The sequence below is a fragment of the Siphateles boraxobius genome, unplaced genomic scaffold (assembly GCF_051911475.1).
Source record: "Siphateles boraxobius isolate OS27281-9 unplaced genomic scaffold, OSU_SipBor_1 104, whole genome shotgun sequence".
Lineage (NCBI taxonomy): Eukaryota > Metazoa > Chordata > Actinopteri > Cypriniformes > Leuciscidae > Siphateles > Siphateles boraxobius.
Window position 1 is genome coordinate 109,279 of NW_027508705.1, and position 111,313 is coordinate 220,591.

At 38.6% G+C, this 111,313-nt stretch overlaps 3 protein-coding genes across 3 annotated transcripts; all 3 read left to right on the top strand.

The window, feature by feature from the left end:
- Positions 1 to 14,557: 14,557 nt before the first annotated feature.
- rps6ka2 (ribosomal protein S6 kinase, polypeptide 2) lies at positions 14,558 to 77,417 on the top strand. Its single transcript, XM_077246400.1, has 21 exons — positions 14,558 to 14,908; positions 28,590 to 28,706; positions 30,819 to 30,900; positions 35,251 to 35,331; positions 35,789 to 35,868; positions 43,766 to 43,872; positions 47,147 to 47,184; positions 47,286 to 47,428; positions 54,895 to 54,965; positions 55,157 to 55,245; positions 56,639 to 56,703; positions 56,854 to 56,956; positions 57,323 to 57,453; positions 61,463 to 61,588; positions 61,753 to 61,842; positions 67,060 to 67,218; positions 68,673 to 68,834; positions 69,828 to 69,904; positions 71,151 to 71,268; positions 73,343 to 73,480; positions 74,209 to 77,417. Exons 1-21 carry the CDS (start codon positions 14,810 to 14,812, stop codon positions 74,332 to 74,334), a joined length of 2,202 nt encoding a protein of 733 aa, XP_077102515.1. The 5' UTR covers positions 14,558 to 14,809; the 3' UTR covers positions 74,335 to 77,417.
- A 987-nt stretch (positions 77,418 to 78,404) lies between these two features.
- Positions 78,405 to 103,100, top strand: sft2d1 (SFT2 domain containing 1). The gene is made up of 8 exons (XM_077246410.1): positions 78,405 to 78,581; positions 79,558 to 79,644; positions 81,661 to 81,746; positions 86,702 to 86,783; positions 88,382 to 88,417; positions 88,510 to 88,568; positions 95,501 to 95,530; positions 101,094 to 103,100. Exons 1-8 carry the CDS (start codon positions 78,516 to 78,518, stop codon positions 101,131 to 101,133), a joined length of 486 nt encoding a protein of 161 aa, XP_077102525.1. The 5' UTR covers positions 78,405 to 78,515; the 3' UTR covers positions 101,134 to 103,100.
- An 858-nt stretch (positions 103,101 to 103,958) lies between these two features.
- prr18 (proline rich 18) lies at positions 103,959 to 106,000 on the top strand. Its single transcript, XM_077246423.1, has one exon. The coding sequence runs from the start codon at positions 104,094 to 104,096 to the stop codon at positions 104,856 to 104,858; it is 765 nt and encodes a 254-aa protein (XP_077102538.1). The 5' UTR covers positions 103,959 to 104,093; the 3' UTR covers positions 104,859 to 106,000.
- Positions 106,001 to 111,313: the final 5,313 nt, after the last annotated feature.

The window sequence follows — 111,313 nt, forward strand, 5'->3', positions numbered from 1 at the left end:
CTTTTGCCCATTCACAAAGATGGTTGGCTCAGTATAGGGTTTACCAGGAGCAGGTTGGTATAAGACTTCAGTCTTCTTTGTGCTAATTGTTAGGCCGAAGTTGTTGCAAGCTGAGGAGAGGTGGTCCATACTGTCCTGTAGATCTTTATTTGAGCCAGCAGCCAGAGCACAGTCATCAGCAAACAAGAGTTCCCGAACAGTGACTTCCTCCACTCTAGTTTTGGCTTGCATCCTCCGCAGATTGAATAGCCCGCCATCAAAACGGTAGATGGTGTTAATCCCAGTGTTGTGATTGTGGAATGAGTCTTGCAGCATGGCAGAAAACACCATGCTGAAGAGCGTTGGCGCTAAAACGCAGCCTTGCTTCACCCCGCTTGTGATTGGGAACGGATCAGAGAGTTCTTGCTGATCTCTGACGCTGGCCATCATGCCATCATGGAGATTGCGCACAATGCCAATGAACTTGTCTGGACACCCATACTTGGACATGATTTTCCATAGGCCCTCCCGGCTGACTGTGTCGAATGCTTTTGTTAGATCAACGAAAGCCATATATAGATCAACATTTTGTTCTTGGCATTTCTCCTGTAACTGCCGAGCAGTAAATACCATGTCAGTGGTTCCGCGGTCTTTTCTGAAGCCACACTGACTCTCAGGTAGCAGACCCTGGTCTAGGTGAACAATTAGGCGGTTCAGAAGGATTCTTGCCAAGATTTTGCCAGCGACTGATAGTATGGAAATGCCTCTATGGTTGTCACAGTCCTGCCGATTGCCTTTCCTTTTATATAGATTGATTATAGTAGTATCCTTGAACTCCTTAGGAACAGCTTCTAATTTCCACATGGCCTGGAAGAGATCGGTCAGTTTCTCGACTAAGCGAGGCCCTCCAGCCTTGTAGATTTCTGCTGGAATGGCATCGGACCCTGGAGCTTTGCCTGATGAAAGAAGTGTTATGGCTCTGCTGGTTTCCTCAGTGGATGGTAGAACAGCCAAGGACTGGTTTATTTCAACTTGAGGCAATCTCGCAATTGCCTCCTCATTTATGCATGATGGCCGATTGAGGACCGCGCTGTAGTGTTCGACCCACCTTTCAAGTATTTTGTCCTTCTCCGTAAGGAGTGTTGTTCCATCTAAGTTCAGGAGAGATGAAGTTCCTGAGTGTTGCGGACCATAGACCTGCTTGAGTGCATAATAGAGGCACTTGGTGTTGTTACTGTCAGCGTAAGATTGAATCTCCTCAGCTTTTGCGCACAGCCAGGCATCTTGCATGACTCTGAGTCTCTGCTGAACAATCCTGCGAATGTTGAGGAAGGCAGTTTTCTTTAAACTTGAGCTGCTGTCATTCAGATATGCTTTATGCAGGCGATGTTTTTCGTCAAGGAGTGCTCGGATTTCTGCATCGTTCTCATCAAACCAGTCTTGATGTGTACGTAATGGAACACCAAGTGATTCAAGGGCTGTAGAATGCAGTACGGTCTTGAGAGCAGTCCAACCTGCCTCAGCGTCTGTATGCTCAAAGCTTAGAGACTCCAGGTGATGGTCTAAAGCCTCAACAAAGGCCAGTCTGGTATGTTCCTGTTGTAGGCGAGTAATGTTAAGACGCTTAACACGTCTTCCAATCATAGAAATGTAGACAAGCTACATCCAAATTTTCCCTAAAATGAGCATTATAATTGATCTCTATGAGCAGACGGATGAGAGACAAATCTGAAGAGACTTTACCTGTAAGGGTACAGCTACTACAAAAATAGTCATTAACTTCAATGTTACACACTGTAGTGCCACCAAATTCAGTGTACACATCAATGGTCTCCTACTGGTCATACTAGTCACGGAATGTAAAAATAGTGAAGCGAGGATTCAAGTGCAAGAATGAAAACGATACTCAGTTACTAACGTAACCTCGGTTCTCTCTAGAGAGGGAACGAGTATTGCGTAAGTTTAGCTTACGCTACGGGAAAGATTCATCTTCTCGAGATACTGAAGCCAAAAAATTATCCTTAATTTTGTATACCTTGTCAACGCAGTGCAGCAGGTAGCAGACCTAGAGCAGGCCATCTCGCGTGCTCATTGGCTGCCCTTCGGGCAACTGCTGCAGCCTACCAGTGAGCCCGGCGTGACGTCACACCCAATGAAGGGCGCCCGCGCCTTTATAGCGTCACAGCCCGCCAGATAGGCGTGGCTTAGCGTATAAAAATAGGGGCTGTAGGCTGAATTCTCTGGTTTTTCGTCGACTGAAGCGAAGTCGCTCGTGGCGCGAGCACGGCCAGTTACGCAATACTCGTTCCCTCTCTAGAGAGAACCGAGGTTACGTTAGTAACCGAGTATCGTTCTCTTACGAGAGGTTCTCTCGTATTGCGTAAGTTTAGCTTACGCTACGGGAACACTTTGTCAACGCCGTGCGCGCCAAGCATCCACATGAGACCCCGAGCTTGAGGGGAACCCCATAAGTGGAAAAAATAAGGTGGCCGGCCACGCGGGCCATCACTTGTACATAAGCACACATAGGGAATACAGAGCAGCGCGCTGGTCTGTATAGTCACATGGCACATACCCTACTTAGTGCAGCTCAACCAGGAGAGCTGAGTCATGTGAAAGTGATCTGAGCAGGAGATCTGGGAAGAATACACCTCTCTTTCAGACTGACAACAGTTTAGCCTGCAAGGCAGGAACTTCTAGGTTATAAAAACTGACAAAGGTAGATGGGGAGCTCGAGCCCGCCGCTACACATATGTCATGGATAGAAATTCCACTGGACCATGCCCACGAAGAGGCCACGCCTCTCGTGGAATGAGCCCTGATGCCCAGAGGGCATTGCAGACCTTTTGACGCGTAAGCTGCCGCTATAGCGTCCACTATCCATCTGGACAGGCTCTGTTTCGAGGAGGCGAGACCCTTGGCGCGCCCACCAAACGAAACGAAAAGCTGTTCCGAACGCCTGAAGGAGGCAGGGCGCGTAATGTAAAACCTCAGCGCTCTGACAGGGCAGAGGAGATTCACATCACTTACGCTGTCAGATGCTGGGAGAGCTGACAACGAAATAACTTGCGCTCTGAATGGAGTGCCCATCACTTTAGGGACATAACCATGTCTAGGTCTGAGGATGACTTTAGAGTCATTTGGTCCGAACTCAAGACACGACGCGCTGACAGACAGCGCATGCAGATCCCCTACACGTTTTACTGACGACAGTGCAGTCAGAAAGACGGTTTTTAGTGATAGATATTTCAACGCCACGGAGTCTAGTGGTTCAAATGGAAAAGCTTTCAGGGCCTCGAGGACCAATGAAAGATCCCACATGGGAACCGACGGGGGGCGCGGCGGATTCATCCTTCTAGCTCCTCTAAGGAAGCGGTTGACCAACTCATGTCTTCCCAGTGACTGGCCGTGCGTCGATTCTGCGAACGCTGCCACGGCCGCCACGTATACTTTGAGCGTGGATGGGGACCTTCCCTTATCCAACAGCTCTTGTAGGAAGGTGAGCAGCTGCGCCACCCCGCATGTCCGCGGGTCCAGACCTCTGTCGGTGCACCATCCAGAGAACACCGACCATTTAGACGCGTAGAGCCTTCTCGTGGAAGGGGCTCTAGACTGCGTGATCGTGTTCATCACTCCTTCTGGCAGGGCAACGAGTACCCGTTGATCAACCATGCATGCAGAGACTAGCGCTCTGGATGGGGATGCCAGATCGTGCCGCGAGCCTGAGAGAGGAGATCTGCCCTCACCGGAATCGGCCACGGAGCTGTATGTGACAGCCGTGCCAGTTCCGGGAACCAAATCTAATTCTCCCAACGCGGGGCTATGAGGAGCACCGAGTGGCGCGTTTCCCTGATTCTCTTCACCTGTGGCAACAGAGAGACCGGAGGGAAAGCATATAGCGGGAGGCTGGGCCAAACATGGGCCAGCGCGTCCTCGTCCTTCGAGAAGAACGTCGGGCATTGAGCGTTGTCTTTTGACGCAAACAGGTCGACTTCCGCTCTGCCGAATAGCCGCCACAGTTTCTGGACCGTTTGGGGGTGCAGGGACCACTCCCCTGGGGGAACATTGTCCCTGGACAGTTTGTCTGGGCCGTCGTTCAAATGGCCAGGCACATGCGCCGCCCTCAGCGAGCGCAGGTTCATCTGCGACCAAATAAGGAGGCGTTCCGTCAGATTGCAAAGATTTCTGGATCTGACACCGCCCTGACGGTTTACATAGGATACCACAGATGTGTTGTCCGAGCGGACAAGAACATGCTGGTCCTGTATGAACGGGAGGCAGCACTTCAGCGCGTTCTCGACCGCTATCATTTCCAGACAGTTTATGTGAAAACCCTTCTCCTGGTCTGACCACTGGCCAAAGGCCGGTCTGCCCTCGAACAGCGCGCCCCAACCCGAGTTGGACGCGTCTGTCGAGATGACTTTCCGATAAGAGATGGTACCCATCATTACTCCCTGCTGGTACCAGTCGGCCACTAACCAGGGCTGCAGAGCTGCTATGCAGGTCTTAGTCACTCTGATTTTCTGGCCGCCAGACACCCAGGCTCGGCGAGACATGCGAGCGTTCAGCCAGCGTTGGAGCAGGCGCATGCGCAGTAGGCCCAGCTGGAGCACCGTACAGCCCAACATCCTTTGAAATGTTTTCAAAGGGAGAAAGCTGCCTTCTGGAAAGATGCGGCTAGGTGGCGAACACGGCGCGCGCTGTGTCGATAAACGAGCCGTCATGGTCACCGAGTCCAGTTCTATTCCTAAAAAGGAAATTGACTGGCTGGGCAGTAATGAGCTCTTGGTCCAGTTGACCGTGAGACCCAAGCTTTCCAGATGACTGAGAAGCACTGTTCTGTGAGATAGTAGTTCTGTCTCTGACTGTGCCAATATCAGCCAATCGTCCAGATAGTTCATTATGCGCAGCCCCTGACTTCTCATGGGGATGAGCGCCGCGTCCATGCACTTTGTAAATGTACGGGGTGCCAGGGACAGGCCGAACGGCAGGACGGTGTATTGACATGCCTGACCGTCGAAGGTGAATCTCAAAAATTGCCTGTGACGGGGTACTATCTGAGTCTGAAAATAGGCATCCTTCAGATCTAGAGAAATAAACCAGTCCCTCGGGCGAACGTGCGCGAGGATTTTCCTGGTCGTAAGCATTTTGAACGGTCTTTTCGCAAGCACTTTGTTCAAATATCTCAGATCTAGGATAGGTCTGAAGGCTCCGTCCTTCTTGGGTACGAGGAAATATCGGCTGTAAAAGCCTGACTCGCTCAGAGAAGGCGGTACCTTTTCTATAGCCCCTTTGCACAGCAGCTTTGCTATTTCTGCGTGAAGTAGGTGTGCTACTTCCGCATACACTATCGTCGCGGTCCGGGCTTGAAGCGCGGGGGACGGCGAATGAATTGAAGTGTATAGCCCTGCTTTATTGTGCTCAACACCCATTCTGAAATCCCTGGGATAGTTTCCCACGCAGCTATGTGAGCCGCCAGACCACCGCCATTTGCGGGCTTGTGAAACTGAACCGGAGCCGAAAGCGCGGTGCGCGCGCTCTCGGTTCTGCGCAATGGCCACTCGCTGACAGCCGAAACCGGCTGACTTATGTGAGATGTGCCAATCATAAGGGATGGGGAACATACTTTTACCACACTTTGACGCGCGAGCAGCGCTCCGGGCGGAAGAGCTCTCTGTAAGCGTGAGCGCGCGTACGCGGGCACGAGACTTACAACTGTATCTGACGCCCCGATCATAATAGATGGGGAGCATTTTATTAACGCCCTGCGTTTTGTGATAACACTTAAACGTGCAGGCGGGGCCCGGGGGGAGGTTTGTGTTAGCAAGCGTGAGCGCTCTCTGGCGGGAACGAGACTTACGTTCATAACCTGCTTCTTTGATCGTGTAACAGAGCGGGCAGATAGTGGGCACAAACCTGTGGACACATTTCTAACATTCAACACTCGAGCGGCTTTTCTGCGCTTTATGAGAGTGTGCTCTGTGAGTGACACGGGATTTGGAGTGCTTATGTGTAGGGGTGAACACTGGGGCGTGGGCACTTTCATTACACTTAAAACACTGACGGCGTGAGCCGGACCAGACATTATACTCTTTTTGAGATTTCTCTGGGTCGCCGTGAAAACGGCGTTTGTGTGCAGGCGAGAGGGTGAATAAACCGGCTCGTTGGCTGCTAGTTGAACCACTGCAGTAGCCTGTTCGAAGGGGACTGACAGGGAAATGAACTTTGACGGCGGTCCGGCCGCAGCGGGACAGGCGCGTCTTTTCTCTCTCGCTGTTAGGAGGGCTTTGCGTGCTCGGACTTCAGCGTGATTCTTTGCCGAGGCCCTCTGGGGGGCGGCGGTCTGTGACGGCTGTCTGAGCGCGATCTAGGGCGGCCGCCCTGACTTCGCTGCGAAGGCTGAGGCTGAGGCTGTGCTGGACGCTGGGTGCTGGTTCGCACAGGAGGCTGGCTTTGTCTCTCGCGAGAGCGGCCTGTGGCGGAACTCGAGCGTCGCGCCAGGAAGAGGTTCATGGCCTGCGTGGTCTTTTGCACCACAGAGAAGCAGTCAACGATCCCTTTCACCGCTGGGCCGAAGAGACCAGTGGGGGAGAGCGGCGCGTTCAGAAAGGTGGCTCGCTCAGTTTCCCTCATATTCGAAAGGGTTAAACAAAGGTGCCTCTCCGTCACGGTTAAAGCGGCAATGGCTCGTCCGATGGCTTGGGCTGCGGCTTTGGTGGCGCGGAGAGAGAGATCCATCGCACTTCTCAAATCCGTAACCGCAGCTGGGTCCCGGCCCTTCTCATCCCATTCACGGAGGAGGTCGGCTTGCAGGATCTGAAGCACAGCCATCAAGTGTAGAGCAGACGCGGCCTGGCCGGAGGCGGCATAAGCGCGGCCGACCAAGGCGGACGTGGCTCTGCAGGCTTTAGACGGGAGGGCTGACCGTGACCGCCATCTCGCGGAGGGCGGGCAAAGGTGCGCTGCGACCGCTTCTTCCACAGGGGGAATAGCTGTGTACCCTTTCTCGGCGGCGCCGTCGACTTGGGAGAGCGACGCGGAGGCCTGTGACTGAAGTCTAACAGAAAATGGTGTATTCCATGAGTTCGTCAGCCCCGCATGAAGTTCCGGCAGGAATGGAGCGGGCCTAGTTTCTGAAACTGCGCGGCGGCGACTTTGAAGGAAGCAGCCGTCGAGCCTGTTCGCCGCGGGTTCCTTTCGGCAGCGACCACTTGAGCCCGAGACGGTCAACAGCTTGTGTCAGCAGGCGCATAAGTTCCGCGTCAGCTCCAGCGCGGGTACGGGTGGATTCCTGGATTGACGAGGTGGCGGAGTGAAGCGACCATTCCTCGCTGTCTGATGCCAGGATAGAGCAGCAGTCTCTTGTGGCGTGTCCCTCGGACTCATCCTCCGAAGCGACGGCAGTGAGGCTCGCAAGCGGCAGCTGCGCGTCAGTGAGGAGAGGTGGGGAAGGCGAGAGCGAGGCTCGAGGGAGGTTCTCCGGCGAGCGCGTCGCTGTGGCCACAGGTTCCGGCTGTCTCAGGGAACGGCGCTTCTTCCTGCGCGGTCCCACAGGGGGCGGAGTGACTGCTGTGGTGTTGAAGGTAGTGTAAGCTAAACTTACGCAATACGAGAGAACCTCTCGTAGGAGAACAGGACAGGCCTCAAGATACAACAGAACTATGGCAGGAAACAGTAGCACGAGAATAAACAGATCAAAAACCAGCACAGGACTGCAAACATAGGGAAAATAAATAAGGAAGCAAACAAAAGGGGGTAACAAGGGAAGGCAGGTGGGGCTAATGAATCAATAATCAGATAACAAGATGGGTGGACAGGAGAGCACATGGCACAAGGAAACACATGAGAAGCCATGTGCTAACAAACATGACTATAACACAAGCACATGACAAATCGGGAGTGTCAGAGCTCTGTCACCAAACCAAGATATAAACTAGACAGAAGTGACAGAACCCTGACACATCAAGTCAAGTCCGGTCAAGTCAAGTCACCTTCATTTATAAAGCACTTTTAACAATATAGATTGTTTCAAAGCAGTTTCACAGTGATAAAGTAACTTTTTAAGTTGTTTTGACTTTACAGCAGCTTTAGAATAAGGTTATTGTCCAGCTAAAGTTAGTTTTGATTGATTCACTTTCATTGCAAAGATCATTAGTTCTCTTACGAGAGGTTCTCTCGTATTGCGTAAGTTTAGCTTACGCTACGGGAAAGATTCATCTTCTCGAGATACTGAAGCCAAAAAATTATCCTTAATTTTGTATTCCTTGTCAACGCAGTGCAGCAGCTAGCAGACCTAGAGCAGGCCATCTCGCGTGCTCATTGGCTGCCCTGCGGGCAACTGCTGCAGCCTACCAGTGAGCCCGGCGTGACGTCACGCCCAATGAAGGGCGCTCGCGCCTTCATAGCGTCACAGCCCGCCAGAATGGGCGTGGCTTAGCGTATAACACTAGGGGCTGTAGGCTGACTTCCCTGGTTTTCGTCGACTGAAGCGAAGTCGCTCGTGGCATGAGCACGGCCGGTTACGCAATACTCGTTCCCTCTCTAGAGAGAACCGAGGTTACGTTAGTAACCGAGTATCGTTATTAACTTAGGGGACGCTTACACAACAACGTTCTAACAGCATACTACACTTAGTTTGAAAAAATGGGCTTTGCTTAATTTTGCTTAATAAAAATATTCAATAACTTCACTTGAACACACTGTACTGTCACCAAATTCAGTTCAGACATCACTGCTCTCCTGCTGGTTACACTACAACACTTTGGCAAGTAATAGCACATAAAAATAGGCCTATTCTTTACACAAATGATATTGGTACGCAGCTAACATAATAGTTACAACCATAGCTTTTGCGTGATAATTGCTTACTGAATTTGATGGCATTACACTGTATAACAGTGAAGTTATTGAATATTTTTTCTGATATCAGTGAATTTATTGATTTTATTTCATAGACCAAATAATACTCGTTTTGAAGAAAATTATGTAGCTCGTTGTCTATGTTACTATGATTGGAAAGATGTGTCATTATGTGTTTTAAGTAAGTGATAATGTACATCCAGACGGTTGTTATCGCAGTATAAACCCTGACAGGGTGATCAGGATCTTGCATTTAGACACATTCACATTCGAAGGGTGCAATTAGACACATTCGAGACACATTTTTGGCAGAAGCGTTGTTGATTCAAAAATTATTTTGTGTTATTTGTTTTTCTTTTAATTATTTTTTAAGTTTAATTTCTTTTGTAACTGGCATTCAAATGTAGGAGGGGACGTTCTCGTGAGCTTGTGCAATGTTCCCTAAAAGTTCTCTAAAAGTGACGAAAATTTGGGACGTTTGGGACGTTAACAGAACGTTCGCACAATGTCCTCTGTTGGTCATATAATAATGTTCCCGATATGACTTTAGGGGGATTTAAAAGATAAAGTGAAAAATAAGCTAAAATATAAAAAATATATTTATATATATATATATAAATATATAATATATATAAAAAATAAAAAATAACCTTCTACGCACACCTCACGGTAATAATAATAATAATAATAATTAGTGGTGCTTGCCAAAGGCAAGGCATCACTATTGTTATTGTGTAGACTTATTATTATACTTATTCTTATTATTCTGGACAAAGTTTGGTGCGTAACTCGTCCCGCAAATTTTGTCACAGACCCCTGAGTGAGGCGTCAAATCGTGCGGCTCATTGAGGAGAGGTGTGCTTTGACTTTTCTAAGCGATCGGGTGTACGATGTAAAAAACGGCCAAAAAAATCCCATTGACTTAACATTGCGGAATGTTCAGAATTTCAAATCCAAACCGACTTTTTCACACACACAGACACAAAGGGCCTGACACCCCTGCATTTCTCTCCCTCTCTCTCTCCCTCAGAGGATTTATATTATCAAGCAGCCAATAAGTAATGGTCTAAAATCTTCATAGCCTCAATCTAGCAACCAATTACAGCACCCTAGCAACCGTAGGCCATAGCCGTAGGCCATACCAAAGGCACTTTTTAATAAATATTTTAAGAACTCTATAATAACTCTATAGTAACTATCTTTTACTATGTTATAAAAAATACATGCTGACATCACAGACCCCTGAGAAAGGCGTCAAATTGTGCGGCTTATTGAGGAGAGGTGTGCTACATCTTTTCTAAGAGATCGGGGGTACGGTAATTGCCCCAGGGGCAAAAAAGCGCCCAAAAAAATCCCATAGACTTAACATTGCAACAAACTTTGACGAGTCATAGCTCAGAAATCAGATTTCACAGAAACGTGTGATTTGCCACATTTGAAGAGGCTGACAGGCTCTGTAAGAACATACCTCACAATGGGGTAAAAGTTTTACCCCTGGGGGTCAGGAGCTGCTCAAAGTTGCCCCATTGACTTACTATGGTGTAGGACTTCATGGGCCGTTCTACACATTGCATAGGGATTTTGTATTGAACATAGCTCTGGATCACAGTGTCATAGAGACAAGGGGACTGGCTCATTTTACTCAGATGACCAATCAGTCTCTCAGGATCATTGTGAAGCTATTAAGCCACGCCCTAGCAACCATTTAGAGCACCTTAGCAACAAGTCCCATAGACTTCCATTGAAAGAGGTCAAAAGAATATCTCCGGATAGAAGTGTCATAGAAACACAAGGGTGGACTCGTTTGACTTGGGGCAGTAAACAACCAATAATGAATCACCTCAACACTACGTAGCCCATCCCTAGCAACCAAAATCCATAGAGGGATATCTTCCATTCTGAATGTCACAGAGGCATGGGAGTTGGTTTATATGACAATCAGCCTTTTCAGTTTCATGACTGGCAGCTGCCAAGCCACTCCCTAGCAACCAAACAGAGCACCCTAGCAACCATTTTGCAAGACCTATATCTCTGTATCAGAACATAATATAGAGATGGGGTTAACACAAGTTTGACTCTGGGCAGCAAACAGCCAATCATGAATCATGTCAACACTTCCTTGCCCCTCCCTAGCAACCATTGTTGAGCACCTTAGCAACCAAAATTCAAAGGATATCTTCCATTCTAAATGTCACCGAGGCATGGGAGTTAGTTTATATCATTCACACTGACAATCAGTCTTTGGAGTTTCATGATTGGCAGCTGCCAAGCCACTCCCTAGCAACCAAACAGAGTACCCTAGCAACCATTTTGCAAGACATATCTCTGCATCAGAACATTGTATAGAGATGGGGGTTGGTTCTTTTGACTCATGCTAGCAAACAGGACTTCCAACATGCTACACATGCTAGCTGTGAATAGCTACATGCTAATAGCAATTAGGTAAATGCTAAATCATGCCAAGAAAATGCTAAGAACTCCAATAGTAACCATCTGTGACAACTACCAACCACCTAGTAACATCATAGCAACCACCTAGAATACCTTAGCAACTGCCCAGAACACCCTAGCAACCACCCAAAATACCCTAGCAACTGCCTAGCAACACCATAGCAACCACCCAGTATATCCTAGCAACCACCTAGCAACATCATAGCAACCACCCAGAACACCCTAGCAACCGCCTAGCAACCACCCAGATCACCCTAGCAACCACCTAGCAACCTCATAGCAACCTCATAGTAACCACCCAGAACACCCTAGCAACACCCTAGCAACCACCCAGAATACCCTAGCAACCGCTTAGCAACACCATAACAACCACTCAAAACACCCTTGCAACCGCCAAGCAACCACCCAGAACACCCTAGCAACGCCCTAGCAACCACCCAGAATACCCTAGCAACCACCCAAAACACCCTAGCAACCGCATAGCAACCAGTCAGAACACCCTAGCAACCACCTAGCAACCACCTGAACAACATGAATAAGCCATATCTCAGCACCAGAACATAGTACAGACATGTTTGTTGGCTCGTATGCAATCATGTACCACACCCTAGCAACCGAGTGGCGAGTTTTGCCACTGCAAGCACCACTTGAAAATCCATCCAGAAGAAAATGTACATTCTAGTTATTATTATTATTATTATTACATTAAGACGTAGCTAAATCTACTGTACAAAAGTAGCCTAATATATTTCTGTCAATTTCTGTGTTACTGATATGATAGTTTTTTTCTCAAGTGAAATGGTAAAATGCTCATGAAGTGACTCTAAGAGTGGCTCTGGAGATGAAGTTTATGCATTCATGTCCTCATATAGTGAGGCGGCAGAGGCTGAAAACACTGTGAACGTCACACGTGCTTCAGTGTGTGTGTGTGTGTGTGTGTGTGTGTGTGTGTGTGTGTGTGTGTTTGTGTGTGTGTGTGTGTGTGTGTGTGTGTGTGTGTGGTAAATGAAACACAAAGACAAGCAGAACATGCAGGATTCATATTTAAATAGTCTTTTTGTGGTTTAATATTCAAAGACATTAGTATATATCGCGAAATATATTGGCTATAGTGCTCCTAGTAAAAAGAGTTAGTCTGGAGCCCTGCGCTTAGATAAACAAGGAAGCGACTGAAAGCAGCTGCCTATTAGTGGCTACCGAATATACCCGGTACTCAGTACTACAAAAATGCAGGTATCGACACATTTTCAAAATTTCAGTACCAATTTTGTACCGATGGACCGGTACTCATGACAACCCTACTAGAGACCTATAGTAATAGTCCCCTAAATGTTCAGAGATCATCCTGAATGTTCCCTGAATGTCCGCCAAATAACGTCCCCCAACCATTAAAAGTGCACATCTCGGAACGTTCTGGGAACATTACCAGGTGACACCAAAGGGGACATTCTGAGAACGTTCTGGGAACATCAAAGTTCCAAATAAAATATGGTGCCCTAAATGTTTTGAGAACATCCTGAATGTTCCGTTGAAGATCCGCCAAATTACGTCCCCCAACCCTTTAAAACATTCTACATCATGACCGTCTCTGAACATTCCGGGAACGTTCTTGACACCAGCGGGGATGTTCTGTGAACATTCTGGGAACGTAAAATTTCTATATACTTCCTTAATTGTTACTTTTATAAAACATTTTGAGTTAATTTAATCTACGTGTGGCCTACCCGTTAATTGTTACACCACTCTGAGCCATGTGTGTTAACAAATGGTAATAAATTCGCCCAAAAAAAAACAGAAAAAAAAAACATGGTTACTATGGGAAAAGTGGCTGGTAGCCTACAAGAAAAAAGTACACACACACACACACACACACACACACACACACACACACACACACACACACACACACACACACACACACACGAGAGATATCAGTGAAAATGAAGAGACTGAAAGGGAAAATGGAAAGTGAAGGTGCAGTCCAATAGAATACTTTTAATTAGCTATTTACACAGCCCCAGCCTAAGGATTTAAAAAAAAAATTATGTGATGGCCATACAAAAAAAAAAAAGGTTTGTCCGTGGTTTCAGAATTTGTTGTGAGTGAGAATGACCTGGAGTGTGAGATTTAAAAAAAAAATTATATATATATATATATATATATAGTTCTGCCCCAAACATAGTTGCCAAGTCCGCTTATAATACGCGACTTTGGGCTTTTTTTTTTGTAACTCGCGTTAAAAAAGCACGGGTTGCGGGTTGCGTTTTTTTGGGCTTATTAAAAAAATATGGTTGTTTGTTAGGAAAATCTGACAAGAAAATTTGTTTTCTTTACATCTATGGTCACGGTTGCCGTTTTCTCAATCTCCAATACATTGATTGACACTGCCTGCTCACAGCCATAGCCAATCAGTGCAATTGTATAAGTGCTGTGGCGTAATTCGTCAAAACAATGCGCCGAATCCGCACCCTTATTGGAGAAAAATCCCGTTCAACGTGCAGGCAGCCACGCGCGCGACGCTGTAATCCAATAATAGACGTTGGGGAGATGATGGACAGTGCAGGGGAGAAGAGGGATGACCTTCTTTTTTAAGGTAAATTTGTAATTTTTACAATGTTTTTGTAATATATTAATTATCACAGGCTTTAATAAAAAAAAAATAGTCTATACTAACATAAAATACATATGGGTCAAATTTATTATATTAAGATATATAATGTGTGTGTGTGTGTGTTACATACCCCCGTCTTTTCTTGATTGTCTTTTTGTCCTTTTCCATCTCTCCAAACCTTTTTTAAATTCTGTTTTTCCTAATCCGTTTATCCTTTTCTAATAAAGGAGTGGTTTCAGTTTAATGTTGCAGGCTCATTAATTGGTAATAAAAAATAAATGATAATGTTGAAACTAAATAATCTAATAATATTGGGCTTGTTTTGGGCTTGTTTTTGAAGCTACAGTTGCTTATTTGTCTCGCAAGAGTTGGCAACTGTGGCCCCAAACCCATTAATTGTTTTTTGTGACAATATTAAGGCATCAGAGCAAAGTTTTTATAGCACCAAAGAGCCACCATAGTAGCCAATTAACATTTTTTTTTCAAGGGAATTACCATTGTTTATAGTTCCCTCAGCATATTTAGATACATTTAGAAAATATATATTGTATATTTAAAAATATATATATATATTTAAAAATGTATTTTTGAACATAAAAAAACGACGCTTCAGCTTTAAGGATCTCAGTGATTGGGGAGGGTTCTTCCACAGCTCGAGTGTGAAGGTGGTTCTGAGGAGGACAGCTCCCGTCATCTCTCCCGTGCTCAACCGAACTAACGGCTCAGCGTCAGCATCCGTGCCCGAACCTGCATGCTTGGCTTGGCTATGGCCTCGCCCCCTCATAAGTGAGCATTATGGATTAGGCTAGTGGAGGGGAGGCGACTGTAAATCCGCGCTGTTGTGCTGATCTGGATTTAAACGCTGGACAGATAAATTGTCTTTTAGGCTATAGCAGCTGAACCGGGACAATGGATACGAACATGCGCAAATTTACTGTTAGAAGATGGTTTTCCGTCTACCTGCGCAGAAAGTCGCGATCTAAAAGCTCGAGTTTATGCAAACTAGAGGTGGGTATCGCTTTATTTGTTTTGTATACTACCAACATGTGTGTTAAATCATTGAATTAAAGGTGTGGAGACAGACAGTGCATGTAAACAATGTCGAAATCTGACCGTTGCGGTGTAAAGTTGTGCTGAAGTGCGAAATGTGAAAACGCAATTTCAGTGTTCAGGATTTATTAACAAAGCTTTTTTTCAAACATGCTTTGTATTTTCCATCAGACTTCTCATTGGGTTGGTTGGAAATAGCCTGAACTACTCAATACGCATAGAATGTGTGGATTCCTGTTGGAATTTCTATCATAATCTGGAACCCATTCTATCCTAAAGGATCCTGAAATCAAATAATTCGCTAAGAATAATACAATTAAAAATCCACTGCAGTTTTTACAGTTTGATATTGTTGTTTTGTTTTATTGCACACTGCATACGTTATATTGATAATTGTTGCAGGGCACCTTTACAAAGCTGTAGAAGTTGTCAAATCGTAGAGGAGTTTCTTTACATTTTCTTTACATTTGTCCAGGATCATTTTATTGCTTTTTATATAGGCCTCGCGGTTATTAACCCGATAGTGTGATTGGTACTTACACTAGAAAAAGGAAAGAAGAATGCAAACAATAATAATTGTAACAGCATGTTTATTGTACATTTTTAACATAAAAGATTGGTAGGCTAAACAAGTTGTTTTTATAGGTAAAATATGATTTGTGTCCTTATTTTGAGAAAGGGCTATTTCCCTGCACAAAAAAAAAAACATCACATTTGTTTATGTTGGATATTTAAAAAAACTTTTTTTTATTGTTATCATGTAAATTTAGAGTGTTTATGTATGTACTCTGGTGTGGACATTGCTTTTGCACTCACTATAATCTTATTATTATTGCCCACAATTTCTGGGGAGTCATTGTGCAGCCTTTATATCACCTTAACAGCACAATTTACTGTAACAAGGAGGATTTTAATAGCTGAAATAAGTTGTTCTTACTTACATTGTACAATTTTATAATTCATAATTAGGATATTTATAATATGATCCTCAAAAGTATTTTCCATAATGTCTAACAAGTTCAGTGGGTTTTTTCTCCTACCACACACAATTTCCTTTGGCTAAAACTTATGATAGATATTTTTGGACTATAATTCGGCTCAAGTCTAAACTGCTTTTTTATTATACAATTTTATAAGCACTGCAATATGGATCTCATCAGAGATATTAGACACTAACATCAGCAGTAGCAGTAAACATAAGCATATCTTGGTTGGTTTTCAAACAGCTGTGGACCTGTGTTGTTTTTGCTGAACCCTCAAATGTCTGCTGGCAACAATGATCAAATCTGACATACCTGTCTCTCAGTATTAATAGTCAAGGCCTCAAAAGAGTTCCATTCTATGAAGCATCTGTGCCTCCAATGGATGATAAAATGGACCTAACTTTTATTTCTGATGTCTCTAATACATGTACGCTAAATTGATGAATGTGTAATGTAATGTAATCTCAACATCAGAGCACGTTTATCCTAACAGGTTGTTACAAATTGTGTACACTTTAGCATCTCATAGAAAGGTTTTTCATGCAGTCACTAGCTTGAGGCTATAAGGACTTTTTAGTTTTTGTTTCTTTATTGCAGAGGTGTAAAGAGTACCTGAAAACCATACTTGAATAAAAGTACAGCTACCTTACAGCGAAAATGACTCCATTACAAATTACACGTCACCAATTCTAGTACGACTTGAGTAAAAGTCGTAGAGTATCTGATTTTACAGTACTTAAGTATGTTACTTGTACTAAATGTAGACTCAAAGATGCACTAGTCCTCTACAACTATAGAGACATGCCAGTTAAAAACAAGAAACAGTTAATTTGCGAGGAGAGAAATTAGGGCTGGGCGATAATTAGATCTCGATACGGGATCGCGATAAAATTTTGAACGATTTCGATAATATGCTTGGGACATATTATTCGATATCACATGAAAAAGTAAGTGCAACAACAACAGTATCAGAGTCTGCCGTATGCCGGTAGGACACGCCCACTTCTCAGCGAGCAGCGTGGCTACAGTAAACAGAAGGAGACTGAGAGAGAGGGAGAAAAAGTTGAGGACAGCGAAAATAATGCCGAACATGAAGGCGACATCACTACATCACTCGAGACCGAAGACATTGTTGAAAAAAAGGTAACACGACGTAAATTGTGTGGGCGTGGTTTGGATATGGCAAAAACGACCAGGAACAGGCGAAGCCGGTCTATATGCCAGCGGTTGGTACCAGCCAGGACGGGGAATACAACCAATCTTTTCCATCACCACCCCAGTAATTACTCTGAGAGTGTGACTCTGCGGGCTCAAGCTGGCACCTCCAATAATAACCAACTGCAGAACCGCAGAACCATTACGTCATAACTGTCATCCTCAGACTATTATGACGTAATGGTTCTGCAGCCAGACCTATCTCGGCACGACACCTCACACACAGCAAAGCAAGACCACTACGTCGCCTGTTAGCATCGCTAGCGGGAGCGGCTCTGTTAAACAACAATACATCCAGTCATGCTTTGCAGCCAAAAAAATCAAAGAGGAGCAAAAATATATAACGAGCGCTATTACTTATTGCCTCGCTGAATGTTTCAGTAAGTAAAAGTTTGTATTATTGTATAAAGGGAGATGACTCATGTTAGCAATTACAAATGAATACAACCTTTTATTTTTGCATTTTTCAATACCTCCAAAAAATCTCTGGGAGGTAAACCAGTATAATAGTATTATAGTGGTTTAGTTTTTGCATTTATTTTGTCTTTGTTTAGCACTTAAATGTGTCAGAGGGTGTGACCCACATGTTTACTTACTTGGGTTTTGTGCTGCCTCTACAAATATTTGAGATTATTATTATTTAATAATTGTGTTTTAAGTTGTTTAAATACGTTTTTGTTGTTTACAAAATCAAAAAATGTAAAATATATTGAAAAGTGACCACTGACCAGTCACTTACTAGTTTGCACTTGTTTGAAAGCATATAAAACTGTATGAGTGAAAGAGCGCTGCTCTGAATTTTATTTTGCCAGTTGTGGGCCCTGCTGCTCTCTTGACCAATGGAAAGATTCATACAATGTGGGAGTGTAATGTGAATCCTTTGTCTGCCTGAAGACCTTAACAAAAATATTTTGTGCTCATTATTGGAAGGTATATTGTTTAATTTTTTTATGTTATTAAACTTTATTGTTAAGTTTCAGTGAATCTCTTATTTCTTCAAGCTTCAGGATATCCCTTACACTGGCAGCATCTGCAAAAACTACATATCGTGATAAGAATCGAGATCGATCAATATGGAAAAAAATTCCATATCGGCCAGCCCAAAGAGACATCATATTTATTTTCAAAGCCCTTGCACTGTACGTGCTGGTTTCATCCTCTCATGAATTAAAAACCTGCGATTCAGCAGCTACCTGCTAATGCACTAGCATTCGCGTTAAAGTAGTCTTGTTGACAGGTTTGGTTGAGGAAGGGCAAAAACGCCCAAAATATAGTACCTTAAATGCCCTGTAGATGGCGATATCACTTTGTTTGTAGCAGAATAAATAATGCTATCTCACAACCAATTTGTACGAATTCGTACAAGTGAGTAGGAGGTGGCTTATTTGTAGGATTTGTCTAAACCCCAGTGATGGGTAGGTTTAGAGGCGGGGTCAGGGGTAGGCCATACGTACGAAGTTGCCACCTCGTAAAATTTGTACGAATTGCATTGAGATCTGGTTTGAATAAAAGGCTGCAGAAAAGTTTAGGTGCCATGCAAAATGTAACGAGTAATTGCAATACTGATCATAAATGTGTTGGAGTAAAGAGTAGGTATATACTAGGTATATACTAGGTAGGTATATAGTATATACTTATTAAAAAATGTAAAAGTTGCTAATATCTTTGATACTTAGTAAAACTACAAAGTAGCCAAAAAGATAATTAAGTACAGTAACTAACTTCATTTACTCAAATACTTTAGACCCACTGCTTTATTGCGTAACATTAGTCTTTGTCTTTTCTAAAGTATTTTTTAAAGAGACAAGCTCTCTAAATCGAGTCAGGATGTTTAAAGCAGTGTCAAGCTGGCTCTGTTGTCAGAAATGAATTTTTGATGGACGGATAGCCTTCTTTTGATTTGATGGGGAAGGTTAAAGCTCTGTGCACCACTGAACCCAACAAAACAAAGCCTTTTGAAATTACATGGTCATGGAATATACAATTGCCAGAACAGGATTGAAATATTGGAAATCTATATGCTGCTTATTTTTAGATTGGCAAAGTACTGCATATACTGTGCGCTACAAACTCAGTGATCACATTTACAAGATCCATATTCTGAATGTTCTTTATTCTGAAAAGACATGTGCCTGACAGCTTTCCGAATATTCCAAAGATCGGAGATCTGGATATTCCAAATAAAATATTTCACACACATTCTTTCCCCACTAAATGTCTTCCTATAATTTTTAGTGATTCTGCACAGTAATTAAACCAGCTCCTTAATTCCAACCCGATCTCACGGCAATTCGTACGTATTTTACGAGTTGGCTATTTAGAATTAGTACCTTCAATGCCCTGTATGTATCTGTTCTTTTGTAGCAGAATAAAAAACGCTATCTCACAACCAATTCGGTGGCTAATTCGTAGGATTTGTCTAAACCCCAGTGATGGGTAGGTTTAGGGGCGGGGTCAGGGGTAGGTAATTTGTACGAATTCATACGAATTGGGCAACTCGTAAAATACGTACGATTAAGCAAAAATCTTACGAATTCGTACGAGTGAGGTCAAACAAATTTGTACGTATTAGCAACCTCGTAAAAATACGTATGAATTGCCCTTGAGATAGCGTTGTTGATTCTCATTCAACATGATACAGAAATCAGATTAATATAAGCATATATCTTATTCAGATTTCTAGAAACTGGAAAATTAATCAGGTTATGTATTTACAAGACACACTATACATAATATGAAGATGACCAAATTGTTAAATGCATGCATCCTCATACATCCAACAACCAATAAACAACTCGCCGGGCAACGTCCACCTTGACGGCATCCAGATTGAGCAAGTTCAGAATTTCAAATACCTGGGGTCACTGATTTAAGAGAAGAAAGTTGCGTCTACAGCGGAGATCCACAATCGAATTGGCCAAGCAACCGCAGCATTCGCCTCGCTAAAGTGGTGTCTGTGGTACCGAACCAATATTTCCATCCCTACCAAAATTCACCTATTGCAGACGCTACTCCTGCCGATTCTACTCTACGGATCCGAAAAGTGGATGGTGCTGAAGGCGGACCTCAACAAACTCGAAGCTTTCCAAATGCGATGCCTGCGCCAGATCTTGCGAGTATCACTTCGAGATTGCCTTCGAAATGAGGAAAACCGGCGCAGATGCCAACAACCATTGATCGAGGAACAAATCCAAAGACGACGACTGCGATGGTTTGGCCATGTTTGCAGAATGACTGGGAGCCGACTACCACACCAACTCCTCTGGTGTAACCCACCCTCCCAGTGGACAATCCAGCGAACGGCACCAAAGAAAACGTGGCTCAAACAGGTTGAGGAGGACATCAGAAATCGCAGATTAAATATCGACAACGCTAGAACGACCGCCTTGGATCGTCCCACGTGGAAACGCCTCGTGAATGAGATTTGACAACCATTGGCACCCACAGCAGCGTACGGGCTTAGGAGCCAATCCAGACCAAGCGCCAGCTAGGGATCAAAGAGAATAAACAACTATCTATACATTTCTGACACCATTAGGAAAAAAATTAAATAGAATAATCTGACTGTTCTAGATTATTATCTTCAGGCTATAATAAATTCCCACTGTGTACAAAAGATATTTTTCACCATCTTAATAAATGTTTGTAGATTTGAAGTGTCAGTGATTCTGAGCATTATGAGTTTAGATGCTCATTCTCAGTCTTTTAAGAAGGTTCTGGTAACCTTTACTGCAGATAAATACAGTCTGTACTAAGAGGCCTGGAGAGCTGATTTTATTTCACCACAGTGATAAATGTAGTCAGCATATCAAAGCCCGGGAAATTAAATGGCTGGAGTAATTTAGTTAGTGCTAGCACAGGCCCAGCGTCACTAAGCTTAGCTCTGAAGTCATCAGGTTTGGCACAAGCAGTCATGTGGAGGTAAACTGATAAGAAGACAGGTTTAATTAAATGTGAGATCAGTAATCAGAATTGCACATTGCAAGAGGAAAGATCAATGATGTCAGTCTGTGATGTCATTGCAAATAAAACGGCACAATGTGATGCTTAATACATGCACTATATCAAAGTTTTTAGTGTAGTGGTTATTGATTAATTAGTAAATAAAGGTCCGTAGTCATGAGGAAAAAATAAAAATATGTATCTTTTATCGTCTTTTTTTTTTACATCGAAATTTCAGGCTGATCAGTAATAATGTTTAATGAACCACGACTCACAACAAGCCAATATTTCCACTATCCTCACTCTCACATTTCAGCCAGTGATCCTGTGAGGAACATTTTTAATCGACTATAGTTTTCACGATAATTAGTTTTTTATTTTGTGCAAAGAGACTCCTGAGAGGATCCTAAGCAATCGGGAAGAGGTTCAATCTCTGATGTGCCACATGTGGTTTCCATCAGACCTGCAAAAGCATCCAAAATATCAACCCATCAATTTCAGTAAATGTGTATACAGAGATAGAGTAGGCCGACTAAGTGTTTGAGGCAAGAATATAGTCAAATATTTATCTCTGAAGATTGAATGGTTGAAAATAATGGCAGCAACAGGTTTAGAACAACACGAGAACTAGCCCTGTATCAACTCATAATATTATAACAAAACAGAATGTTATAACCGCACATAATGTAACAAGTATTACATTATCAATGTAATAAAAGGTTAATATGTAATAATTTTCTTAAAACGTAATAAAAATCTTTAGCTCATAATGCAATAAAAAATGCTCACATAATGTAATTGTTTATTGTATGAAAAATGTATTACATTATTAACACAATGTAGCAACTTATAATGTAATCACAGTTCATAAGGCAATACCAGCACTTATAATAATGTATATACATTATACATAAAGTCAAACAATGTTTACAATATATTAATTATCAGTTACACTTTATTTTAACGTAATGTTTAAACATTGTACTTAATCAAATACGTACTGAGAAATATTAATTAACTACATGTACTGGACTTTACAGAGTTACAGAGAATTACAGAGTTACAGTTAGGGTTTGGTTTAGGTTTAGGTTCAGTTGTAATTATGCATAACTTACTGTTATTTAGCGTAAGTACATGGAGTAACGTGTAACTACGTCACCTTAAAATAAAGTGCTACCTAATTATCTTTCAACATACTAAATTTGAGCACATTGTAAAATCAACATTTTCATAAAACTAGTTCTAATTTTTTGAATTATGAAATGCTCCATCATTTTCAGTTGCTTGGACCCAGAAACACATTTTTAGTTGTATGCACTAAATAAAAAAAATAAAGTTTCTAAAAAGTTCTACTTTTTGAAGCATAAGTTTTTAATAATGTTTGAGATGTAGTCATTTAAATGGTCGTCATAAAAACTTGCTTATAGTTTACAAAAATGTATAATGTATTTATAATTAAAGCGATATGTGTCACAATATTATTTTCTATAGATACGTTTTTGATTTTTCTATAACTAACTAAACATATGTCCGAGTCTTCATGAGGTAAACGTAATGTTACGTAACAAGTTCTTCACAATTCACAGTTTTTTACTTTTGCTATATTGATACTGTGATTTTTTTTACAATAGGTACACAGTGTTGTACACTGTCATTTACTTTAATATACATTTTTGTTGTCAAATTGAAAAACATTAAACATTCTCTTTTAACTAAAGCCTACAAGTGTATTTGGCTTATGTATATTTAAGAAGTACAATAGTAGTAGAACTATCAACATCAATAATAATACTAGTAGTAGTAATAATAATGTCACGGCAGATAAGGGAATAGGATGAGGAAGCAGGATCTAAATGCAGCAGTATTTATTGATAAAACAAAACAAAGAAGATAATCCAAAACAGGAAAAATAGCAGGAGCAAACATATGGCAGTGCAAAGCACAAGACAAAGAATTGAACAAACTGACGGCCATATATACACACACTGTAAAAAGTGATCAGTTGACTTTACTTTAAAATGTAGTAAACCCGTTGCCTTAAAATTATTAAGACAGCATTAAGAAAACATTTCAATTAAGTTTATTTACTTAATCATTTTAAGGCAACGAGTTTTCTAAAAAAAAGTTAGTGAACTGAACACTTTTTACATTGCTCTAAACAAGGAACAGCCTTAACCTTACACAAACTTGTTTTCTAATTTGTGATCATGATAACTTTTGACATAGGCTATCATATGACTCCATATAGAAGCAAGATTGCATTACTCCTTTTTTTAAAGTACAGCTATGCATTTCTGCTCTCCTCTCGCCATTCTATATTCAGGGTTACGTACTCTACAGATTCATCAATAATTTGATAATTTGATGTTGAGTTTATTAACTATTCATCATATGGCTATTTATGCAAGTGCTGAAGTCAAATCTAAGATAAAGTCCCGGCATTGAGGTCTATGCAGGGATCTAACAGATCTATATCCATATCAGGTTATGTAATGCTGTCCAGGTTGTTAAGTGTCAGATTTTCATCTATGGATTATTTTATGACACATGCGCTTGCCTAGAGTTACTTCAGTGCACCAAAATCTATCTTCTTAAATCTGTACATGCCAAGAACTACTGGGAATTTTGTAGATATAATGTGAAATAATAGTTCTTAGGAGTGTATTTAATAATAAAAACTCTAATTTGTCTGAAAGAGAGGATGAGCACAATGATTTTGCAGTAATACATGTGTTGACTGAAACTGTTTCACTAAAATATGAGTGTTTGGATGGCTGTGCTAATTGATTTGAGAGCACTGTGTAAAAATAGAAATGTGTAAAATATATCCAGGACTACATGAAAATATATCTTATAAAACAGATTCTTCCGACAAATCTTCCTGCAAATTCTGATTGGATAAAGCAGTTGATAAATGCAGGTACATACCACATTTAGATCACCACACATTAATGCTCAGCAGCTGTTAACAACCTACAGTTAGACTAATGAACTATATTTTTTGTCTGAAACAATGTTTATTTCAATTATTAATGGCGTTTGCTAAGGTGTTTGACCTCAACATTTAATATTTAACCCCAAATATTACAATTTATTGTATAACTTGTCCCACAACATGTGGTACAGAGTACAGACATGAATTATACCTCAAATCATGCATCTTGATGAGGTGTGCTATTACTTTTCTACGCCATTGATACACTATATTGAATTGAAACTATATATTTTATCTTTATTGCAAATTATGCATATTAAATTCACAAATATATAAGTTTTTTAGGAGGGAGACTGACTCTTACATCATTCGTGGTGCATAGGAGCGAGTGGCCATTAAAGTGTTCTTTTGGCATGAATTTCTAATTGCAATTCTCTGATTGGTAGAGATTTATCTGCAGAATCATGGGTAATATGCAAACGCATATAATATCAATTAACAACCTCATAGCTCACTGCAGGTCTTAAAGACCTAAAGGTTTATGTATATAGCTAAAATGATGCCACAAAGATTTGCATGGGCAGGTTTAAAATTTAAAAGGGTATAAAAAAAAAGATCTGCAGCTTTTCTTTTGTAAGTTCTGCATGTGTTGTGGAACTGCAGCTTCATGTTAATCCAAAATAAATATGATCTTTAAACAATTTGTTCATCACAAATCATATTTATTTTTAGTTTACAATTACAATCTTATGTACACTTTCTTAAATTTGACCCTGTGCATACATATCTTTTTGGCATCATGTCCATATTTATAAGTTATTGTTTAAAATCAATCCCCTCATGGAGGGACCCAATGACATGCATTACAGAGATTTTACCACAGAGAAGGGAGTTTTACCTTTACTTTGCGCTATGCCAAAAGACCACCTTTGATCTGTGGAAAAATCATTGCGGCTGACACCGCTCTCTGTTTTTATAGATTACATAAACAGAGAATATTTATTTTAGTTTTGAATTAGATATTTTAAAAGTACAAACTTAAATGATTATAAAGATATATTGCTCATGCTTGTGTGAATAGTATTCGCTGAGCTTTGTTTAAGTTTAAAGACGTGCTCCAGAAAAAAAGTTAACAGAGACAGAGAGGCAGAAAGCACACCCTGTTTATTTTCTTTATTTTACAAAAGCACACGGTTTTGATGCTAATGTGAGTGTACACACAAAAAAGAAGACCCTCTATAGTTTATAATCATGTATTGATTTTATTTATATGACCAAAAATGACGGAGTAGTTTAAGTCTATGTTGCTGCTTTGTGGAAAAAAAAACGCAAAACGCGCCGGCGTGTTTCTGGACCCCAGAGGGTTAAAGTCACAAAACAAAACAAAAAAAGGAACCAGTGACATGAGTTAGCCTAAGTTTTACCAAAATGAATATTTCCCCTCACTTGATCAAGAAACGCAGCAGATTTGAAATGCAGGTCACACCAGCTCACTAACATCATGGTGTTAATTTCCAGTAGTGTCTTGACAGGGTTCTGATTTACAATGTTTACCATTTCTTCTCAGATATTTTATCTGGCCCCACTGAGTATGATTTATTCATAGCATATTTCACCAAAATGAACCTTATTTACATATGAAGGAAGTGTATTTATGCAGAAGATAACACCAGAAGTTTTCTTGGCTTTTAAAGGGATAGTTCACCCAAAAATGAAAATTCTGTCAGTATTTACTCACCCTCATGTTGTTCCAACCCCGTAAGACCGTCGTTCATCTTCGGAACACAAATTAAGATATTTTTGATGAAATCTGGGAGCTGGATCACTCCTCCATAGGCTTCTAAGGTATTGAAACTTGCCAGCCCCGAAAAGTTATTAAAGACATCGTTAAAATAGTCCAAGTGACTACATTGGCTCAATCTTAAGTTTATCATGCGACGAGAATACTTTTTGTGCGCAAAAAAAACAAAAATAATGACTTTATTTCAACTATTCATTTCCTTCTCTGCGGACCTCTAGTCAGTTAATGTAGTGTGATTGCGTAGAGCTCACTATTGGCCGACGCTGGTCATGTGTGTGATGCGTGTGACGTACAACAACAGAAGCTTATGCTGTTAAACTAGTGAACTGACTCGAGGCCCACAGAGAAGGAAATGAATAGTTGAAAAAAAGTCATTATTTTGGGGGGGGTTTGCGCACAAAAGGTATTCTCGTCGCTTGATAAACTTAAGATTGAACCACTGTAGTCACTTGGACTATTTTAACGATGTCTTTAATAACTTTTCGGGGAATATGTTTCAATCCCTTAAGAAGCCTATGGAGGAGAGATCCAGCTCTCATATTTCATCAAAAATATCTTAATTTGTGTTCCGAAGATAAACGAAGGTCTGACGGGTTTGGAACAACATGAGGGTGAGTAAATACTGACAGAATTTTCATTTTTGGGTGAACTATCCCTTTAAGGCAGATTCTCGAAAATGAAATGGAACCTAATAAGTGACTAATTGTGAAAGATATAGGTAGCAGTTCTGTATTTCATACACACAAAGCACATGTTTATGTTGCTAAAGTATAGTACATAGCATTTAAATTTTTTTGTGACTTAAAACTGACTTAAACGTGACTTATTTAATATAAAACATTGGACATTAACTGGATTTACATAATTTCATGTTCATGCAACTTTTTCTTTTGAATATTGCAATTTTTTATTGAAAAAAGCAAATGAAACACTCTTTTTTTTGTCTTGGATGCAATAAAGCCAAAAGCATTTATCTTAGAAAGCTGCATTATGCCTTCACATGAGGAGTGTGCTTGTTCAATTCACCCTAAGAGTTTGAATTAAACCTCAGTTAGATGAATGAATTTAGTAATTATTTGCATATGATTGCTGTAGCACAGCTTTCACGCAATCAAAAAACAATTCTTTTGTGAGTCTGAAAATGGAACCACTGAGGCCGAATCCTAAATTGAAAGCTAAATCGAAAAGCCGGTTTGGTCTGTTGAAGGTTTTTTCTCCCTCTCTTAGAAGTGACAAATTCTTTGTAGATAATTTCCTTGCATTTAAATTGAATTCATAATATAAGAGTCATTTTATATAAAGTGGAGACCAGGCCAAGTTGTCACACTTTTCTACTCCAGTGAATATTTCTCAAGGTGGGGTTATTCATATTGGAACACAATTCAAACTTTCAGTTAAAGTGTACCTTAATTATTCTATGTATCATTAATGCTGAGACTTTTCTGAATGTTTGTCAGTTTGGTTTTATTTTTGTTAGCAAGAGCTATTAACAAAATAAGAGGATATTGGAGTTTTGATTTGAAGAATAGAATTCACAACTCTCATATATTATATAATGTCCCATGTGACAACTAGCCGCAGCCTCTCCTCTATCAGAGACTGACACACCATCCCCATGATCTGAAGGTAAATTCACCAAAGAAGAGTTTATAATTCTTCATCATATCCTGATGACGATCATGTTGAGGTACCATGCAGCTCTTTTGCTTGGCTCAGCTTTTATGCGCATATAGCTCAGCAGGAGCTGTCAGAATTGGTAACCAGGACCCTGTGCTGAGGTTGAACATTGTATATCCTCAGTGTACTCATCATCATGTCACAGGAGTGGCCCGGGCTGGACTAGATGGGTTATGTAATGCGGCTGCACATTTATTTATTGGTATGCATGGCATGCGTGACATAAGCTGGTTTAACGGCTCTGAGCTGTGTCAGTCTCAGTGCGGGGTACATTATTCAGCTGTGATCAGCATTTGAGTTTACTGGCACGTGTCTGCAGTGTGGTAGTCCTGACTGGCAGAGAGAGAGAGAGAGAGAGAGAGCGAGAGAGAGAGAGAGCTAGAGAGAGAGAGCGAGAGAGCTAGAGAGAGAGAGCTAGAGAGAGAGAGAGCGAGAGAGAGAGCTAGAGAGAGAGAGAGCGCGAGAGAGAGAGAGAGGCTATACTTCAAGATGACCGCATTTGGGACACCCTTCACAACTTTACTGTAAAGAAAATAGTAGCAACATTTTGTTTTACCTAAATTTACTGTAAAAAAAAGACACAATTAATTAAATGAAATAATGTTCATTTAAAAGTTCATCACAGGTAGCTTTTCATAAAGTTCATCACAGGTAGCTTTTCCACAAGCTGAGGTAAATACTAATATATGTCAAACTTCAGATTGCTCCATGTAAACTATCACTAACAGTATTGTAAATCACTCACAACCTGCTATTTACTTTCATACTATAAATACATTTGAATATTTTTATTGACATTTAACACTGCTGTACACTGTAAAAAATGGGTACCTGCATCTGTTATTTTAAAGTTAGGAAAGGCAATTTGTTTTATAAGCACTTTTTGTTATACATGTTGAAACTCTCTTCACATCCTGATAGCAATCAATAATAGAAGAAGTGGTCTAAATATTCAAACCTTTTTTCTTGACCTGTTTACTACTGTTATTCATAATCCCTGCTGGCATCATATTGCCAAATATGCTTAAATATGGCAAAAGCATTTGTTTATTTCTCTCTGAGCTGTGCCATCTGTTGCCTTTGCAGGACGACAGCATCTTAAAGGAATTTGATATCAGCGATCATGTGAAAGAGGGCTTTGAGAAAGCAGACCCGTCGCAGTTCGAGTTGCTCAAGGTGTTGGGTCAAGGCTCCTATGGAAAGGTGAGCTTTAAAAATGCTGCATCTGATTTATCCTCTGTGTGTTACTGTTATGCAGACTTCTACCAATAATTGAGATTATATGTGCCATTTGTTTGGATGTAATTTTGTTAATGCAAACTGTGGTATTTAGGTTTGGGGTAATGGATGTAAAACCCTTTTCTGTGTCCTTATAAACCCTTCAGTTGACCTGAGTGTACTTTGGGATGGGGAAAGGTGTAGAAAGATACGATCAGTTGTTGCAGGATTTACATGACATAGTTTTAAATTATTATCGCGTGTCCCAAAACTGAAATTTCCTGCCTGTTCTAAACCTAAGCTTCATGTAGGCAGCATTAAAAAGACATCATAATGACAATCTCGACACAAAGACCTTCCAATAAGATAGGCCGCATAATCCGATATACCTTTGGAGAAAATTTAAGTCAGCATTTTAAGCAGAAAATGGAAAGGTGGTGGAACACATGAGAAATGTTGATTATGAATATACTTATAATTCATACAATACTGAAAAGTATCAACAGAAACCCAATATTTATGCATCTTGAAATCAATTGTGTGTTGTGTCTTCTACTATTTGCTTCCTATCTAGAATGTTTCAAATTGATCACTCATGTTCCATTTTAATAAAGATGTTGCCTTAGCTCACTAGTTTTTGGATGAGAAAATTCTTCATTCAGTCAGTAGGCTATTTATACTCCCATTTAATCCCAAAGCTGTTTTTTTCTGCTATGAACACAAAATATGTCAGACATGTTCAAAATTGGAAAAATGACAAAACAAAGTATCATACGACACATTTTCTAACACCATGTCCTAACCAGACAAGACTTAAGAAGGAATCTTTTCTGATTTTGTTAATCATAGTTTTTGTCCTAACCGCAGCCTTGGTGGCGATATGCAACAAATCTGTTTTAGAAACGGTTTCTATTTCTGTGACGTTGCAGCTGGACATGATAATCTCAGGTACTGATTATGTGCTTTATTTAATGTTTAATGTGAGTTTGAATGTCATTTTGTGTGATCTTTATAGCCATTACTAAAAGTGATAATTGATTATTTACCCCAGTTAGTAGTTAGGAGTAAGGAAATGGGGCAGTGGAGGGATCCTGGAAAACTGTTGTGGGACAGAGATATGTCTTCTATATATAGGCTACCGTATACCTCATGTTGTGCTAATCGAGTTGATTAACTCAACGTGCTCTTCCTGTGCTAATTTGATTGATTATCTGAATGTCCTCCCTAACTTTGTTGATTAAACAGAATTTGTCGTGTCTCATAGTTGTGTCGCACCTGGTGTGGACAGACAAATTCTTATCGCTGGAATATTATCACATCACATCAGGTTAGGACATGGTGTAAGTCTTCAGAACCAATATGATAAAATAAAGTGCCAGTACTCCCTCTCCACTCCCCTCACAAATCTTTGCTTCACAAAGATAACAAAATCTTATGTTATGTTCATATAACAGAGTTTCTGTTGAATAAACACTTTGTATCAACTAAAAGTTTTTTGTTTAAATGAACTCAAAATTTTAAGCAACCAGGTAAGGCTACTTTAATTTAAACCAACAAATAATTTTTACAGTGTGATTGTGTCTTTTATCATTTCTGTGCATGATGTTAATCTAATGCCACATAAACATTAAAACGTTTTAATTAAAAAAATACATATTCAAATGAAAATAACAATTTCTAAAGAGTCTCTACATTCTGTTTCCGATTGAGGAAAACAGTAGTGTGATTAGGGGTGAACGCAGTGAGAAGTGCCGGTATCGTACACAAGAAGAGTGAGGGTGTGCTACAGCTTAAAATACAGAAGTGCCTGTACTGCGTACCAGTGCATACCAGCCCACTTTGAGCTCTGCCTTTGTGTGAAGAAGACTGTTCAAATTTAAATGCTGGCTACATACTGTAAGCAGCTTAGCAGGAATATTCCCCCCAAAAGAATTGTCTGTCAGTCTTCACACTAAGCTGTCACATGGCTGAAGACAACTTCAGATGTACTGTCATGTTAAATATTTTTAAATGTCCCTCTTTTTGGATCTTCACAGCCCCTGGACACAGACTTAGATGTGAATATTGTGGGGTGTTGACCTTACTTTTCATTTACAGGTGTTCTTGGTGAGAAAAATCAAAGGTTCAGATACAGGACAACTCTACGCCATGAAGGTCTTAAAAAAGGCAACACTAAAAGGTAAAAGATACTTCAGCCCTTATATTATGTGATCTGAATAATGATTTCTGCCCCATAATTTGTGTGCCTTACATTTGTGGATCTCTCCCTGGTATGTGCTGATGCAAAACCTGCAGTTATTATTTCAGCTCAGCATGACATCTAACCTGTGAGTCATAGCTAAGCTGCTAGGAGGCCTGAAGTGCTCTCTGGTTGATTTTTAAAGGGTGTCTGAATCATCAAAATTCTTTAACATGGGAAAAAGGTCCCACTCAGACAGCCAGGTGATTTTTCGGAATGACAGTTTTATTGTTTTATATGGTTTTATAGTTTTATATGGACTTAAGATCCATGGCAGCTTCCCTGGAAGAAAGAAAATGAATTCATCTCAGAAATGAACTAAGCAGATAAACCTGAGGTTTTAAGCCGCTAACTGACTGTCGTCATCATTTATTCATTTTTGTGATTCATCCCTTTGTTTTTTACACAACAAACACAAATTTAAGTAGTTATCGTAGTTATTATATATTAGTTATCGTTATTCACAATGCTCAGTTTGGAGTGTTAATCTATTTCACAACCTGTTTACAACCCACATAACTTATTCACTCAACGTAACCATGGTTACTTACTAAAGTCTTTGCTCTCAGCGGATGATGTTGTGCAAGTTCTTCATGTACTTGTGAATGAAAATAACAGTATTAGTGACTGTGGCACCTCACTGTCAGACCACAGCAATGCTGCAGCTGTTACATAAGACAAACCATTCAGAGTAAAACATCCATGTGTGAATACAACATCCATCATGCTGCTTTTGTTTTGAGACTTGTCAACGATTTGTAGTTAAGTCCTGCAGGCTTAAAGGTGAAGTATGTATTTTTAGATGTTAAAATGTGCTGAGACAACTACTATATGAGTATTTCATTCATGTAAACATTGACTTTATAAAGCTAACAAAGCTGTTTGTTTGAGTGTCCAGCCTGACAAAGTGGCAATGGCTCAACAAATGGCTGTCTGGAGTCGGACTACATGTTTGGCACAACATTTGGCACTTTAAGCAACGGCCTCTGGTGGAACGGCAACGGCGTTCTGGCGATCTATTGTGCATGCGCGACTTAACTGCTACTTCACGACGTTCTACTGTAACCGTCTACTACGGGAGAACAGCTGATTTGCCGTAGTCGCTACTACATGAAAGATTAAGAAAGTTAATGTTATGTTTTATGGTATGTGGCATTGTAATTGTTTATGTATATCATTAAATGGCCAAAGCAACCCTCTCCTGCTATTTTTTTAAAATCACTTTCTTTATTTGTATTTTGTCAAATGATTAAATTATCCCCTACGCCGTACTCTTCACTGTTGCTTAGTGATTGTTGCGTTCTTTAACTACTGCAGTTAACCGTTTACTTCCGGCTGCCGTTGCCGTTCCATCAGCAGCTGTTGTTTAAAGTCCCTAATAACAGATGTGTTTGAAACCTGTCATTCATTTTGTAATTATTTTGCTCTGGTGATGCTAGTGCAGGGGTCTCCAACCTTTTTTCATTTGAGAGCTACTTTTTAAAAAATATAGTGGCCGAGAGCTACTCATGTAGGCTAATACAATACTTAAATCTCTTAAATAATGTCTCATAACTCTCATATTAACAACTATCTAAACTGTTTTAGACAAGAGTTTTTGTAGGCCTATATATGTCACCCTTAAATGTCAGAGAAAAGAACAGAATCAGAGATTAATTTTTTTAAAGAAAATTGTACTTTGCATATTATACTATAAAAACACATAATTATAGTTGATTTTATAGTGCATCTTAACTAGAGATGAAATGGCCTGAAAATTTCATTTCATGATTATAGTGACCAAAACGATCAGTTATCACAGAATCCTGTTCAAAAAGTACTAATACTACTCAATAAAATCCATTCACCAAGGTTTATGTCGAAAACCAGCAAATAACAAATATAATTAAAATTCATTTGCACTTTTTGTTTACATAAACAAAATAACAACATTAAAAATAATGGTCAGATTTTAAAGGAGTGTCTTGCGACATGTTATCTACTAACATGTAGCCTACAAGTTCAAATAAACTTTTGACAAAAAAAGATTTATAAAAAGCTCGCATATTTCAGCCTTAAAATCATTTTTATAAAAAGAATGAGTCAAAAAAGATAAATTACTGACGTTCACAATGCACATTAGCTTATCTTTCATTATTAATAGTAAAATTCGGTCCGATTTTCCCGTGGCGTCTGTCTTTGCTATGCAACCATGCACTGCGCTCTACACAATGACCAAGAAGTTTTAGTAGCTAATGGATTTTTCATCTCGCTGCGCATGGAAAAAATGAGTGCGTCGCTTCAATTATGAGCTTCATACATTTGAAATAACGAACTTGAGCGCTAAAGATGCGATATGTGAACGCCCCCTTGGTGAGCTACCTCCAATCAGGCCACGAGCTACTGGTAGCTCGCGAGCGACGTGTTGGAGACCCCTGTGCTAGTGGAACAAAAACTACACATTTCACTGTTCAGATTACTGTATAACAATTTTCCCTTTTTAAGTCCCTTTTGAATTGTATCTGGCACAGAGCATTTACATTACATTTTCATTTAATCATTTAGCGGACACTTTTATTCGAAGGGACTTACAAATGAGGAGAACAATAGAAGCAATCAAATCAACAAAAGGGCAACAATATGTAAGTGCTGTGACTAGTCCCAGTTAGTCTACCACAGTACACGTAGCATTTAAAAAAAGAAAAAAAAAGAATTATAAATATAATAGAATAGCTTGGAACAGACCTGGTAAAGGCCCTTGAAATTGATTTTGTGCCTCTTTGGGATGGCATCACAAGGCTCCGTTCAATCGCAGAATGCAAGCTTCTGGAGGGCACATTGAATTAGTGAGTTTAGGTATAGGGCTGCAGAGCCAGTGGTTGTTCTGTAGGCGAACATCAGTGCTTTGAATTTGATGCAAGCGGCGATTGGGAACCAGTGTAAATTGATGAAGAGTTGTGACATGCGTTCTCTTCGGCTTGTTAAAGACCACTCTTGCTGCTGCATTCTTGATCAGTTGCAGATGTTTGACAGTGGATGCTGGAAGACCAGCCAGGAAAGCATTACAATAGTCCAGTCTGGATAGAACAAGAGTTTGGACAAGGATTTGTGTAGCATGCACCAATAGAAAGGGTCTGATCTTCTTATTAGGCGAATCTGCAAGACTGGGCAGTTCTAGAAATGTTTTCTGGTAGCTTCATGGAATTGCTTTCCATGGCCTAGCAGCTGCATGCAACCCTCACATCACCAAGTACAATGCCAAGTGTCGGATGGAGAGGTGTAAAACACAGCGCCACTGAACTCTAGAGCAGTGGAAATGTGTTATGTAGAGTAACGAATCACACTCGTCTGTTTGGTATTCTGATGGGCGAGTCTGGTTATGTCCATTGCAAGAAAACTGTTACCTTTCTGACTGTATTGTGCCAAATGTGATGTTTGGTGAAGATAATGGTAATGGGGCTGTTTTTCAGGGGTTGGTCTAGGCCCCTTACTTCCAGTGAAGGAAAATCTTAATTCTTCAATATACCAAGACATTTTGCACAATGCTATGCTTCCAACAGTTTGGGGAAGTAACGTTTCTATTCCAGCATTACTGTGCCACAGTACATAAAGTAAGGTCCATGAAGACATGGTTGTATGAGTTTAGTGTGGAAGAACTTGACTGGCCCGCACAGTCCTGAAATCATCCCCATCGAACACCGTTGAGATGAACTGATTGCGAGCCTGGCCTTCTCGTCCAACATAACACTAATCCCATATCCAATTTCTTCTTAATTTAGAATTTTTCATGTTTAATAACCACTATAATAAAACATTTATATAAACATCTGCATATCTAAACTAAGTAATTGGGAGATACAAGATTGCAGCTGTGAAAGGTCAAGCCTACAAGTTGCAACAAGCAGACCAATTATTATTAGTTTTTCCACTTTGAATTGCACATTAACATTTAATATCAAATATAAAAGTTAATATAAAAATGTGATCATATTCCAGTTATTTATGGTCAAATAAACCTGTTAACCCAATTGCCAATACTTGGTTAAGCCAGATCTGGTTATGTCCTAAGTAAGTTATATTCACAAGAGTCACGGCACAAAAACACTTTTATTGAAAAAACAATTCTTCCGATTCTTTTCATCTACTTTGAAAAAGAAATATCAATAGGATTATAAATCAATATTTATTTGTAATGCATTTTGTGATTCGTTGTGCACTTTTATCCTTTTGCCAAGGGAATGAATGAGAATTAATGAGTTGAAACATTCACATGTCTTTTTGTCTCTATGTTTTATCTCTACGTATTTTAAGTGCGGGACAGAGTGAGATCGAAAATGGAACGAGACATTCTCGCAGAAGTGAATCATCCCTTCATTGTCAAACTCCACTATGGTGAGTTGTTCTCTCAGAAGATTGTAAACAACACAAACATTTACACAATAACATCAATTTCTGAACCCCAATGCTCTATTTCAATGACAAACAGGGAATTTTGAATGAGTGACTTACTACATGCAATGCCTTTATCTTAACTACATTCTTCAGTTGTATGACAGTAGATCAGCTGTTTTCATAACGCTGTAGCCTTTACAGCAATGATCCATCATATAATCTTTAGTCTTCAAGTTTGATGCTGTCTGATTATAAAAAATAATGTATTTAATTATTTACTTTAAAACAGATTGCCAGTAGCTTGACTGTAGCATTTAAATTTTGAGTGGCATGCAACTTGGTAAACTACAGTTTCAAAATATCTTTTCCAACAGCATTTTTATTTATTTATTTATTTTTTACTTTTGATAGTTGAAAAATACTGCTTAAATGTAACCTTTGCTGCTTTCCCTCACAGCATTTCAGACAGAAGGAAAGTTGTATCTGATATTGGACTTTCTCAGAGGGGGAGATCTTTTCACACGGCTCTCCAAAGAGGTCAGTTTTTATGAAACTAAATAACAGGTAACAGGCATAAATGGTGTGCTTGTTTAGTTTTAAATGTGTTTCAAATAGGAATAATTACCAAAAAAAAAGGATGTTGTTCCAAACCCAAAATACTTTCTTTTCTCTGTGGAACACACAAGGAGATGTTTTTGAGAATGTTCATGCTGCTCTTTTCCGTGCAAAAAAAAAAAAAGTGAAGGGGGGAAAACGCTGTCATTCTCCTCTAAACCAAATGCAACATGCTAAGTTTGAATATGCGAAGATGCAAAGGAGATTTCAGAGCTTACAAGTTGAATGGACTTCTTTTATGATCATTTTATTGTGCTTTTTTGAGGATTGACAGCATTCTCATTCACATTCTATGCAAAAGAACACCTAAAAGAGATTCTTCTAAATTTCTCCTTCTATGTTCTAGGGGAGTCATATGGGTTTTGGGGCGACATGAAAGTGAGTAAATGAGAAAAACAGATATAATACTGATCATTCAGTAATTGCCAAGACATCGACCTGCAATAACAGAGGTACATCCAGACTGAATTGTAATGGAGACTTTACAATTCATTTCTCCTTAATGGAGTGTTTGGTTTTCTTGATCACATCACTTTCTAATCTCACAGACTCAATAAAGGCTTCCCTCAAGGATCTGTTCCCTTCCCTAAAAACAGAGGATAATACACTACTGTCTATGTGTTGGTAAGGATTAAGGGGAAATAATGTGTTTTATATTGATTAGCGGCACAGTTTGTGTCTGGCGGTTGTGTTGAGTTTGTAAAAAATCCTCTGTGTGCTAGGGATATTCTCAGCCACTGAAACCAAGGTCATTCTTCATTGTAGCTACAGTATCTTAAGGTGTCATTGTTACAGTGTAATTAAATATTTAAGTACAGTGTAATATTAATTAACTACATGTACTTACTATAGGGTTAGGGTAGGATTAGGATTTGGTTGAGGGTTAATTGCATTTAATTAGGCATAATTTACTGTTATTACTATGGTAATTACATGTAACATATGTAACAAGGACACTGTAAAATAAAGTGTTACCTTTTCCTGTTATCCAGTACCTTTCTCTCTGGTGTGCTTGTTGTATTTGGAGTATTTATATTAAACAAATAATTTTAGATAAATTTACCCCATGTCAATTTATGTTGACATTATTTTTATATTGTGATAAAAGACACTTTATAATTACTTCACACTATTAATCATTAGTTAAGCATTAGTAAACAGTTAATTCATCCTTTATAAAGCATTAATAGACTTCAATAAGCTGTTTATAAATACAGCTATAAATGCTTTATTCTTGATTTATAAGCAAATCTATTATGTGTTTATTAATGATCAATTTATAATTTTCAAATGAAGTATTGCATTATTTACAAACCAGTTATTTAGGAGTTGTCAGTGATCCATAAGATCACTTAGAAAGTGTAAGTAAATAATTAATACATTATTCAAATGTACATTCATACATTTTATTATTCAGACATAGTAATTGTTACTTAGTGTGTTAATAAATGTTTTATTAACATGTATCTCTACTGTAATACATGGTTAATACAGGTAGTTGTAAAGCATTTAGTAGTGGTCAGTTAACTATTTTGTGAGCTCATCTAAAGTGAGGACTATTTATGCATTGTAAAGCATTTACAAAGATAATGTAAAGGCTCAGTTAAGTTATCTTCTAAACAGAAAAAGGAAGCAAACGCAACAGTGAAGCAGAACAGAAATATTTAAGATGTATGAATGTACATTTAAATAGTTTATTAATCATTTACTTACACGTTCTAACTGATCTTATGAACCACTGACAACTCATAAATAACTGGTTGGTAAATAATGCAATACTTCATTTAGAAACGATAAATTGATCATTAATAAAATATGAAAATACAATTATTAAACATGATAGATATGCTTATAAATCAAGAATAAAGCATTAATAGCTGTATTTATAAACTGTTTAATAATGTCTATGCTTTATAAATGATTAATTAACTGTTTACTAATGCTTAACTAATGATTAATAGTGTGCTGTTATTATAAAGTGTTACCATTAAAACCAATATATTAAGACATATACGAGAGGGACATGGAAATGTACTACATATAAGAATTACCTTTCTTAAGTTTCACACTTAACATTATAACAGCCTCTGAGTTCTCTAACCGAGTGAGTGGTTTGAATCTATAAAAAGTACATGCAGCAAACCACCAAGAATAACTTTGTTGCTGTGGTGATCGGAAGAGAGATGGCAAGGTTGATTTAAAAACGTAAAATTGGGCTTTTAAGATGTGACATCATTTCTTGTTGCTATACTGATCTAGGCTATATACTGTTTTCCCCCACTCTATCTATGTCTGTGCTACAAACATGTACAGTATTTGAAGTTTCAAAGCACAGAAAGGAAGAAGGAATTAAGTATTCGCATTATCTATGACAAGACTGCTCAACAGATGCTTCACATTAAGTGCATTTGCTTTATCTTGATGTAGCTTGTGGAAATCTGTGGTTGTTGACTCATGCACCATTATTACTGTTGCTCATCTTTACAGTTTGAACAAACACAGCCTAATAAGCATGAAGCATACATCAAACCATGTGACTTATTGAGGAGAGATATGCTACTTAATTTACTAAGCAATCAGATTTGGGTTTTTTGACTGGTCGATGATAAGAATATCATAGAGACTGGGCACTTTTGATTTCATTAGGTAGCAACCCCGTCAATTCTATAGAAACCACTCAAAGCACCACATATTGTAGCAAGACCCTGACAGTAACCCAGAACACCCTATGCTGAAAAAAAGTGAAACGATCATGTCATTTATTTAAATTGCATTTCACATTGGTCATAAAAATCATGTTATTATTCAATTTGTCTAAAAGCATTTTCCAAAAAAAAAAAAAGAAAGAAAAGAAACAATTTTTGTTTAAATAGTACTTTTGGTTTACACTAGAGTGGTTTACTGACTGCAGAAATTTTATTATTTTTTCTGGTGTGTTTTTCCTAGTACATAACAGAAAATATGATGGATATTTCAAAAAGACCACATGAAACATTAAGGTCTATCAAATTTGTCTTCAAGGAACTTAAGTTAAACATTGGCTAACAAATTGTTTTAGTTAATTCGTTGTATCTTAAATGCACACACTATGTAAGAGTTTGGGATCAAAATATCCAAAAACCACTAGGACAATGTTATATATTTTACGTTATCCCAAATGTTTCTAAGAATATTTAAATCCAGACAAATAAGCAGTTTTAACCAGGTTACAGTGTCAGTGCGTCGCCTATCAATGACATTATACCCATGTTATCCTCGATTTACAGTTTTATTTTGTAGAAATTATGGAAACACCAAAAACGGTTTAATATATTATGTGTTTTATCAGACAGGTGAGCAACTGTTTGGATACATTAATCGACAGAAATCTAATCATTGTTATACAGCTCAACACAGTTAGTCTTTTTGTTTAAAACTCGTTTTCTTGATTTACCGCGAATACCATATTTACCATGCCTAATATCGATCTAGCTCACTGCAGTGTGCAACAACTGTCTCATATAGTAGCCATATAGTAGCATTATAACAACTTTCAACACACTCAAATGTATCTAATATGGTCATACAGCGCTGCGTTACCCCACATACACATGACCGGAAGAAGCGGAAGCGGCATCTGCGGGATAGTAAAAGGTCACTGCTCTCGAGCCGTGTGTCATGCTTGTCTCTCATTAACAATCGCTCCAGTGGCCTCGTTCCATTCCAACGGCTTTGGTAACGTTAATAAATCTTTAATATATTACCGGTCATCCATGAATATGATTTCTGCCTGAGTCCCGTCGTCGTATTCTCCACCGGCTGTAGAGGTAAAGACAACAACTCCCATGAAATTTCCACGAAATCAAGGCGTCATCAAGCTACGCCTTTGTTTTGAATAAACAACCTCTAGTGTCAAAAAAATACTGTGTGCCTATAAGTGAAAATTCTACTTTCATATTATAGCTAATTTAGCTTTTGTTTTTGTTTTTTTGTGGTGAAATTACGTTGCAAAAAGTCTATTAAGTTACATTTTGGCTGGTGTCTAAAGAAAATATTTTGATGAAGTATACTATGTTCTTTAAAAAAAATAATCTTTTTACTTTTATGAATGTTTTTGTGTTTGGAAAAATAAACATTTCTGATTAATTTTAAATCAAAATAAATATAATATAATAAATATATTTTGAGAATATATTTTAGTGTATTATGGTATTATAGTATTATGGCACATGCTCATATTTTCCTCAGAATATGTAAAAATCGAATGAATATTTTGCTTAGAAATTTTTTTTCGAAAACGATTCTACTGTGTTCTGCACCATCATGGATTCAGTTTAAATCATGTTCACACACATTATTCCTGTGCGAATCTCCCAATCAGGTTGTGATGCTTTTATTGTTGCCTATATTTTTAAATCTTCTGTTAAGCTCCAGCACGTGATGCCTTCAACCCAGTAAAAGAGAGTCAAATTTGATTAATCTGACTCATTGGCCATGCTCCTTCGCTCAGCCGTTTTCTCCACATGTCTAGGCTTTATTGCACACGCCACTCTTCATCAGTCACATTGTTCAGTCTTTATTCTGGTTGCATAGAGATAGTTGTCCTTATTAATTGCTTGTGGACCACTTTGTGTCAATGCACATCATAATTGGCTACTTTGCTTCAGGATAACAAGATTATATAGAAACAGGGATGAATTGTTAAAAACCACGTCTCTTCTCAGGGTGTCTTTCAGTGAATAATTAACTGCTGTAATTTTAGAAAGTGACAATTATGTGCCAAGTAATTGCAATCAGCAAAAGGTGACTGAATCACATCCACAATCACTCACAGGATATCGAGAACTATATAACATGTCACAGGATATGTGTCCCCCTTGGTTGAAATCGTGTTCTAGGTGGGGAGTTGGGAGGACTGGCCCAATTGGAGAACCAGTGTGTAATATAACTGTTTGTGAGTGTAAATGGTCTGCAAAGTTTCAAAGTGCAAGACAAGTGGATTTTTTGTCATCCAAAAGAAAGAACCGATTCAGATCTGCCTGAATTGAGTCATCAATAATTCTTTACTTCCTCCTCAAACCTACATAGTTTTGTAACAAATTTGCATAATGCCCACTATGTTTTTCATTGGCTGCCTGTAAACGTCTACTTTGACCTGCACTCAAACACTGTAGTTGTAGCTGAGGCCTGGAAGAGTTTGGTTTGTGATGTCGACATGTCGAGAAGACGCTGTTTTCTGCGCTGCAAAATCAAATCCACTTTGCATGGAATTCCAAAGGATGAGAATGTGAACATTTCATCTATAATGTAGCACAATCTAAAGAAAAACTTACGAATTAGAAACGTCATGCTCAAGCCATTCTTCCGATTGGTTTAGGTTGATCAGCTACTTCTTCCAATGTTTCATTATTGTACTCTGACTCGAATTTATATGGAAGAACCGACACCATTGTGACTGTTCATATCACTGTGTACACAAATGCTGATGAAGTTTCCAGAGCTAAAATCAGATATAGCAATGGGTGTTTCATTTCTGACATGTGTTGTAAGCTGTAGACCAATCACAGGGCATCTGACCAATCAGAGCAGAGTAGGCGCTCGGAAAGGAGGGTTTAGAGAGAGCGGATCCATGATTGAAACGTTTCAGACATATGTGAGAAAAGTGGTGATCCTGCAGAGTATATTATGAAAAAAGTGTTTTTGACCTGGAATGCATACAAACCTGTTGTAGGGGACCTCCAAAACAAAATTAGTAACCTTAAAAATAACATAATAAATGCACTTTAACATTTGCAGTCTTCATACAATTCAATAAATACATACAATAAACATATAATGAATGGCTCTTGAACTGGTTTAAGGAATCAGTCAAAAACACGTTTAGACCCCATGAAAGGGCTTGACATGCACAGTTTTATTTCCTGCGTTGCAAAACATTCCAATTCAAACAGGAAGTTGGAATGGGATATATCAAAGAGCTTGTTATGAAGTGCAACAGTCGGGTTCCGGAAGTAAAAATGCCATTTATTTTCTCTGTAGAGAAAGGGATTTTTAATGATAACTTAATCTATGGTGTATGATTTTGTTGAATCCATAAGCCTGCACTATTTCAAATGATTTTTTAAATAATAATGTTCAACAGTGGAAGTCCAGGAGAAAAATTACATTGCATGATTCTGCAAAAAAATCTTTACCAATCAGAGAATAGAAACAAGGAAATTATGCCGAAAGAAGCCCTGCGAATGATGAAATAGTCTCTCTATGCTCTCAAACTAATTGAATAATTGTGTATATATTTGCATACTTTGCGATAAACAATATGTAAGTATATAATGTTTCTGTATACATAATTAACATATTTAAATAAATTGTTTTATCCATCGCTTTTGTTTTAATTGTAGTTCTTAGCCTCACTAAAGCCATTAAGTTTACAGTCATGTATCTTTATAAATTTGTCCATTTTTCCAATACTTTTTTGCTTCAAATCAAAGGTAGTAATGTTATAATTCTTCTCGTAGCTGGTTGGCGTGATCCATGGCTTATTGTTGTTAAACAAAGACCTACAAAACAAAAATAAATGGGAAAAATATCAGAACTCCACTAAGTGGGTGGGCACTTTTGCACACTATTTTTCTTTTTATATAGTCAATAGCCTTAAGTTTACATAACAGCCATAAACTTTGATTGGCTATTTGCTAATGCTAGTCAATGGTATGTGGTTTTGGGGTGAGGGTCATTCTCATCTCACTCTAGAGATTTCATTGGACAAAAAGGTTTATAGACCAATTACAGTTGCATTGCACTGTAAGAGCAACTCCTGCACATTTACTTCTAATCATTCTCTCGGAATTAAAAAAAGAAACTGGAGCACTTCCACCTAGAGATTTGTGCTCTTGATTTAACCGTGATTCTCTGAGCAGAACCATGCTTGGGAAGTGAGACGTAAATTAATTACCGCTGGTGCTCAAATGTCTCATCTGGCTGCAACAGCTGCTGCTCTCCTGGCTGGAACTTGTTACGCCAATGTACTCTCCTCAATATGGCACTGTCTATCCCCTGATGCTCTCTACGCAGTCTAAATAAATCTCCCCGTGATTAAAATTAGCTGTGAAAAGAGCAGTTTTCCGTCTTTCAAATACAAGAACACTCTGTGTTCCTGTAGTTTTATTAAAGATAAAGGAATATGCTGGGTTATTTGCAACCAGCTTTTGTTGTAAATTCTAAGTGTATTACCATAAATATATTTCCCATTTTACGAACGGCAGGTTGAGTCTTGCTAAATAGTCATTAAGTTATAACTCAGAACATAGCGAATTGATAATACTATTTTAAGAAATGATCTGGAATATTTTTGAAGCAATATCGCAATGACATCATCATTTCACATAGTGTTTGAGAGATTTAGTTACAGGTAAAGCCCAAGAGGGCTGTCTTTGTAATACCCTTTACTGTAAGTTTTGAGGAAAAGCATCAGCTAATTGAAAGACTAGATTTTTACATTACAAGTGTTGTGGATGGTTGCCAGGAAGTTGCTATGGGGTTGCTATATGTTTGCCTTAGACATTCAAAAAGAGCCCACCCACAAGTCTGTAATGTGTGGGCTTTTTTTCATCAGGCGAAAAGTCATAAGTCTGATTTCTGAGCAAAAGTAATAATACACCTCCCCTCAATAAGCTGCATGGTTTGTGGTATCATTTATGTCCATAGCACAAACTGTTTGGGACGAGTTACATGACAGAATGTACTGGTCTTGTTCAAATCCCTAATCCTAAGAGGATTTGTATTTCTGTAAAAGCAACAGCTAAATGAAAAATTAGTTATGATATTTTTTTCTCTCTAGGTTATGTTTACCGAAGAAGATGTGAAGTTCTATTTGGCTGAGCTGGCCTTGGCTTTGGATCATCTTCATAGTCTGGGCATCATCTACCGAGATCTAAAACCAGAGAAGTAAGACCAAGACCCATGTATATTATCAGTAGTAGCGATCATGTGTTCTAATTTACACTGCAGCCTATTTAAGTGCTCTAGATAGTGACCTAATGCCTGTAAGGTCACAAGAGTGACCTTGTGTTGATAACCTCAGCAGAACCTTGATTGGACGTGATGTTCAGGAGGGTTTAAGTCCTGATTTTTTCAAGCAGCTGTATAATCCACATCTGGATTAGAGTCAAAGAGATCTCTGTGAAACTCTCATGTAATTACAGTCATAATTCAGAGGTTCAATCTGGGTGATGCAACTCACCAGAGAGCTTCCGGTGATGCTCCTGTTTCTTATGCAGTTACATCTGTTTTGTGTCCTTCTGCTGATTTCAGAGTGCTTGTCAAAGCTTTTCCCCTTACATTAGACTGAAATATGTACAGGGCTCAGCAATAAGGATGACATCGGTGTGAGAGATTTAATGGTGTTGAAGGTTATTGATCATACTTGTTGTTGTTTCTTAAACATGTGTTTTGTAATCTGTATAATGTGTATGCCATCATTTACCTTCTTGAGTTACGAAAAAAAGGAATACTGTTAAATGAAAGTTAAAGGAATTTTTTTTTCTGACAGATATATATAAATGTGGTAATAAAAAAATAAAAATAAACCTTGTGGTGAAAATGTTGCCAGGCCAAGTACCTTCTTAAGAAATAACATTCTTACTATTTTGTAGAAAAAACAAATTTATTAGGTTGTTTTAAATACTAAGCATTACAGCATTATAAAACTAGCAGCATTCACTATTATTCAAAAGTTTGGGCTTAGTATGATTTTTTAAGTAATAACTATTAAATATAATGTTTATAATGTTACAAGGGATTACATTTCAAATATGCTGTTCTTTAGAACTTTCTATTCATTAAAGAATCCTGAAAAAATGTATCACAGTTTCCATGAAAAATGTATCATGATGCATGATGCAAAAATGTAGCTGCACAACTTTTTTCATCATGGATAAAACAAAGAAATTTTCTTTGAGCACAAAATCAGCAGATTATAATGATTTTCTGAAGGATCGTGACTTGAGTAATGATGATGAAAATTCAGCCTATCACAGGAATAAAATACATTTAAAATGTATTAAAAATAGAAAACGTTATTTTAAATTCGAAATGTTACCGTTTTTACTGTATATTTTTATTAAATAAATGCAGCCTTTGTGAGCAAAAGAGACTTCTTTCAAAAACATGAACAAATCTTACATTCTAAACTTTCAAACTGTTATATATAATGCATACTCAGCGCCGCCGCTCCCACCACGCGCATCACGCGCTGTGCGTAGGGCACCAAGTGCTGAGGGGGGCACCAAAAATAGCCTAATGAAAAATCAATCATCATATCATAGTCATAATAATTATAGTGCCGATATTATTTCATTATAGAAATATTATTAGGCACTTTTTAGGGATGTATATAACAAGACAGGCGGAACAAGAGTATTTAATTGCTCTGGAAAGTAACGATGGTGCCGCCGCCGCCTCAGTGTTCCGTTGGATTGCGCGTTAAAAAGTTAAAGTTAAACCGGCAAAAATAAACGTTTTTTTTTTTTTCCCGGGGGCGGGGGGCACCATAAAGGAATTATGCTTAGGGCACCAAAATGTCTAGCAGCGGTACTGTGCATACTACTATAATATTTTATAATTTAGCACACCTGTAGGCAAAAGAAAAAAATACTATGAGTATTCAGCAGAAAGAGAGAGCCTGAGGGAACTCTTAAAGAAAAGGATGAATTTATCATTAAGCTTTTACAGTGATGAAGTATTGAATTTATTGTCATAGACAAGGCAATCACAGGAGTAGGTTAGTTAGGGAAGGAGCGAGGACTCAGGTGCAGAGTTGATGGGCTTTAAATGATAATAAAATAAAACAAAACAGAAAAAAATAAATCAGGGGGAAAACAAGACTGACTTGACTGAAGCACACAGCAGGGAAACACAGTGTACATACGACGATGAGCACAGGACTGAAAACACAAGGAAAATAAATAGGGAAGCAAACAAAAAAGTATAATAATCAGATAACAAGATGGGCGGGGTTAGACAATCGACAGGAGAGCACGGCACAAGGAAACATACATGACAAGCCATATGCTCATGACTAAAACCAGCGCATGGCCAGTTAAACAAATCACAAACCATGCTAATACAAAATGAGACTTGAACACACAGCCAATGAGAACACTCATAAGCCACGTGTTACACAAAACATGACAACATGAAAGCACACAGCTAGTGTTAAACACAAGCACACAGTACAAGACAAAACAGGAGTGTCATGGCTCTTTCACAAAACCAAGAAATAGATAGATATAAGATATAAGAGAAATTCTGTCTGGTTCTCATCTTAGAAGTTGAAAATGGAGATGGCCAGAGAGCAGGTCTCTATAGACGGCTCTATATCTCTTAAGGGCACGCTGTTCTGAGACCTGTCATAGGTGATTAATGGCAAATAGGCAATGGCAATCCAAAAGACACTGCACCAGTACATTCATTAAGAACAAATATATCCTCAATCTTGTCACCCCTGCAAAAATGAAAAGGTGTAGCATTTACCTTGTTGAACTCTCATATCCTCCGATATGTAGGCTACTTTAATGTATATCATAACTCTTAATTTTATTCATTTATTTTTTTAATAATTGTAACTGTTTAATTGATTTCTTCTAAGGCAGTCTGTTCTGGGTTAGTTGGGGAGACATTTAAATAAAAAATAAAAAAAAGCATTGTCTCTGTACCAAAAAATATTTTTATTCTTGAAAATAAACATAATTATCAATAAGAGTGGGTGCAGCAGAGGGGATGGGCAGTTTGACCAAAATCTTATTTCACAGTAGCAGTAAAAATGGTTTATATTTTAATAATCAGTTTTAATGTCGTTTCATGGATAATTATATGAATTATATATTTAATTAAATACTAAAACATATTTGGGATGTAATCAATGCAATCAAAAAGATACAATTATTCATAATTCTGTATTATAATTCTTTCTTTATGTTATTGAATATAATTCCTTATTATAAATATGTATTACTATATTAATATGGCAAGTTGTGACATTTCTGTGCATACATAAACAACTAACTCTTTCTAAGATGTTATATATAACATTGATATAAAGAGATTTGTATTTTTGTGAAGAACTAGTAAATGTCCTCTCTATCTCATTTTAATTCTGTGGCTGCTCTCTATACAGTTATATAGAAATGAAATGTAATCGACTGTTGCTTCACCTTCCCAGCATTCTCCTTGATGAAGAAGGCCACATAAAGATCACAGGTGAGCAAAATTTTGTTTATTTGCTTTCGCCACGGTCCAACATTTGCCATCGACTAAAGGGGCCATATGTTGATGGTTTAATATATTCTCTGCTCTCTCAGATTTTGGCCTGAGCAAAGAGGCAATTGACCATGACAAACGAGCGTACTCGTTCTGTGGGACGATCGAGTACATGGCCCCAGAGGTTGTCAATAGACGAGGTCACACTCAAAGTGCTGACTGGTGGTCCTTTGGAGTCTTAATGGTAAGTGTCCTTGCAGATTGTGAAGGATTATAGACGGCTATGTGTCACTGCAGTGTTTAAGTGTTGAACACGTGCAGCACTAGCCTAGGGATGAAGGATAATGTGGTCGTAGATCTGTGGGGTTCTCACAGCAAAATGAAGCACATTTCATTAGTGTTAGGTTTTAATGTTATTTTAAGGCATTAACTACCTTTGCTATGCTGCTTTTCATTCAACTCACAAAGTCAAATTTTTACTTTAAAAAGTGACAATTGACTTAAAGTGACAATTAAATAATGCAATTGAATAATGCACTGAAAAAAAATTATACTTTGGACCAACTTAAAAAACAAAACTTTAATTTGTTACCGCCAGGTTTATTCGTTTTTCTCAAATTATATGTATGGTTTGGATCAAGCCTTAAATTTTGATTTAATATTGATCAAAAATATTTATTTTCCCAAAGACAATACATTCATAATTATTTCAAAAATAATTCAATAATTTCAATAATAAAAATTCAAAAATATATATTTATTACTTAATTAATATATTTTATCAGATACAAGCCAAAATGTTATTAATATATGTACATCTTTTTTTATTTGCTTTTTTTGTTTGCTTTTTTGCAACTTAATTTTAACATAAAAAACGGCTACATTAGCTATAAATATGAAAGTAGAATTCAACAAAAAAAATGTATTAGTCAATGTTTAAGTTAGTTTACTTACTATAAATAAAGGCAACATACTTTGAAAACCATTTGATTATTGTGATGTATTTTTAAAATATACATAATATTTTCTGTTATGCACACCCCCCCCCCATAACACCCACAATCATTTTTGAAGTCATTAAAGCTATGTGTTCTGCTCATCAACACTCTGGTGTCAAGCAAAAATACAATTTAAACAAAAATATTTTTTCCTGTATTGAGTGTTATTTGCTGGACATGAATGTAACTGAACAAAACATGTGAAAACTAGAAACTATGATTCCCTTTCGTGGGAACTCCTACGTCTCGTCGGAGGAGTTTCCAACAAATTGGGAGACCAACTGCCTTCGAGTGAACTAAAACGAGCCAATCAATATTGGCATGCAAGATTTGCATTCCGTGCGCCGCCTACCAGTGCGGGTATAAAGCGGAAGCAAGCGCACACTTATTTGCTTTTTGCTTGAGAGCTGACCGGTTGTGTCCTCTGAGTGAATGAGTTTCGTGCTCAACGAGTCTACTCTTTTTCTGGATCTCTCTGTGTTAGTGTGACGGCGCTTCAGTGATCTTCGCGAGCTCCCGGCTGCCGGTTGTACCCTTCCGTACCCTTCGGCTTGGCCCTGTCTCCCCGTGTCTTCACGAAAGTCGTGGAGGCGGCCATTGTTCCCATGAGAGAAAATGGTGTTCACGTTCTCAACTATCTTGACGACTGGCTTATAATAGCTCACTCGCGAGATCTGTTGTGCGAACACAGGGACTTTGTGCTCCAGCACCTCAGCCGATTGGGACTTCAGGTTAACTGGGACAAGAGCAAACTCTGCCCCACGCAGAGGATCTCTTATATCGGTATAGTGTTGGACTCGGTCGGTCAGACTGCGCGCCTCACCGAGGAGCACGTCCAGTCAGTGCTCAACTGCCTCAAGTCTTTTCAAGGCAAGTCTGCGGTTCCACTGAAACAGTTTCAGAGGCTCCTGGGGCATATGGCAGCAGCAGTAACGCCGCTCGGCCTGCTTCATATGAGACCGCTGCGGTGCTGGCTTCACAATCGAGTCCCGAGATGGGTGTGGCAGAGCGGCATGTTCCGGGTCAACATTACCCCGCACTGTCACCAAACCTTCAGTCCTTGGTCGGACCCTGCGTTTCTACGGGCCGGATTTCCCGTAGTCCAGGTGTCCAGGCATGCTGTGGTTTTCACAGATGCCTCTGCCAACGGATGGGGGGCAACATACAACGGGCATGCAGTTTCAGGTCTGTGGACGGGGTCGCAACTGCATTGGCTCATCAACTGCCTAGAGTTGCAAGCAGTACGCTTAGCCTTGTGCCGCCTCAAGGGGCTGCTTCTGCACAAGCATGTACTGGTCCGTATGGACAGCACTGCGACCGTTGTGTACATCAACCGTCAAGGTGGTCTACGCTCCTGTCGTATGTCACGACTCGCCCGCCATCTCCTCCTATGGAGTCAGAAGCATCTGAGGTGCGCTCCTTTGCGCTCAACGGTGTAGCCGACGAGCTCTCACGGCAGCCGCCTCTTCCGGGAGAATGGCGACTCCATCCCCAGGTGGTCCAGCTGATTTGGGGAATCTTTGGAGCAGCTCAGATAGATCTGTTTGCCTCTCCGGACACGACCCATTGCCGGCTGTTTTATTCCCCTCTACGAGGCGCCTCTATGCGTTAAAGTGGAACCTGTTCTTCGATTGGTGTTCTTCCCACCGGGAAGACCCACAAATCAGAGTCGTGCTTTCCTTCCTGCAAGATGTGTTGGAGAGAAAGCTGTCTCCCTCCACCCTCAAAGTGTATGTTGCCGCAATAGCCGCTCATCACGATGCAGTAGAAGGTAAGTCATTGGGAAAGCACGACCTGGTCATCAGATTCCTTAGGGGTGCCAGGAGGCTAAATCTGCCTCGTAATCTGCACCCCGTACCCTCTTGGAACTTAACTCTAGTGCTCAGAGCACTTCAGAGCCCCTTTTTTGAGCCATTGCAAAAGGTTGAGTTTAATATCCTGTCTATAAAGACAGCACTCCTGTTGGCTTTGGCCTCCTTTAAGAGGGTAGTGGATCTGCAGGCTTTTTCGATCGACGAATCGTGCCTTGAGTTCGGACCGGGCTTTTCTCACGTTGTTCTGAGACCCCGGCTCGGATATGTGCCCAAGGTTCCTACCACTCCATTTGTAGATCAGCTAGTGAACCTGCAAGCGCTGCCCCCAGAGGAGGGAAGACCCAGCCCTTGCTTTTCTCTGCCCTGTCCGCACCCTGCGTTGTTATGTGGACAGAACGCAAAGCTTCAGGGCCTCAGATCAGCTCTTCGTCTTTTACGGAGGCCAGCAGAAGGGGAAGGCTGTCTACAAGCAGAGGTTAGCCCACTGGCTAATGGATGCTATTGTCCGGGCTTATGCTTCCCAGGACGTGCCTTGCCCACCTAGGTTGAGGGCACACTCTACTAGGAGTGTTGCCTCCTCCTGGGCTTTAGCGCAAGGCGCCTCGCTGACAGACATCTGTAGAGCTGCGGGCTGGGCGACACCTAACACGTTCGCTAGATTCTATAGCCTCTGTGTTGAACCTGTTTCCTCCCGTGTACTCCCTACGGCCAGTAATGCGAGGAATTAGGTTATGTCGGCTTGTTACGCCATTCCCGCCCCTCGGTCGGATACGTGCGTCTTCTTGCTCCGTTGGTTCCCCAACATACAGCTAACCTTGTGAGTTCCTCCATCACCCCTTCGGCACCAGGTCTATTACCTCTCGTAGGAGTTGTGTGTAGACTGGGTGGCCTACAGTGGTCCCTTCGGCGACCCATTTTCTCCACGATCCAGCTACCCTCCGGGCTAGCATCGTGTCTTCCCCTCGGGCTGGGACTACCTCAAGGGCTGCCATGTGTTTCACTACCCCACGGGTTAGTACACATGTGTATTCCAGTGCCTCCCTTAGGGCGGGAAGGGGCATCCGCAGCGTTCCCTCCCACAGGTTGGGCACACTTTCCCAGTGTTATCCATATCCACTGAGAGGGTCTTGCAGAACAGCAGTGTGATTTTCCTAGATAGCTCCCGCCAAAGACGATATAGAAACTGCTCCGGCGGGTAGCTAGGCTGGGCGCTGGAAGGGGCCAGCACCATGGCGTTTTGTTAGGGAATTCCCAGCATTCCCAGAATTCCCAATTCGTTGGAAACTCCTCCGACGAGACATAGGAGTTCCCAAAAAAAGGAACGTCTCGGTTACATACGTCTCGTCTCGTCGCCATGCTGCTGTACCTTCGCGGAGCACTGGACACCGTCCGGCTCCTCAGCGAAAAGCAAATGTGTGTGCGCTTGCTTACGCTTTATACCCGCACTGGTAGGCAGCGCGCGGAATGCAAATCTTGCATGCCAATGTTTAATGGCTCGTTTTAGTTCACTCGAAGGCAGTTGGTCTCCCTAGCGTGATCCCAATTAGTTGTAAACTCCTCCAACGAGACGTCTCCGTTCCCTACTCAGGGAACGAGGGTTACATACGTAACCGAGACGTTTTCTTTTAAGCCAGTATATTTTGCCAAATTTTGACCGTATATTAGTCTTAATATTTTTGCATTTGCTCTTAAAACATTTTTAAAAAGTGTTTGTTTGTTTTTTTGCCCCCAATGAAAAAGACCTGGTCTTCCAAATTTATCTGGATAGAACAGCTATTGTTACAAGGTACATAAACAAATGATTTACTTATATAATTATTAAAATCAACACAGTTTAAAAATATATATAATAATCTAGACCAGGGTTCTTCAAATCCAGCCCTGGAGGGCCACTGCCCTGCAGAATATAGCTCTAACACTGATGAAACTCACCTACCTGCAATTTTCTAGTAACTCTGAAGACCTTGATTAGCTTGCTCTGGTGTCTTGCTCTATTTGGGTTGGTGCTAAACTCTGCATGGATGTGGTCATTCAGGGTTGAATTTGAGGAACCCTGATCTATACAGTGTGACCATTTACTGCTTTCTAACTAATTGGACACAAAAGGAACATTTAAAATCATATTTACTATATGTGTCAGGGAACAGGAAATGAGACCCAAACACAGAGCATGCAGCTGAATAATGTTTATTGATCAGAAAAAAAGGAAAGAGGAAAAAACAAACACAACCAAAGTTCCAACATCCCTCTTCTGGAATGTGTCCGTCCAAGTCCACCAAGTACTGGAATCCTCTAATGGTAAAGGCCAGGGGTGAACGTAAGGCAGGTTTGACATGGGAGATATAAAAGACTGGGTGGACACAACAAAGACTGTAGGGTAGCCAAAGCTAATAGACTGATGACCTTAGAGATTGGGTACGGTCCGATGAAACGTGGGGCCAGCTTGTGAGCAAGAAAAGCAGTGAGCAAGAAACCCCAAAGCAGGTATAGCAGAGTGCCACGGTCTGGCTACAAAGTGACGGCAGCTTCAGCTCCCTAGAGAGGAAACGGGGGGTTAAAAACCAAAGCAGCACAAGAAAGGGTGATGCCGATCTGCTGACAGAAGTCCCTCCAAAAACACGAGAGATTAATTGGGGCCCTCTTTCACGGAAGACTGTGAATCCGGACGGTGTGGTTCATAACCACCTGTGCAGTCTCTCTGGCAATGAGGAGTTTGAAGAGAGGAATGAAATGAAACACCTTAGAAAAGCAATCCACCACGTTGTAGGATCACAGTATTGTCGCTGGATGGAGGGAGACTGGTGACACATCCAGGGCATTATGTGACCAGGGTTGAGAGGGGATGGGGACGGGACTGAGCAGTCCATCAGGAGGGGAATTAAGAAGTCTTATTTTGAGCACAAGGCCTGCCTGATACGATCCTTAACACCCCAAATAGTAATAAGCACAGGGATGTAATATTATCATGAGGGAATTTTTGGGAAAGCACTGCACTGACACCTACCTCTGATGTGTCCACCTCCACCACTGACCAAACTGGCAAGCTGTATCAGGCATTATGAGAATGGGTGTGGAGACAAGCGAGACTTAATCTTCTGACTAACTGTGAATAAAACACCTATAAAAGTTTGCAAATCTCAGAAACTGCTGGAGAGCTTTGCAACAGTCTGGCACCAGCCAGCCAGAGACGACCCTCATCTCTGCAGGGTCCATGTGTATCCCCTCAACAAAAATGATAGATCCCTAGAATAGAACCAACCAGGCATGAAAGCAACCCCTTCTCTGCTTTAATAAATGACTGGTTCTCCAACAGCCTCTTCAGCATCTGCCTAACGCACTGAATGTGCACCTAAAGAGAAGAAGCTTGGGACCAACTGAAGACCACAAGCAAATCTAGATAAACTGCCGGGACCTGGGAGATATCAACATCCTTCTTCTCTTGTAACACATAAACAAGAGAATGTGGCAGAGGGGACAATTTGTATGACAAAATGATTACCAAGCAAGAATGGTGTCCTCTGCCCAGTTAACATAAGGGTTGACAGAGCCAAGGATGCATCAACACTATGGGCGACACCGGTGAGTCAAACAGGTAGAAAACCATTTCTTCCCTGTGGTTGCCAGATGTAATAAGACTCACCAGCGCTGTGATGCGAGTGATAGTGACAGACGAGTATCAAAGCTAAATCAGTGAGCTGGACAGAAGACCGGGGAGAAAACAAGACATATAAGATACTAAAACACTTACCAGGTGAGTTCATAAATGGTCTGGCATCGAGGAGATGCAGAACGCTGGTATTTATTGTCCCCAATTTTAATTAATTGGTAATAACAAGTAAGATTTTATTGATATTTAGACCACCAAATTAGGAAATGTCCCTGGTTTCCATGTTAGACATCTGGTCACCTTATGTTAAGTAGGAATATCCCAAATCTGACTTTGAATGGAACACAGCATTAGCAAGAGTTGCTAAACTTTGGGGTTGCTAACTATACAGTTAGCAATGAGTCTAAAAAGTGATATATTGATTGGACACTTCCTCACTAGATAAAGGACTTCAGTGGATATTTTCTTGCTGCTGTACTGGCCCACAGATTTTTCTATTAATGCTAATATTATTGCAATGAACTGTTGCCGGTAATTGCTTCTATATGAGGGTACGTCCTTTGAGAATTTCCATTTCCTCATCAGCAAATGACTCACAGCCATTGTTGGAACAAATAACTTTTGAAGAGGTGCACACTTAAAAGTATCAAGAGCTCAGATGGATATGACACAGGACTTCAAAAAGCAGTTAAAAGACAGTTAAAAGTAGTTTGAAATGTTTAAAGGTGAAGTATGTAATTTCTGCTTAGCAGCCCCCACCAAATCTACCAATGGGGGCTAATTGAGCCATGCTAAGCAGCCATACCGTGACCCATTGGGCTGACAAATCACAATTGGCTCAGTCAAAGAATTGAGTTTAGAACAGGACAACCTGATGTGGGTGGCCTTTTGTGGTACAGAAATTACTCACCTAACCTAAAAACGTTTGTGAGTGAATGCTGGACATTTATAAACTACATTATCGCACAGTTATAATCTACAAAATGTGTATTGTGAAAAGCACTATATAAATTTGACTTGATAAGCATGATTTGGACTAGTCTCAGTCGATGTTTTGTGGAATCTCACTTAAAAACTGCAGCCCATTTAACTAGCTGACTTCCAAATATCCTTGCCTTGAAATGAATTCACTCACATAAGCAATGTTACCAAAGAGTAAGCATCCTGACTGGAGACAGATTTGGATTTAGTATGCGCTGATATTGTGAAGCAGTGCTGAATACACAATTATTGTACCATCCGTAAATAAACTTGCTTGAGCAAAGCCTGATGCTTCTATTACTGTGCCTAGTTTGAAATGCTGACTGGATCCCTGCCATTTCAAGGCAAAGACCGCAAAGAGACCATGGCACTTATTCTCAAGTAAGAATTGTTTTATTTGTGCATTATCTGAAAGGCTCTTTTTTGTAGTTTGTTTGTTTGTTTAAAGATTTGTAATAAATTGTCCTCATAAATGGATCTGTCAAGATGATTTGTGATGTTTGTGGCTGTGCATCACAGTCTTATTTATTTTCAGAAATTAATAACAGATTAAATGTTTGTTTTTTTCTCAGGGCAAAACTGGGCATGCCGCAGTTCCTTAGCCCTGAAGTCCAGAGTTTATTGCGGGCTCTCTTCAAAAGAAACCCTTCCAATAGATTAGGTAAGCTACCATTCATAACTAAGTATATCAATATATTATTCACCTGCCCTCAATCTTAATCCAGCCATTGTAGTTTAGTAGTCTTAGTTTATCTATGTTGGTTTAGTTGGTCTCCCAATCTGTTTTTCTGCTGAATGGTCATTCTTAAAGCATTAAACTAGGCCAGCTGCCTAGGGGCCAGCTAAGACCAGCAAATCGCTGGTTTAAGCTATTTCTCCTGCAGGGATAGTGTAAATAATATGAAATGCTTAGCTCAATAAATGTATCAGATGTTGGTCACAGTGATACCTCTTTTAGTTGAACATAGTATGTACATTGTTCTTATGACAGCAGCAGTGGGCATGAATCTAATTTTAGTCAGAGATGATGTCCTGTGTGAATGACTGGAGTCAGACTTCCAGACGCTTCTGCTGATTGTTTGTCAAGCTGAGATTGAATTTAGCTGGGTGAATCGTATCCATAATTTATAAGGCAGAGATAAATGCCATAGAGACCTGATGTTGACCGTGGCTTAGTGTTCTTCTGTCCCCGTTAAGGTGTATACATCCAGATCAAGTCCGGACTCACTCGTGTATGACTATGACTACTAATATAGTTTGAATGCTAAAATGAAAGGGAACAATTTATATGCTAGTTATCATGGAATAGGTGGAATTGTGTTGCATGGTGGAGCACAACAGTAGGTTTCCGGAACCAAAAATCCTATTCATTTATTTTTAGCGATAGTATATATTAACTTTTCAGGACATAAAGGGTAAATTACCAATGGCCAGATATGCTTTTAAAATCTTGGCTGTCTATGCAGTAGAAACATGCGGGGAACAGAGAAAACAGAGAAAGGGCTGTGGCGTTCTCTTTAGCCAAAAACTAAAAATACAGTTAGTCTACATATACTACGACATTGCAACAATACAACACTGGTTACATGTTTTTGAACGTATTCTATAAGTGATTATATATGCTTTTGTAGCTTTATTTCAGCTTAATTTTCAAAACGTGTTAATTTTCAAATTCCTCCTGAAAACTACACTACCCATTGCCCTGAAGAGAGATCGACCAATCAGAGAAGTCACTCTTACAATGAGATTGGGAATCACAGCCAAACGGGAGCTCAGCCATGACCAGCGTCAACACTGGAAGATGCTTTTGGAGCCAGATGTTAGGCTAACTGGGATATGCAAGACATTGATCCCTTGGCTGTGCACTATAGCACAACATTTTTAGATTCCTATTTGTTGGGGGTTTAAAAGGTTCGTAACGTCAAGCAGGATGGGAAACTGAGCTGTAGAGGATTTTTTAAAGAGGATTTTTGTCTGACTCACAGATAGACTGATGTTTCATGGGAATCCCATCTGTTACCTGACTGGATGTTTGTCCTCTGGTTGTTCTGCAGGCGCAGGACCTGATGGAGTGGAAGAAATCAAAAGGCATATATTTTTTGCAACAATAGACTGGAATGTAAGTATATATATATATATATATATATATATATATATATATATATATATATATATATATATATATATAAAACCCTTAGAATTAGCGTATGTGTCCTAAATGGTGTAAATCGTGAACAGGCCATGGGCTTTCTGTCTTCTTGGTTAACAGAAGTTGTACAGACGAGAAATCAAGCCTCCGTTCAAACCAGCAGTGGGCCGACCAGAAGACACCTTTCATTTTGATCCTGAGTTTACATCCCGCACACCGACAGGTGATGCAAATTGCAGTTGATTTTCAGATTTATACTCATTAATACTCAATACTCATATGCCGTTTTATAGAAAGAATGTCTGGAAGAATCATTTTAAGTGTTTGCTTTTAAATGACAGAGACAAAGTGATAGACAGCGAGCTGGAAACTATTCTTACGTAACAGTCTGTGCCCAGCAAGCACAGGGAGAGTGCAAAAACAAATTAGAGTGAACTGAAAGAGCAGAACCTGTTTACAAGAGCCCTCGGGTCCTGCCACTTAGTACATACTATTCATATTGCTCAGATGGGATCAATTGTGTGTTTCCATTCATAGATAGACTATGCCCTTGTTGCCTTTCTAAATATGTTTTTCTCTGTGTCCACAGACTCACCCGGTGTTCCAGCCAGCGCTAATGCACACCAGCTCTTCCGCGGCTTCAGCTTTGTGGCCTCTAACCTGGGTCAAGAACAACCTTTGGTCGAGATCAAGCAAATCTCTGTAAACCCCATTGTACAGGTGAGCAGGACTCTGATCATCACTTTCTGGCAAGTTGTGGCAACCATTCACAACCCCATAACAAAATACAAAAAACTGCTCAAAAAACCTTAACAATTGCATAATGTTATTCTAAAAATCCATCTAACTACCTTAGCAAAGTGTAGCAACAAAATGTCATTCAAATTACTTTAGCAATCTCATAATAGCATGCAAAAAAGAAAAACACTTAAGGTTCCCCTGTAGTCAATAATTCTATCCCTTAAAACTAAATCACCAAAATGACATATATAAACATTTTTTCCTTGAAAAAAAAATTATTCATGCCTTAAAGTAGCTTGAATGCAACTCTACACCCTTGCATCATTTAGTATACACAGTTTTATGCATATGCAAATTAGCCCCGCCTCCACTCAATCGTACCAGCTCAGAGATCCATCCGTTGACGTAATTGGTTACAAGGTAGTTTGTGATGTCAGAAACACCAGCGATTTCAAACCCTGTCTTTAGTTCACTGCAGTTTTAAAGAGAAAATACTCAGCAGTGGTATGGACTTATGAATTTGCACATGGTTTGTCTTAAAGCATATTAAAAAACACCACATAGACATATAAACAACATTAAAAGTATGGATTTCACCACAGGGGGACTTTAAAATAATTATGCAACCCTAGTAAAAAAAAACCTATACCAAAATGTATTTAAAATACATTAATTTCATACTAAGTATACTACAAATCCATTAACATATTTATTGAGACTCCAATTGAAACATACTTATATAAATACTATAATTACAATTAAATTTTTTTTACTTCCTTATTGCACAATGCACATTTCTGTCTCTGATCTCTGTATAATATCAGTCTTTAAATGCAAGTTATTTAAAGTACACCTAAATTATACTTGCAAAAGTTCCTCTTTAGCACAATCAAATTTTCTTCAGTATATCTTTAGTTGGACCTCAGCACTATTTCCAGATAAGTTAAAAATTAGTTGTTCCAATATAGCAGACTTTAAGTATACCAATTTAGTATACCAAAAGTACAATTGCAGAGTATTTATATTAAGCAAATAAACATGTAAATATATAAAATAAATGTATTTCAAATACATGTTAGTATATTTATTTTTCAATAGGGAACTGTAGCAACATGTTAAAACAGACTCAAAAACTACAGCAACTGCACTGCGACATGCAAAAAACACTTAAAATACCTTAGCAACTGAGCGACTCAAAATACCACAGCAACTGCATAGCAGTACCTTAGTAACCACCCACAACACTGGCAGTGTTGCACTGCCAAAAATCACTTCCATTCCTTTAGAAAATGCACAAATTATGTTTCTTTGGTCATGAAGATACAAGTAAGTGATGAGAACCCGTCAATACTTCACTAAAATATGCTGTGCTATATTGACGGCTAGTCACCAAAATACAGGAAATATTGCAGTCAGCCTAGCCAAGGTTGTTTTGCAGTTGATTCAGACCTATTCCTCAGGAAAGTACTGTAGCACAGCACAAAAATGAGAAGAAAGAGAAAGAAAAAAGAGGACCCATGTTACATAATCTGAACTAATTCTGCCAGATGGTTCATACCTGAAGAGCTGCTTTATTGAAGTGTCTGAGCTGACGTGGCAGTGACCGGAATAAGATGTATGGATTGGCGGGGGCACACTGGCACACGAGCAGATGTCTGTTCTGCGGTGCTGTCATTCTGATCTGATGTGGCATCTGCCGAGCATACCATATTAACTTACTCTGATAGGGCTCATGAAGATGCATGAGTGCAGCTATTCGTGGAAGATTTCTAAACCTGTGTGTGAACTGCTTTTGGTTTGGGGAGGCATTTCGTTCACCTCAACATGCTTTCGATTATTTGCATATTTGACGTATATGTCAGTTTCACTTTTCACTTTTATCTCCATGCACAGTGGCAAAGCATTGAAGACTAGATTTGTATTTCCCGAAGGAAAAGGCAGTTCTTGCACGGCAGCAAAAGAATGGTGTTAAAGTTTTAGGGAAGTTTAGGATCTGTACATTTTCATCCACAAGATTTTAGAAACATGGAGGTCCAAAAACTGAGCGTGCTCAGAAAAATGTTGATTACCCTGAGAAATATGTCCATTTTAAGATGGGCAAATTTTGGATAACAAAAGCTTTAAAACCATGTTACAATAGACTTTTTTTCTTTTCTTTTTTTTTTTTGTCTGTGTCAGTGGAAAAAAAGACTAGATTACACAAAGTTTTGTGTAAAAATTGCACAATTTTTATTTTTCTTGATGAACTATGCCTTTAAATTTTAAGCACAGACCAGCCGTTGAAATATTAATATGCAGACACATGTGGATTTTTTGTTAAACAGAGAAAATTAAAGGAAGAAAGAAAAAATAGTTAGCAAATATACAGTACTGTATATTAAGGCAAACATATTTTAATAGGCTAAATGACTGTCCTAAAAACACACCCTTAGCCACCTTTTACCTGGTTCTATGTAGGTCTGAAGATGGTAAGTGAATTTACTGAAAGGCTATCAAGAAAGTGTAACAAAGGGGAAATGCTGAACAATGCATTCACAATATGCATACATTCATTCTTCACATTATGCCTAATATGCTGAAAACAGCTCCAAATGAGTTGTTTACATCCCTGGATATTACTGTTGGTCATGATTTATTTGGCGTTTCAGTCATTGATGAGTGCTGTTAGACTGCTGATCAGCTCAGATGAGAAAGTCTTGGCATTTTATCTTTGCAGCACTATAGTATGTACTATAGTACATAGTACAGTACACTATAGTACAGTTATTAGAAGGCAATTATTTCTCAACTTTTATTATACACTGGATCCGGATCTCTGGGACCTCAGTGGTGAGAAAAGCCATAGTTTTTTCATTAATTAAAAAAAGAAGAGGCCAAACAAAGTTTAGTATATAAATGTTACAGTGACGTAATTGAACATTGTAACAAAGTCAATGATACTTTTTCAAATTATACATGAATGTCTGTACATTTAAATTTTTCTAAAAATACAAATGCATACTCTTTGAAAAATAAGAGGTGTTATGTGTTGCAGAAAACCAGATGGTGAAATGTTCAGTCAATTTCAGATAATGGGGTGCTGTTAAAGATGTAGGCTGGTAAGTGAAAAGTTGTATGGTCAAACCCCTTCAAAGGAGATGTGAATTATCCTCATTGTGCCTTTGAGATAGACATTTAACCTCAGGTTACTCCTGGAGGACAGTTATTGTGTGATCGTCATCCACAGTGGGCACTGAAGCTACACTTAAAATGTATGAATGTCACTGGATTAGATAAATAAATCTTCAATCAATAGACACGCTGTTCAAAATGAAGACACATTCTGGTTGTCAAAAGTTATTGGAACATTTATGTAATGTTGTCATTTCATCACTGTTAAAGGACAATTCCGGCCAAAAATGAACCAAGGGCTAAATAACACATGGGTACCGAGTCGACCGTTCTCTGGGATGCGTTTTCATGATAATCGAATGTACCCAGTTTTAATGTTATTTTTAGTTTAACCACAGATTAGCTTATAACGCTAGTGTATGTGGCATGGAATAAGTACGAATAAAAATCGCTAGTTAATACCACTAACAAGGCTCAAAATAGCCCCACACTAACACGGAAGCATAATGAGGGTCTCCATCTGCAAATCGAAGCATTGAGAACTTTGTAAGTGTACAGGCAGTTTAATAAGGAGATACTATAAAGACAGTACACTTCGCATATACAAGCAGGAGCCATCTTTGGAAAACAGTCTCGACCAGTCGAACCACAGACGTCGTTCTACGTTATAAGCTAATAAGCTATAAGCTAATATGTGGTTAAACTAAAAATAACGTTAAAACTGGGTACATTCGATTATCATGAAAACGCATCCCATAGAACGGTCGACTCGGTACCCATGTGTTATTTAGCCCAAAGTTCATTTTTGGCTGAAATTGTCCTTTAATATCAATTAAATAATCATTATTTTCATGTGTGTTGTTGTTTTATAATGCAGCAACTTCATGGCAACAACATTCATTTCACGGACGGCTATGAGTTGAAGGAGGATATCGGCATTGGAGCGTATTCGGTCTGCAAACGTTGTGTTCACAGAATCACCAGTGTGGAGTATGCTGTTAAAGTAAGTTTTACTCTTTGACTGACAAAACACACAGTGCAGAGTATTATTTAGTGAACAGCAGAGGCTGTTTCATAAGAGCCTCTTGATGAATAATCATATAGGACAGCATCATTCAGTGTCAGTCGAAGCTTAATCAGATCTTTGACCAGCCCACTTCATTTCAGATTATTGACAGAGCCAAGAAGGACCCGTCTGAAGAGATTGAGATTCTTCTGCGATACGGCCAGCACCCAAACATCATTACTCTGAAAGATGTGAGTCATAATTTGAAAAAAGAAAGAAATTTAGTTACTACTTTAGTTTTATAGAGATCCCCAACTAGTAGGTGACTGTTTTTGATAATTTATTCTGTGCCCACAGTTTTGTAATTTAAATTTAGTGTTTCTAATCTGTACTCGTGGATTTTAACAATTTTTAACTTTTCTGACTTTGGTTTATGTTGGATTGTAGATCTAAAGAAGATATATTATTTTATAATGAAGAAGTTAATTATAGAGGATTACAGTTTCATAAAATGTAGTTATAGTACAATAATACATTTCTATTTTGCCCATTTTTATTAAATTAACTTTTAAATAAATAAAAAATGGACCAAATAGAAGAATGCTTAATTTCCCAGAATTCTCTAATTTACTATATATTTTATATAGTCAATTGAAAGGGTATACATTGATGTCACACCCCCTCAGCCAGAATAAGTTTCAAAACATCCTGCAACAGGACTGGCTTTAATAGGGGAAACTGCAAAAACATGTATCTGCTTAAATTAAAGGCATTTGGACTTGACAGTGATCCTTGCAACAACTAACCAAAGAACCAGTGGTCCATATACATTGACATGTGGCCAGGAATCGGGTTTCCTGATATTTATATGTACCTAATTTCGACACAGGGGGACACAGGGGAAATACATAATCTTTGAATGCTTTATTTGTTAGACAATACCATAAATACAATAGGTAGATCTAAATCAGAATGATTACTTATTTCATTGTTATATACAGTGAAAAAAATAATAAAAAATTGGCAGTTTGGATTTAAATAGGCAAATGCTTAAGAGTCTATGATTAGATCATTATTGCAGTGGTTATTATGTTTCTAGTAGTTATATGTTTGGCAAAATTTCTGCTAACCCTAATTGATGGAGTGTGTAGCTTTTCATTTCTTAACCAACCATGTAAGAAGACACATCATGGCCGTATTCCAGTATGAAATTGTCAAGATTCATCAGGCTATTTCTTTTTTTTTTGGCTATGACTTTCTGTAAAGCTTCTTGGAAACAATGTGTATTGTGAAGCGTTATACAATTGAGTTTGACTTGACTTGACACTTGTTCGCACTTCAAGACAGGATTTGTTGGCGAAATTAAGCGACGAGGACATCAGTGAATACTCTAAATTGTTTCAATATATTTTGTTGAAACTTTTAAAGTTATCTGGATAACTGTCCGCTGTTATTGTCAGGCAGACGATACAGAGTTCTGCTATTTAAACTAAATCCATTTTAGAAGTTCTTTGAGCTCCTATCTTTTTATCTATCCATCTAAACTTGTTTTGTAAGGAAAACTTGTACGTTATCTAACCATCCCCGTTTGTAGAACACAATGCTCATCATAATGTCTGTTTTTTAATACATGCTGACATTATATAACCTTGGGTATGATTTTATCACAAAATTCAACATATTCGACACAAAACGGTAACTGCAAATTCACGTTTCACTGCCTGGAGTTCAGTTGTTTCTGAAACTTGCATTTGCTGATCCATTTGCTTCTCTTTTCTGTTGCATTCGGCAGTCTGTAAAAATATAGCTCCTATCACTTGTCGAATCTATTTGTACAGTCAATTGTACAGCTCTTTCCCATTTTAGATGTGTTTTTGTGTGCTTTTACTGCATTCAAGCTGAACATCAAAGCTTCCACTCTGTCTTTTTGCCACTCTGTTATGTGGATGAAGGATGAACCCAATTGCAGACAGCAAATGATACACACAGGGTTTATTAACAACAAAAACAGAAAACAAAACCCACGATGGGGCAAAACAATACAGGATAGACTAGACTAGAGTAAGACTAAGACAATAAACTAACAACTAAGACAGGAACAAACATTTCTCTTAAACAAGACTTCCAACAAGTTACACACAGCTAGATTCACACAACACATGTCACTACATCAAACAATGAACCGGCACAAGACAGCAAACACAAGGGGATTAAATAGGGAACACTAATGACGAAGAAAGGTGAAATTGACTAGACAATAATGACAAGACGAGAGTAACAAGGGGGCGGAGTTACATAACGAGACAACACAAGCACATGGCCCAAACATAAGGCCATGTGCTTGTACACAAAACATGGGTCTGTCATGATCCTGCCACAAGATTAGGAAAAATCAAGGACATGATGGCAGAACCATGACAGAACCCCCACCTTAAGGAGCGGCTTCCAGACGCTCCTCAAGGAGACATCAAACACAGGACAAGACTGACTGAGACATAGACATGAACCAACAAAACATGACAAATAACAACAAGGGCATACAAGAATACACTATGACAGGGCTAGGGTGAAACATCAGAAATAATAAACAAGGAAGGTGAGGCGGCGGAAACACAGAGTTCATGGGGGATAGTCCAGGGTATATAGGTGGGCTGGGGGTCTTGGATCTCTGGGACGAGGGCTTAGGACGAGGAATCCGGGCAGACTTGGACACACGATGAGAGGTCTTGGGGGAAACAGTCCGGGGCTTAGTCATAACAGGGGAAACAAACGGAAGTCCGGGGACAGTGGGGACTGCAGCAGCAGCCAACGGAACGGAGACAAGGGGATTGACAGGCGGAAAGGAAGCGGGAACGGGAACAGAGTTCTTAGAGGCTGTATTGGAGCCAAGGCTACCCCAAGAAGAAGCGACACTCATCACCTCAGACTCTGGAGAGGCGTTGAATGTTGCAGGCTCGGGTGCAGCGCTTTTGGTGGCTGGCGTGGGTGCTGCGCTCTCGGCGGCTGGCGTGGGTGCTGCTCTCTCGGCGGCTGGCGTGGGTGCTGCGCTCTCGGCGGCTGGCGTGGGTGCTGCGCTCTCGGCGGCTGGCGTGGGTGCTGCGCTCTCGGCGGCTGGCGTGGGTGCTGCGCTCTCGGCGGCTGGCTTGAGATTGGTGCTCGGTGCAGACATGGGATCAGTGCTTACGGTAACTGGACTGGGAACGGTGCTCTCTGGATCATTTGGAACAGGGACTGGGGACAAGGCAGGACTGACTGGGACATCTACAATTCTGACAAGACGGGAAAGATATTCGGACAGGGTTCTGGCAGCGATGATGACTGGCATCTCCTGATGGGCTGATACGGACTGTATCAAAGCCTTCGCAGCGGAATCGGCTGCTGCTTTCTCTTCAGCAGACATGACTGAAGACTCAGAGACGACATTCACAGTACAAGTCTCTGGAATGGGCCTCCCCAACGCCGACTGGGTAACAGCGCTTTCGGCAGCAGGTAGTAGAACTGTGTCTCCTGTTGCAAATACCGGAACTGCGCTTACAGCAGTGGGACCAGGAACAGCGCTTTTGACTTCAGCGGTGGGTTGGCGAGCCATCGCGGACTCAGGGGGAGCTAGAGATGGAGAACCAGAAGCTCCCTTCTTCCTCTTCTTCTTCCTGGGTCGCGGAGTGGAGAATGTGGCCAGACTGGGGACCGGAGAGGGAGGTGAAGCAGGAACCGTGACAGGAACTGGGAAAGTCACAGCAGGCGAGGAGGATTCCGGGCAGGAAGACTCCGATGCTGACTCCCACAAGGTGTCTCAGGAGTTGCGGCGAGACTGGGTTGGTCCCCAAGTGTAGCAGACGACCCTCAGGGATTACAGGAAGTGTAGTGGGAGATGAAGACCTTGTAGCACCCTGCAGCTCCCTCCGAGACAGACTCTCCACCATACTGTGGAACGGGCGGCTGACCAGACTCTCTCGTTCAGCTAGAGGAGGAGGGACGTTGAGACCCCCGATGAGGTAACGATTTACCAGGATCTCCGGCAAGAAGAACCTTCTCTCCTCCACGACCTGGGCGTATTTCCTCAGGGTAAACTTAAGGAAAGGAAGCTTGCCTTCCAGGCTGTCAGCGATGGCCGACTGCCACCATAGTTCGGGGTCAGACGGCTGCAGAGTAGGGAAAATAGGCGCGCTGTCTGCTGGGTTCTTGGCCGGTTCATTCTGTTATGTAGATGAAGGATGAACCCAATCGCAGACAGCAAATGATACACATTGGGTTCATTAACAACAAAAACAGAAAACAAAACCCACGATGGGGCAAAACAAGACAGAATAGACTAGACTAGACTAAGACTCAGACAATAAACTAACAACTAAGACAGGAACAAACATTTCTCTTAAACAAGTTACTCACAGCTAGATTCACACAACACATGTCACTACATCAAACAATGAACCGGCACAAGACAGCAAACACAAGGGGATTAAATAGGGAACACTAATGACGAAGACAGGTGAAACTGACTAGACAATAATGACAAGACGAGGGTAACAAGGGGGCGGAGTTACATAACGAGACAACACAAGCACATGGCCCAAACAAAAGGCCATGTGCTTGTACACAAAACATGGGTCTATCATGATCCTGCCACAAGATTAGGAAAAATCAAGGACATGATGGCAGAACCATGACACACTCAGTGGGTGTAACAGCAGTGACTCTGCCTATTGTGACATCATGTGCATACCTCTATAGATTCCAATTTTGATATCAATATTCAGTCGCACCTTAGATTGGGGTCCAATTCTCACTATTAACTACGACTTTTGCCTCAATAAACTCCTAATTACTGCTTATTAATAGTTAGTAAGGTAGTTATTAAGTTTAGGTATTGAACAGGATTAAGGGATATGGCCATGCTGAATAAGCCATTAAATGTAATTTATAAGTACTAATAAACAGCCAATATCCTAGTAATATGCATGCTAATAACCAACTATAGTGAGAATTGGACACTAAACTAAAGTGTTACCCGATATTAATTTTCATAAAGTTAGGTCTAAAAATGGTACCCTTTAGGTTAGAGAAATGTTTAATTAGTTGGGTAAAAAAAAATGTTTTCTTCATATCAGGAAATAAATAGACATAATTAGTCCAAATTAGCTAATGGACTAATGAAACTCTTCTGTTGTGTGTTGAAATTCTTCAAATTCTGTTTCAGTTTCCTCTTTCTGTAATTTCAATTCAACATCCTGTGAAAAGTTGCCCAAGTTGTCCAAGTTTTAAATTCTTGGACGGAAAGGAATTCAGAATTTTACAAAAAACTGCAGCCCACTAACATAATTTGAAATGTTTTTGTTTTTTTACCAAGTTAACCTGCATTACCAAATGTCACTAGATATTTTGTGGTTAGATAAGCTCATGTCTGTGAGTGAGAGCTGCATCAGTGCACTGTGATGGAGAGAGTGAGTGTGTTGTGCTGTGTGCTGCAGGTATATGATGACGGCAAGTTTGTGTATCTGGTGATGGAGCTGATGAGAGGAGGAGAGCTGCTGGACCGGATCCTGCGGCAGAAGTGCTTCTCAGAGCGGGAGACCTCAGCCGTGCTCTGCACCATCACCAAGACTGTGGAGTATCTGCATTCACAGGGGGTCAGTTTGCGTGTGGTCACAGAGGGGTCACTAAGGGGGCTTTCACACTAGCACTTTTGGTGCGCACCCGGGTTCGAATGATGTCAGAGTTCGGTTCGTTTGGATGATGTGAACGCTGTCTTCCGAACTCGGGTGCGCACCAGCGAACCGTACTCGGGTCCGCTTAAAAATGTGGTCTGGGGTATGGTTCATGTGAACTCCAGTACGGTTCACTGCTGATATGAACGCAATCGAACCAAACCACGGAAGTGAACCGCTATTGATGACGTATAATGTATAATGTGGTTGACATGACAGTTGCTGTGTGTGTGTGTGTGTATACACTTACCTTGACGAAAAGCGGGATTGACGCACTGCAAGCAGAGAGATGATTAATGCTTCCCTCCGCAAAAAATGTCTTCGGCTGACAGCCGTCTTTGGAACGATTTTAGTACTTTTGCGGCAGACAGACGCAAGTGTGTTTCTGAATGTTTTCTTTGAAAACAAAACCAAAGGTTAAAAAAAGAAGAACAAATGTGAAGCGAGCAATTCTAACCATTTTGACGTCTTTTCATTCATAAAGGCGCCGGTTACCAAGCAACACGATTACGCGGCAGCTGCAGCTTGATGACGCAAGCGTACCGCGGTTCGGATACAAATAATATAATGTGAAAACACAGTCCATCGAGGGCAGGGGGGGGGGGAGCAATCGAACTCGAGTTCGGAACAGGCTATCAAACCAAGTGTGAAAGCCCCCTAAGGTTCCTATTTTAAGGATCTAAGCGCATGGTCTAAAGCGCATGGTGGAAGTGCACTTAGGCCGTGTCTGAATCCACTTTTGCTAGTTTAACGATGGGAAAAATGGTCGGCGTGCGCGGCGCATGGTTTAAAAGGGTTGGCTCTATTCTCTTAATGAGTAATGGCTGTGTTTTGGGCGTAACGTGCAATAAACCAATCAGAGTCTCATCTCCCATTCCCTTTAAAAGCCAGTTGCGCTTGGCATGTTTGTGTGCTGCTGTGTACACTCGTTGTGGACCCGCTATCATATTACTAATGTGCCCTATAACAAAAAAAATATTGCGCCATTGACTTTAGACCAGGTTTCAGTTGGTCAATGGCGCAGTCTATTTCAGTTTCCTCAAAATAGCAACCCGCCAAAAATGTGCCTGAAGTCATTTTCAGGCCAGCACGCCCATGGGCACACAAATGGACACAAATGCAATTGCTATTTAAACAACGTGGCGCAGGACGTGAAAATGATAACTGCGTCAGGCTGAAACTAGCAAAAATCACTTCGGTCTGCAGACTGTCGCTGCATTAGGCTCGGTGTTGATAGGGCCCTAAATAGTTAGTTGTTCAGTTGCTATGGTAAATGTACCATAAAAGTTCTTATCCAACAAATTACACAATTTTTGTTTCACTTTTAAGTCACATTGTAGCATTTACTGCATCATTGTTTCTACTTCTGTGTTCAGGTTGTGCATCGAGACTTGAAGCCCAGTAACATCCTGTATGTCGATGAAACAGGCGACCCAGAGTCTATCAGAATCTGTGATTTTGGCTTTGCCAAACAGTTGAGGGCTGAAAATGGTCTGCTCATGACACCGTGCTACACTGCAAACTTTGTGGCTCCAGAGGTACTCTTGGATCAATTTATCTATTTCTGTGCTGTTATGATTTATTACTCTAAAAAACCTGCATTTTTCAATGTTTGTAAATGTCATAAACATTTAACCCTTAAATTATTTAATTATAAATTATTTAACCCTCTGGTGCTCTTTGGTCATTTTTGTATTTTTTTATTCTAAATGGTATGAAACTTGGTAAAGGTTTTGGCACTTGCAATGTGAATACACAAACACACACAAAACATTTTTTTTTTTTTAAATTGCATTTATTGAAACAAGATGACAGAAGTAAATCCAGACATGAGAGAACACAAAGCTTCAGCAACCACACCCAAACAGGAACTGAACATAGGAATTGAACACAGAAACAATGGGAATGGAGAAAACAGTTCAAATTGAACGTCCTAACACAAAACAAAAGGCACACAAACAAAATCTTACTGAAAGCTAATTATTTGAGACATTAAGATCAAATTGGCAATTTCCTCAGTTTTACAGTAAACTTGTTTTGGAAAATATACATTTCATATAAACATTGAAAAAAGTATTTTGTGCATTTTTCATAACAATAAACGTAAAACTTTTTTTAAAGTTCACTTTTTCAAACTTTCACTTTAGCAATAATTTGCCAAGTGTCTTCTTTAAAAAGAGACCAAAGTTAACTCTGTGCTCCAAATAATTTAAGATTTATGAGAGTTTAAGTTAAATTAAATGTTCAGATCTATGCTCAAAATCTATGCTAGACTCAAAAAGATACTGTAAATGGATTATAACTACTGCATAAATATAATTTAGTACCATACATCACCTAAAATAAAACTAAAATATCAAACTATAATATAGTACATTCATTTAAGTACAAAAAAAGGAAGAACAACAAACAGTAGGGGTCAAATATTGTTTAAGCATTGAAAATATGCTGAAATATTTGAAAAAAAAAGTGTGTTTTTTATGATCTGTTTATGAGATTATGAGACAACAACAAACCTGTGATTCTTACAGGTCCTGAAGAAACAGGGATATGATGCCGCCTGCGATATCTGGAGTCTGGGAATCTTACTTTACACCATGCTGGCGGGGTAAGTTGAGTCTTAACTGGATATATCTTATATATTACATATAAACTAAAGTTCAAAATTTTGTGTTTTTTATTATTTAGATGCCACGACAAAAATAAATTACATTTTAAAATATATTCGATTTTAGAACAATGATTTATATTTTTTATAATATTTGACAATATATAGACAATATTTTTGTTCAAACAAATGCAGCTTTGGTGAGCATAAGAAACTTCTTTAAAAAAAATCTCACAAATTTTACTAGCCCCAAAGTTTTGAATGTGAATGAAGTATAAATAGACTGTATAAACACTACAAGGCAAAAGTTTGTTAACATTTTACTGCATTTTTTATTTCTTATGATATGAAACCTTCAGGTCTAATTAGTTTTGTAGACAAATATAAATGTTATCTACATACTTTTTCAATCTAGAAAAAGATTGCAGAAGCTCGAAGATGAAATATTTTATTTGTTTTTGTGGTCATTACATAATTCCTATGTGATTTTTCTTGTTATTCTAATATGTGGAAAAATAGTAATAATAAAGAATAAGTAGCTGTGCCCAAACCTGATAACAATTTTACACTACAGTAGTTCACTTTCAAAAGTAGTAGACAGAAAACCACTCCTAGTAAAATGATAATAATAAAAAAAACTTCACCACCATCCTCACATAAGTCCATTATACCTGATTGATCTAATCTAACGGTTGCATGCACCCATTCATGTGTAACTCATCTAAATATGAACAGATTCTATTTGTTGCTCTAAATTAACTGATTAGTATTAATCTAGGCACGCTTTATATAAGCTAACCTCTTTCTACCATCAGAATGATTTCAATAAAAATCATCTACCCACATGACCTAAGAGCACAGCCTTAATTTTCTACAAAATTATGAGTGACTTATCAACACAAACCAATCAAAACCCTATGTAGAGCATCCTTTCCCCATTGCCCGGATGAGGGGATTACTAGGTAAGCCGGGTCGAGTCACAGTAATTGTACTGAACACAATGCTAGAGCTATCAGAAGCCAAACAGCACTCTCAATTTAATGTTCCTGACTATGGATTGAGCTTTAAACCTCTGTGTAATCAGAACATTTGAAAAAAAAAATTCATCTTGCTCTTCCAACCTAGCCATATGTGTTCGCTAAAAATAACTCAGTGGAAATGGGGGTATTAAAATGTTTCTTTCTCTTTTCACCCTTTCTCTGAAAGGGCACATTCACAAGTTTCACGCACTCAATCTATCCCACAGTTTCACACCCTTCGCTAACGGCCCTGACGACACACCAGAGGAGATCTTGGCTCGCATTGGCAGTGGGAAGTTTGCCCTCTCAGGAGGCAACTGGGACACAGTGTCTGACGCAGCCAAGGTCAGCTTGCTTATTTCTGCATGTTGTGATTAGGCCTGGGCAATATACTGTATACATAGCCCATAAACCAAAATGAGCATCTCAATATTATTCTGCCTTTTGACTATATTCAATGTTTGTTAACAACATTATTTTTGTTGTTTAATACAGTAAAATCCAGTCAAATATAATCAAGGCATGTATTTCACACTTCTTTACAAGTAACACTTGTAATCATTTTTAGATTCAGATTTATTTACACTACCTGTCAAAAGTTTGGAACAATTAAGATTTTTGTAGTGTTAAAAAATATATATATATTGTGAACAATATTGTCAAATTTTCTATTTGAATACATTTCCAAATTTAATTTATTCCTGTTTTTAGACAGTCTTCAGAGTCATTTGATCCTTCACAAATCATTAGAATCACAAATCATTTAGATTGCCCACAAATCAAATATGCTGATTTGGTGCTCCAGAAACATTTCTCATTGTTATCAATGTCGAAATCAGTTTTTGCTGCATAATATTTCTGTATAAACCATGATACACTACCATTTAAAAGTTTAGGGTAAGATTAAAAATAAAAATAAATGAATACTCTTATTTAACAAGGACTCATTAAACTTATCAAAAGTGACTGGAAAATAATGTTACAAAAGATTTCAAAAGATTTGAATTTTCATATTCATCAAGGAATCTTTCCACAAAAATATTAAGCAGCAAAAATTTAATTTTTCAAATTTTCATTATTAGAAACATTATTAAGTACTAAAATTAATTGATAATAATTGAGCAGCAAATCAGCATATTATGATTATAATGATTTCTGAAATATCATTTGATCCTGAAGAATGGAATAATGATGCTGAACATTTAGATTTGATCACAGGAATAAATTACATTTTACAATTGTATTAAAACAGAAAACAGTTATTTGAAACTGTAACAATATTTCACAATATTGCTGTTTTTACTAAACTGTAATATTCACAAAATGAATGCTTTTAACTGTATTTTTGATCAAATACTGCCATTATTCAAAACTTTTGACTGGTAGAGTATATCAGTATTACTATTCACAATAATAGACATGCATGTCTATTGAAATGCATTGAAAATGCAATAAAAAACATGCAGGATGGCCCATGATAATTTTTTATTGAATTTGAATTTAATTGATTTACAGAAATGAACGTCATCTATCAACTCAATACATTAAGGTTTCATTAGTTAGCATTAGTTAACTACTTTAGTTAATATAAATTAAGAATGAACAATACTTCTAAAGCATTTATTAATCTAAATTAATGTTAATTTCAACATTTACACATATATTATTAAAACCAAAAGCTGTATTTATTACCTAGAGTGAACTAACATGAACAAACAACGAACAACTGTATTTTTAACTAACATTAACAAAGATTAAAGTCTTGCTTTGGAACAATCAGTGTTGTAAAAAGGGCTATACAAATAAAGGTGACTTTACTAGGTAGTTTGTGACGTCAGAAACACTAGCGATTTTAAATTGTGATTTTGAGACTGTCTTTGGTTCACTGCAGTTTTAAAGAGAAAATACTCAGCAATGGTGTTGACTTATGAATTTGCACATGGTTTGTCTTAAAGCATATTAAAAACACCACATAGACATACATATAAACAACATTAAAAACTTGATTTTCACCACAGGGGAATTTTAATAAATACTGAAACAAATGTTTTGTTTATTGTTCATTGCAAATAAAATGTTAACTAATGAAACCTTACTGTAAAGTGTTACCATCAACTCTCAACTAGAAGTGAGACAATTGGTAAACTACTTGGATGAAACGCTCTTTGGGAAACTTAATAACAAAGTAAAAGCATGTTAACATCATCGCAATATTGCTTAATTTTATATTGCTATAATAGTGAATACATAATTGTATTTGATATACCGCCCAGCCCAAGTAATAATGTGCAAATTCAGTCTTTACTATCAGCTGTGAAGACACTTTATCCTTTAATTCATCTTCATTAGGATCTGAATGATTTCAGACTCAGAAAAAAAATAATAATAGTAATACTTTTTTTTGGTCATCTTTGAACAGGACATTGTCACTAAAATGCTACACGTGGACCCTCATCAGCGGCTGACGGCACCTCTTGTTCTCAGACATCCCTGGATAGTGAACCGTGATGATTTATCTCAGAGCCAGCTGATCAGACAGGACGTTCAACTGGTGAAGGTACAGTTCCTGTGACTATCATCCCATCTCTGCCGCCAGATCCAGTCTCCACTGTCAAAGAGCAATACTGACACCTTATGTTTCCCTGTGAAACTGCATCTGTTCCACTTAAAACAAACACACTTACACCTAAACAAATTAACAGTTATTTTTACTTGGAATGGGAATTTAAAGGAAATAAACAATTCTGGAGATCATGTACCCTTCACTAACGGACTTATGGAAGGGTCCTTCATGAAGGGATTCTGTTGTCAAATGTTGTCCCCTTCCCGAAGTGCCCTTCAAGTTATTCCAAACATGTATGAATTTCTCTCTTCTACTGAACATAAAAGAATATATGTTGTAATCAAACAGTTGTGGGTGACCATTGACTTCCATAGTATTTTTCCCCACTATGGAAGTCAATGGAATCTTTTTGGTTACAAACATTCTTTGAAATATCTTCTTTTGTGTTCAGCAGAAGAAAGGAATTCATACAGGTTTGGAACAACTTGAGGGTGAGTTAATGACGACTGAATTTTCATATTTGGGTGAACTTTCAACCCTAAACTTTTGAAGAATAGTGTACATACTGTCAACATCAGGCAACATGAAATATTGTTGCATACAAAATTTAAAATGTCACTTTGAATTTTCACAGATACTACTTGGCACTATTTGGATTTCATCTAATGTTTGGACTGTATAATTCATGATATATTAATTAAATCTATGACACCATTTTGTAGGGGGCGATGGCTGCCACATACTCCGCTTTGAATCGATCCCCTCAAGCCCCAAAACTGGAACCAGTGCTCTCTTCCAGTTTGGCTCAGAGAAGAGGCATGAAAAGACTAACATCCACTCGTCTATAGCACTTCAGCCAGACACAGGAGCATCTACAGCTTTAAGGAATGTCAGAGCGCCCAGGCTTTTGGACAAGGTACCAGACAAGCATCCGGAGCAGAGTGGAAAAATTGGATTGATCACTGTGTCACAGCGATCTCCAAAGAGAGACAAATGATCTGCCAAGTGACTCCGCTGATGTCGAGATTGATGAGGGCCAGATGCAAACATCACAGCTGTCAGTGCTCAAAAACTGATCTTTCAGAGCGCTGCGCTGTTGTGTGTGTGTGTGTGTGTGTGTGTGTGTGTGTGTGTGTGTGTGTGTGTGTGTGTGTGTGTGTGTGTGTGTGTGCCAGCCACCTTGGAGTGTAGCATCATGGAGTGTTTCCTTTTATAGCAAAGATCACAGTTATCTTTCCCAAGGTGCAGTCAGTCGGAAATCCAGTCGTTCATAAAAGTTGCTACTACTTGCTGCAGACACTTTAATTAGAGCCATGTAGAAGTTAGTAGAAGATGCTTTGGTCTTTTATGGTGACAGTGCTGCGCCTTTAATGTGCCAGCATTATTAGCATATTTTGAACATGCATGCCATGTACAGTATGTATTTGTATGACAAACAAATGGTTCTAACATGCTAATGAAAGCACAAAGAACATATTTTATGTCATTTTGGTTTTTGTTTTACTAGTTGCTTTCTTTATGTCCCAGTTTCACTAGTTTATTGGTCTCATGCAATGCTGAGACTTTGTACACAAACAGCTGTTTATATATTTTTTCATCTGGCATATTTGGACCAAATTGGTTGATTTGTTTATTTATTTACTTATTTAATTATGTATAAATATATTTGTTGATATGCACGTTTATCTTTATTTCTGTTTATTTACTTATTTATGTGTTTATTGACGATAACATTTTTATCTAATTATTTTTAAGTGACCTTTATGCATAAGCACGAAACCTAAACAAGTGCCACACATTTGCACTACATTGATTGAACAATGATAAAGAAATAAAGTTTAGAATAAACATGTGCATGTATTTTCACTTTCATAGAAATGTTACAAAAAGTGAAAAAATATAGTTCGAATTAGAGGACCAAAATGTATCTTAACATATTGTTAAGGATTTTGATCAATGATCGTGAAAACGCATTACATGCTTTATGTACTGAGGTCATTAATAGATTCAGTAATAGAATGTAAGTGTAATAGATGACTATTATACTCTGTTAGATGATGTTAGCGAGGACCTTAACCATTATTATATCATTCTTCCATCAGAAGTCATAACATGCAGTAACACTTTATTTCGATGGCCCACTTTAGACATTCTGCTAACTATAAGTAACCTTGCAACTACATGTCAACTACCAGTAATTGGAGTATTCTGCTTAATATCTGCGAACACTTTATTTTGATGCTCCCCAACAGACATATAATATTTGCAACATGAACACTACTTAACCTGAACACTAACAGCGAACAGTCTACTACAGTCTACTCTAATGAGAGTTAGTTGATATGCAGTTGCAAAGTTACTAATAGTAGAATTTCTAATTTAGGCCATCAAAATAAAGTGTAACCCAACTTAGTTAATAACCATGTATTAGAAGATCTGCTCTCCACACATAGCACTCTGCTTAATAGGAACTAATCTGACATTTTATTTGCATGCCATACACAATTTGTAGCAGCCTCTGAAAGTTTAATGATATCAGTACAGATGAAAATAACCGTAATTTTGTATGAAATGACTCTAGAAGACCAGTCCAGTATTTTTGAATGAATATGATTAACCCCTTTTCCCAAAATGAAGCTCTGCTAAAGGGATAGTTCACCCAAAAATGGAAATTTTGTCATCATTTACTCACCCTCAATTTGTTCCAAAACTGTATGAGTTTCTGGTCCCAATTTATATTAAGTGGCTTTAAGTATTACTTACATCAAAAAATAAATTCAAGTACTTATTGTGTTGATGTTGTATTGTAAAACACTTGTGCTGCAATTGAGGCGTGTAGGGGTCAGGTGTGATGGTATGGGTAGGTTTAAGGGTGGGTTAAGGTGTAAGGGAAGGGTCAACTGTGTAATTACAAATGTAATTACACGCAGGTATTTTCAAAATATAAGTACAATGTAAGTACATAGTAGCCTATATAGCCACTTAATATAAAGTGGGACCGAGTTTCTTTCTTGAACACAAAAGAAGATATTTCGAAGAATGTTGTTAACCAGACAGGTGATGGTAGCAGTTATAACTTATTTTAATGAATCTGTTTAAGATCGAATTAATGTTAGTATATGTTTTGCTATAAATTACGGACATGGCATCTGAGGACTATTTCTAATTTTTTCTCAGTTATTTTGCTTTATTTCCAGATTCAATCAAAGGCTCGTTCTTACAGGTTACTAGAGCACGCGTAGACGCACTCTTCAAAAACGATGCAAAATCTATTAAACTAAAAGACATACATTATTCTAAATACAGATTATACTGAATGTCAGCTTGCTTGTTTGGCTCAAGATAAGGACTTATTGAGCCCACATGTCATGCAAACATGAAACTATGCTTCACAGGTCGAGACTTGTCCTTCCAACGACACTTTGCGATGTTCTTTGCGAATATTCGTTGGAACTATGGTTTCGGGAAACACCGCCTCGTTGAACGATAACGACAAAACCAATTGCGACCATAGTTAGTTGATGCTTTTGGGAAACGCAAACTTGGAACAGCATGTGGGTGAGTAAATTATGACACATGACAGAATTTATAATTTTGGGTGAACCGTCCTTTTAAGCACATTCTGGTCTGTGAGGTCCTTCAGCCAAACACTAAATATTTTGCTGATGTGGCTTATTTTTTTACATGTGAATTTGTTGTGGTCGTTTTTTTTTTTTTTTTTTTTACAAAACCCAGGAACTAAACTACACTACACTAATGCTGATCATCAGGTGTAGAGACAGTGACTAGTGATAGCCTACCTACCAAACAGCAAGTATTAGGATATATCCTTGCTAAAGACATTACTACTTTTATTCTCTGTATTGGCTTGCATAGGCCAACCAAAAAAATAAATAAAGAAAAGAAAATATATAAAAATCATGTGATCAAACTGGTGTAAATTTTATTGTGTGAAATAGGCATGAATGTGGTCTTAAATGTGGACCATGTCATTTCTTGAAATGTATGTGGTTAAGACTGGACTGTGTGCAAATGACCAGTCGGTCTGCATTAAACATATAACATGGTCGTGTTCCAAGTAGTTTCAAGTCTTGTGTCCATTTGCAAATATCTGATAATGATTCCCATACAAATGTTTCGTGAACTTTTTATAGTGAAAAAAAATAAAAAAGAAAGACACCATATACCTACTTTCTCCATCCCGACGACTGGAGTAAAAAAAACAAACGGTACAGAATTGGAAGCGATTAAATTGAGTAATTGTTCGATTTTAAAATGTATACAGCGGTTTCAAACTCAGTTCCTGGAGGGTCAGTCAGTGCAGCGTTTAGCTCTTTGATTTAACGTTAGCTCCCTCCAACCCAATTTAAATACCTGACCCAGCTAATCAACGTCTTCAGGATTACTAGAAACCTCCAAGCAGGTGAGTTGGTTGGGACTAAACCCTTGAGTTTGAGACCACTGCGCGAGCATGTCTTGTCCAAAACACACGGTCGGACACGTCAAAAAACGGAGTATGGGGTCTCTGCAGAACAAAACTGAGTGTTTCTCAATTTGTGGCTGTTTGCAAACTGGTGGGTGTTTATAAATCATGCAATGAAAATGATGCCTTTCACTCTACCCCGCCCCTAAACCTACCCTCACTGTGACATGGGCAAATCAGGTAACGCGGTCGAAAACGCCCCTCTGTTTATGGCCTCGCCCACTGATCTGGTAACTGCAGAGACCTATATTTGAAAAAAGGCGACAGAGAAGTTCATAAAATCTGCGCATGCACGTTTCACTTACATTTTTGCAATGCCCGCCTTCTATATCAGGATTGGCTATCGATCTTCCAAATCTGTCTACAATTGGGTAGTTTAGAAGTCACTCATTATAGTACGCCCAACCATATCAGCCAGAAGTGCAATGAAGGGCGGGGCTCACGGCATACGGGTGGGGAAAAGTAACGTCTGATTTGTGTCAATGCTGAACTTTGAGGAAGTGTTGGACAATTTCAACTGAACAATATTTAACTTGACGAGCAACGATGGACAAGTTGCGTCGTGTATTAAGTGGTCGAGAGGAGAATGAAGAAGTGGGACTTACAGCTCAGGTATTAGGAGAGTAACGTTAAACGTGTGTTTATTTGTAGTTGTTCTGCGTCTGTAATGGAGAGGCCCCACAGTTATGTCTAGTAGCGTGACTGTAACTTGACAGCGTTGGTATTTGCAACTTCATTTTAGTTCTTATGGAAGTACTATGATGCTAGATGGTAATACCATGGACGTGAATGATTACCATATCCAAATAACATGATACTCTAACTTAGTGTCCTTCAAAGAATACTAACTTATATGGTAGTATGATATTACCATCATTAACGTTACTGAGTTAAAAAACAACAACAACATGAGATCACCATGTTATTGTTATAACAAATCATATTAGGCTTAATACCAGAGTACATTTTTTAAGGGGTATTTGTCTACATAAAGTGATTACATTGTAATGTTGCTCTTTTTGAACATTACTGCTGCACCTATTTGTTTGCAAATGTTTATGTGATAATGATATCTGTGAACACTGCTGGTTTTACATGCTTCCTGAGGGAAAGGATCATGTGAGGTAAGGTCATGACCCCCGGATGTTGTTTTATTCTTGCAAGCCAATCTGAAATATCTGACACTGGGTTATAAACAGTTGCTGACCCTCTCTATAACTTAGTTGTGTTGTCCTTTTAAATGCAACTAGGTATGTTTTACATACAGTAGTTTCTTTAAAAGTTAATATCATGAATAATCATATTTTCATTGATGAAACCATGATGAAACTTCATACTATGAAAACATTCTGTAACAGTAAAAATGCAGTGATGTGTTCTTTGTAGTTAGTCGGTTATGTAAATCCTGTTAATCAGTTTGGTATGCATGGGTCCATTTATATGCACGTTTTATTCCTGTCTTGTTTTTCCCGTGGGTCAGTGGTATTTTAATGAATCAGATGCAGTCAGCATGATAAAAGCATGATCTTATGGTCTTTGTTGATGGGGCATTATGAATCATGTGACATCCTGTGATTCTTCTCTGTAGATACTGGACGGCACAACACTCAGTTTCACCACACGGGTGAAGTGGTTCGTCATTTGTTTCGCATCAGGGATCTTGTGCTCAATACTTGTGAGTTAACTTTTCTCATTATTTCCCCATTAAGGTCTTAATCTGTCCAGTAATGTCTTTATCTGTCCAGTAATTTGTACTTTCATCTGCCATGCTCTCATATTGGCCTAGTTGATTTCCATGACATACAGTCATTTGTTGTTACCTTACTCTTTAAAGGTGACATATTATGCCCCTTTTTACATGATGTAATATATATCTATGGTGTCCCCAGAATGTGTCTGTGCAATTTCAGCTCAAAATACCCCCAGCCCAAATCATTTATTAAAGCTCGTCAAATTTTCTCCTTTTTGGGTGTAAAACGAAAACGTGCAGTTTTTGAGTGTATCCATTTAAATGCAAATGAGCTGCTGCTCACCGCCCCCCTTTCAGAAGAGGGACAATACTTTACACAAGCTTCAGATACAATAACAAAACACGCAAATAATCTCACTCATCCAAAATCTCAGAAATAACCCGTAGCGGATTGCAGCCTTATGGAGACACTCAGGAAGAGGTTGCAACTTTTAGACGCACATGGACGTTTCTGAATGGTTAGTGGATACATTTATGTAGTTGTTGTGGAGTTCATTGATTCACAGTACATTGATTCATCTCATCGTTTTACACAAGTTGATACAGTTCGCTACGTTCTTAAGACAGCTGTGACATTTTTTGGTCAAACAGTGTTTAGTGCTCGTCTGTGCAGTCAACGACAGAACAGTTTACATGCTTGGCTCGAACTTTTGCCATTGCATTAGAACTGGTTACACTGTTGTCGCTTCTGAAAACCAAATGGAGGCGCCGTGGGTGGAAACGTGCAGATTAAGGGGCTGCAATATTATAATAAGATCCTTTTCCAACGTAAGGGGAGCGAAATCTGATCGGCTTATTTTTGTACATGCTTGCAGAGAAAGGCTTACCAAAACAAAGTTACTGGGTTGTCACTTTTCACGTTTTCTGGGTTGGTAGATGCACCGGGGATCGATTATAGCACTTAAAGATGGGAAGTCAGATTTTCATGATATGTCCCTTTTAAAGAATAGTTCACCCTAATGAAATTCATTTTCTCACCCTCATGGCGTTTCAACCCCAATTTGTTTTCTTCTTTTTTCTTCTTTTCCAAACAACAAAATTGGATGGTTATTATTTGTACTGCCAAGCTCCAAAAAGAACACACAAAAAAAACTCACCATTAAAGTAGTCTATAAAGACATAAAACCATAGTCTATTATGGTTTTCTGAAGCCATACAATATTTTTGTTTGACTAAATGCTAATCTTCCCAACAAATCTCATTCACGCTTGAGTTAAAGGCAAGTTGAGGCAAGTTTGTAAATACCTGATCATAAATAATATTTGAGAAGTTTGAATAATTTGAATAACTGCTAAGATTTTGGTTTCTCACACACACACACAAAAAAGGTAATTGACAGCAAAACACCATTGGTTCCTTCATTTCATGCAATGCAACACATGTAAAACCATGATCACAAATGGGTGAACTGGGTGCCCTAATGACGCCACCCTGTTCTTACTTTCATTTTGTATGTGGTCTGGCCTCAGTAGAATGATAACACTAACTGATAACACCTACAGCAACGATAATAAACTACAAGTAGACTGCTGTACAATATACCAAGCTGTATGAATCATAAATCCACTAAAAATCCTTGACACCTGTCTCTTGACAAGTCATTGCAAACATGGAAAAGTTACTTCTAATAAAAGCTCAAGAATCATTTAGCATGCCACTTTGTGTGATATTTTGTTATCTGATGCAACAACATTCATACAGTTTTAAGTGTAATTAAGTGTCTTAACACTTTTTGGGCCCACTCTGTATCTTTATGTAGCGCTCTATGCCAAAGCATTGTAACACCACTAGGTGGCACAACTGTTTAATGTGTTTATATACAAACTCTGAAATTTAGGGTTTGTACATCAGAATGATTCTATTTTATAACAGACAAGACATTTTGTTTGAGTGAAATGTTTGGAAATTGACTGACAAGCCACATTACATCTTCTGAAACAGGGAACTGCACTCCTTTTCTTGCCTAAAGCTGGTGTTAACCTGTTTGCTGTATTCTACACCCTTGGAAATGTTGCAGCAATTTCAAGGTAAGTGTGATTATGGCTTTGTATAGGACATGCATATGATGACACAGTCTCTTAGATGTTGATTGATTCAGTGTAGAGTGAACACAAATAGACACAAATCCCACATTTCTTTGGGAAAATGATTAGGTAGGCCTATGTTGCATAAATTATTATCTAACATAAAATTAACAAATAGTGACACTTTAATAATAAATAAATAGTATCAGTTTTGCAGACCTTAAATTTTAATGTTTGCAAGCAGGCTCAACCATCAAACTATCCAAGAATATTGTAGCAATCACATCTTTAGTTTATTGTGATGTTTTTCAATAAGAGCATTTGGTCACAAACTGTTCAGCCGCTATTGAGTGACCGCTTAATTTTGTTTAAATCTGCTGTCCTGTTATCCTTTTTTATGCATGCATAAAGTATACTCATGTAAAGCGATATCTACTGCCATATAGCAAGTCTTAACTGCCTGATTTGTTTTATTTCACTGCAAAATGTTGTTACTTATCGCACAGCTCTTTATATAAAATATAATGCAGTATACACATCTATAAAATGCTTGATTGCTTTATTGTTGCAAAATCTGAACCGTATTGTTGCCCAGCTCTAATATGCTGAATGCGATGGAGGCATGAAGAAATTAAAGTCAGCGTGAAACAGAAGTTGCTATATATATATATCTGAGTGAAACAGCGTTTTAAACAAGAAAAACATGTAGGACTTTTGTCCTTTGGGAACTCTTTGTCCATTTTGTCCACTCTCATGTGAGTGACATGTTGTCCCACACTTGTACCAGTAAACATGTCATCAGAAAATTACAAGAACACATGATTTAAAAATAATGATGTGCTTGGATAAATCATTTATTTATAATAAATACTGCAAAAATTCATAAAAAATAGGAATTGTCCATTTTAATTTCATAGTGACTTTTTAAGATATTATAAACATCATGATTTTCTGTAAAGCTGATACGAAACAGTGTGTATTGTGAAAAGTGCTATATAATAAATTAGACTTGACTTGACTTTTGGGCATTTTATGTTTTTATGCATTTAGCAGATACTTTTATCCAAAGTGACTTAGACTGCATTCAAATTATACATTTTTACCAATTCATAATCAAACCCATGACCTTGATGTTACTAGTGAGATTCTCTAATCCTGATTTTAAAATGTGTTTAGACAGGTCCCGATTTTTGCAAAAAAAAAAGAAAGAAATTGCAAAAATTATGTTAATACTTAACAGTACGTTTCTATTTGTTAACATTAGTTAACTACATTAGTTAACATGAACCAACAATGAAAAATACTTCTAAAACATGTATTAATCTTAGTTCATGCTAATCTCAAAATTTACTAATACATTTTTTAAATCAAATGTTGTATCTGTTAATTTATTATTTAATGAGCCCGAGATGACATGAACTAACAATGAACAGCTAATTTCATATTTCATACTCAATGCATTAACTAATGGAACCTTGTTGTAAAGAGTTACCAAAATAATTTTGAAAGTAACAGCTCATTTGTTATTTCCTGAAGTTTCAGCACCTTCTTTCACAGACCATTTGGTGCAACAACAAAAAAACCTTTTTAGGCTCTATGTTCTATCCTGTTTGTGAAAATTTAATTATGCATGATCTGTTAGCGATTGCTTGCGTTGCTTAGATCTGCTGTAGAAGCTGCCCTGTTTTTTTTTTTTCTCATATTCTGTTAGCAGAAGACCAAATCATCAACTGCAACTGACCCAAAGTAGCCACAGTTGTCCTAAAATGAACCTGGACTTTAGGAATCTGTTCCTGTCTCTGTTACATATCAGTTGGAGGCATGATTGCATAAAGAGGCTGAGAGGATTAGGCCTAGTCCTTTTAAAAGACTGCATTTCATTTGGTATGGTTTCATAACTTTGTGCTTTGTCACTGCATTGGCTCAAAAGTTGACAATATAACACTTTTTTATCAAGTTGTCGGACATTTGTAACTTCCCTTCAAAAATGTTCTTTGCCTCCCATTGACATGCATTGTCTTTTCAGTAGGGCTTAGAAGTTTGTTCTCCTCCTCTTACAATGTTGTTAAGTTGCCATGTGGCAAGATGTTCTATTCCCAAAGACTGAAACGGGTCTGCCTGGTTCTTTGAAATCATCAGCAGGCTGAACAGTCTCTGGATTATTTTTTTTTTTCATCAGCTGATGTTTCATTTAGTGTTTAGTGCAGGTGTCACCAACTTGTATTACTTAAAGGAAAGATATAACGCATTGAGAAATAAACCAGGTCTTCTTGCATGAAGACTTCAAGGCCAGATGTATCCGGCTGCTCATTATAGTCCATACCATGGCCTTCATGAATAAAAATTCAAATATATAATAATATAATTGAAGGTACACTATGTAAATGTTGGACCTCTAGTGGTTAAAAAAACGACTGCATGCATTTTGCAGAACAACATTGTTTTGGTTATGCTTCGGCTCTGTTTGACTGCGGATGAATGTGGCTCTTTCTCATAAAAAAAAGAGAGATTATCCTACTGCTCAACATTCACTACTGGTCTAAGAAAAAAAGTTTGTGTACATTTAATTTCTTTCTCTCTCTCTCTCTCTCTCTCTCTCTCTCTCTCTCTCTCTCTCTCTCTCTCTCTCTCTCTCTCTCTCTCTCTCTCTCTCTCTCTCTCTCTCTTTTGCTTTGGAGTTTAGGGTGAAATGAGCACTGTACCACTGTTCGTCTGACTGTTTGTACTGTATTTTATTTATGTTTTAATTCTTTAATTCTGATTTCTTTTGATTATTTCTGTATCTTATCTTTTATTCCAAACTGTTTTAATTATTCTGATTCCCTTTGATTATTTTAATTTCTTCTATGTAAAGCACTTTGAATTACAATTGTGTATGAAATGTGCTATATAAATAAACTTGCTTTGCCTAGCCTTGAAATACTGGAATGTTGAAATGTTCTGGGTGTAAAATGTGTATAATCTAGCTAAAATTCCAGAAAAGCATGACATTGGTGTATCACAGATCTCTTGCGGTCAGCTATTTCCAATTGTGATGTAGGAAGAAGGAAGAGACCCAGTTAGTAACCAGGGCAGTGAGATGTAAAAATGACCCAGAAGAATTCCCCTGGCATTCTCCCATACTGCACCTCTGCATATCCGAAGATTGCTTTTTACTTTGAAGGTCTTAACTCTGTAAGAAATCATTAAACTGAGCCATTCGGCCACTTAAGTAAAAATCCAGTCTAGTTTGATTAGTAACTAGACTCTGTCTCTATTGAGAGATTTGTTCTGATAGAGCTACAGAGGTTAAGTCTTTAGTGTAACAGGTCATGCTGTCTGGGTTACCTGCTTTAAATTCACACAACATTGGTTCTGGTCATGGTAGCGGTTTGGAAACCTACAGGGATGACATTAGCAGGTAGCATCAGGAAACTTCATTTACAGGCTGTGACCCAGACTGAAAAGATGATTCAGATCATGATATTTATTTACAGCTCTGCATTTACATCGAAAAGACCTGTTGATCTTAAATTTGTTATTACTTCCTTTTGAAATATTACCTGGGCATGTTTTGACAAGTTTAGATCATCTGAATCTTATCATTTGAGTCTTCATTGTTTGCTTTTAGCTTGAAGTAACTCATACTGTAGATTAAAGGAGAAGCAAGAGAGCAAGCCCTGTTTCTTTCTTTAGAATGTTAGAAAATGTCAGATTATGGCTGCCCTAGATGCCTGTTCTCATAGGAGAGAGGATGACATCATGGCTGGCTCATGCATTAGTGTTTCTGTGATCTAATGAGTGTCCTGGTTAAGGTTGCTTGAGTAATGCAGGGTAGATGGGTTCAGCCCCCTGAGACCTAAACACAAGTCCATCTACTCTCAGTGAGTCTGCACCCCCTTCTGCGTCATTGCAATGCTAACTGATTTTGCTGATGTCTCGCACCATAAATTAATAAAAGGGCTGTATGGATTTAGGAATTATGCTAATTTGTGCAGTTGATGTCTTCCTGTCACTCAAATGAATATCAATACGATTTTTTTCATTTTCTAAGGTCAGGAGATTTAAATATTTGTAATGGATAAAATCCAAGGGCTGGGTAATATTATATATTTATGTTGATTTTGCTTGTGGTATAAAATTAAGCAACATGAATATCACAATGATTCTAATGTGTCTTAAATTAGCTTGTTACATTTTCTAGACATTAGATAATGCATGCTTGACATGTTTTAATAGCGTCTGAAATGTCTTAATGTTGTATCTGTTTTTTTTTGTCAGTATGGGTTTTTCTGCTACATTTGCTTTTATTAACACTACTGGGTATGTGTAGTGTTTAGTGTAGGTGGGGCTTTATTTTCAAACGTGATAGAGCATTAACCTTTTAGCGCCACTCGTCGGACATTTCGATTCAGAACAGCCGTTATATGTCCAACAACCATCGTATTAAAACATTTTATCGGATTCATGTTCATCTGTTTCGGATAAAACTGAACTTGCTTTTAGCGCAGTTAAATGTTAACTTTGAAAGTATTGTACGCGAAACGTGCAGGATGCAACGTATTATCATTTTGCAGAAATGCCGCCACAGACATGTTTTTCCAGTGAGTCTGGGTTGGACTTTTCCCAGTAAATTTTTTACCACTGTTAAAATCTGTATCTAAAAAGCTCAGGGTCATACACAATAGCATAGACAGACAGAACAGTCATTATTGTGTAGTAAGCAGTCAGTATCAAGAAAAGTAGAACAACAATGAAATAAAACATTGTCAGTCTGGTTGGCTATAGAAATTGTTTGGTCAAAGTGATGTTAAAATGACACATTTATATCGTTTTGGAAGAAATTTATAAATATCGAGAAAGTCAACAAAATCTTTTGCTTTTGTAAGTTTTTAATGCACTTTTAGTGTTACTGTGAGTGATGGATACATGTGTCCTCTTGTGAATTGAACTCATTCTGTGTCACTGTTTTTCCACAGCACCTGTTTTCTGATGGGTCCACTTAAACAGCTGAAGCGTATGTTTGAGCCCACCAGGCTTATAGCCACCATTATGATGCTGGTAAGAAAGAGCCTCTGGCACACACCACACTGCGTCAGCACTGGAGAGATAATGAGAAAAGACATTTTAGAAAGGCAAATTTAACCTCATAGCTGAACAGTTGGCTCATCCTTATTAGATATTCTCCTTATGTTCTTTTTACCGTGTCATTATATTAGATAACAAAGTGTCAAACCAAGTGAAATGGGTTTAAGAAAAAATCAGACAAGCACACTTTTCAAATGAAACATTTTTTAAAAAGGGTGATTAAATATTATATAATGAGTGTTAAACGGTATAATTGATTGTTGGTTCATGCATATAAATTTGTGACGAGAGATATAAAACTAGCATATACACATAGGAAATGGCTTGCTTGGGACATTACAGATATGCACATGCAGGTTAGCAGTGCTAAAGGAATGCTTCAGCCTTTAACAGCCACAAATCTGGATGGTCTTAAAGGGTTAGTTCACCCAAAAATGAAAATTAAGTCATTAATTACTCACCCCCATGCTGTACCAACCCCGTAAGACCTTCGTTCATCTTCGAAACACAAATGAAGATATTTTTGATTAAATCTGAGAGGTGGATCACTGCTACATAGGCTGCCAGAGGGAATGAAACTTGACGGCCCAGAAAGTCATTAAAGAACATGTTTAAATATTCCATGTGCCTACAGTGGCTCAACTATAAGTTTATCAAGCGACGAGACTACTTTTTTCCCGAAAAAAACCCCATAAATAACGACTTTATTCGACTATTCCTTTTCTTCCTTGTGGGCCTGAGACGAGAGTTCAAGAGATTTCCACGACGCATGCGCGAGAACTGAGAAGAGGACGTTCTTCTTCTAATACTTCTTGTTCAGTTCTCGCGCATGCGTCGTGGAAATCTCTTGAACTCTCGTCTCAGGCCTACTGAATTATGTCTGAATTATGGCCAAAAATATACTGATGAGTTTAATGAAGTTTACTGTAAATCACACAAAAGATGAAGCATTAGTTTACTCCAGAGAATCACTGTAAGTGCTGAATAAACACAGTATAAGTGCGCTTTGAAGTCTTATCCATAAACTCTCTCCCTCCCTTTCATTATCATCAACATACACAGTGAATTACACAAAACACTTGTTACAACAGTAAACAATATATACACACCTTTTCAGTGGGTGCTTAAAAAAACTGGTAAACTTTATATCCGTAAAACGACTCAATGAGCTGTCATAAAGTGCGCGCTCTCACTTTCATTTCTGCCGTGATCAGTAACGTTAGGCCTATCACTCCGGAGACTGTAAGCTGGATCACAAATCCATCCTCGAGTAACAACGAGAGTAAATGAAGACTGCTATGTTCATTCTTACATGCAACAACAAAACACCTCAATCGCTTAGAAGGCAATCGCTTAGAAGGCAATCAAGACATTCTTGTCTACAGCTGCTCTGGCGTTGAAACAATGTTGGACTGTGTACAGCTCACTCAGGGCAGGTCTATGCTAAAACTGCAGTGTCCATCAACAGTCGTGGGCGTGGCTTGTGCAAAAGTACGTCACATTGCCCCCAGATCTGAGAACGGGTTGTCATTTGATCACAGTCTCTTACCTTGTGTTTGCTCTTCCCCCAGCTATTCCTTGTGTTGACATTATGCGCAGTGTTTTGGGTAAGCTTCATACAAAAGAGGTTTATTGCTGATAATTAGTGTACTATTCACTTGAGAAAATGTACATTACTCATATTTTTTTCTCCCTGCAGTGGCACAAAAAGGGTCTGGCGATCATTTTCTGCATTTTGCAATTCTTGGCCATGACATGGTAGGTGATAGACATTTGTCAACCATCCTTTAAAAAAACATTTGTTTCAAATAATAAAATAATTATTGTTTGAAACAAAAATCATAAACTCTTTTATTTCTCTCTCTCTTTTATTTTTGTTAGAGACTTCAGATTTGTTTTTTCTTTACATTTTGTTGTTGTTTTTGTGTGCTGAGTGGAACTGATAGAAAGTTTTGCGAGACAAACTTGGAATGTTGTCTTGCTAAAACCTTAAAGTCCAATTCACACTTCACCAATGTGGACAATCATCAGATTACAGTACATCACTTCTCAAATATTCCAGGACTCAACATGTTAAATGTGCAAAAGCAAGCGGCGACCAATGCCAACAGGGACAACACTGATCCAACAAAACTTGACAAAGTCTGTTGCTACTGGTCTGCGTCTGTCGGTGCAGTGTAAATTGGCCTTTAAAAGTAACAAAATAAAATAAACATTGAGTTTTTAATGTGATATAGCATTAAAGAGTTAGTTCACCCAAACTGTTGGGTGTAACAGAATTTTCATTGCTGGGTGAACTATCCTTTTATGGATGGATGGATGGATGGATGGATGGATGGATGGATGGATGGATGGATGGATATTTATTGTTAAAAATAGTCATTTCCTCAATAATTAGAGATCCCACCCCAAAACACTTTGTTGAAGACATTGACATGTCAGATGGATCTTACAAACAGAAAACCATTTTTAAAGAATTTACACTCTTTCGGAAGTAAGCCTATGATATAATCAATTTTAATATAATTGTTCTAATTATAATTGATTCTGCACATTAAAGGTAGGAGAAAAAAAAACACATTTCAGTCTGAATGGCATCTGAATGTCATACTGTACTTCCCTCATGTACATGCACAAGCCCAGCCTGCTAACCTTTTTATCTCAAGATAAAGTTTCATTGTACATGTGATCTCATCATTTTTTTGTGTGCAGTCACACAAATATCATATGTTGGATTTAAATAACTTATTTAAGTCAACAGGTATCACGTAACTGGGTTATGTTGGATTTATGTAACATTATTTATTTCAATAAACTTAAGTTAATTACATAAGGTTAATCTAATGTCTTTAGTTGAATAAGGTTAACGGTCTTCATTTTGTCCAAAACAATAAAGTTAATTAAGTTAAATTATCCTAAAATTTATATTTTTACATTCAACCAAAACAAATAATCCAGTTTCATGAGTTTATACAATGAATACATTCACTTTTTTCTTTTTTACAATTTTTTTTTACATTTTTACAAACATTTCCAATGTGAACATGTACAAAATATTTACTCTGTAAAGACTGCCTTACCTTTTCAAGAAACATAAATACTTTATCAAATACTTATAAATGTTTTCTGTAAAAAAAGCACCAAACAATTGATCAGTTGTTAAAAACAAGACTGTGATTCAAATGAATGTAACATGGTTGATATTGAAACAAAAGTACTGTAACAGCCAACAGTGCAACATTATAGAAAGAGCAGAAATGGTCCTGACCTCAGATTACAGGAGTTTATTTTTCAGCCGTAAATAATACCAAGCATCAAAGAAATCACATCTAAAAAAAGGTACAGGTTGTCATGTATTTAGATGCCTTAAATCATGATGCCAACATCTTTGTAAGGATCTGGGGGGGGCGGGGGTGGGGGGGGGGGGCAAATACAAAAAGAAACAATTAACAACAGATCAGGGGTGAAAGGGGGTGTTGGTTTTATAGAAACATACAATAATTTTTTAAAAATTTAATAATTTACCATGCACTCCTTCAGAAGGTTTGAAGGGCCCTCGTCCAGGTAAACAGCAAGTGCTTTCAGGATTCATTCACCTTTTTCCAGTGGTGTCATTTTGAACAATAAGACAAATAAGCAGTGTTCAGAAGAATTAACACAAATGATCCCACAGTTATTTCTACAAAAGCCAAAATATTTGTTATTTGCAAGTGCATCTGTGAGAAAATCAAATCAATCTGTCAAAATTCAGAGAACCAGTACAAGAAAACTAAGAAGTGGTTACTAAAAGCTTTAGGGCAAACTAAAAGCTTTGCTACAGAAAAGCTATTAAATAATCTTGGATGTCAGATCTGTTCCAATTGTAGGTGCATAAATCACAAATCTGATGCTGCTGAGAAAAAGGGTAAACCGGCGAGCAAGCTCTGAAATTAAAACAGAATTAATCATGTACATATTAACATTCCAGAGCTTATATACCAAGCTTCAAGGGATACTTCGCCCAAAAATTCAGTAATTTGTTACTGTCACTTATGTCATTCAAACTCCCAAAGTCTTTTTTCTTCCTAGGAAATAGAATTTTGACCTGTTTTTCCTGTTCATTTCTGTCATTACAATGACAGTCAATGGTGAGTTATTCTTCCGAAGGTTCGACAGCATCAAACAATTTCATGACTTTTAAAGCTTCAGAACAGGAATTCATCATTTACTTTTATTGTATGGACAGAAATGAGCAGGACAAAATGGTCATAATTCACCTTTTTAGTTAGAAAAGTAAACAAAAAAAGGGATTCGGTGACATGAAGCTGAGCAAATAATAACTGAATTTTCATCTTTGGGTATACTATTTGAATCTATAGTGAATTATTGTCAGATTTCACGAGTTCACACTTACGTACAATTAGAGGGAGTAAAGTTTAATGCGTATTTGGCATGCATTGTTTGGCGTGCAAATTGTTGATTGCTGAGTGCTCTCCACTCGTTTTAATTATCTGAGCGTGCTCCTCCCGAACTTTGTTAACAAAACATCATTTAAAATAATGATGAATTTAGCAGAACATACCAGATCCATAACTGATAGGATGCTTGAGATCTTCTGTGCCGCTGTTCCTCCTGTCTTTTTTGAGGAGCTGGGTTTAGAAATGATCAAAAAGGACAAATCAGGTTGGTTGCTGATACATTTGTGACAGTCTTTACAATATTAGCTTACACCAACACTTACAGTATATCTTTAACAGCACTTACCTGAATTACATCTAAAGGACTTCAATTTATAATTTGGAATTGAATGCAATAACTATCCAAGTAATTCATCACAGCATCTGTTTGAGCATGATTTGATTCCCACAAAATGGAGAAAGAGTGCTAAAAGATGAGCGAATGCGTTGAACGTGCTTTCAAATATTTGCGCATGCGCAAATATAGCTCCACCTGTTGACCAAAGTGCGGACAAGTTCGGTATTTTGCACTTAAAGCCCTGTTTTAAGATCGTTTCTGATGAAATAGAACGGTTAAGATTGAAATTTGGACAAATGCGGCTTGCCCGAGAATTTTCGGTTTCTGTGTTAGCACCCCCCCACCTCCACAATGGTTTCATAGGTGCACTGGAACAATCATTCATAAAACACATTAAACTTTAGTTTACAAAGACGTGAAACTCACCGAGTGGTCTGGGGTGTTCACTGATATGCTCACACAAAAATCGCTGCAAAAGATGCTTTCCAACAGATTTTATCGCAGTTTTTGTCCAACTCCATTGACTTGTATTGGATGTTCTGTGAGGTACGGTATTACTCCGCCGCTGGAAACGGAAATGGGGTTGTTTGTATTCTTTCTGTAGTCTTATGCAGTCGCGGTATCGTAGGCTACGCTATCCAAACAGTGGTTTGCTTGCAATTGGCAAAGGTGCATTATCGCCACCAAATGGGCTGGAGTGTCTATTATTCAAGCTCTCAGCGGAAGAATGTCCGGTTGTGAGGCATTTGGAAAAATAGGTCCACAGTTTTACAACGAATGGTAAAACACCTGTTGGAAAGCATCTTTTGCAGCGATTTTTGTGTTAGCATATCAGTGAACACCCCAGACCACTCGGTGAGTTTCACGTCTTTGTAAACTAAAATTTAATGCGTTTTATGAATGATTGTTCCAGTGCCCCTATGAAACCATTGTGGAGGTGGGGGGGGGGGGGGTGCTGACACAGAAATCTAAAATTCTCGGGACAGCAGCATTTGTCCAAATTTCAATCTTAACCGTTCTATTTCATCAGAAACGATCTTAAAAAAGGGCTTTAAGTGTAAAACACCGAACTTGTCCTTTAAGTTAAATGAGTTGTGTAAATTTGAGAATTCCTTTTTCTAATTCTGTCAACACGGCTGTTTTAGTTTTAATGCACAAACATAAGAGCATTATTTAATTTCAACATAGTTACATTCTTTGGATCAACAACAGCCATATTTAATTTTTTTGAGTGTGTATGGTTGTTACATGTGTGTCATGAATGTGCCTGGAATCTGGGAAACTGCTTGGCAAAAATGCTAAATCAGTCTAGCTAAAGACCTGAGCTGAGCACTTTTGGTAGTGCTGTGCAACTGGGCACCTCAAACAAATTGGCAACTTTCTGCCTGGATATCTCAACTAGTATAGGCTGATTACCTGTTCATTAAACCATTTGTGCCGTTTGTCATCAATGTCTGGCAGCAGATTTAGAGGCGGGGATTGAGTACTTGGCCAGATGAGAAAATGGGCCAAAAATAGACCCATGATCAGGGTGAGTGATGTGACAAATGAGACGAGTGATTATATAGGTAGATTGTTGGTGTGATGACAAAATGTTTCTTTATGAACACCATTTTCCAAGAAACAAACTAAAGAATGCTAGCATTTTATAATTATTTGTGGTGTATGCTAAGGCAACAGTTACAAAAAAAGTGTGTAAATCTTTCACCCTCTGCAAAATTCATGATTGCGTGCAGCACAAGCTAATTAATATTCATGAGCCATGTCAAGTGGTCTAGTGACATCACAACCCACTCAACTTTGACCCTTCGACACCTTAAGTTTGTTCACACTTGAAAACCTCTTAAAGGCTATTCGCTGCCCAGAATATAAGGTAGAGATGGGCAGATGGGCAGTATTCCCATGTCATTAAAGCAGCTAAGTGGAACTGGGAAGCAGAAATAATCTGATCCTCTAAGCGTGTCTTGACCCCTTCACTTGGCCTCGAGCGGTGCACAGGTGCAGAAGCAGGTGGACGGGGCTAAATGCTTCACGACTCTGCTACAAACTCCACACGAAAAGAGAAGAATGTTTTGAGTTTGCGGAGGGATTTTCATTTGCTACATTAAACCCAAACGTCTAACTTTTATATGCATCACACACATGGTTTCTCTCAGTTAGACCTAGAAAAGTTCTTCAAAACCAACTAAATGTTGATTTGACAAAGCTTTGCATGAAGTTTAAGAAAGGTTTCAAAAGGCATAGGACATTGAAGCTTATATATTATTAAGCATTTACACAGAAATAGGCTACTGGTTTGATAGATAGACAGATGAATAGAGAGCGAACACTGTGTGTGGGTGTGGGGGGGGGGGGGGGGATGGTGTTGTGTGTGTGTGTCCAGTTTTGTATGCGTCAATAGGCCAGGTTTTATTAGCCATGTGATTTCCGTCAGTTTCACTGTCAGGACATTCTCTTCTTTCACACTGTGACACAGCCTTCCTCTGACGGTGATCACTCTGGCAACCTCTTGAACCACATGTATGAGGACAGAGGATACTGAGAAATAGGAAAGAAAGATTCCTTCATGCTAGACATGTCTGAGAAGCTGTCAGCACATTAGCATTTCATTTGAAGTCAGTTATGTGTAACGAATCCCTAATCATTTTTTTAATAATCGGTTGAAACATTAGGCTAAGCATACAACAGACTGTATACGGTGTCCTTTCTATTTTAATATTATACAGTCTAAAATGCTTTCACATGTGTGCGTGTGTGTTTTTTAAAGAAGTGAATAATAAAGGCTTTTCTTTTAAACTCTCTTCATCAAAGAAGCCTGAACCATGTATCACATTTTCATTTAAATAATAAGCAGCATAAATGTTCTTAACATTGATAATAATAATGCGAAGAAAGGTTTTTTGAGCTTCAGCTTATCAGCATATTAGAATGATTTCTGATGGATCATGTGACACTGAAGTCTGGAGGAATGATGCAGAGAATTCAGCTTTCCCTTTACAAGAATAAATTACATTTCAGAATATATTCAATGTAGCAAATTTGCTCAATGAAATTTGAATAAATTAATTAATATAGTTTATATTTTTCCATATATAAATAATCCAAATATTTATAACTCTATATAATTTATTATATAAATAAATATAAATATATATGAATATTTGGATCAGTTAATAAAATTAACGTGATGTAGCATAATTAATTTTCAATCAATTAACCTGTTTATTAGGTACAGTACATAATACCCCCCCCCCCCCACATTGTTACACTTGTGGTGTTCATGGTCAAAAGTAGCTTATAACTCTTATTATTATATATTATCGTCAAATATTGGATTCAATCTTTTTGTCAACTTGATTTCTTTCAATCAGGACAGGCTTTTTTTATTTCTTTTTGGATCTGATTGATCAGAGGTCTCCTTTATCTGAGCTCATGCACCTAATTTTTTTATTTAAAAAAGCATTATTTGTGGGTAATTTAGGCAATTTTGAATAAAATATCAAATAATAAAATTAAAATATTCTGTACAATTTAATACACTAGTGTGCTTTAATGTTTAACTAGGAAGTTTGTTTTGAAATGCTTTTTTATCAAAATGGCACAAAGTCACACTTGTGTTAGCGGCCAAAAATGACTAGCCTACCAAAATATTGCTTCTAAATCTCTCATTATGCTATGTTATCACTATTTAATTGTAATAATATTTCACAATATACTGTATTTTTGGTCAAATAAATGCAGCATTTGTGAGCATAAGTGTCTTCTTTCAAAAACACTTTAATGAGCTCAATGTAAGCACATCTACTGTTACATCATTTAATTACTTTAAAAGCAAGCTGTAACTGACGTACTTATGGATTTACTCTTATTTTCAGATCATTTTGTTTATGAATCTATTCTAAGCCTTTAATGGGACATTAGGTATTAACACTGTGTATTTTTGTGTGTTTATTTAGGTACAGCATCTCCTACATTCCATTTGCACGGTAAGTAAATACGTCCTTAATGTTTCATATTTACTTCCAATTTCATATAATTTTGTCTACATTTGATCTAAAATCTTTAATAAAATGTACTGGTTGTTTTATTATTTTATAGAATAGATATGTCCAACACTGAAACCTGATTGGATGAGCTATGTTTGCAAAGTGTGCTAGTCTACTGGTAAAAAAGTTGCACAGAAGCATCTAGTTAAACCTGATATAGCCTAGGCTTTACTGATGTGCAATACTGAAGTTAACCGTTTTAGTCAGCCAAACTAGATTAGCTCAAATGCCAGTTTAAATCCCAGTTAACTTCAGTGGAAGTCAGAAGTTTGTCTTCAAATGGCAGCATGTCAGACTGTGACACCCTCTCTCTCTGTTCATGTTTGTTGGGTGGGATTGGGTTGTGTACACATGGGGAGCTGAATTCCCTGAATGAAAACATGTTGTGATTTACTCATGGCCTTTCGGCTGTTGGCCTTCACCATATGGCTCTAATCCCCTACTGGAGCGTATTGCTCTCCCAGTGGCATGCAAATGGCTGCTTGTTTTTCATCTTCAGCCTGATAAAGTTCTGCATCTAATGCCTTAAAGTCGTTTTGCTTCTGTTTCTTTGTTTGAGAGTTTTTTTTTTTTTTTTTTGGCAACTTACTGACTGATTAAAGAATGTAGGCTCTAACCTTGTGAAAGTGTGCTGTATCTTGGAAGAATGTTTGAGCTGCTCTTTTTCATTCATTGAAGCAAATAGGGTTTCAAACTTCAAAAAGGACAGAAAAAAGCACCATAAATGGACCGTTAAAGTAGTCCAACTTCAGTGGAGAGGAAATGTATCAGTGCATAATGAATTTTGGTCTGTTCATCAAAAAGCTAGCATATTGTTTTCAGATGCTTGAAATATAGTACACACACACACGGTAAGCTTTTGTTAAATGGAAAAGCATGTACATTATGCAAAATTTCTCTTTGTGTGTTACACTGAGAATGTGTAAATTACATTAGAATCTTTATTTTGGAATCAAACTGTTTACAGATATTAAAATAATTTTAGGGTGCTGGATGACAAAAAAAGGCATCCAGAAGATTTAAGTGAAAATCCTAAAAAAGGGGAGGTGCAAAAGAAATGAACATAACAAAATGCAATCTAGCTTATGACACTCTAAACCAACTATCATAAACAAGAAGGCAACATAAACAACTTACGACACACACAATACATTCTAGGGCCGGCGGTCACCTCATTCGCTGGAATCTTGAGCATTATTGGATCTCCATGGATTCTGACAGCCAGGACACCCCATCCCCCTTCCCCCCATTCACACACACACACACAACCTGACACCCTCCCTGCTTCAAGAACCTCTGAAACAATTTCTCTGTATTCCACCTGCTGTTTTCGTTTCATTTTAAGACCAAACCCTAGACTCATCTTTCCATTTATCAGTAGCTGGTTCATCTTTTGAAGTCCCTCTCACCATTGTTTCATTGTTGATTGTTTTCCTAGAAACAGCCGCACCCTTCAACAAGCTCGGTAATGCTGTTTTCGAGTGGCTTAAAACTGTGGGCTCTTTTCATTGTTTTTACTGGATTAGTATTAGCAGGCTCCACGTCATGAGCTGTTTATCCTACTGTTCCCTGTTTTGAACATTGGGCTGTGCACATGTTTTTTCATGAACATGATGCATATCCACAATCTAATATTTTAATGCACTTTTTGAACCATTAAGATTCCTAGAGACCATGTCATTAGGTTAGTTTTGTTTTTTGTTTTCTCGAATACGAGTGTTAAGATGGTTTATTAGTGATTTAAACGTAGTTTTCCCTCATGTTGTTTCAAACCTGTATGACTTTCTTTTGTCTTTTTTCCATTCAATGAAAGTCATTGTGGATCCCTACATTCTTCAACAAAAAAAAATATATATACAGTACAAATTAGGTAGGTTTGATTTATTTCCTTGAATCAGACTGTACATTTCAATCAATTCAAAACTAGAATTATATGATTTACAGTTCATCCCTCAAAAATGCTCTGTGGCATTTTTTATATATTTAATGTTTTAGTAAAAAAATAATAAATTAACTGAAGAGATAATGTTGTTATTATATATCATAATCATTGTTCGGATCCCCTGGTATTGAGCTCGATAATATGTTTCCACAATTCTCTATTCTTGGCGATGCTGATGATCACTTTTGTTTCCTCTTCCCATTCGACATGGGTGAGTGACTGACTGCTCTTCGCTGCGGGGAGAGCTATTTGATTTCAGGCTTTTTGACTTTTGTTGTACTCGTCTATATAGCTCCGGATTTTGTTTATGAAGGTTAGGCGAGTGGCTCCTCGCTTGTTCTTATCACTGACTTCTGACTGATAGATGGTGTAGATGTGGGCTGGTTCGTTCACTTCCATGCGAAGACTGTGACCCACGAACTCTTGCTGTTGCTTGTGGATGGTCACGCTGACTGGACGTTGTTTGGTCAGTCTGTTTGGTCAGTTCCTTGTTTGTCTAATTCCCAGCATGGTTCGGAGCAAGGTTCTTTATCTTGGTAAAGGCCACCCCTGTAAGAGAGATACGATTTTTGACGTCTTTCTCCGTCAGTATGATGATAAGATTTCAACGTCCTTTCCGTTGATTAGTAGCCGTGTTCATTGTCACTGGAAGCATTCATTTACACTTGGACAGTCTTCTCCTCGTTTAATTCTAGTCTGACTGTGCCAGCTTGTTGTGGTAGTTGGGTGAGCTGTTGTTGTGCCCTGGTGAGATAATTTTCCAGGAGTGAAATATCGTCGGCAAATGCTAAATCGTTAAACTTGCGTTCGGCTCTAGATTCTTTGGCTATTGCTGTACCGCGTTGCGGTCTCGTATTACTCCTGGGCGGAGGACCTTTATGTGTAAGGTATCATAAATAGCTCTATTATTCTTTATACATAAGGGCTTTACGTAAAGAATCTTGGCAGATAGATGCCTCTTGAAATGATGTTTCCCCTGATTTAAAAACAAAATTACTTAAATATGATCAAAAAAGCTGACAAATATCGAGATCCAGCCCTAATATCTACCCCTCCTCCTCTGTTATCTCCTCATGTCTCAATTAAAAACATAACACTTTTGTATTTTTGGAAATAATATGCTAATAATAATCCCTTAATGTCTCTGCTTAATCCCCCTTAACCCTCTGGGGTCCTTCATTTCAGGGTCACATTCAGGGTCTTCGGGACCAAATGGTCCGGAAGGGTTTGATTCATATTTATTAAAAGAAAATCATATTTTTTTTTTTTTACTTGTTTTTTATAATATTTTTTCTTTTCTTTTTTGGTGTTTTGAGATAATTTAAGATTTATAATTAATATTTATGCAATAAATATGACCCATTTCCCCTCCATTTTCCCCCCATTGAATATAATAGAAAATAAAAAAATAAATTTGGACCCGAAGGCCCTGAGTGTGACCATTTTTTTTACAACCACTTAGACTATTCAAATCCTGTCCCCAATTTTTTGGGGTGTTCATATACCAAGTGCCAACAAAGTCACCAAATTTCGGACCATTCCGATGAAGCTACGATTTTACACATTTTTTTATTTAAATTCTTCGGGACCATTTGGTCTCTGCTTATTTTATTTTTTTTGGACGAAAATCCACCTGCTGTGCTGGAAAGCCGGGGCATCCGTTGTGCCGATATTTCATCAGAAAGCAGGGGGGGGTAATCATCATTTATTTATGTGCTGTATGTGCAGTGCTTTTAAGGCTAAACACTAAACGCTCTCCCGATCGCCGCGTGGGTGCGTGTAATGCCAACGTTCCTCAGTCTCCCTTCTTTTGCTGTCCTTATTTCATTCTCTCTCTGATTCTATACTCTTCCTTTTAACCTTGACTGCTTTCACACCTCCTCCACTTCCTGTGAATTTTGAGCATGACAAAGTCTGCATAGCAACACATTTGGAGAGGGTGACAGAGACAGAGGCGGAGGAGAGAGGGAAAAGGGTGGAAGCTGAGGCAAGGAAGGCACCGTGACCTTGTTCTGCTGTTGCCTTGGAGACTGTGATGGTTACCTCATCTTTTAGCTCCATATCAGGGCTGGGCCATATAGATACTGAAAAAACTAGGACAAAAAATATTTGTATCTCAATAGTTATTATTTAATTGTTTTTTTTTTTTCCCTAATCGGAGAGAACCAGCATTTTCAGACAAACAGCCACTATTGTAATTACTCTAAAGATAGAATGCAGCAAAAATATAATTTAAAATTGTCATGTCATGGAATTTTTTTTAAATAATAAGGTTTTTCAGTAAATTAATGCAGAATATGATTCACAATATTTATTTGAGTGATGACACAAAGCAATGCCCTGGACACATTGTTTTTGGGCATTAATTGGCCTGAAACAAACCACACTATGTAGATTGTCATGTGGAACGAAACGATTTCCAGTCAGAAAACGAGCTGACGGAAAAATAACACAACTTCATCCAAACTGCTTTTTTTCCTCGCAAATTTTCTATAAATAGCAGTCCTCCAAACACTGTTAGCGCCATTTATTCTTGCCTGTCGTCTGCCATGTTTGTTAATTCTAATGTCACGTTTGCAAGATTTCCCAGATTGGTCACACTGTGATGGTGTGAACAGGGAAAGGTGTGGACAGGGTTATATTTACAGCTGACCTTATTGCATATTCGTTTGTTGGAGTTTCCCTCACAGACGCAAAATGTATGAGAGGGGAGTAATTGAATCATGCAAGGTGATTTAATAAGGTTTGCGCTAGTCAATTTACTAGGATTTGCACCATTATTTAACTCAGAAAAAAAGCATGTTTTAAACCAGACGCTAATTTTGCGCTGCTCCTGGTAGATTGCATTGGTCATTATTGGAAATGAAACGGCTGCGTCTGTTCTTTCATTTACGTGTCGTCACGTCAGTAGATCACGCACAGAACTTTCCACTCCCATCTGCGCTTTTTTGTGTGCTCTCACACTAATTTGCCCTGTTTAGTAAATCTGGCCCTTAAAATCTTTTAGTGTGGGCCAGCCTTTAGGAGGTTTGAAATGAATTGAATTGACCAACTTCTTGTAACAGAAGTTTAAATCGGAGACATGAAAATATAAGAGAATCATACTCTCTGAATGCAACATTTAAGCTTTTTTTTTTGTTTGTTTGTTCTAGTTCTAGACAAAACAAGTCTAATAAAATGATCTTTAGGATAATGAATACCCTGAAAAGTGCATTACAATCATCATTATTTATAAACCGTACTCCATACCTGGAAAATGTCGTTGATCTGCTTCTTTTCATGCGATGTATTCCCACCAAAACATAATAAAATATGCAAGAGCTCCACCCAGTCACAACAAAGGAAAAAAACAAGCCTTTTTTAGAACAAAGAATTAAATTGAATGTTGAGGTAATAAACCACATTAACGGTAAGCTATCGTTTTTTTTAGGATTAAGTATGATTTTCCTCATAGCATTTTGATTATCCATCTGTTTCTGTGGATTTTGCTGTGAGCCCCCACCCAGATTTAATACTCTATTGAGCCGTCAGCCATAAACAAATGTCTTTTCATTATCACAGGGATGCTGTCATGAAGTGTTTCACCTCCTGTTTGAGCTGAAGTGTCCAGTACTCCTCCTGACGACAGGTCCTGCGTTGCAAGAGTGAATATGAAAAAAAGGATTGTTTTTCTTTCATTTCAGAACCTGCCACATTTATGCTCCAAGACCTTAAAAACTTTCATGTTTTGTCTTAAAACATTTTTTTTTAAATATTGTGTAATATTAAGAGTGAATATGTAATATTTGCATTTATTACAAGCCTTACTTTTTTGTTCTAAAGCTTTTGTTATTTTTATTTTGTGTGTGGCGGATAATTACATGATATACTGCCAGTTAAAAAGTGAAAAGTGAAGTGCTTTATTACGTGTGATGTTTATGAATGAAATCAACTACTGCTCACTTTTGTACAGAAAAATGCCTTTTTACCAAATATATTAACAAAAAATCATAATAATAAGAGAAAAAACCTATTCTTGTGATGCCACATGCACACTAAATAAATACTATACTCATGGTTTGTTTATTGGATGTTTTGGAATTGATTTGCCTGCTGCACAGGGAGTTAATGTGCCATATGTTATAATCTTCTGACTGATGTGTTCAGAATAATGATAGTTGTCTGAGCCCAGGGCAACAGAGACAGCTGTCTCTCCACACTGGATCTCAGGAGATGAGCTGATGGGATTCCAGGAGATACCTCGCTTTCTTTTTGTGTGCTTAATATACAAAACAATAGCTTTTTGTTCAATAAACCCTTATGATTGTCTCTTGCATGCTCAGATACAGGTTTGTTCCTTACCTTCGGGCGTCACATGTTCTTAACATGACCTAATAACCTAGAGTGGCTGGTCTGTTTTTAGACTGCACAAGCAAGGAGACTGATGCGGTTTCCATGACAACTGTGGGAGCGCTCTGTTTTCTTGAGCATCCCTCCTCCACAGCACTCTTCTATGCACAATGGTGATCACGTGCTGATCGGTTCATTACTGTGGTGAGATACTGGGTACAGCTGTTGGTGGATCCTCCAGCTTATGGCTGAGAAGATGCTTTACACATTTCAGAACACTTTCATATTCAGTGAGAATATGTCGGCTGTTCATTTGATAGTGTGCGGGGGTCTGATGTAAATCTTTCCCAGTGCGTATATGAAATCAGCTCTAAAGAACATTCAGCACATCAGGTTGTAAACTCAACTGATGCCATTAAGCATAAAATGGAATAAATTAAGATCGTTTTTCGTTCTATATCACAGATGCCCTTCAAACAAAGCTAGTCAAACCAAAATCTATTCAGACACCTTGAACATTTCTCACATTGTCACAGTTTATTCGCTATAGTTTAGAAAATGGTAAAATATGACAAGAACCAAGAGTTAACAAATCAGTTGATGTTTCATTGTTTTGTCCATCCTTCTGTTAGACTGTCTCACAAATGAATTAGGTTGAATAGCTGTCAGATGTTAAATTTAAGTAAGCAATTAGATCATACAAATTTATGTCAACCAATTATCAAGCAATTATTTATTTTGTTCAGTCTGTGGTGTAAAAAGGTCACATTAGCAATTAAAGAAAAAACACTTAAGCAAAACATGGTCAGGTCAAAGTGTCTGGATAATTTTTGGGCCCAAATTCTTATACATTTTACTGGTAGTCCACTGTATGAAGAATTTTTGAGTATAATATGTCACAGTTTAATTTATTGTGCTATCCTCACTTACAAAAATGAACGATAGTGTCCTACATCTACTAGTAAAAAAAATATCAAAAATTATATCTGGTGTCTGAATAATGTTTGGTTTGACTATATGCTTTGAAGCTATAAGCATCAGTTGCATAACTAACAGTGTTTAATTACAGGCATAGAATCTTTCCTCGGTTTTCACTTTGGATCATATGAAGTTATTTACCATAAAAGATTTTTTTTTTTTCTTCACTGTAATCTCTATTATTTAATTCTGTCAGCAATCTATGGATGTTGTTTGTGAAAATAAACATCTGTCTGTGTGCTTCTTAACTGTAAGTATAAACCTATTGATTTTGTTCCTCATTTCGCTGTGGCTGAAACACTTCGTAGTGGCTGGGTGTCAGAACAGATGTCACTGTGAAATTACCAATTGCTGGAAAGGAGGGCGATGGATCAATAGCGATGGAGGCTGCTTTTCTTTAACCTCTGTGCTAAGCCAAGGTCACCAAGGAGAAAATATTGACAATCAGTAAAAAAAGTACCGTTAGCTGGATCTGCTTTGTGAAGCTCTGCTAGCTGCATTCCAATACATTACTGTTTCAAATCTGTTAATCAATAAAAAAATATATATATATATATATATATATATATTTTAGACATAACATTTAGAAAATTATGTCTTTTAAGACATATTCAAAATTAAATTAAATCGCTTAAATAAAACTAACAATACTGTTACAAAATAAGACGAAGGGTCTCTTTAAAGGGATAGTTCACCCAAAAAAGAAAATGATTGCATCATTTACTCACCCTCATGTTGTTCCAAACCTGTATGAGTTTCTTTCTTCTGTTGAACACAAAATAAGATATTTAAAGAATGTTGGCAATCAAACATTTGACCACAACTTAAGGGTGAGTAAATGATAACAAATGTTTCATTTTTGGGTGAACTATCCCTTAGGTGACATGATCATTATTAATGTGATGAATGAACTACACCAGTGGATACAAAGCTAGGACACTTGTGTGAACTTGGCTGTATTATGTTGTATTGTATAATGCAATAAACCTTCTTTAAAAGATACATTCATACAGGCACTTGCAAACGCATGGCTTTGTTGTTTTAACCTTTCTGTTGTGACCACGCCCCTTCCGCCCAACACACTATAAATCCCGCGGATGCCCCGCCCCATGTCAGTCTAGAAGTGAGATGTGGAGCACAATGGACTACTCCGTCTAACATCCAAAGATCCGGTGGACCGAGGCGAATGGACGTATTTCTCCCATCATTCACGCACAGATTTCTTCATTATTTTGCGCATCGATAGCATTCAAAATGCCTTTTCCGCCGATTAACCTGCACTCACGGATATCATCGCCAAGAAAGGAGCTGTTCAGGAGAAAGAAGAGCAGGGACAATGTCGCACCTCCTCAACCCACGTACAGTCAAAGGACAGGAGACGAAAAGGAATCGGAGAAAGAGAAAATATCCACATCGTGGCCGTCGGCCAATTTAAAGCAGCTTGGACGAAGCAAGCCGAGCAGAGTCCCTCCAGATCCCGAGACGGACAGCAAACATTCATGGTTGAGCGTCCCCAAACCATTGGCTACCTCATGCGAAAGCGTCCCACGGTCCAGTTCTGGAGAGTCCAGCCATAAATATGCCTCCAGGACCTCTATAGCAAAAGAAGGCGGCGAGCAAGAGATCCACTTCTCCCTCAGCCTGACCCCTGAAGCCATCCTGGTCATCCAAAAGCGCAATCTGGAAAAGCAAATGATGGCCAAGCAACAGAAGTGCTGCGCTTCCGCGGACTTGAGACACAGGCGCGTTTTCCCATCCAAGAGAGCTCAGGGCAGCTCTAATAATAAGAGCTCCGGACCTGTTGCCAAACTGGACGGTTCCAATGACATAAGCACCATTGTGAAGATATCTCTCCTCAATGATCAGTACAAATATGATGATGTTGAGTATGAGGAGGAGGATGGAGACGTGGACGAGACTGTCATGAGGAAATGTAAAGAGTGGCTCAAAGGTGTGGAAAGCGCTGCTGCTTTTGGGAAAGTTGATAAACTGTCATCTTTGCCTCATCTTAAAACTTGATGACCTCAAAATTCCACAAAAGAAATGTCCACTGTGAAGACTTCAGTCCATGAGTTGTGTCAAACTCAAAAGTCACCTAATTTGCTTTTAGAAATAATGTTGTCTGAGGGTCATTCACACAGGACGCGTTCTTGCGTTGAAAAACAGCGGGACCGAGCGCAATGAAGGTTAACTATTATTAATTGGACACGCCGCCTTAAAACGCAAGTGTCGTGACCGTTTAACGTGTAAAACATCACAAACGGAACGAAGGAAGGCGCACATATAGGCCGCGCAACAATGGAATATTTTTAACGTGATGGGCCTGGGTGTCTTAAAACTTGGCACGAAAAAAAATCAAATGCGTCGTATTGTTTACATAGACCACAAATGAAAATAGAGAAGATGTAGGCTAATGCAAGAAGGCGTCATATGTGAACGTTACCATTCACTCAGGACACGTAGTCGGGATCATTAACGTTCTAAGAAATTATTGGAATGGAACAGGATGCATAGGGCATTTTAAAAGTTTTTTTTTTTCAACTTGACACGCCATTTAAACATGCTTGCGCAAAAACGTCCATATGACGCAGTGCACATAACGCAACAATGAACAGCGCAGAATGAACGCAAGAACGCGTCCTATATGCGTAGCCTACACAAACTGAGTTTTCTTAATGGACTGACGGGAATGTCTGAATGTTTTCTGCATTGAGATGTAGGCTTTTGCTGATCATCAGTGATCACTCAGAGAATTTTTTGCAGGTTACCTTTAGCCTACACAATGACTGGGAAACAGTAGTGTTTTTTTGCACATTGCTATTGTTTTCACTTTGATGGGCTGAACGACAGATGTTTGTTTCAAACTGTGGAAGTACTGAAGCGATTGACGACCCGTGAAATGCATCCAGAGGCCACGGTCCTTCCTTTGTGCCAGAAAACAATAGCTGTCGAAGACGACACCGTCTGAGAGACTTAGAATAGACACTTAATATCTGAGACTTGACTTAAAAGTATGTGTGTAATATGAACTAAAGGACTGTTTGATCGACGAACCAGCCGTGTACAGTATTTATTTTGCAATGTGGTGTTTATATGCTGTGTTGTTTCAAGTCATTTTTAAGGGTTCTGATAATAAAATTAAAAACACGTTTTTTTATTAACCTATTTGAATGATCAAATATGAACTGTGTGTGTGTGTGTGTGTGTGTGTGTGTGTGTGTGTGTGTGTGTGTGTGTGATATATATACTGTATATATACTCAAAGGTGTGGAAAGCACTGCTGCTTTGGGAAAGTTGATATAATTGTATATATATATATATATATATATATATATATATATTAGTTATATTGGTATCATAGCTAGAATACATTTTGTTAGTGTGAAAGGTAAAGTCTTTCGCTACAGACCTTACAAGGGTGTTTTCTTACAAATATTACTTTAATAATAAAACTTAAGCACAACAGGGCTACAATGAACAAAGTGAAATGAATGGGCTTTGAGGTATCAATAGGACTGAGGTTGTGTAAGCTTGCACTATGGCAACAACCCCTTAAACACAGATCAAACCTGAAAATCTCCACACTTCGCTTTGAGCTTTTACTGTGGAGACGTGTTTGAGTTTGCAGCAGCAGAAAAAAATTAGTCATTCAGAAAATTGCTAAGGTTATATCAAATATATAACCATTACAGTAACAGACTTAGGAGTTAGGTTGTTAGAAAAGCTGTTTAGCCTGTTTGTGGGTTGATTCTTCGAACTGTATTTAAGTTGCTTAGAAAACTACCAGTTGATTGTTGGTAGGCCTAAAATCAAAGGCTTCAGAGAGCAGATTTTTATTGCTGAACTGGTAAGTTTTTATTTATTTATTTATTTATTTATAGACTTAAAGTTGATGTTTTCTATGTGATATTAACTAAATTATGGGAACCCCACTGCGTGGAATTCAGAAATGCAAGTAATCTGATTCCTTGTTGGCATCAAAATAATGAATTTAGGTAGTTGACCATGCAAAATTATTCTAATGTTCATTTTAAATTTACAATATATGCATTTTGACTTCATATCAACTGAGAGCCAAATTTTAATATTTGTATTTTTACAAATTAATTTCTAGTCATTTAAGTGAGTCGTCTTTATACAGAAAACTAACTGCACATCAAATATTTAATATCTCTGATACTTAAGTATTTTGTCCTTGTTGTGTGTTAACTATATACGCCTATTTACATCTTAATAGCTCACTGGTCTAATTATGATCATGAAAACTGAAGAGGTTCATCATGTCAGCTCTTTTCCCCCTATCCTGGACTCTTACCAGTCAGCACGGTGTCCAGAAATGGTATGTGAAATAGTACCCAATATCATGCATAAAAACACAAATGAACCAGACAAGGCAAAAGTTCTCTCCTTTTCCATATACTATTCATTTGTTATGAGTGGACAGAAAATGAATAAAATATTTATAAATATTTACTATAGCCCTATTTTAGAGGCCAACAGTAAAACTAAATAGCATATTTTCTTTGGCATTCATATTCCAGTTTATGACACACACTTTTTAGAATAATCTATGATGGGCAAATACTTGGAATGCTAAAACAAAAAATCTTGGTCACACTTTAGTTTGGGGAACATATATTCACTATTAACTATGACTTCTGCCTCAAGAAACTCATAATTTTTCTGCTTATTAATAAGTAGTAAGGTATTGTTGTAGTGGTTAGGTTTATGTGTGGGATAGTGTAGGAATAAGGGATGTAGAATGTGGTCATACAGAATAAGGCATTAATATGTGCTTTATAAGTAATAATGAACAGCCAATAGTGGTCCCCAAAAGTATTATCAAAGACTTGTATCAAAATGTTGTGGAATATGGTGTTCAGACTTCTGGACACTATGTGTCTGTGACAATTACAGAACAGAAGATACAATGAAGAAGAAATAAACTTAAATGGGTAAATTAATTATTAAAATTCAGCAAGATGCTATTGATTCAGACAACAACTTGAGCATGCTGGCATATGTAATGATTGGTGAATTTAAAAAAATGAGGGAGAGCTGGATCCAAATGCATTTTTTTTATTAACAAAAAATAAACAAAGTCAAACAATTTGTTTTCTTAAGAACAAGTATTGTTTCTTAGACACACAACCAAGCCACACATTTCTGCATTTCAGTCACTCCATGGGGTGTTGACTGAGTTCAAAGTGACAATCAGCATCAACTCTGAATCTTATACAATCCCATTCCTTTGTGCCCTCATCCCCATCCATGGAAAATAGTAGAACAGGGAAAGTACAAATGAGCAACTGCTGTATTGGTCACCCTGGTTACAACTATCAACACAGTCCCCAGGTCAACTTCACAAGTCCTTTTCAATAGTCAAAAGCCCTTATTCTTTCCACAAACCTTTGCACATTCATTATCCCATTCTGTTAGATTCTTTGTACCATACTTCAGGGTTCTTTTATAGCCCTATCTATATGGATGAGAACAGAGATACATTTTAAACAACAGAAAGAAATGATTTGCATGAGGTTTGGTTCTATTACCAGTTTGAATGTGCATGGATTGTCATACTAAAATATTCTGAATAAACAGCTAAATCATTCCAGCAAGTGTTATCTGTATCCTGAGCAACTAATATGACCTGGTTTGTAGTGAATCAAGAACATCCAACGTGTGGTGTAGCCTAATCTTTGCAACGGAAGTGAATCAATCAAAAACTTACTTTAGCTGGACAATAGCTTTATTCAAGATCTGCTGTAAAGCCAAAACAATCTCTGTTACTTTAATTTCACTGTAAAGTTGCTTTGAAACAATCTATATTGTTAAAAGAGCTATTTAAATTAAGGTGAAAAATGGAATGAGTGAATCTTATGAACCTTAGTGAATCAAAAATAATTATGAATCTGTTGGAGCAATTACTGTATTCTTCTCACCCAATTATTGGACTAAGTCCACTTCCATGAGGCCTACAGAATTTCCAGCGTGTTTATATTCCAGAGTTTATGTTTCACAATTCAGACTTTATAACTTAGTTGCGAGTTTATATCACAATTCTGATGGGAAAAAGACTTTCAGTTGTGCGAACTCACAATACCTTTATTAATTGCACGTTTACTGTAGGCTATATTTTACAATTCGCATTTTTTATAAATCACAATTCTGAATTTATTCCTTGAAGTTATATCGGTAACACTTTATTTTGATGGTCCCTTTTGAACGTGCAGTTGACTATAAGTAACTTTGCAACTATATGTCAACTAACTCTCATTAGAGTATAAGTAGTCTTTCTGCTTAATATCTGCTAACACTTTATTGTGATGGTCCTCCAACAAACACTCTACTGACTATAAATAATTTTGCAACTACATGTCAACTTATTCCAATCCTAACCCTACCAGTCTACTAATACTCAACTAACACTCTAATGAGAGTTAGTAGACATGTAGGTGCAACGTTACTTATATTCAACAGAATGTGTTAAAGGGACCATCAAAATAAAGTGAAACCGTTATATCTAGTCCGAATTGCGAGATATCTAAACTTGCAACTGGCAAAAAAAAATAAAAAAAATACAGACAACACAGTTGTGAGATAAATAGTCGCAATTACCTGAAGTTTTAATTCACGGTGGAAGCAAGCTTTGATGATGCCGATAGAAAACTGACTTAAAATATTCTTCTGATAGTGTTTGCTGCACGACTGACACCGTAATACAAGTGCACCGTAAAAGGTCAACTGAAAGCTGGTTGGTTTGAAAGTGAATTCGGTGTAAGGTCTACTTACATCTCTACTCTGTTGAGAATTGACCCTTTTTTCACATGCTAATTGTCACGGTCACCTGTTAGTCACCGTCTTCACTACATGTCCCATCATCCTCTCCGGCTCACACCTGCACCTACTTCACCATTACCCGCACCTGCCAGCGATCATCATCACTCACCATGTTCAGCTGTTGTCATCCTTGTCCTCCTATTTCATCTGTGTATTTAAGTTCCTCATGGTTCTCTGTTCACTGACGGTTCTCGTCAACACTGAGTTGTAGTTTTGGTACGTTTCTGTTTATATTAAATTCCTGTTGTCACTTCATCCTGTTGTCTGAGTCTGCTTCTACAGTACGTGCCTCACGCAGCCAAAAGAGTGACAGAAGATCGGACCTGAGCCTGAGTCTGTTCCCAAGCCTGAACCTGTTCCAGAAGCTGAGCCTGAGCCTTTTCCTGAGCCTTTTCCTGAACTCCCATCCAACCTCCCTCTCCCACCTCCTCCCATCATCCATTCCTCAACCACACTGTCGCCACCTCCTGCTAGCCCCACAACTCTCCCGCAAGCCACCTTCAGTGAGGTGAGCTCTACGCGGGTCTACCTGTGTTCAGCTCCAGCATGGTCTGTGGATCCCCGATCTCCACCTCCAACCTCTGCGACTAGGTCTCCACCTCTGCCCGCCTATCCATCAGCTCAACCTTGGCTCCTACCTCTCTCATCTCCACTGTGGCCCATCAGTCCACCATCTCCGCCGGGTTCCCTCGTCCCTCCGGCTCTGCCTTGGTCGTTCGTTGGCCTGCCCTCGCCTCGGGACTACACTCCTCTGGCTTCGCCTCGTCCCTCTGGCTCTGTTAGGCTCCTCACTCCCTCCAGCTCCACCTTGGTCCTCTGTCGCTCCGGCTCCACTGCAGCCTTCTAAGTCCCCGCCTGCGCCTCGGTCGCCAGAGCTGTCGGCATCGCCATGTCTCTCAGGATCCTCAGCATCGCCTTGGCTCATCGGCTCTCCGGCTCCATCCGGGAATCCTCTTCCACCTGCTCAGCCTCCGTCAGTCTGCCCCCTGGAGTCGCCAGCCCTGCCTCCACCATGGCTCCTCCCTACGTCTGCTCCGCCCTGGCCGTCTGCGCAGCCTACTCCGTCCTGGTCTCCCGAAACTGCCCTGGAGATATCAGACCCTGCTGGCCCTTCTGCCTGGACCCTCTTCTTCTCCCAGTAATCTACTGTCCTTCTCCAGCCCTTCAACCACTCCTGTTGCCAGCCCTCCGCCTGCTCTTCCTCCTCCCAAACCCCCACCTCCCCCGCTTTCACCTCTTTCGTTACGGCGAGAGGACACACCTATCGGGAGGGGGGAGTACTGTCATGGTCACCTGTTAGTCACCGTCTTCACTACATGTCCCATCATCCTCTCCGGCTCACACCTGCACCTACTTCACCATTACCCACACCTGCCAGCGATTATCGATCATCATCACTCACCCTGTTCAGCTGTTGTCAACTTTTCTTCCTATTTCATCTGTGTATTTAAGTTCCTCATGGTTCTCTGTTCACTGTCGGTTCTCATCAACACTGAGTTGTAGTTTTGGTACGTTTCTGTTTATATTAAATTCCTGTTGTCACTTCATCCTGTCGTCTGAGTCTGCTTCTATGTGCCTCATGCAGCCAAAAGTGTGACACTTATGTTACAGCACCTTGTAGACATACACCAAAA

Coding starts and splice junctions, on each gene's coding strand:
- rps6ka2 (XM_077246400.1), top strand. CDS start 14,810: ATGGATACGAACATGCGCAAATTTACTGTTAGAAGATGGTTTTCCGTC. Junction 55,246..56,638: donor AAACCCTTCCAATAGATTAG/GTAAGCTACCAT, acceptor GTTGTTCTGCAG/GCGCAGGACCTGATGGAGTG. Junction 69,905..71,150: donor CTTTACACCATGCTGGCGGG/GTAAGTTGAGTC, acceptor TCTATCCCACAG/TTTCACACCCTTCGCTAACG.
- sft2d1 (XM_077246410.1), top strand. CDS start 78,516: ATGGACAAGTTGCGTCGTGTATTAAGTGGTCGAGAGGAGAATGAAGAA. Junction 86,784..88,381: donor TAGCCACCATTATGATGCTG/GTAAGAAAGAGC, acceptor CTCTTCCCCCAG/CTATTCCTTGTGTTGACATT. Junction 88,418..88,509: donor CATTATGCGCAGTGTTTTGG/GTAAGCTTCATA, acceptor TTCTCCCTGCAG/TGGCACAAAAAGGGTCTGGC.
- prr18 (XM_077246423.1), top strand. CDS start 104,094: ATGCCTTTTCCGCCGATTAACCTGCACTCACGGATATCATCGCCAAGA.